This window comes from Balaenoptera borealis (assembly GCF_965194805.1).
Source record: "Balaenoptera borealis genome assembly, contig: HAP1_SCAFFOLD_1020, whole genome shotgun sequence".
Classification (NCBI taxonomy): Eukaryota; Metazoa; Chordata; class Mammalia; order Artiodactyla; family Balaenopteridae; genus Balaenoptera; species Balaenoptera borealis.
The window spans coordinates 31,673-149,899 of NW_028123191.1; the positions used below are offsets into that span (position 1 = coordinate 31,673).

At 58.6% G+C, this 118,227-nt stretch overlaps 15 protein-coding genes across 15 annotated transcripts; all 15 read right to left on the bottom strand.

Annotated features, from left to right (window-relative positions):
• Positions 1 to 14,098: 14,098 nt before the first annotated feature.
• Positions 14,099 to 15,588, bottom strand: LOC309621821 (metallothionein-1E; the record flags this gene model as incomplete). Its single annotated transcript, XM_082409149.1, has 3 exons — positions 14,099 to 14,190; positions 14,920 to 14,985; positions 15,561 to 15,588. The coding sequence occupies 3 exons, from the start codon at positions 15,586 to 15,588 to the stop codon at positions 14,099 to 14,101; spliced, it is 186 nt and encodes a 61-aa protein (XP_082265275.1).
• Positions 15,589 to 19,466: 3,878 nt separating this feature from the next.
• LOC309621823 (metallothionein-1E) lies at positions 19,467 to 20,950 on the bottom strand (the record flags this gene model as incomplete). Its single annotated transcript, XM_082409151.1, has 3 exons — positions 19,467 to 19,558; positions 20,282 to 20,347; positions 20,923 to 20,950. The coding sequence occupies 3 exons, from the start codon at positions 20,948 to 20,950 to the stop codon at positions 19,467 to 19,469; spliced, it is 186 nt and encodes a 61-aa protein (XP_082265277.1).
• A 3,877-nt stretch (positions 20,951 to 24,827) lies between these two features.
• Positions 24,828 to 26,311, bottom strand: LOC309621817 (metallothionein-1E; the record flags this gene model as incomplete). Its single annotated transcript, XM_082409145.1, has 3 exons — positions 24,828 to 24,919; positions 25,643 to 25,708; positions 26,284 to 26,311. 3 exons carry the CDS (start codon positions 26,309 to 26,311, stop codon positions 24,828 to 24,830), a joined length of 186 nt encoding a protein of 61 aa, XP_082265271.1.
• Positions 26,312 to 30,188: 3,877 nt separating this feature from the next.
• On the bottom strand, positions 30,189 to 31,672 carry LOC309621828 (metallothionein-1E; the record flags this gene model as incomplete). Its single annotated transcript, XM_082409156.1, has 3 exons — positions 30,189 to 30,280; positions 31,004 to 31,069; positions 31,645 to 31,672. 3 exons carry the CDS (start codon positions 31,670 to 31,672, stop codon positions 30,189 to 30,191), a joined length of 186 nt encoding a protein of 61 aa, XP_082265282.1.
• A 3,877-nt stretch (positions 31,673 to 35,549) lies between these two features.
• On the bottom strand, positions 35,550 to 37,039 carry LOC309621831 (metallothionein-1E; the record flags this gene model as incomplete). Its single annotated transcript, XM_082409159.1, has 3 exons — positions 35,550 to 35,641; positions 36,371 to 36,436; positions 37,012 to 37,039. The coding sequence occupies 3 exons, from the start codon at positions 37,037 to 37,039 to the stop codon at positions 35,550 to 35,552; spliced, it is 186 nt and encodes a 61-aa protein (XP_082265285.1).
• A 3,879-nt stretch (positions 37,040 to 40,918) lies between these two features.
• Positions 40,919 to 42,408, bottom strand: LOC309621832 (metallothionein-1E; the record flags this gene model as incomplete). The annotated part of the gene is made up of 3 exons (XM_082409160.1): positions 40,919 to 41,010; positions 41,740 to 41,805; positions 42,381 to 42,408. 3 exons carry the CDS (start codon positions 42,406 to 42,408, stop codon positions 40,919 to 40,921), a joined length of 186 nt encoding a protein of 61 aa, XP_082265286.1.
• Positions 42,409 to 46,287: 3,879 nt separating this feature from the next.
• On the bottom strand, positions 46,288 to 47,776 carry LOC309621802 (metallothionein-1E; the record flags this gene model as incomplete). Its single annotated transcript, XM_082409132.1, has 3 exons — positions 46,288 to 46,379; positions 47,108 to 47,173; positions 47,749 to 47,776. 3 exons carry the CDS (start codon positions 47,774 to 47,776, stop codon positions 46,288 to 46,290), a joined length of 186 nt encoding a protein of 61 aa, XP_082265258.1.
• Positions 47,777 to 51,655: 3,879 nt separating this feature from the next.
• LOC309621806 (metallothionein-1E) lies at positions 51,656 to 53,139 on the bottom strand (the record flags this gene model as incomplete). The annotated part of the gene is made up of 3 exons (XM_082409135.1): positions 51,656 to 51,747; positions 52,471 to 52,536; positions 53,112 to 53,139. 3 exons carry the CDS (start codon positions 53,137 to 53,139, stop codon positions 51,656 to 51,658), a joined length of 186 nt encoding a protein of 61 aa, XP_082265261.1.
• A 3,881-nt stretch (positions 53,140 to 57,020) lies between these two features.
• On the bottom strand, positions 57,021 to 58,504 carry LOC309621808 (metallothionein-1E; the record flags this gene model as incomplete). Its single annotated transcript, XM_082409136.1, has 3 exons — positions 57,021 to 57,112; positions 57,836 to 57,901; positions 58,477 to 58,504. The coding sequence occupies 3 exons, from the start codon at positions 58,502 to 58,504 to the stop codon at positions 57,021 to 57,023; spliced, it is 186 nt and encodes a 61-aa protein (XP_082265262.1).
• A 3,821-nt stretch (positions 58,505 to 62,325) lies between these two features.
• Positions 62,326 to 63,869, bottom strand: LOC309621811 (metallothionein-1E; the record flags this gene model as incomplete). The annotated part of the gene is made up of 3 exons (XM_082409139.1): positions 62,326 to 62,477; positions 63,201 to 63,266; positions 63,842 to 63,869. The coding sequence occupies 3 exons, from the start codon at positions 63,867 to 63,869 to the stop codon at positions 62,386 to 62,388; spliced, it is 186 nt and encodes a 61-aa protein (XP_082265265.1). The 3' UTR covers positions 62,326 to 62,385.
• Positions 63,870 to 67,746: 3,877 nt separating this feature from the next.
• LOC309621815 (metallothionein-1E) lies at positions 67,747 to 69,230 on the bottom strand (the record flags this gene model as incomplete). The annotated part of the gene is made up of 3 exons (XM_082409143.1): positions 67,747 to 67,838; positions 68,562 to 68,627; positions 69,203 to 69,230. The coding sequence occupies 3 exons, from the start codon at positions 69,228 to 69,230 to the stop codon at positions 67,747 to 67,749; spliced, it is 186 nt and encodes a 61-aa protein (XP_082265269.1).
• Positions 69,231 to 73,108: 3,878 nt separating this feature from the next.
• LOC309621819 (metallothionein-1E) lies at positions 73,109 to 74,598 on the bottom strand (the record flags this gene model as incomplete). The annotated part of the gene is made up of 3 exons (XM_082409147.1): positions 73,109 to 73,200; positions 73,930 to 73,995; positions 74,571 to 74,598. 3 exons carry the CDS (start codon positions 74,596 to 74,598, stop codon positions 73,109 to 73,111), a joined length of 186 nt encoding a protein of 61 aa, XP_082265273.1.
• A 9,241-nt stretch (positions 74,599 to 83,839) lies between these two features.
• On the bottom strand, positions 83,840 to 85,323 carry LOC309621826 (metallothionein-1E; the record flags this gene model as incomplete). The annotated part of the gene is made up of 3 exons (XM_082409154.1): positions 83,840 to 83,931; positions 84,655 to 84,720; positions 85,296 to 85,323. The coding sequence occupies 3 exons, from the start codon at positions 85,321 to 85,323 to the stop codon at positions 83,840 to 83,842; spliced, it is 186 nt and encodes a 61-aa protein (XP_082265280.1).
• Positions 85,324 to 94,561: 9,238 nt separating this feature from the next.
• Positions 94,562 to 96,051, bottom strand: LOC309621829 (metallothionein-1E; the record flags this gene model as incomplete). The annotated part of the gene is made up of 3 exons (XM_082409157.1): positions 94,562 to 94,653; positions 95,383 to 95,448; positions 96,024 to 96,051. The coding sequence occupies 3 exons, from the start codon at positions 96,049 to 96,051 to the stop codon at positions 94,562 to 94,564; spliced, it is 186 nt and encodes a 61-aa protein (XP_082265283.1).
• A 19,915-nt stretch (positions 96,052 to 115,966) lies between these two features.
• On the bottom strand, positions 115,967 to 117,510 carry LOC309621804 (metallothionein-1E; the record flags this gene model as incomplete). The annotated part of the gene is made up of 3 exons (XM_082409133.1): positions 115,967 to 116,118; positions 116,842 to 116,907; positions 117,483 to 117,510. 3 exons carry the CDS (start codon positions 117,508 to 117,510, stop codon positions 116,027 to 116,029), a joined length of 186 nt encoding a protein of 61 aa, XP_082265259.1. The 3' UTR covers positions 115,967 to 116,026.
• Between the last annotated feature and the right edge of the window lie 717 nt (positions 117,511 to 118,227).

Below are 118,227 nucleotides of genomic sequence, written 5' to 3' on the forward strand. Positions count from 1 at the left end.
AGACCGCAGGCGCATGTGACCCTCACCGCCGTTTCGCCCACCCCGTGTGTCCCCAGGCGTTGGCAGCCCCGGTCCCCACCACGGTCCTTTGGAAGCACTTTTCCGGTACCGTCTCCTGTAACCGCCCCGCGATGAACATTGCCTTCGGCCGCTAGTCGTCACTTGTGTTTTCCTTTCCTGGAGGGATCATGGCGCATTTCTCCGGGGGCTCCTTTGCCTAAACTTTGCAGGGGCGCTCCTCACCGTGGCCGGTCCACCCCACGCCAGGGTGGAGGTTCCCTGATCATGGGATGCTCCCCAGGGAAGGCATCACTGTAGGCGATAGGCAGACCTGGCATGAAATAACAAAGCGACACAAGTGGAGAGTTCCCTTTGGGTAGTCCTGACGATTACACACCATGGAGTCCATGCCAAGCCTTGTTAATCACTTTTGCTCTTTGAATTGTCACACCAACCCGGAAGGGAGCTAGTAGTCAGCAGCCCGTTTCCCAAAGGCCAAACTACCTACAGTACGAGGAGGCTACAGTAAAGGCAGGCACACAGTGCTGGGGAGTGGTGCCCTGCTTCTGTGGTCTTGTGGCTTCGCAGCTGAAAGAGAGAGTCAGTGAGAAAGCTCCCCTTTGGCCCAGAGCTGTGTCTTCAGCCCGTCTCTACCGTGTCCAGCTGAATCCTGGGGGGGGACCGAAGTGACAGAATAGGAATGTATTTATGCTTTTGTGGCTTCCTTCTGACTCTCTCCTTCAGCAGTGTTCAAGAGGTTTCTTTTGGTACAACGTATTTCAGAAAACCCCTGAAAAGAAAATGGTAGGGAAATCCTGGTGCAGGTGACAGCAGAGATGGCAGGATCCTTCTGCATCTGTTAGGAGGACACCGACTGTCTTGCTCACGGCTTTCTATCTGTGGTGTCAATGGCTCCTTGCGTGAAGGGAGGATAACCCCCTCCGGGGAAGTGGTCCCATGCTCACAGGGTTGATGAGGACGACCCAGAACACAGAGCTAAACACACCATCCTTGCTTGCGTGTCTGGAAGGAGAACAATGTCTCCTAGGCTAATGATAACAAATAAATAAATAAATAGGTGATATGATCGATTACTCCCTGAGTGCCCAGTATATTCTGACATTCTTTGCACGGATTCAGTTCTTTCATCCCGAGAGCCAGACACTATTTTTTTGCCCTTTAGAGCAGCGGAGACTGAGCCACAGCGAGGTTATGTCCCATGGCTATCTGTGGCACAGATGGGACTGGCCCTCCTGCAGGCTGACTGCAGCCCCCCGCCCAATCGGACAGCATTTCATGCCATGAAAGGTGAGGACACTGAACACCTGGCCCAGAGGCAGCAGTGGGAAAGCACTGAGCAGCTGGCAGTCAGAACCCTCTGCACAGCTCTGTGACCTCTCTGGGCTTCAGCCTCCCACCTCTGCAGCCAGGAGCACAGCTGGACTGTCTCCGAAGACCCTTGCGGCCCTGAAAAAGGAGAGGCCGGATTCAGCCTCCAGTGATGTCATAACCGGCACCATGTGGCCGGGAGGTGAGACAGCTGTAGTGTAGGTTTGGTCCTTTGAGTCTAGGCTGTGTGCCCTTGGGTAAGTTGCTCAACCTCTCTGGAATTGGCACCGTCGCTCCAGACCATGCAGGTTCACTGAGTGTGTCCAAATGCTGTGGCGGTGACTCGTTCCATGGGGCTTGTTGGAGGAGATCCCCACGCCCTCTGGCACTGGGTAAGCAAGGTTCCTATCCATCTCTGCCCTCACCATGAGCTTGCTTGCAAAGCAGGGAGCCTTTCTCCAGGAGCTTGTTGGGAGCTAAAGGATTCTCCGTGCACAGATGTCAGTGTGGAGATAGCGATCAGAAAGGACACCGTTCGGGAAGCCCGAGCTAGGAGCCAGGCCACTGTCTCGCTTATTCCCCCTCTTGGAAATTAATCTTTTCTGTAGAAAGGAGGAAATGACATCTCAGAGAGTATCAGTGACTTGCCAGGTCAGGAAGTGGCACGGTGGCTGTGAACCCGGGTGCCTGACACCAGCACCCACGCACGCAGCACGGGCCGGCTCCCGAAATGCCCTCTTCACACAGGGCACCTGTGGCCGATCTTGGTCCTGACTTCTGAGCCTCTTGTCTCCTCTTTCTCTTGGAGTGCCCATGAAATAGGAATTCCCTCCCCAGACCGCCAGGGGGCCCAGCACCTGAACTATATCACCTGTCCCCTCAGCACACACGTCTTGCTAATAAACACCACCAGGCCCTCCGCACTGCAGCACCACCATCACTCTGCAGCGGAACACGTGAAGTCCTCCTTCTGAAACCAAGTCTCCGGGAAACGGCTGGGAAATGCCCACCAGACAAATCCAAGTCACTTTCGGGGTGTCAGGTAGCCACGGGCTGGATTTTGAGGGAAGGGACGATGTCAGGCTGATCTAGGGAGGCACTGGCGAAGATTCAGGGCCAAGCCCCTGCAGGGAGCCGTCAGGGGTGGCGAGTGTCCTGTCCGTAGCCCTGGGCGAGCCAAGACTGATGTTGCGTGTGGGGAGGCAGGGGGCAGAGCTGCTCCAGGCGTGTGTGGTCCACACAGTGGGGCATGTGTGAAGTGTTCCCGGGACTCAAGCACACACTTCAATGTATGTGCAGCCTATGAGAGCCTCTAATTTTCAGAATTGCTCCTCCACGTGTTAAGGTGATTTTACGTGTTGAAGGGAAAAATGGGTTTCCCATATCGTGTCCTTTTACATTTTTTTCTTAGCGATTCTTTTTACTGACCAGGGTGAAAACTGTGGCAGAAAATACAAATAGGTCTTTCCAGGGTGTGTTAGACGCAAGCCCCGTGTAGAAGTCAAACAAGGGGGGTGTGGGATTCCATCCCCTCTGGGTGCTTTTCCAGGCTCTCATCACCGAGGACTGAGTTTGGCAGGGGCCCCCAGAGAAGGAAAATGAGAAACGGACCACTTGCTCTGCAATCCATACTCCTAAGGGGAATAGAGGGAGTGCGTCCTCTGTGTGTCCGATGCCCTGTGTCTTCTGGGCGAGGCTTTCCTTTGGAGCTGAGAAACTGAAGCTCACATTAACCTAAGCGGCTAAGACGCTCCGTGTGTGTGTGTGTGTTTTGGGGGGTGGGGGAGGGTCCTCTTTGGTCCAGAGCCGAGGTCTCTGCACTTCCAGCCCAGTTCCCCACGCCAGCCCTGATGGGCACGGAGTCTCTTTGTCCAAGGCAGACAAAGGAAGACAGAGCCAGAATGAAGTCAACAACTTTTATTACAGCTCACATATTTCATAGAAAAAGGAATGTAGCGTCAGGTCCGGTTGTATGAAAAACGGTAAAATGCAGGTTCGTCCTGGTTGCTCTGTTGACACCCGGGGCAGGCTCTCCGCGACATCAGGCACAGCAGCTGCACTTGTCCGAGGCCCCTTTGCAGACGCAGCCCTGGGCACACTTGGCGCAGCCCACGGGGCAGCAGGAGCAGCAGCCTGGGGAAGCGAGGGCAGCGTGCGGTCGGACCACGCGTTGTCCGGAGCCACCCTTCCCAGCAGCAGGCCTGGCCCCAGCTGCCCTCAGGCCCAGACCCTGAGTTTAGGATGGTGTCCTCTGTCCTGAGATCATTGCTCTCAGACACTAGGTTCAGGTTGCCTGCCCCATCTGTGCCCAGGACAGGGCACAGAGCCTTGGAGAGACAGTGAGCAGGGCCTCTGGGGACGAGAGAAAGCCAGCGCCCAGCACCGTCAGTGATGTGAGCAAAGTCCTCAGGATCAAAGTGGAGGCAAAGCCCTGACAGAGCAGCTCCCGCTCGGGATAGGGAAGCTCTGGGCTGCTTCGACAGGAAGGGGCTGCCCCAGGTCCGAGAAACCACACACGGTCACTAGTTCATGTCCCTAAAGTGCTTCAGTCCCTGAGAGGATTCAGAAGCGTGACTCAGGAGGCAGGAGGACTAGTTCTACTGACAGGTCTGAGGTTGTTTGTTAATGACCCGTCTGGGCCTCAGTCTCCCTGTTCTCTAGTGCGCGCCTGGGTCTCGGTCATCTGGAAGGGGATTCCAGCTCTGATTGTGAATCCCTTCCTGGTGAGGTGGGGTGGTGGTGGTGGGGGTTACCGGGAAGTTTGGTCACTGTCCTGCTCCTGCCTGCTGAGCTCTGGGCTCCCTGCTCGCACTCAGCCCAGACCCCGCATTCCCAGAGAAGGCCCCGCACACTCACTCTTCTTGCAGGAGGTGCATCTGCAGGCTTTGCAGGTGCAGGAGCCAGCGCAGCTGCAGGAGCCGCCTGCCAGGAAGGGAAAGGCCCGCGGTGAGCAGGGAGAGGGATGCAGGAGCTAGAGCAGACGGTCAGCAATGCCTCCCTGAGCCCTCCTCCTCTGTCAGGACCCAGCCCTGGGAGCTCGTGTCCACTCAGGCGGATAGAGAAGCCCCAGCTCCTCTCTTCTGGTCCAAGGAGAGTAGGTCCCCTCCTGATGGACTCCACAGGGAAGGTCCCAGGCTCCAGACCCAGCCCAGGCTGACTGGGGCTGGGGGCCAGGGCCCATGGCCTGAACCCGAAAGAGGCAATGTCCCCTCCTCCCATCAAGTCCTGGCAGCTCCGAGGCCTCCTCCAAACACTGGGTCCCGGTCTAGCAGTCCCCTGACCAGCTGGGTGACCTCAAGAAGGACAGCCTGGAGCCTCCGTGCCCTCAGTGTTAACGGAGAGGCAAAGGGAGACTGACGTGCTCTCAGGAGCCTGGCAGGCAAGAAAGCCCTGGACCCGTGACAGGAGTCCTCCTGAGCTCCAACTCAAAACCCTCCCTTCTCGTCCTGTGCCTGCGAAGGGGGGCATCCTAAGGCTCAAAGCCAGGATTCCCTTACCAGTGGGGCAGGAGCACTTGGGGTCCATCTGGAGGAGGAGTGAGGCCCGAGGTCCAAAGCAAGGGGCGAAGCAGCTTCACTGGTCCGGTCGGGGGCGTTTGGGAGCCAGGAGCCCGCGGGCTCAGTTATAGGCCGAGGAGGCGGCCCGGGCGCAGAGGCCCCGCCCCCGCCTTGCACCCGCCCCGCGGATCCGCGCCCGCGCCCGCGCCCGCGCTGCCCGCGGCGCCCTGGGCCGGGCTGTGAGCAACACGCGGGGCCGAGCGCGCGATTCCACTTCGGTGCCGGCTGGAGCGGAGGAAGCGGGTGCCGTGCGGTAAGCGGTGTCCCAGCCCCCTGGCCGCCCCTTCGCGATGTGGCCGACGGGAGCAGCCCCCCTGTTGCCGGGTTGTGCAGGAATCCAGCTCCCGCGTCCTCCGGTCTTCCCCGCCCCAGGCCGCGCGCCGCCGGCCTCCGGGTTGCCGTTTCCTGCAGCCTGAGAACAGCCCCCGCCTCCCGCTCGTGTCCCTGGCTTGGCCGGAGCCGGGGAGCGGTGTCAGAGACCGCAGGCGCATGTGACCCTCACCGCCGTTTCGCCCACCCCGTGTGTCCCCAGGCGTTGGCAGCCCCGGTCCCCACCACGGTCCTTTGGAAGCACTTTTCCGGTACCGTCTCCTGTAACCGCCCCGCGATGAACATTGCCTTCGGCCGCTAGTCGTCACTTGTGTTTTCCTTTCCTGGAGGGATCATGGCGCATTTCTCCGGGGGCTCCTTTGCCTAAACTTTGCCGGGGCGCTCCTCACCGTGGCCGGTCCACCCCACGCCAGGGTGGAGGTTCCCTGATCATGGGATGCTCCCCAGGGAAGGCATCACTGTAGGCGATAGGCAGACCTGGCATGAAATAACAAAGCGACACAAGTGGAGAGTTCCCTTTGGGTAGTCCTGACGATTACACACCATGGAGTCCATGCCAAGCCTTGTTAATCACTTTTGCTCTTTGAATTGTCACACCAACCCGGAAGGGAGCTAGTAGTCAGCAGCCCGTTTCCCAAAGGCCAAACTACCTACAGTACGAGGAGGCTACAGTAAAGGCAGGCACACGGTGCTGGGGAGTGGTGCCCTGCTTCTGTGGTCTTGTGGCTTCGCAGCTGAAAGAGAGAGTCAGTGAGAAAGCTCCCCTTTGGCCCAGAGCTGTGTCTTCAGCCCGTCTCTACCGTGTCCAGCTGAATCCTGGGGGGGGACCGAAGTGACAGAATAGGAATGTATTTATGCTTTTGTGGCTTCCTTCTGACTCTCTCCTTCAGCAGTGTTCAAGAGGCTTCTTTTGGTACAACGTATTTCAGAAAATCCCTGAAAAGAAAATGGTAAGGAAATCCTGGTGCAGGTGACAGCAGAGATGGCAGGATCCTTCTGCATCTGTTAGGAGGACACCGACTGTCTTGCTCACGGCTTTCTATCTGTAGTGTCAATGGCTCCTTGCGTGAAGGGAGGATAACCCCCTCCGGGGAAGTGGTCCCATGCTCACAGGGTTGATGAGGACGACCCAGAACACAGAGCTAAACACACCATCCTTGCTTGCGTGTCTGGAAGGAGAACAATGTCTCCTAGGCTAATGATAACAAATAAATAAATAAATAGGTGATATGATCGATTACTCCCTGAGTGCCCAGTATATTCTGACATTCTTTGCACGGATTCAGTTCTTTCATCCCGAGAGCCAGACACTATTTTTTTGCCCTTTAGAGCAGCGGAGACTGAGCCACAGCGAGGTTATGTCCCATGGCTATCTGTGGCACAGATGGGACTGGCCCTCCTGCAGGCTGACTGCAGCCCCCCGCCCAACCGGACAGCATGTCATGCCATGAAAGGTGAGGACACTGAACACCTGGCCCAGAGGCAGCAGTGGGAAAGCACTGAGCAGCTGGCAGTCAGAACCCTCTGCACAGCTCTGTGACCTCTCTGGGCTTCAGCCTCCCACCTCTGCAGCCAGGAGCACAGCTGGACTGTCTCCGAAGACCCTTGTGGCCCTGAAAAAGGAGAGGCCGGATTCAGCCTCCAGTGATGTCATAACCGGCACCATGTGGCCGGGAGGTGAGACAGCTGTAGTGTAGGTTTGGTCCTTTGAGTCTAGGCTGTGTGCCCTTGGGTAAGTTGCTTAACCTCTCTGGAATTGGCACCGTCGCTCCAGACCATGCAGGTTCACTGAGTGTGTCCAAATGCTGTGGCGGTGACTCGTTCCATGGGGCTTGTTGGAGGAGATCCCCACGCCCTCTGGCACTGGATAAGCAAGGTTCCTATCCATCTCTGCCCTCACCATGGGCTTGCTTGCAAAGCAGGGCGCCTTTCTCCAGGAGCTTGTTGGGAGCTAAAGGATTCTCCGTGCACAGATGTCAGTGTGGAGATAGCGATCAGAAAGGACACCGTGTGGGAAGCCCGAGCTAGGAACCAGGCCACTGTCTCGCTTATTCCCCCTCTTGGAAATTAATCTTTTTTATAGAAAGGAGGAAATGACATCTCAGAGAGTATCAGTGACTTGCCAGGTCAGGAAGTGGCACGGTGGCTGTGAACCCGGGTGCCTGACACCAGCACCCACGCACGCAGCACGGGCCGGCTCCCGAAATGCCCTCTTCACACAGGGCACCTGTGGCCGATCTTGGTCCTGACTTCTGAGCCTCTTGTCTCCTCTTTCTCTTGGAGTGCCCATGAAATAGGAATTCCCTCCCCAGACCGCCAGGGGGCCCAGCACCTGAACTATATCACCTGTCCCCTCAGCACACACGTCTTGCTAATAAACACCACCAGGCCCTCCGCACTGCAGCACCACCATCACTCTGCAGCGGAACACGTGAAGTCCTCCTTCTGAAACCAAGTCTCCGGGAAACGGCTGGGAAATGCCCACCAGACAAATCCAAGTCACTTTCGGGGTGTCAGGTAGCCACGGGCTGGATTTTGAGGGAAGGGACGATGTCAGGCTGATCTAGGGAGGCACTGGCGAAGATTCAGGGCCAAGCCCCTGCAGGGAGCCGTCAGGGGTGGCGAGTGTCCTGTCCGTAGCCCTGGGCGAGCCAAGACTGATGTTGCGTGTGGGGAGGCAGGGGGCAGAGCTGCTCCAGGCGTGTGTGGTCCACACAGTGGGGCATGTGTGAAGTGTTCCCGGGACTCAAGCACACACTTCAATGTATGTGCAGCCTATGAGAGCCTCTAATTTTCAGAATTGCTCCTCCACGTGTTAAGGTGATTTTACGTGTTGAAGGGAAAAATGGGTTTCCCATATCGTGTCCTTTTACATTTTTTTCTTAGCGGTTCTTTTTACTGACCAGGGTGAAAACTGTGGCAGAAAATACAAATAGGTCTTTCCAGGGTGTGTTAGACGCAAGCCCCGTGTAGAAGTCAAACAAGGGGGGTGTGGGATTCCATCCCCTCTGGGTGCTTTTCCAGGCTCTCATCACCGAGGACTGAGTTTGGCAGGGGCCCCCAGAGAAGGAAAATGAGAAACGGACCACTTGCTCTGCAATCCATACTCCTAAGGGGAATAGAGGGAGTGCGTCCTCTGTGTGTCCGATGCCCTGTGTCTTCTGGGCGAGGCTTTCCTTTGGAGCTGAGAAACTGAAGCTCACATTAACCTAAGCGGCTAAGACGCTCCGTGTGTGTGTGTGTGTTTTGGGGGGTGGGGGAGGGTCCTCTTTGGTCCAGAGCCGAGGTCTCTGCACTTCCAGCCCAGCTCCCCACGCCAGCCCTGATGGGCACGGAGTCTCTTTGTCCAAGACAGACAAAGGAAGACAGAGCCAGAATGAAGTCAACAACTTTTATTACAGCTCACATATTTCATAGAAAAAGGAATGTAGCGTCAGGTCCGGTTGTATGAAAAACGGTAAAATGCAGGTTCGTCCTGGTTGCTCTGTTGACACCCGGGGCAGGCTCTCCGCGACATCAGGCACAGCAGCTGCACTTGTCCGAGGCCCCTTTGCAGACGCAGCCCTGGGCACACTTGGCGCAGCCCACGGGGCAGCAGGAGCAGCAGCCTGGGGAAGCGAGGGCAGCGTGCGGTCGGACCACGCGTTGTCCGGAGCCACCCTTCCCAGCAGCAGGCCTGGCCCCAGCTGCCCTCAGGCCCAGACCCTGAGTTTAGGATGGTGTCCTCTGCCCTGAGATCATTGCTCTCAGACACTAGGTTCAGGTTGCCTGCCCCATCTGTGCCCAGGACAGGGCACAGAGCCTTGGAGAGACAGTGAGCAGGGCCTCTGGGGACGAGAGAAAGCCAGCGCCCAGCACCGTCAGTGATGTGAGCAAAGTCCTCAGGATCAAAGTGGAGGCAAAGCCCTGACAGAGCAGCTCCCGCTCGGGATAGGGAAGCTCTGGGCTGCTTCGACAGGAAGGGGCTGCCCCAGGTCTGAGAAACCACACACGGTCACTAGTTCATGTCCCTAAAGTGCTTCAGTCCCTGAGAGGATTCAGAAGCGTGACTCAGGAGGCAGGAGGACTAGTTCTACTGACAGGTCTGAGGTTGTTTGTTAATGACCCGTCTGGGCCTCAGTCTCCCTGTTCTCTAGTGCGCACTTGGGTCTCGGTCATCTGGAAGGTGATTCCAGCTCTGATTGTGAATCCCTTCCTGGTGGTGGGGGGGGGGGGGTGGGTGGTGGGGGTTACCGGGAAGTTTGGTCACTGTCCTGCTCCTGCCTGCTGAGCTCTGGGCTCCCTGCTCGCACTCAGCCCAGACCCCGCATTCCCAGAGAAGGCCCCGCACACTCACTCTTCTTGCAGGAGGTGCATCTGCAGGCTTTGCAGGTGCAGGAGCCAGCGCAGCTGCAGGAGCCGCCTGCCAGGAAGGGAAAGGCCCGCGGTGAGCAGGGAGAGGGATGCAGGAGCTAGAGCAGACGGTCAGCAATGCCTCCCTGAGCCCTCCTCCTCTGTCAGGACCCAGCCCTGGGAGCTCGTGTCCACTCAGGCGGATAGAGAAGCCCCAGCTCCTCTCTTCTGGTCCAAGGAGAGTAGGTCCCCTCCTGATGGACTCCACAGGGAAGGTCCCAGGCTCCAGACCCAGCCCAGGCTGACTGGGGCTGGGGGCCAGGGCCCATGGCCTGAACCCGAAAGAGGCAATGTCCCCTCCTCCCATCAAGTCCTGGCAGCTCCGAGGCCTCCTCCAAACACTGGGTCCCGGTCTAGCAGTCCCCTGACCAGCTGGGTGACCTCAAGAAGGACAGCCTGGAGCCTCCGTGCCCTCAGTGTTAACGGAGAGGCAAAGGGAGACTGACGTGCTCTCAGGAGCCTGGCAGGCAAGAAAGCCCTGGACCCGTGACAGGAGTCCTCCTGAGCTCCAACTCAAAACCCTCCCTTCTCGTCCTGTGCCTGCGAAGGGGGGCATCCTAAGGCTCAAAGCCAGGGTTCCCTTACCAGTGGGGCAGGAGCACTTGGGGTCCATCTGGAGGAGGAGTGAGGCCCGAGGTCCAAAGCAAGGGGCGAAGCGGCTTCACTGGTCCGGTCGGGGGCGTGTGGGAGCCAGGAGCCCGTGGGCTCAGTTATAGGCCGAGGAGGCGGCCCGGGCGCAGAGGCCCCGCCCCCGCCTTGCACCCGCCCCGCGGATCCGCGCCCGCGCCCGCGCCCGCGCTGCCCGCGGCGCCCTGGGCCGGGCTGTGAGCAACACGCGGGGCCGAGCGCACGATTCCACTTCGGTGCCGGCTGGAGCGGAGGAAGCGGGTGCCGTGCGGTAAGCGGTGTCCCAGCCCCCGGCCGCCCCTTCGCGATGTGGCCGACGGGAGCAGCCCCCCTGTTGCCGGGTTGTGCAGGAATCCAGCTCCCGCGTCCTCCGGTCTTCCCCGCCCCAGGCCGCGCGCCGCCGGCCTCCGGGTCGCCGTTTCCTGCAGCCTGAGAACAGCCCCCGCCTCCCGCTCGTGTCCCTGGCTTGGCCGGAGCCGGGGAGCGGTGTCAGAGACCGCAGGCGCATGTGACCCTCACCGCCGTTTCGCCCACCCCGTGTGTCCCCAGGCGTTGGCAGCCCCGGTCCCCACCACGGTCCTTTGGAAGCACTTTTCCGGTACCGTCTCCTGTAACCGCCCCGCGATGAACATTGCCTTCGGCCGCTAGTCGTCACTTGTGTTTTCCTTTCCTGGAGGGATCATGGCGCATTTCTCCGGGGGCTCCTTTGCCTAAACTTTGCAGGGGCGCTCCTCACCGTGGCCGGTCCACCCCACGCCAGGGTGGAGGTTCCCTGATCATGGGATGCTCCCCAGGGAAGGCATCACTGTAGGCGATAGGCAGACCTGGCATGAAATAACAAAGCGACACAAGTGGAGAGTTCCCTTTGGGTAGTCCTGACGATTACACACCATGGAGTCCATGCCAAGCCTTGTTAATCACTTTTGCTCTTTGAATTGTCACACCAACCCGGAAGGGAGCTAGTAGTCAGCAGCCCGTTTCCCAAAGGCCAAACTACCTACAGTACGAGGAGGCTACAGTAAAGGCAGGCACACAGTGCTGGGGAGTGGTGCCCTGCTTCTGTGGTCTTGTGGCTTCGCAGCTGAAAGAGAGAGTCAGTGAGAAAGCTCCCCTTTGGCCCAGAGCTGTGTCTTCAGCCCGTCTCTACCGTGTCCAGCTGAATCCTGGGGGGGGACCGAAGTGACAGAATAGGAATGTATTTATGCTTTTGTGGCTTCCTTCTGACTCTCTCCTTCAGCAGTGTTCAAGAGGTTTCTTTTGGTACAACGTATTTCAGAAAACCCCTGAAAAGAAAATGGTAGGGAAATCCTGGTGCAGGTGACAGCAGAGATGGCAGGATCCTTCTGCATCTGTTAGGAGGACACCGACTGTCTTGCTCACGGCTTTCTATCTGTGGTGTCAATGGCTCCTTGCGTGAAGGGAGGATAACCCCCTCCGGGGAAGTGGTCCCATGCTCACAGGGTTGATGAGGACGACCCAGAACACAGAGCTAAACACACCATCCTTGCTTGCGTGTCTGGAAGGAGAACAATGTCTCCTAGGCTAATGATAACAAATAAATAAATAAATAGGTGATATGATCGATTACTCCCTGAGTGCCCAGTATATTCTGACATTCTTTGCACGGATTCAGTTCTTTCATCCCGAGAGCCAGACACTATTTTTTTGCCCTTTAGAGCAGCGGAGACTGAGCCACAGCGAGGTTATGTCCCATGGCTATCTGTGGCACAGATGGGACTGGCCCTCCTGCAGGCTGACTGCAGCCCCCCGCCCAATCGGACAGCATTTCATGCCATGAAAGGTGAGGACACTGAACACCTGGCCCAGAGGCAGCAGTGGGAAAGCACTGAGCAGCTGGCAGTCAGAACCCTCTGCACAGCTCTGTGACCTCTCTGGGCTTCAGCCTCCCACCTCTGCAGCCAGGAGCACAGCTGGACTGTCTCCGAAGACCCTTGCGGCCCTGAAAAAGGAGAGGCCGGATTCAGCCTCCAGTGATGTCATAACCGGCACCATGTGGCCGGGAGGTGAGACAGCTGTAGTGTAGGTTTGGTCCTTTGAGTCTAGGCTGTGTGCCCTTGGGTAAGTTGCTCAACCTCTCTGGAATTGGCACCGTCGCTCCAGACCATGCAGGTTCACTGAGTGTGTCCAAATGCTGTGGCGGTGACTCGTTCCATGGGGCTTGTTGGAGGAGATCCCCACGCCCTCTGGCACTGGGTAAGCAAGGTTCCTATCCATCTCTGCCCTCACCATGAGCTTGCTTGCAAAGCAGGGAGCCTTTCTCCAGGAGCTTGTTGGGAGCTAAAGGATTCTCCGTGCACAGATGTCAGTGTGGAGATAGCGATCAGAAAGGACACCGTTCGGGAAGCCCGAGCTAGGAGCCAGGCCACTGTCTCGCTTATTCCCCCTCTTGGAAATTAATCTTTTCTGTAGAAAGGAGGAAATGACATCTCAGAGAGTATCAGTGACTTGCCAGGTCAGGAAGTGGCACGGTGGCTGTGAACCCGGGTGCCTGACACCAGCACCCACGCACGCAGCACGGGCCGGCTCCCGAAATGCCCTCTTCACACAGGGCACCTGTGGCCGATCTTGGTCCTGACTTCTGAGCCTCTTGTCTCCTCTTTCTCTTGGAGTGCCCATGAAATAGGAATTCCCTCCCCAGACCGCCAGGGGGCCCAGCACCTGAACTATATCACCTGTCCCCTCAGCACACACGTCTTGCTAATAAACACCACCAGGCCCTCCGCACTGCAGCACCACCATCACTCTGCAGCGGAACACGTGAAGTCCTCCTTCTGAAACCAAGTCTCCGGGAAACGGCTGGGAAATGCCCACCAGACAAATCCAAGTCACTTTCGGGGTGTCAGGTAGCCACGGGCTGGATTTTGAGGGAAGGGACGATGTCAGGCTGATCTAGGGAGGCACTGGCGAAGATTCAGGGCCAAGCCCCTGCAGGGAGCCGTCAGGGGTGGCGAGTGTCCTGTCCGTAGCCCTGGGCGAGCCAAGACTGATGTTGCGTGTGGGGAGGCAGGGGGCAGAGCTGCTCCAGGCGTGTGTGGTCCACACAGTGGGGCATGTGTGAAGTGTTCCCGGGACTCAAGCACACACTTCAATGTATGTGCAGCCTATGAGAGCCTCTAATTTTCAGAATTGCTCCTCCACGTGTTAAGGTGATTTTACGTGTTGAAGGGAAAAATGGGTTTCCCATATCGTGTCCTTTTACATTTTTTTCTTAGCGATTCTTTTTACTGACCAGGGTGAAAACTGTGGCAGAAAATACAAATAGGTCTTTCCAGGGTGTGTTAGACGCAAGCCCCGTGTAGAAGTCAAACAAGGGGGGTGTGGGATTCCATCCCCTCTGGGTGCTTTTCCAGGCTCTCATCACCGAGGACTGAGTTTGGCAGGGGCCCCCAGAGAAGGAAAATGAGAAACGGACCACTTGCTCTGCAATCCATACTCCTAAGGGGAATAGAGGGAGTGCGTCCTCTGTGTGTCCGATGCCCTGTGTCTTCTGGGCGAGGCTTTCCTTTGGAGCTGAGAAACTGAAGCTCACATTAACCTAAGCGGCTAAGACGCTCCGTGTGTGTGTGTGTGTTTTGGGGGGTGGGGGAGGGTCCTCTTTGGTCCAGAGCCGAGGTCTCTGCACTTCCAGCCCAGTTCCCCACGCCAGCCCTGATGGGCACGGAGTCTCTTTGTCCAAGACAGACAAAGGAAGACAGAGCCAGAATGAAGTCAACAACTTTTATTACAGCTCACATATTTCATAGAAAAAGGAATGTAGCGTCAGGTCCGGTTGTATGAAAAACGGTAAAATGCAGGTTCGTCCTGGTTGCTCTGTTGACACCCGGGGCAGGCTCTCCGCGACATCAGGCACAGCAGCTGCACTTGTCCGAGGCCCCTTTGCAGACGCAGCCCTGGGCACACTTGGCGCAGCCCACGGGGCAGCAGGAGCAGCAGCCTGGGGAAGCGAGGGCAGCGTGCGGTCGGACCACGCGTTGTCCGGAGCCACCCTTCCCAGCAGCAGGCCTGGCCCCAGCTGCCCTCAGGCCCAGACCCTGAGTTTAGGATGGTGTCCTCTGTCCTGAGATCATTGCTCTCAGACACTAGGTTCAGGTTGCCTGCCCCATCTGTGCCCAGGACAGGGCACAGAGCCTTGGAGAGACAGTGAGCAGGGCCTCTGGGGACGAGAGAAAGCCAGCGCCCAGCACCGTCAGTGATGTGAGCAAAGTCCTCAGGATCAAAGTGGAGGCAAAGCCCTGACAGAGCAGCTCCCGCTCGGGATAGGGAAGCTCTGGGCTGCTTCGACAGGAAGGGGCTGCCCCAGGTCCGAGAAACCACACACGGTCACTAGTTCATGTCCCTAAAGTGCTTCAGTCCCTGAGAGGATTCAGAAGCGTGACTCAGGAGGCAGGAGGACTAGTTCTACTGACAGGTCTGAGGTTGTTTGTTAATGACCCGTCTGGGCCTCAGTCTCCCTGTTCTCTAGTGCGCACTTGGGTCTCGGTCATCTGGAAGGTGATTCCAGCTCTGATTGTGAATCCCTTCCTGGTGGGGGGTGGGGGGTGGGGGGGTGGTGGGGGTTACCGGGAAGTTTGGTCACTGTCCTGCTCCTGCCTGCTGAGCTCTGGGCTCCCTGCTCGCACTCAGCCCAGACCCCGCATTCCCAGAGAAGGCCCCGCACACTCACTCTTCTTGCAGGAGGTGCATCTGCAGGCTTTGCAGGTGCAGGAGCCAGCGCAGCTGCAGGAGCCGCCTGCCAGGAAGGGAAAGGCCCGCGGTGAGCAGGGAGAGGGATGCAGGAGCTAGAGCAGACGGTCAGCAATGCCTCCCTGAGCCCTCCTCCTCTGTCAGGACCCAGCCCTGGGAGCTCGTGTCCACTCAGGCGGATAGAGAAGCCCCAGCTCCTCTCTTCTGGTCCAAGGAGAGTAGGTCCCCTCCTGATGGACTCCACAGGGAAGGTCCCAGGCTCCAGACCCAGCCCAGGCTGACTGGGGCTGGGGGCCAGGGCCCATGGCCTGAACCCGAAAGAGGCAATGTCCCCTCCTCCCATCAAGTCCTGGCAGCTCCGAGGCCTCCTCCAAACACTGGGTCCCGGTCTAGCAGTCCCCTGACCAGCTGGGTGACCTCAAGAAGGACAGCCTGGAGCCTCCGTGCCCTCAGTGTTAACGGAGAGGCAAAGGGAGACTGACGTGCTCTCAGGAGCCTGGCAGGCAAGAAAGCCCTGGACCCGTGACAGGAGTCCTCCTGAGCTCCAACTCAAAACCCTCCCTTCTCGTCCTGTGCCTGCGAAGGGGGGCATCCTAAGGCTCAAAGCCAGGGTTCCCTTACCAGTGGGGCAGGAGCACTTGGGGTCCATCTGGAGGAGGAGTGAGGCCCGAGGTCCAAAGCAAGGGGCGAAGCGGCTTCACTGGTCCGGTCGGGGGCGTGTGGGAGCCAGGAGCCCGTGGGCTCAGTTATAGGCCGAGGAGGCGGCCCGGGCGCAGAGGCCCCGCCCCCGCCTTGCACCCGCCCCGCGGATCCGCGCCCGCGCCCGCGCCCGCGCTGCCCGCGGCGCCCTGGGCCGGGCTGTGAGCAACACGCGGGGCCGAGCGCACGATTCCACTTCGGTGCCGGCTGGAGCGGAGGAAGCGGGTGCCGTGCGGTAAGCGGTGTCCCAGCCCCCTGGCCGCCCCTTCGCGATGTGGCCGACGGGAGCAGCCCCCCTGTTGCCGGGTTGTGCAGGAATCCAGCTCCCGCGTCCTCCGGTCTTCCCCGCCCCAGGCCGCGCGCCGCCGGCCTCCGGGTCGCCGTTTCCTGCAGCCTGAGAACAGCCCCCGCCTCCCGCTCGTGTCCCTGGCTTGGCCGGAGCCGGGGAGCGGTGTCAGAGACCGCAGGCGCATGTGACCCTCACCGCCGTTTCGCCCACCCCGTGTGTCCCCAGGCGTTGGCAGCCCCGGTCCCCACCACGGTCCTTTGGAAGCACTTTTCCGGTACCGTCTCCTGTAACCGCCCCGCGATGAACATTGCCTTCGGCCGCTAGTCGTCACTTGTGTTTTCCTTTCCTGGAGGGATCATGGCGCATTTCTCCGGGGGCTCCTTTGCCTAAACTTTGCAGGGGCGCTCCTCACCGTGGCCGGTCCACCCCACGCCAGGGTGGAGGTTCCCTGATCATGGGATGCTCCCCAGGGAAGGCATCACTGTAGGCGATAGGCAGACCTGGCATGAAATAACAAAGCGACACAAGTGGAGAGTTCCCTTTGGGTAGTCCTGACGATTACACACCATGGAGTCCATGCCAAGCCTTGTTAATCACTTTTGCTCTTTGAATTGTCACACCAACCCGGAAGGGAGCTAGTAGTCAGCAGCCCGTTTCCCAAAGGCCAAACTACCTACAGTACGAGGAGGCTACAGTAAAGGCAGGCACACGGTGCTGGGGAGTGGTGCCCTGCTTCTGTGGTCTTGTGGCTTCGCAGCTGAAGGAGAGAGTCAGTGAGAAAGCTCCCCTTTGGCCCAGAGCTGTGTCTTCAGCCCGTCTCTACCGTGTCCAGCTGAATCCTGGGGGGGGACCGAAGTGACAGAATAGGAATGTATTTATGCTTTTGTGGCTTCCTTCTGACTCTCTCCTTCAGCAGTGTTCAAGAGGTTTCTTTTGGTACAACGTATTTCAGAAAACCCCTGAAAAGAAAATGGTAGGGAAATCCTGGTGCAGGTGACAGCAGAGATGGCAGGATCCTTCTGCATCTGTTAGGAGGACACCGACTGTCTTGCTCATGGCTTTCTATCTGTGGTGTCAATGGCTCCTTGCGTGAAGGGAGGATAACCCCCTCCGGGGAAGTGGTCCCATGCTCACAGGGTTGATGAGGACGACCCAGAACACAGAGCTAAACACACCATCCTTGCTTGCGTGTCTGGAAGGAGAACAATGTCTCCTAGGCTAATGATAACAAATAAATAAATAAATAGGTGATATGATCGATTACTCCCTGAGTGCCCAGTATATTCTGACATTCTTTGCACGGATTCAGTTCTTTCATCCCGAGAGCCAGACACTATTTTTTTGCCCTTTAGAGCAGCGGAGACTGAGCCACAGCGAGGTTATGTCCCATGGCTATCTGTGGCACAGATGGGACTGGCCCTCCTGCAGGCTGACTGCAGCCCCCCGCCCAATCGGACAGCATTTCATGCCATGAAAGGTGAGGACACTGAACACCTGGCCCAGAGGCAGCAGTGGGAAAGCACTGAGCAGCTGGCAGTCAGAACCCTCTGCACAGCTCTGTGACCTCTCTGGGCTTCAGCCTCCCACCTCTGCAGCCAGGAGCACAGCTGGACTGTCTCCGAAGACCCTTGCGGCCCTGAAAAAGGAGAGGCCGGATTCAGCCTCCAGTGATGTCATAACCGGCACCATGTGGCCGGGAGGTGAGACAGCTGTAGTGTAGGTTTGGTCCTTTGAGTCTAGGCTGTGTGCCCTTGGGTAAGTTGCTCAACCTCTCTGGAATTGGCACCGTCGCTCCAGACCATGCAGGTTCACTGAGTGTGTCCAAATGCTGTGGCGGTGACTCGTTCCATGGGGCTTGTTGGAGGAGATCCCCACGCCCTCTGGCACTGGGTAAGCAAGGTTCCTATCCATCTCTGCCCTCACCATGAGCTTGCTTGCAAAGCAGGGAGCCTTTCTCCAGGAGCTTGTTGGGAGCTAAAGGATTCTCCGTGCACAGATGTCAGTGTGGAGATAGCGATCAGAAAGGACACCGTTCGGGAAGCCCGAGCTAGGAGCCAGGCCACTGTCTCGCTTATTCCCCCTCTTGGAAATTAATCTTTTCTGTAGAAAGGAGGAAATGACATCTCAGAGAGTATCAGTGACTTGCCAGGTCAGGAAGTGGCACGGTGGCTGTGAACCCGGGTGCCTGACACCAGCACCCACGCACGCAGCACGGGCCGGCTCCCGAAATGCCCTCTTCACACAGGGCACCTGTGGCCGATCTTGGTCCTGACTTCTGAGCCTCTTGTCTCCTCTTTCTCTTGGAGTGCCCATGAAATAGGAATTCCCTCCCCAGACCGCCAGGGGGCCCAGCACCTGAACTATATCACCTGTCCCCTCAGCACACACGTCTTGCTAATAAACACCACCAGGCCCTCCGCACTGCAGCACCACCATCACTCTGCAGCGGAACACGTGAAGTCCTCCTTCTGAAACCAAGTCTCCGGGAAACGGCTGGGAAATGCCCACCAGACAAATCCAAGTCACTTTCGGGGTGTCAGGTAGCCACGGGCTGGATTTTGAGGGAAGGGACGATGTCAGGCTGATCTAGGGAGGCACTGGCGAAGATTCAGGGCCAAGCCCCTGCAGGGAGCCGTCAGGGGTGGCGAGTGTCCTGTCCGTAGCCCTGGGCGAGCCAAGACTGATGTTGCGTGTGGGGAGGCAGGGGGCAGAGCTGCTCCAGGCGTGTGTGGTCCACACAGTGGGGCATGTGTGAAGTGTTCCCGGGACTCAAGCACACACTTCAATGTATGTGCAGCCTATGAGAGCCTCTAATTTTCAGAATTGCTCCTCCACGTGTTAAGGTGATTTTACGTGTTGAAGGGAAAAATGGGTTTCCCATATCGTGTCCTTTTACATTTTTTTCTTAGCGATTCTTTTTACTGACCAGGGTGAAAACTGTGGCAGAAAATACAAATAGGTCTTTCCAGGGTGTGTTAGACGCAAGCCCCGTGTAGAAGTCAAACAAGGGGGGTGTGGGATTCCATCCCCTCTGGGTGCTTTTCCAGGCTCTCATCACCGAGGACTGAGTTTGGCAGGGGCCCCCAGAGAAGGAAAATGAGAAACGGACCACTTGCTCTGCAATCCATACTCCTAAGGGGAATAGAGGGAGTGCGTCCTCTGTGTGTCCGATGCCCTGTGTCTTCTGGGCGAGGCTTTCCTTTGGAGCTGAGAAACTGAAGCTCACATTAACCTAAGCGGCTAAGACGCTCCGTGTGTGTGTGTGTGTTTTGGGGGGTGGGGGAGGGTCCTCTTTGGTCCAGAGCCGAGGTCTCTGCACTTCCAGCCCAGTTCCCCACGCCAGCCCTGATGGGCACGGAGTCTCTTTGTCCAAGGCAGACAAAGGAAGACAGAGCCAGAATGAAGTCAACAACTTTTATTACAGCTCACATATTTCATAGAAAAAGGAATGTAGCGTCAGGTCCGGTTGTATGAAAAACGGTAAAATGCAGGTTCGTCCTGGTTGCTCTGTTGACACCCGGGGCAGGCTCTCCGCGACATCAGGCACAGCAGCTGCACTTGTCCGAGGCCCCTTTGCAGACGCAGCCCTGGGCACACTTGGCGCAGCCCACGGGGCAGCAGGAGCAGCAGCCTGGGGAAGCGAGGGCAGCGTGCGGTCGGACCACGCGTTGTCCGGAGCCACCCTTCCCAGCAGCAGGCCTGGCCCCAGCTGCCCTCAGGCCCAGACCCTGAGTTTAGGATGGTGTCCTCTGTCCTGAGATCATTGCTCTCAGACACTAGGTTCAGGTTGCCTGCCCCATCTGTGCCCAGGACAGGGCACAGAGCCTTGGAGAGACAGTGAGCAGGGCCTCTGGGGACGAGAGAAAGCCAGCGCCCAGCACCGTCAGTGATGTGAGCAAAGTCCTCAGGATCAAAGTGGAGGCAAAGCCCTGACAGAGCAGCTCCCGCTCGGGATAGGGAAGCTCTGGGCTGCTTCGACAGGAAGGGGCTGCCCCAGGTCCGAGAAACCACACACGGTCACTAGTTCATGTCCCTAAAGTGCTTCAGTCCCTGAGAGGATTCAGAAGCGTGACTCAGGAGGCAGGAGGACTAGTTCTACTGACAGGTCTGAGGTTGTTTGTTAATGACCCGTCTGGGCCTCAGTCTCCCTGTTCTCTAGTGCGCGCCTGGGTCTCGGTCATCTGGAAGGGGATTCCAGCTCTGATTGTGAATCCCTTCCTGGTGAGGTGGGGTGGTGGTGGTGGGGGTTACCGGGAAGTTTGGTCACTGTCCTGCTCCTGCCTGCTGAGCTCTGGGCTCCCTGCTCGCACTCAGCCCAGACCCCGCATTCCCAGAGAAGGCCCCGCACACTCACTCTTCTTGCAGGAGGTGCATCTGCAGGCTTTGCAGGTGCAGGAGCCAGCGCAGCTGCAGGAGCCGCCTGCCAGGAAGGGAAAGGCCCGCGGTGAGCAGGGAGAGGGATGCAGGAGCTAGAGCAGACGGTCAGCAATGCCTCCCTGAGCCCTCCTCCTCTGTCAGGACCCAGCCCTGGGAGCTCGTGTCCACTCAGGCGGATAGAGAAGCCCCAGCTCCTCTCTTCTGGTCCAAGGAGAGTAGGTCCCCTCCTGATGGACTCCACAGGGAAGGTCCCAGGCTCCAGACCCAGCCCAGGCTGACTGGGGCTGGGGGCCAGGGCCCATGGCCTGAACCCGAAAGAGGCAATGTCCCCTCCTCCCATCAAGTCCTGGCAGCTCCGAGGCCTCCTCCAAACACTGGGTCCCGGTCTAGCAGTCCCCTGACCAGCTGGGTGACCTCAAGAAGGACAGCCTGGAGCCTCCGTGCCCTCAGTGTTAACGGAGAGGCAAAGGGAGACTGACGTGCTCTCAGGAGCCTGGCAGGCAAGAAAGCCCTGGACCCGTGACAGGAGTCCTCCTGAGCTCCAACTCAAAACCCTCCCTTCTCGTCCTGTGCCTGCGAAGGGGGGCATCCTAAGGCTCAAAGCCAGGGTTCCCTTACCAGTGGGGCAGGAGCACTTGGGGTCCATCTGGAGGAGGAGTGAGGCCCGAGGTCCAAAGCAAGGGGCGAAGCGGCTTCACTGGTCCGGTCGGGGGCGTGTGGGAGCCAGGAGCCCGTGGGCTCAGTTATAGGCCGAGGAGGCGGCCCGGGCGCAGAGGCCCCGCCCCCGCCTTGCACCCGCCCCGCGGATCCGCGCCCGCGCCCGCGCCCGCGCTGCCCGCGGCGCCCTGGGCCGGGCTGTGAGCAACACGCGGGGCCGAGCGCACGATTCCACTTCGGTGCCGGCTGGAGCGGAGGAAGCGGGTGCCGTGCGGTAAGCGGTGTCCCAGCCCCCGGCCGCCCCTTCGCGATGTGGCCGACGGGAGCAGCCCCCCTGTTGCCGGGTTGTGCAGGAATCCAGCTCCCGCGTCCTCCGGTCTTCCCCGCCCCAGGCCGCGCGCCGCCGGCCTCCGGGTCGCCGTTTCCTGCAGCCTGAGAACAGCCCCCGCCTCCCGCTCGTGTCCCTGGCTTGGCCGGAGCCGGGGAGCGGTGTCAGAGACCGCAGGCGCATGTGACCCTCACCGCCGTTTCGCCCACCCCGTGTGTCCCCAGGCGTTGGCAGCCCCGGTCCCCACCACGGTCCTTTGGAAGCACTTTTCCGGTACCGTCTCCTGTAACCGCCCCGCGATGAACATTGCCTTCGGCCGCTAGTCGTCACTTGTGTTTTCCTTTCCTGGAGGGATCATGGCGCATTTCTCCGGGGGCTCCTTTGCCTAAACTTTGCAGGGGCGCTCCTCACCGTGGCCGGTCCACCCCACGCCAGGGTGGAGGTTCCCTGATCATGGGATGCTCCCCAGGGAAGGCATCACTGTAGGCGATAGGCAGACCTGGCATGAAATAACAAAGCGACACAAGTGGAGAGTTCCCTTTGGGTAGTCCTGACGATTACACACCATGGAGTCCATGCCAAGCCTTGTTAATCACTTTTGCTCTTTGAATTGTCACACCAACCCGGAAGGGAGCTAGTAGTCAGCAGCCCGTTTCCCAAAGGCCAAACTACCTACAGTACGAGGAGGCTACAGTAAAGGCAGGCACACAGTGCTGGGGAGTGGTGCCCTGCTTCTGTGGTCTTGTGGCTTCGCAGCTGAAAGAGAGAGTCAGTGAGAAAGCTCCCCTTTGGCCCAGAGCTGTGTCTTCAGCCCGTCTCTACCGTGTCCAGCTGAATCCTGGGGGGGGACCGAAGTGACAGAATAGGAATGTATTTATGCTTTTGTGGCTTCCTTCTGACTCTCTCCTTCAGCAGTGTTCAAGAGGTTTCTTTTGGTACAACGTATTTCAGAAAACCCCTGAAAAGAAAATGGTAGGGAAATCCTGGTGCAGGTGACAGCAGAGATGGCAGGATCCTTCTGCATCTGTTAGGAGGACACCGACTGTCTTGCTCACGGCTTTCTATCTGTGGTGTCAATGGCTCCTTGCGTGAAGGGAGGATAACCCCCTCCGGGGAAGTGGTCCCATGCTCACAGGGTTGATGAGGACGACCCAGAACACAGAGCTAAACACACCATCCTTGCTTGCGTGTCTGGAAGGAGAACAATGTCTCCTAGGCTAATGATAACAAATAAATAAATAAATAGGTGATATGATCGATTACTCCCTGAGTGCCCAGTATATTCTGACATTCTTTGCACGGATTCAGTTCTTTCATCCCGAGAGCCAGACACTATTTTTTTGCCCTTTAGAGCAGCGGAGACTGAGCCACAGCGAGGTTATGTCCCATGGCTATCTGTGGCACAGATGGGACTGGCCCTCCTGCAGGCTGACTGCAGCCCCCCGCCCAATCGGACAGCATTTCATGCCATGAAAGGTGAGGACACTGAACACCTGGCCCAGAGGCAGCAGTGGGAAAGCACTGAGCAGCTGGCAGTCAGAACCCTCTGCACAGCTCTGTGACCTCTCTGGGCTTCAGCCTCCCACCTCTGCAGCCAGGAGCACAGCTGGACTGTCTCCGAAGACCCTTGCGGCCCTGAAAAAGGAGAGGCCGGATTCAGCCTCCAGTGATGTCATAACCGGCACCATGTGGCCGGGAGGTGAGACAGCTGTAGTGTAGGTTTGGTCCTTTGAGTCTAGGCTGTGTGCCCTTGGGTAAGTTGCTCAACCTCTCTGGAATTGGCACCGTCGCTCCAGACCATGCAGGTTCACTGAGTGTGTCCAAATGCTGTGGCGGTGACTCGTTCCATGGGGCTTGTTGGAGGAGATCCCCACGCCCTCTGGCACTGGGTAAGCAAGGTTCCTATCCATCTCTGCCCTCACCATGAGCTTGCTTGCAAAGCAGGGAGCCTTTCTCCAGGAGCTTGTTGGGAGCTAAAGGATTCTCCGTGCACAGATGTCAGTGTGGAGATAGCGATCAGAAAGGACACCGTTCGGGAAGCCCGAGCTAGGAGCCAGGCCACTGTCTCGCTTATTCCCCCTCTTGGAAATTAATCTTTTCTGTAGAAAGGAGGAAATGACATCTCAGAGAGTATCAGTGACTTGCCAGGTCAGGAAGTGGCACGGTGGCTGTGAACCCGGGTGCCTGACACCAGCACCCACGCACGCAGCACGGGCCGGCTCCCGAAATGCCCTCTTCACACAGGGCACCTGTGGCCGATCTTGGTCCTGACTTCTGAGCCTCTTGTCTCCTCTTTCTCTTGGAGTGCCCATGAAATAGGAATTCCCTCCCCAGACCGCCAGGGGGCCCAGCACCTGAACTATATCACCTGTCCCCTCAGCACACACGTCTTGCTAATAAACACCACCAGGCCCTCCGCACTGCAGCACCACCATCACTCTGCAGCGGAACACGTGAAGTCCTCCTTCTGAAACCAAGTCTCCGGGAAACGGCTGGGAAATGCCCACCAGACAAATCCAAGTCACTTTCGGGGTGTCAGGTAGCCACGGGCTGGATTTTGAGGGAAGGGACGATGTCAGGCTGATCTAGGGAGGCACTGGCGAAGATTCAGGGCCAAGCCCCTGCAGGGAGCCGTCAGGGGTGGCGAGTGTCCTGTCCGTAGCCCTGGGCGAGCCAAGACTGATGTTGCGTGTGGGGAGGCAGGGGGCAGAGCTGCTCCAGGCGTGTGTGGTCCACACAGTGGGGCATGTGTGAAGTGTTCCCGGGACTCAAGCACACACTTCAATGTATGTGCAGCCTATGAGAGCCTCTAATTTTCAGAATTGCTCCTCCACGTGTTAAGGTGATTTTACGTGTTGAAGGGAAAAATGGGTTTCCCATATCGTGTCCTTTTACATTTTTTTCTTAGCGATTCTTTTTACTGACCAGGGTGAAAACTGTGGCAGAAAATACAAATAGGTCTTTCCAGGGTGTGTTAGACGCAAGCCCCGTGTAGAAGTCAAACAAGGGGGGTGTGGGATTCCATCCCCTCTGGGTGCTTTTCCAGGCTCTCATCACCGAGGACTGAGTTTGGCAGGGGCCCCCAGAGAAGGAAAATGAGAAACGGACCACTTGCTCTGCAATCCATACTCCTAAGGGGAATAGAGGGAGTGCGTCCTCTGTGTGTCCGATGCCCTGTGTCTTCTGGGCGAGGCTTTCCTTTGGAGCTGAGAAACTGAAGCTCACATTAACCTAAGCGGCTAAGACGCTCCGTGTGTGTGTGTGTGTTTTGGGGGGTGGGGGAGGGTCCTCTTTGGTCCAGAGCCGAGGTCTCTGCACTTCCAGCCCAGTTCCCCACGCCAGCCCTGATGGGCACGGAGTCTCTTTGTCCAAGGCAGACAAAGGAAGACAGAGCCAGAATGAAGTCAACAACTTTTATTACAGCTCACATATTTCATAGAAAAAGGAATGTAGCGTCAGGTCCGGTTGTATGAAAAACGGTAAAATGCAGGTTCGTCCTGGTTGCTCTGTTGACACCCGGGGCAGGCTCTCCGCGACATCAGGCACAGCAGCTGCACTTGTCCGAGGCCCCTTTGCAGACGCAGCCCTGGGCACACTTGGCGCAGCCCACGGGGCAGCAGGAGCAGCAGCCTGGGGAAGCGAGGGCAGCGTGCGGTCGGACCACGCGTTGTCCGGAGCCACCCTTCCCAGCAGCAGGCCTGGCCCCAGCTGCCCTCAGGCCCAGACCCTGAGTTTAGGATGGTGTCCTCTGTCCTGAGATCATTGCTCTCAGACACTAGGTTCAGGTTGCCTGCCCCATCTGTGCCCAGGACAGGGCACAGAGCCTTGGAGAGACAGTGAGCAGGGCCTCTGGGGACGAGAGAAAGCCAGCGCCCAGCACCGTCAGTGATGTGAGCAAAGTCCTCAGGATCAAAGTGGAGGCAAAGCCCTGACAGAGCAGCTCCCGCTCGGGATAGGGAAGCTCTGGGCTGCTTCGACAGGAAGGGGCTGCCCCAGGTCCGAGAAACCACACACGGTCACTAGTTCATGTCCCTAAAGTGCTTCAGTCCCTGAGAGGATTCAGAAGCGTGACTCAGGAGGCAGGAGGACTAGTTCTACTGACAGGTCTGAGGTTGTTTGTTAATGACCCGTCTGGGCCTCAGTCTCCCTGTTCTCTAGTGCGCGCCTGGGTCTCGGTCATCTGGAAGGGGATTCCAGCTCTGATTGTGAATCCCTTCCTGGTGAGGTGGGGTGGTGGTGGTGGGGGTTACCGGGAAGTTTGGTCACTGTCCTGCTCCTGCCTGCTGAGCTCTGGGCTCCCTGCTCGCACTCAGCCCAGACCCCGCATTCCCAGAGAAGGCCCCGCACACTCACTCTTCTTGCAGGAGGTGCATCTGCAGGCTTTGCAGGTGCAGGAGCCAGCGCAGCTGCAGGAGCCGCCTGCCAGGAAGGGAAAGGCCCGCGGTGAGCAGGGAGAGGGATGCAGGAGCTAGAGCAGACGGTCAGCAATGCCTCCCTGAGCCCTCCTCCTCTGTCAGGACCCAGCCCTGGGAGCTCGTGTCCACTCAGGCGGATAGAGAAGCCCCAGCTCCTCTCTTCTGGTCCAAGGAGAGTAGGTCCCCTCCTGATGGACTCCACAGGGAAGGTCCCAGGCTCCAGACCCAGCCCAGGCTGACTGGGGCTGGGGGCCAGGGCCCATGGCCTGAACCCGAAAGAGGCAATGTCCCCTCCTCCCATCAAGTCCTGGCAGCTCCGAGGCCTCCTCCAAACACTGGGTCCCGGTCTAGCAGTCCCCTGACCAGCTGGGTGACCTCAAGAAGGACAGCCTGGAGCCTCCGTGCCCTCAGTGTTAACGGAGAGGCAAAGGGAGACTGACGTGCTCTCAGGAGCCTGGCAGGCAAGAAAGCCCTGGACCCGTGACAGGAGTCCTCCTGAGCTCCAACTCAAAACCCTCCCTTCTCGTCCTGTGCCTGCGAAGGGGGGCATCCTAAGGCTCAAAGCCAGGGTTCCCTTACCAGTGGGGCAGGAGCACTTGGGGTCCATCTGGAGGAGGAGTGAGGCCCGAGGTCCAAAGCAAGGGGCGAAGCGGCTTCACTGGTCCGGTCGGGGGCGTGTGGGAGCCAGGAGCCCGTGGGCTCAGTTATAGGCCGAGGAGGCGGCCCGGGCGCAGAGGCCCCGCCCCCGCCTTGCACCCGCCCCGCGGATCCGCGCCCGCGCCCGCGCCCGCGCTGCCCGCGGCGCCCTGGGCCGGGCTGTGAGCAACACGCGGGGCCGAGCGCACGATTCCACTTCGGTGCCGGCTGGAGCGGAGGAAGCGGGTGCCGTGCGGTAAGCGGTGTCCCAGCCCCCGGCCGCCCCTTCGCGATGTGGCCGACGGGAGCAGCCCCCCTGTTGCCGGGTTGTGCAGGAATCCAGCTCCCGCGTCCTCCGGTCTTCCCCGCCCCAGGCCGCGCGCCGCCGGCCTCCGGGTCGCCGTTTCCTGCAGCCTGAGAACAGCCCCCGCCTCCCGCTCGTGTCCCTGGCTTGGCCGGAGCCGGGGAGCGGTGTCAGAGACCGCAGGCGCATGTGACCCTCACCGCCGTTTCGCCCACCCCGTGTGTCCCCAGGCGTTGGCAGCCCCGGTCCCCACCACGGTCCTTTGGAAGCACTTTTCCGGTACCGTCTCCTGTAACCGCCCCGCGATGAACATTGCCTTCGGCCGCTAGTCGTCACTTGTGTTTTCCTTTCCTGGAGGGATCATGGCGCATTTCTCCGGGGGCTCCTTTGCCTAAACTTTGCAGGGGCGCTCCTCACCGTGGCCGGTCCACCCCACGCCAGGGTGGAGGTTCCCTGATCATGGGATGCTCCCCAGGGAAGGCATCACTGTAGGCGATAGGCAGACCTGGCATGAAATAACAAAGCGACACAAGTGGAGAGTTCCCTTTGGGTAGTCCTGACGATTACACACCATGGAGTCCATGCCAAGCCTTGTTAATCACTTTTGCTCTTTGAATTGTCACACCAACCCGGAAGGGAGCTAGTAGTCAGCAGCCCGTTTCCCAAAGGCCAAACTACCTACAGTACGAGGAGGCTACAGTAAAGGCAGGCACACAGTGCTGGGGAGTGGTGCCCTGCTTCTGTGGTCTTGTGGCTTCGCAGCTGAAAGAGAGAGTCAGTGAGAAAGCTCCCCTTTGGCCCAGAGCTGTGTCTTCAGCCCGTCTCTACCGTGTCCAGCTGAATCCTGGGGGGGGACCGAAGTGACAGAATAGGAATGTATTTATGCTTTTGTGGCTTCCTTCTGACTCTCTCCTTCAGCAGTGTTCAAGAGGTTTCTTTTGGTACAACGTATTTCAGAAAACCCCTGAAAAGAAAATGGTAGGGAAATCCTGGTGCAGGTGACAGCAGAGATGGCAGGATCCTTCTGCATCTGTTAGGAGGACACCGACTGTCTTGCTCACGGCTTTCTATCTGTGGTGTCAATGGCTCCTTGCGTGAAGGGAGGATAACCCCCTCCGGGGAAGTGGTCCCATGCTCACAGGGTTGATGAGGACGACCCAGAACACAGAGCTAAACACACCATCCTTGCTTGCGTGTCTGGAAGGAGAACAATGTCTCCTAGGCTAATGATAACAAATAAATAAATAAATAGGTGATATGATCGATTACTCCCTGAGTGCCCAGTATATTCTGACATTCTTTGCACGGATTCAGTTCTTTCATCCCGAGAGCCAGACACTATTTTTTTGCCCTTTAGAGCAGCGGAGACTGAGCCACAGCGAGGTTATGTCCCATGGCTATCTGTGGCACAGATGGGACTGGCCCTCCTGCAGGCTGACTGCAGCCCCCCGCCCAATCGGACAGCATTTCATGCCATGAAAGGTGAGGACACTGAACACCTGGCCCAGAGGCAGCAGTGGGAAAGCACTGAGCAGCTGGCAGTCAGAACCCTCTGCACAGCTCTGTGACCTCTCTGGGCTTCAGCCTCCCACCTCTGCAGCCAGGAGCACAGCTGGACTGTCTCCGAAGACCCTTGCGGCCCTGAAAAAGGAGAGGCCGGATTCAGCCTCCAGTGATGTCATAACCGGCACCATGTGGCCGGGAGGTGAGACAGCTGTAGTGTAGGTTTGGTCCTTTGAGTCTAGGCTGTGTGCCCTTGGGTAAGTTGCTCAACCTCTCTGGAATTGGCACCGTCGCTCCAGACCATGCAGGTTCACTGAGTGTGTCCAAATGCTGTGGCGGTGACTCGTTCCATGGGGCTTGTTGGAGGAGATCCCCACGCCCTCTGGCACTGGGTAAGCAAGGTTCCTATCCATCTCTGCCCTCACCATGAGCTTGCTTGCAAAGCAGGGAGCCTTTCTCCAGGAGCTTGTTGGGAGCTAAAGGATTCTCCGTGCACAGATGTCAGTGTGGAGATAGCGATCAGAAAGGACACCGTTCGGGAAGCCCGAGCTAGGAGCCAGGCCACTGTCTCGCTTATTCCCCCTCTTGGAAATTAATCTTTTCTGTAGAAAGGAGGAAATGACATCTCAGAGAGTATCAGTGACTTGCCAGGTCAGGAAGTGGCACGGTGGCTGTGAACCCGGGTGCCTGACACCAGCACCCACGCACGCAGCACGGGCCGGCTCCCGAAATGCCCTCTTCACACAGGGCACCTGTGGCCGATCTTGGTCCTGACTTCTGAGCCTCTTGTCTCCTCTTTCTCTTGGAGTGCCCATGAAATAGGAATTCCCTCCCCAGACCGCCAGGGGGCCCAGCACCTGAACTATATCACCTGTCCCCTCAGCACACACGTCTTGCTAATAAACACCACCAGGCCCTCCGCACTGCAGCACCACCATCACTCTGCAGCGGAACACGTGAAGTCCTCCTTCTGAAACCAAGTCTCCGGGAAACGGCTGGGAAATGCCCACCAGACAAATCCAAGTCACTTTCGGGGTGTCAGGTAGCCACGGGCTGGATTTTGAGGGAAGGGACGATGTCAGGCTGATCTAGGGAGGCACTGGCGAAGATTCAGGGCCAAGCCCCTGCAGGGAGCCGTCAGGGGTGGCGAGTGTCCTGTCCGTAGCCCTGGGCGAGCCAAGACTGATGTTGCGTGTGGGGAGGCAGGGGGCAGAGCTGCTCCAGGCGTGTGTGGTCCACACAGTGGGGCATGTGTGAAGTGTTCCCGGGACTCAAGCACACACTTCAATGTATGTGCAGCCTATGAGAGCCTCTAATTTTCAGAATTGCTCCTCCACGTGTTAAGGTGATTTTACGTGTTGAAGGGAAAAATGGGTTTCCCATATCGTGTCCTTTTACATTTTTTTCTTAGCGATTCTTTTTACTGACCAGGGTGAAAACTGTGGCAGAAAATACAAATAGGTCTTTCCAGGGTGTGTTAGACGCAAGCCCCGTGTAGAAGTCAAACAAGGGGGGTGTGGGATTCCATCCCCTCTGGGTGCTTTTCCAGGCTCTCATCACCGAGGACTGAGTTTGGCAGGGGCCCCCAGAGAAGGAAAATGAGAAACGGACCACTTGCTCTGCAATCCATACTCCTAAGGGGAATAGAGGGAGTGCGTCCTCTGTGTGTCCGATGCCCTGTGTCTTCTGGGCGAGGCTTTCCTTTGGAGCTGAGAAACTGAAGCTCACATTAACCTAAGCGGCTAAGACGCTCCGTGTGTGTGTGTGTGTTTTGGGGGGTGGGGGAGGGTCCTCTTTGGTCCAGAGCCGAGGTCTCTGCACTTCCAGCCCAGTTCCCCACGCCAGCCCTGATGGGCACGGAGTCTCTTTGTCCAAGGCAGACAAAGGAAGACAGAGCCAGAATGAAGTCAACAACTTTTATTACAGCTCACATATTTCATAGAAAAAGGAATGTAGCGTCAGGTCCGGTTGTATGAAAAACGGTAAAATGCAGGTTCGTCCTGGTTGCTCTGTTGACACCCGGGGCAGGCTCTCCGCGACATCAGGCACAGCAGCTGCACTTGTCCGAGGCCCCTTTGCAGACGCAGCCCTGGGCACACTTGGCGCAGCCCACGGGGCAGCAGGAGCAGCAGCCTGGGGAAGCGAGGGCAGCGTGCGGTCGGACCACGCGTTGTCCGGAGCCACCCTTCCCAGCAGCAGGCCTGGCCCCAGCTGCCCTCAGGCCCAGACCCTGAGTTTAGGATGGTGTCCTCTGTCCTGAGATCATTGCTCTCAGACACTAGGTTCAGGTTGCCTGCCCCATCTGTGCCCAGGACAGGGCACAGAGCCTTGGAGAGACAGTGAGCAGGGCCTCTGGGGACGAGAGAAAGCCAGCGCCCAGCACCGTCAGTGATGTGAGCAAAGTCCTCAGGATCAAAGTGGAGGCAAAGCCCTGACAGAGCAGCTCCCGCTCGGGATAGGGAAGCTCTGGGCTGCTTCGACAGGAAGGGGCTGCCCCAGGTCCGAGAAACCACACACGGTCACTAGTTCATGTCCCTAAAGTGCTTCAGTCCCTGAGAGGATTCAGAAGCGTGACTCAGGAGGCAGGAGGACTAGTTCTACTGACAGGTCTGAGGTTGTTTGTTAATGACCCGTCTGGGCCTCAGTCTCCCTGTTCTCTAGTGCGCGCCTGGGTCTCGGTCATCTGGAAGGGGATTCCAGCTCTGATTGTGAATCCCTTCCTGGTGAGGTGGGGTGGTGGTGGTGGGGGTTACCGGGAAGTTTGGTCACTGTCCTGCTCCTGCCTGCTGAGCTCTGGGCTCCCTGCTCGCACTCAGCCCAGACCCCGCATTCCCAGAGAAGGCCCCGCACACTCACTCTTCTTGCAGGAGGTGCATCTGCAGGCTTTGCAGGTGCAGGAGCCAGCGCAGCTGCAGGAGCCGCCTGCCAGGAAGGGAAAGGCCCGCGGTGAGCAGGGAGAGGGATGCAGGAGCTAGAGCAGACGGTCAGCAATGCCTCCCTGAGCCCTCCTCCTCTGTCAGGACCCAGCCCTGGGAGCTCGTGTCCACTCAGGCGGATAGAGAAGCCCCAGCTCCTCTCTTCTGGTCCAAGGAGAGTAGGTCCCCTCCTGATGGACTCCACAGGGAAGGTCCCAGGCTCCAGACCCAGCCCAGGCTGACTGGGGCTGGGGGCCAGGGCCCATGGCCTGAACCCGAAAGAGGCAATGTCCCCTCCTCCCATCAAGTCCTGGCAGCTCCGAGGCCTCCTCCAAACACTGGGTCCCGGTCTAGCAGTCCCCTGACCAGCTGGGTGACCTCAAGAAGGACAGCCTGGAGCCTCCGTGCCCTCAGTGTTAACGGAGAGGCAAAGGGAGACTGACGTGCTCTCAGGAGCCTGGCAGGCAAGAAAGCCCTGGACCCGTGACAGGAGTCCTCCTGAGCTCCAACTCAAAACCCTCCCTTCTCGTCCTGTGCCTGCGAAGGGGGGCATCCTAAGGCTCAAAGCCAGGGTTCCCTTACCAGTGGGGCAGGAGCACTTGGGGTCCATCTGGAGGAGGAGTGAGGCCCGAGGTCCAAAGCAAGGGGCGAAGCGGCTTCACTGGTCCGGTCGGGGGCGTGTGGGAGCCAGGAGCCCGTGGGCTCAGTTATAGGCCGAGGAGGCGGCCCGGGCGCAGAGGCCCCGCCCCCGCCTTGCACCCGCCCCGCGGATCCGCGCCCGCGCCCGCGCCCGCGCTGCCCGCGGCGCCCTGGGCCGGGCTGTGAGCAACACGCGGGGCCGAGCGCACGATTCCACTTCGGTGCCGGCTGGAGCGGAGGAAGCGGGTGCCGTGCGGTAAGCGGTGTCCCAGCCCCCGGCCGCCCCTTCGCGATGTGGCCGACGGGAGCAGCCCCCCTGTTGCCGGGTTGTGCAGGAATCCAGCTCCCGCGTCCTCCGGTCTTCCCCGCCCCAGGCCGCGCGCCGCCGGCCTCCGGGTCGCCGTTTCCTGCAGCCTGAGAACAGCCCCCGCCTCCCGCTCGTGTCCCTGGCTTGGCCGGAGCCGGGGAGCGGTGTCAGAGACCGCAGGCGCATGTGACCCTCACCGCCGTTTCGCCCACCCCGTGTGTCCCCAGGCGTTGGCAGCCCCGGTCCCCACCACGGTCCTTTGGAAGCACTTTTCCGGTACCGTCTCCTGTAACCGCCCCGCGATGAACATTGCCTTCGGCCGCTAGTCGTCACTTGTGTTTTCCTTTCCTGGAGGGATCATGGCGCATTTCTCCGGGGGCTCCTTTGCCTAAACTTTGCAGGGGCGCTCCTCACCGTGGCCGGTCCACCCCACGCCAGGGTGGAGGTTCCCTGATCATGGGATGCTCCCCAGGGAAGGCATCACTGTAGGCGATAGGCAGACCTGGCATGAAATAACAAAGCGACACAAGTGGAGAGTTCCCTTTGGGTAGTCCTGACGATTACACACCATGGAGTCCATGCCAAGCCTTGTTAATCACTTTTGCTCTTTGAATTGTCACACCAACCCGGAAGGGAGCTAGTAGTCAGCAGCCCGTTTCCCAAAGGCCAAACTACCTACAGTACGAGGAGGCTACAGTAAAGGCAGGCACACAGTGCTGGGGAGTGGTGCCCTGCTTCTGTGGTCTTGTGGCTTCGCAGCTGAAAGAGAGAGTCAGTGAGAAAGCTCCCCTTTGGCCCAGAGCTGTGTCTTCAGCCCGTCTCTACCGTGTCCAGCTGAATCCTGGGGGGGGACCGAAGTGACAGAATAGGAATGTATTTATGCTTTTGTGGCTTCCTTCTGACTCTCTCCTTCAGCAGTGTTCAAGAGGTTTCTTTTGGTACAACGTATTTCAGAAAACCCCTGAAAAGAAAATGGTAGGGAAATCCTGGTGCAGGTGACAGCAGAGATGGCAGGATCCTTCTGCATCTGTTAGGAGGACACCGACTGTCTTGCTCACGGCTTTCTATCTGTGGTGTCAATGGCTCCTTGCGTGAAGGGAGGATAACCCCCTCCGGGGAAGTGGTCCCATGCTCACAGGGTTGATGAGGACGACCCAGAACACAGAGCTAAACACACCATCCTTGCTTGCGTGTCTGGAAGGAGAACAATGTCTCCTAGGCTAATGATAACAAATAAATAAATAAATAGGTGATATGATCGATTACTCCCTGAGTGCCCAGTATATTCTGACATTCTTTGCACGGATTCAGTTCTTTCATCCCGAGAGCCAGACACTATTTTTTTGCCCTTTAGAGCAGCGGAGACTGAGCCACAGCGAGGTTATGTCCCATGGCTATCTGTGGCACAGATGGGACTGGCCCTCCTGCAGGCTGACTGCAGCCCCCCGCCCAATCGGACAGCATTTCATGCCATGAAAGGTGAGGACACTGAACACCTGGCCCAGAGGCAGCAGTGGGAAAGCACTGAGCAGCTGGCAGTCAGAACCCTCTGCACAGCTCTGTGACCTCTCTGGGCTTCAGCCTCCCACCTCTGCAGCCAGGAGCACAGCTGGACTGTCTCCGAAGACCCTTGCGGCCCTGAAAAAGGAGAGGCCGGATTCAGCCTCCAGTGATGTCATAACCGGCACCATGTGGCCGGGAGGTGAGACAGCTGTAGTGTAGGTTTGGTCCTTTGAGTCTAGGCTGTGTGCCCTTGGGTAAGTTGCTCAACCTCTCTGGAATTGGCACCGTCGCTCCAGACCATGCAGGTTCACTGAGTGTGTCCAAATGCTGTGGCGGTGACTCGTTCCATGGGGCTTGTTGGAGGAGATCCCCACGCCCTCTGGCACTGGGTAAGCAAGGTTCCTATCCATCTCTGCCCTCACCATGAGCTTGCTTGCAAAGCAGGGAGCCTTTCTCCAGGAGCTTGTTGGGAGCTAAAGGATTCTCCGTGCACAGATGTCAGTGTGGAGATAGCGATCAGAAAGGACACCGTTCGGGAAGCCCGAGCTAGGAGCCAGGCCACTGTCTCGCTTATTCCCCCTCTTGGAAATTAATCTTTTCTGTAGAAAGGAGGAAATGACATCTCAGAGAGTATCAGTGACTTGCCAGGTCAGGAAGTGGCACGGTGGCTGTGAACCCGGGTGCCTGACACCAGCACCCACGCACGCAGCACGGGCCGGCTCCCGAAATGCCCTCTTCACACAGGGCACCTGTGGCCGATCTTGGTCCTGACTTCTGAGCCTCTTGTCTCCTCTTTCTCTTGGAGTGCCCATGAAATAGGAATTCCCTCCCCAGACCGCCAGGGGGCCCAGCACCTGAACTATATCACCTGTCCCCTCAGCACACACGTCTTGCTAATAAACACCACCAGGCCCTCCGCACTGCAGCACCACCATCACTCTGCAGCGGAACACGTGAAGTCCTCCTTCTGAAACCAAGTCTCCGGGAAACGGCTGGGAAATGCCCACCAGACAAATCCAAGTCACTTTCGGGGTGTCAGGTAGCCACGGGCTGGATTTTGAGGGAAGGGACGATGTCAGGCTGATCTAGGGAGGCACTGGCGAAGATTCAGGGCCAAGCCCCTGCAGGGAGCCGTCAGGGGTGGCGAGTGTCCTGTCCGTAGCCCTGGGCGAGCCAAGACTGATGTTGCGTGTGGGGAGGCAGGGGGCAGAGCTGCTCCAGGCGTGTGTGGTCCACACAGTGGGGCATGTGTGAAGTGTTCCCGGGACTCAAGCACACACTTCAATGTATGTGCAGCCTATGAGAGCCTCTAATTTTCAGAATTGCTCCTCCACGTGTTAAGGTGATTTTACGTGTTGAAGGGAAAAATGGGTTTCCCATATCGTGTCCTTTTACATTTTTTTCTTAGCGATTCTTTTTACTGACCAGGGTGAAAACTGTGGCAGAAAATACAAATAGGTCTTTCCAGGGTGTGTTAGACGCAAGCCCCGTGTAGAAGTCAAACAAGGGGGGTGTGGGATTCCATCCCCTCTGGGTGCTTTTCCAGGCTCTCATCACCGAGGACTGAGTTTGGCAGGGGCCCCCAGAGAAGGAAAATGAGAAACGGACCACTTGCTCTGCAATCCATACTCCTAAGGGGAATAGAGGGAGTGCGTCCTCTGTGTGTCCGATGCCCTGTGTCTTCTGGGCGAGGCTTTCCTTTGGAGCTGAGAAACTGAAGCTCACATTAACCTAAGCGGCTAAGACGCTCCGTGTGTGTGTGTGTGTTTTGGGGGGTGGGGGAGGGTCCTCTTTGGTCCAGAGCCGAGGTCTCTGCACTTCCAGCCCAGTTCCCCACGCCAGCCCTGATGGGCACGGAGTCTCTTTGTCCAAGACAGACAAAGGAAGACAGAGCCAGAATGAAGTCAACAACTTTTATTACAGCTCACATATTTCATAGAAAAAGGAATGTAGCGTCAGGTCCGGTTGTATGAAAAACGGTAAAATGCAGGTTCGTCCTGGTTGCTCTGTTGACACCCGGGGCAGGCTCTCCGCGACATCAGGCACAGCAGCTGCACTTGTCCGAGGCCCCTTTGCAGACGCAGCCCTGGGCACACTTGGCGCAGCCCACGGGGCAGCAGGAGCAGCAGCCTGGGGAAGCGAGGGCAGCGTGCGGTCGGACCACGCGTTGTCCGGAGCCACCCTTCCCAGCAGCAGGCCTGGCCCCAGCTGCCCTCAGGCCCAGACCCTGAGTTTAGGATGGTGTCCTCTGTCCTGAGATCATTGCTCTCAGACACTAGGTTCAGGTTGCCTGCCCCATCTGTGCCCAGGACAGGGCACAGAGCCTTGGAGAGACAGTGAGCAGGGCCTCTGGGGACGAGAGAAAGCCAGCGCCCAGCACCGTCAGTGATGTGAGCAAAGTCCTCAGGATCAAAGTGGAGGCAAAGCCCTGACAGAGCAGCTCCCGCTCGGGATAGGGAAGCTCTGGGCTGCTTCGACAGGAAGGGGCTGCCCCAGGTCCGAGAAACCACACACGGTCACTAGTTCATGTCCCTAAAGTGCTTCAGTCCCTGAGAGGATTCAGAAGCGTGACTCAGGAGGCAGGAGGACTAGTTCTACTGACAGGTCTGAGGTTGTTTGTTAATGACCCGTCTGGGCCTCAGTCTCCCTGTTCTCTAGTGCGCACTTGGGTCTCGGTCATCTGGAAGGTGATTCCAGCTCTGATTGTGAATCCCTTCCTGGTGGGGGGTGGGGGGTGGGGGGGTGGTGGGGGTTACCGGGAAGTTTGGTCACTGTCCTGCTCCTGCCTGCTGAGCTCTGGGCTCCCTGCTCGCACTCAGCCCAGACCCCGCATTCCCAGAGAAGGCCCCGCACACTCACTCTTCTTGCAGGAGGTGCATCTGCAGGCTTTGCAGGTGCAGGAGCCAGCGCAGCTGCAGGAGCCGCCTGCCAGGAAGGGAAAGGCCCGCGGTGAGCAGGGAGAGGGATGCAGGAGCTAGAGCAGACGGTCAGCAATGCCTCCCTGAGCCCTCCTCCTCTGTCAGGACCCAGCCCTGGGAGCTCGTGTCCACTCAGGCGGATAGAGAAGCCCCAGCTCCTCTCTTCTGGTCCAAGGAGAGTAGGTCCCCTCCTGATGGACTCCACAGGGAAGGTCCCAGGCTCCAGACCCAGCCCAGGCTGACTGGGGCTGGGGGCCAGGGCCCATGGCCTGAACCCGAAAGAGGCAATGTCCCCTCCTCCCATCAAGTCCTGGCAGCTCCGAGGCCTCCTCCAAACACTGGGTCCCGGTCTAGCAGTCCCCTGACCAGCTGGGTGACCTCAAGAAGGACAGCCTGGAGCCTCCGTGCCCTCAGTGTTAACGGAGAGGCAAAGGGAGACTGACGTGCTCTCAGGAGCCTGGCAGGCAAGAAAGCCCTGGACCCGTGACAGGAGTCCTCCTGAGCTCCAACTCAAAACCCTCCCTTCTCGTCCTGTGCCTGCGAAGGGGGGCATCCTAAGGCTCAAAGCCAGGGTTCCCTTACCAGTGGGGCAGGAGCACTTGGGGTCCATCTGGAGGAGGAGTGAGGCCCGAGGTCCAAAGCAAGGGGCGAAGCGGCTTCACTGGTCCGGTCGGGGGCGTGTGGGAGCCAGGAGCCCGTGGGCTCAGTTATAGGCCGAGGAGGCGGCCCGGGCGCAGAGGCCCCGCCCCCGCCTTGCACCCGCCCCGCGGATCCGCGCCCGCGCCCGCGCCCGCGCTGCCCGCTGCGCCCTGGGCCGGGCTGTGAGCAACACGCGGGGCCGAGCGCACGATTCCACTTCGGTGCCGGCTGGAGCGGAGGAAGCGGGTGCCGTGCGGTAAGCGGTGTCCCAGCCCCCTGGCCGCCCCTTCGCGATGTGGCCGACGGGAGCAGCCCCCCTGTTGCCGGGTTGTGCAGGAATCCAGCTCCCGCGTCCTCCGGTCTTCCCCGCCCCAGGCCGCGCGCCGCCGGCCTCCGGGTCGCCGTTTCCTGCAGCCTGAGAACAGCCCCCGCCTCCCGCTCGTGTCCCTGGCTTGGCCGGAGCCGGGGAGCGGTGTCAGAGACCGCAGGCGCATGTGACCCTCACCGCCGTTTCGCCCACCCCGTGTGTCCCCAGGCGTTGGCAGCCCCGGTCTCCACCACGGTCCTTTGGAAGCACTTTTCCGGTACCGTCTCCTGTAACCGCCCCGCGATGAACATTGCCTTCGGCCGCTAGTCGTCACTTGTGTTTTCCTTTCCTGGAGGGATCATGGCGCATTTCTCCGGGGGCTCCTTTGCCTAAACTTTGCAGGGGCGCTCCTCACCGTGGCCGGTCCACCCCACGCCAGGGTGGAGGTTCCCTGATCATGGGATGCTCCCCAGGGAAGGCATCACTGTAGGCGATAGGCAGACCTGGCATGAAATAACAAAGCGACACAAGTGGAGAGTTCCCTTTGGGTAGTCCTGACGATTACACACCATGGAGTCCATGCCAAGCCTTGTTAATCACTTTTGCTCTTTGAATTGTCACACCAACCCGGAAGGGAGCTAGTAGTCAGCAGCCCGTTTCCCAAAGGCCAAACTACCTACAGTACGAGGAGGCTACAGTAAAGGCAGGCACACAGTGCTGGGGAGTGGTGCCCTGCTTCTGTGGTCTTGTGGCTTCGCAGCTGAAAGAGAGAGTCAGTGAGAAAGCTCCCCTTTGGCCCAGAGCTGTGTCTTCAGCCCGTCTCTACCGTGTCCAGCTGAATCCTGGGGGGGGGACCGAAGTGACAGAATAGGAATGTATTTATGCTTTTGTGGCTTCCTTCTGACTCTCTCCTTCAGCAGTGTTCAAGAGGTTTCTTTTGGTACAACGTATTTCAGAAAACCCCTGAAAAGAAAATGGTAGGGAAATCCTGGTGCAGGTGACAGCAGAGATGGCAGGATCCTTCTGCATCTGTTAGGAGGACACCGACTGTCTTGCTCACGGCTTTCTATCTGTAGTGTCAATGGCTCCTTGCGTGAAGGGAGGATAACCCCCTCCGGGGAAGTGGTCCCATGCTCACAGGGTTGATGAGGACGACCCAGAACACAGAGCTAAACACACCATCCTTGCTTGCGTGTCTGGAAGGAGAACAATGTCTCCTAGGCTAATGATAACAAATAAATAAATAAATAGGTGATATGATCGATTACTCCCTGAGTGCCCAGTATATTCTGACATTCTTTGCACGGATTCAGTTCTTTCATCCCGAGAGCCAGACACTATTTTTTTGCCCTTTAGAGCAGCGGAGACTGAGCCACAGCGAGGTTATGTCCCATGGCTATCTGTGGCACAGATGGGACTGGCCCTCCTGCAGGCTGACTGCAGCCCCCCGCCCAATCGGACAGCATGTCATGCCATGAAAGGTGAGGACACTGAACACCTGGCCCAGAGGCAGCAGTGGGAAAGCACTGAGCAGCTGGCAGTCAGAACCCTCTGCACAGCTCTGTGACCTCTCTGGGCTTCAGCCTCCCACCTCTGCAGCCAGGAGCACAGCTGGACTGTCTCCGAAGACCCTTGCGGCCCTGAAAAAGGAGAGGCCGGATTCAGCCTCCAGTGATGTCATAACCGGCACCATGTGGCCGGGAGGTGAGACAGCTGTAGTGTAGGTTTGGTCCTTTGAGTCTAGGCTGTGTGCCCTTGGGTAAGTTGCTCAACCTCTCTGGAATTGGCACCGTCGCTCCAGACCATGCAGGTTCACTGAGTGTGTCCAAATGCTGTGGCGGTGACTCGTTCCATGGGGCTTGTTGGAGGAGATCCCCACGCCCTCTGGCACTGGGTAAGCAAGGTTCCTATCCATCTCTGCCCTCACCATGAGCTTGCTTGCAAAGCAGGGAGCCTTTCTCCAGGAGCTTGTTGGGAGCTAAAGGATTCTCCGTGCACAGATGTCAGTGTGGAGATAGCGATCAGAAAGGACACCGTTCGGGAAGCCCGAGCTAGGAGCCAGGCCACTGTCTCGCTTATTCCCCCTCTTGGAAATTAATCTTTTCTGTAGAAAGGAGGAAATGACATCTCAGAGAGTATCAGTGACTTGCCAGGTCAGGAAGTGGCACGGTGGCTGTGAACCCGGGTGCCTGACACCAGCACCCACGCACGCAGCACGGGCCGGCTCCCGAAATGCCCTCTTCACACAGGGCACCTGTGGCCGATCTTGGTCCTGACTTCTGAGCCTCTTGTCTCCTCTTTCTCTTGGAGTGCCCATGAAATAGGAATTCCCTCCCCAGACCGCCAGGGGGCCCAGCACCTGAACTATATCACCTGTCCCCTCAGCACACACGTCTTGCTAATAAACACCACCAGGCCCTCCGCACTGCAGCACCACCATCACTCTGCAGCGGAACACGTGAAGTCCTCCTTCTGAAACCAAGTCTCCGGGAAACGGCTGGGAAATGCCCACCAGACAAATCCAAGTCACTTTCGGGGTGTCAGGTAGCCACGGGCTGGATTTTGAGGGAAGGGACGATGTCAGGCTGATCTAGGGAGGCACTGGCGAAGATTCAGGGCCAAGCCCCTGCAGGGAGCCGTCAGGGGTGGCGAGTGTCCTGTCCGTAGCCCTGGGCGAGCCAAGACTGATGTTGCGTGTGGGGAGGCAGGGGGCAGAGCTGCTCCAGGCGTGTGTGGTCCACACAGTGGGGCATGTGTGAAGTGTTCCCGGGACTCAAGCACACACTTCAATGTATGTGCAGCCTATGAGAGCCTCTAATTTTCAGAATTGCTCCTCCACGTGTTAAGGTGATTTTACGTGTTGAAGGGAAAAATGGGTTTCCCATATCGTGTCCTTTTACATTTTTTTCTTAGCGATTCTTTTTACTGACCAGGGTGAAAACTGTGGCAGAAAATACAAATAGGTCTTTCCAGGGTGTGTTAGACGCAAGCCCCGTGTAGAAGTCAAACAAGGGGGGTGTGGGATTCCATCCCCTCTGGGTGCTTTTCCAGGCTCTCATCACCGAGGACTGAGTTTGGCAGGGGCCCCCAGAGAAGGAAAATGAGAAACGGACCACTTGCTCTGCAATCCATACTCCTAAGGGGAATAGAGGGAGTGCGTCCTCTGTGTGTCCGATGCCCTGTGTCTTCTGGGCGAGGCTTTCCTTTGGAGCTGAGAAACTGAAGCTCACATTAACCTAAGCGGCTAAGACGCTCCGTGTGTGTGTGTGTGTTTTGGGGGGTGGGGGAGGGTCCTCTTTGGTCCAGAGCCGAGGTCTCTGCACTTCCAGCCCAGTTCCCCACGCCAGCCCTGATGGGCACGGAGTCTCTTTGTCCAAGACAGACAAAGGAAGACAGAGCCAGAATGAAGTCAACAACTTTTATTACAGCTCACATATTTCATAGAAAAAGGAATGTAGCGTCAGGTCCGGTTGTATGAAAAACGGTAAAATGCAGGTTCGTCCTGGTTGCTCTGTTGACACCCGGGGCAGGCTCTCCGCGACATCAGGCACAGCAGCTGCACTTGTCCGAGGCCCCTTTGCAGACGCAGCCCTGGGCACACTTGGCGCAGCCCACGGGGCAGCAGGAGCAGCAGCCTGGGGAAGCGAGGGCAGCGTGCGGTCGGACCACGCGTTGTCCGGAGCCACCCTTCCCAGCAGCAGGCCTGGCCCCAGCTGCCCTCAGGCCCAGACCCTGAGTTTAGGATGGTGTCCTCTGTCCTGAGATCATTGCTCTCAGACACTAGGTTCAGGTTGCCTGCCCCATCTGTGCCCAGGACAGGGCACAGAGCCTTGGAGAGACAGTGAGCAGGGCCTCTGGGGACGAGAGAAAGCCAGCGCCCAGCACCGTCAGTGATGTGAGCAAAGTCCTCAGGATCAAAGTGGAGGCAAAGCCCTGACAGAGCAGCTCCCGCTCGGGATAGGGAAGCTCTGGGCTGCTTCGACAGGAAGGGGCTGCCCCAGGTCCGAGAAACCACACACGGTCACTAGTTCATGTCCCTAAAGTGCTTCAGTCCCTGAGAGGATTCAGAAGCGTGACTCAGGAGGCAGGAGGACTAGTTCTACTGACAGGTCTGAGGTTGTTTGTTAATGACCCGTCTGGGCCTCAGTCTCCCTGTTCTCTAGTGCGCACTTGGGTCTCGGTCATCTGGAAGGTGATTCCAGCTCTGATTGTGAATCCCTTCCTGGTGGGGGGGGGGGGGTGGGGGGGTGGTGGGGGTTACCGGGAAGTTTGGTCACTGTCCTGCTCCTGCCTGCTGAGCTCTGGGCTCCCTGCTCGCACTCAGCCCAGACCCCGCATTCCCAGAGAAGGCCCCGCACACTCACTCTTCTTGCAGGAGGTGCATCTGCAGGCTTTGCAGGTGCAGGAGCCAGCGCAGCTGCAGGAGCCGCCTGCCAGGAAGGGAAAGGCCCGCGGTGAGCAGGGAGAGGGATGCAGGAGCTAGAGCAGACGGTCAGCAATGCCTCCCTGAGCCCTCCTCCTCTGTCAGGACCCAGCCCTGGGAGCTCGTGTCCACTCAGGCGGATAGAGAAGCCCCAGCTCCTCTCTTCTGGTCCAAGGAGAGTAGGTCCCCTCCTGATGGACTCCACAGGGAAGGTCCCAGGCTCCAGACCCAGCCCAGGCTGACTGGGGCTGGGGGCCAGGGCCCATGGCCTGAACCCGAAAGAGGCAATGTCCCCTCCTCCCATCAAGTCCTGGCAGCTCCGAGGCCTCCTCCAAACACTGGGTCCCGGTCTAGCAGTCCCCTGACCAGCTGGGTGACCTCAAGAAGGACAGCCTGGAGCCTCCGTGCCCTCAGTGTTAACGGAGAGGCAAAGGGAGACTGACGTGCTCTCAGGAGCCTGGCAGGCAAGAAAGCCCTGGACCCGTGACAGGAGTCCTCCTGAGCTCCAACTCAAAACCCTCCCTTCTCGTCCTGTGCCTGCGAAGGGGGGCATCCTAAGGCTCAAAGCCAGGGTTCCCTTACCAGTGGGGCAGGAGCACTTGGGGTCCATCTGGAGGAGGAGTGAGGCCCGAGGTCCAAAGCAAGGGGCGAAGCGGCTTCACTGGTCCGGTCGGGGGCGTGTGGGAGCCAGGAGCCCGTGGGCTCAGTTATAGGCCGAGGAGGCGGCCCGGGCGCAGAGGCCCCGCCCCCGCCTTGCACCCGCCCCGCGGATCCGCGCCCGCGCCCGCGCCCGCGCTGCCCGCGGCGCCCTGGGCCGGGCTGTGAGCAACACGCGGGGCCGAGCGCACGATTCCACTTCGGTGCCGGCTGGAGCGGAGGAAGCGGGTGCCGTGCGGTAAGCGGTGTCCCAGCCCCCTGGCCGCCCCTTCGCGATGTGGCCGACGGGAGCAGCCCCCCTGTTGCCGGGTTGTGCAGGAATCCAGCTCCCGCGTCCTCCGGTCTTCCCCGCCCCAGGCCGCGCGCCGCCGGCCTCCGGGTCGCCGTTTCCTGCAGCCTGAGAACAGCCCCCGCCTCCCGCTCGTGTCCCTGGCTTGGCCGGAGCCGGGGAGCGGTGTCAGAGACCGCAGGCGCATGTGACCCTCACCGCCGTTTCGCCCACCCCGTGTGTCCCCAGGCGTTGGCAGCCCCGGTCTCCACCACGGTCCTTTGGAAGCACTTTTCCGGTACCGTCTCCTGTAACCGCCCCGCGATGAACATTGCCTTCGGCCGCTAGTCGTCACTTGTGTTTTCCTTTCCTGGAGGGATCATGGCGCATTTCTCCGGGGGCTCCTTTGCCTAAACTTTGCAGGGGCGCTCCTCACCGTGGCCGGTCCACCCCACGCCAGGGTGGAGGTTCCCTGATCATGGGATGCTCCCCAGGGAAGGCATCACTGTAGGCGATAGGCAGACCTGGCATGAAATAACAAAGCGACACAAGTGGAGAGTTCCCTTTGGGTAGTCCTGACGATTACACACCATGGAGTCCATGCCAAGCCTTGTTAATCACTTTTGCTCTTTGAATTGTCACACCAACCCGGAAGGGAGCTAGTAGTCAGCAGCCCGTTTCCCAAAGGCCAAACTACCTACAGTACGAGGAGGCTACAGTAAAGGCAGGCACACAGTGCTGGGGAGTGGTGCCCTGCTTCTGTGGTCTTGTGGCTTCGCAGCTGAAAGAGAGAGTCAGTGAGAAAGCTCCCCTTTGGCCCAGAGCTGTGTCTTCAGCCCGTCTCTACCGTGTCCAGCTGAATCCTGGGGGGGGGACCGAAGTGACAGAATAGGAATGTATTTATGCTTTTGTGGCTTCCTTCTGACTCTCTCCTTCAGCAGTGTTCAAGAGGTTTCTTTTGGTACAACGTATTTCAGAAAACCCCTGAAAAGAAAATGGTAGGGAAATCCTGGTGCAGGTGACAGCAGAGATGGCAGGATCCTTCTGCATCTGTTAGGAGGACACCGACTGTCTTGCTCACGGCTTTCTATCTGTAGTGTCAATGGCTCCTTGCGTGAAGGGAGGATAACCCCCTCCGGGGAAGTGGTCCCATGCTCACAGGGTTGATGAGGACGACCCAGAACACAGAGCTAAACACACCATCCTTGCTTGCGTGTCTGGAAGGAGAACAATGTCTCCTAGGCTAATGATAACAAATAAATAAATAAATAGGTGATATGATCGATTACTCCCTGAGTGCCCAGTATATTCTGACATTCTTTGCACGGATTCAGTTCTTTCATCCCGAGAGCCAGACACTATTTTTTTGCCCTTTAGAGCAGCGGAGACTGAGCCACAGCGAGGTTATGTCCCATGGCTATCTGTGGCACAGATGGGACTGGCCCTCCTGCAGGCTGACTGCAGCCCCCCGCCCAATCGGACAGCATGTCATGCCATGAAAGGTGAGGACACTGAACACCTGGCCCAGAGGCAGCAGTGGGAAAGCACTGAGCAGCTGGCAGTCAGAACCCTCTGCACAGCTCTGTGACCTCTCTGGGCTTCAGCCTCCCACCTCTGCAGCCAGGAGCACAGCTGGACTGTCTCCGAAGACCCTTGCGGCCCTGAAAAAGGAGAGGCCGGATTCAGCCTCCAGTGATGTCATAACCGGCACCATGTGGCCGGGAGGTGAGACAGCTGTAGTGTAGGTTTGGTCCTTTGAGTCTAGGCTGTGTGCCCTTGGGTAAGTTGCTCAACCTGTCTGGAATTGGCACCGTCGCTCCAGACCATGCAGGTTCACTGAGTGTGTCCAAATGCTGTGGCGGTGACTCGTTCCATGGGGCTTGTTGGAGGAGATCCCCACGCCCTCTGGCACTGGGTAAGCAAGGTTCCTATCCATCTCTGCCCTCACCATGAGCTTGCTTGCAAAGCAGGGAGCCTTTCTCCAGGAGCTTGTTGGGAGCTAAAGGATTCTCCGTGCACAGATGTCAGTGTGGAGATAGCGATCAGAAAGGACACCGTTCGGGAAGCCCGAGCTAGGAGCCAGGCCACTGTCTCGCTTATTCCCCCTCTTGGAAATTAATCTTTTCTGTAGAAAGGAGGAAATGACATCTCAGAGAGTATCAGTGACTTGCCAGGTCAGGAAGTGGCACGGTGGCTGTGAACCCGGGTGCCTGACACCAGCACCCACGCACGCAGCACGGGCCGGCTCCCGAAATGCCCTCTTCACACAGGGCACCTGTGGCCGATCTTGGTCCTGACTTCTGAGCCTCTTGTCTCCTCTTTCTCTTGGAGTGCCCATGAAATAGGAATTCCCTCCCCAGACCGCCAGGGGGCCCAGCACCTGAACTATATCACCTGTCCCCTCAGCACACACGTCTTGCTAATAAACACCACCAGGCCCTCCGCACTGCAGCACCACCATCACTCTGCAGCGGAACACGTGAAGTCCTCCTTCTGAAACCAAGTCTCTGGGAAACGGCTGGGAAATGCCCACCAGACAAATCCAAGTCACTTTCGGGGTGTCAGGTAGCCACGGGCTGGATTTTGAGGGAAGGGAAGATGTCAGGCTGATCTAGGGAGGCACTGGCGAAGATTCAGGGCCAAGCCCCTGCAGGGAGCCGTCAGGGGTGGCGAGTGTCCTGTCCGTAGCCCTGGGCGAGCCAAGACTGATGTTGCGTGTGGGGAGGCAGGGGGCAGAGCTGCTCCAGGCGTGTGTGGTCCACACAGTGGGGCATGTGTGAAGTGTTCCCGGGACTCAAGCACACACTTCAATGTATGTGCAGCCTATGAGAGCCTCTAATTTTCAGAATTGCTCCTCCACGTGTTAAGGTGATTTTACGTGTTGAAGGGAAAAATGGGTTTCCCATATCGTGTCCTTTTACATTTTTTTCTTAGCGATTCTTTTTACTGACCAGGGTGAAAACTGTGGCAGAAAATACAAATAGGTCTTTCCAGGGTGTGTTAGACGCAAGCCCCGTGTAGAAGTCAAACAAGGGGGGTGTGGGATTCCATCCCCTCTGGGTGCTTTTCCAGGCTCTCATCACCGAGGACTGAGTTTGGCAGGGGCCCCCAGAGAAGGAAAATGAGAAACGGACCACTTGCTCTGCAATCCATACTCCTAAGGGGAATAGAGGGAGTGCGTCCTCTGTGTGTCCGATGCCCTGTGTCTTCTGGGCGAGGCTTTCCTTTGGAGCTGAGAAACTGAAGCTCACATTAACCTAAGCGGCTAAGACGCTCCGTGTGTGTGTGTGTGTTTTGGGGGGTGGGGGAGGGTCCTCTTTGGTCCAGAGCCGAGGTCTCTGCACTTCCAGCCCAGTTCCCCACGCCAGCCCTGATGGGCACGGAGTCTCTTTGTCCAAGACAGACAAAGGAAGACAGAGCCAGAATGAAGTCAACAACTTTTATTACAGCTCACATATTTCATAGAAAAAGGAATGTAGCGTCAGGTCCGGTTGTATGAAAAACGGTAAAATGCAGGTTCGTCCTGGTTGCTCTGTTGACACCCGGGGCAGGCTCTCCGCGACATCAGGCACAGCAGCTGCACTTGTCCGAGGCCCCTTTGCAGACGCAGCCCTGGGCACACTTGGCGCAGCCCACGGGGCAGCAGGAGCAGCAGCCTGGGGAAGCGAGGGCAGCGTGCGGTCGGACCACGCGTTGTCCGGAGCCACCCTTCCCAGCAGCAGGCCTGGCCCCAGCTGCCCTCAGGCCCAGACCCTGAGTTTAGGATGGTGTCCTCTGTCCTGAGATCATTGCTCTCAGACACTAGGTTCAGGTTGCCTGCCCCATCTGTGCCCAGGACAGGGCACAGAGCCTTGGAGAGACAGTGAGCAGGGCCTCTGGGGACGAGAGAAAGCCAGCGCCCAGCACCGTCAGTGATGTGAGCAAAGTCCTCAGGATCAAAGTGGAGGCAAAGCCCTGACAGAGCAGCTCCCGCTCGGGATAGGGAAGCTCTGGGCTGCTTCGACAGGAAGGGGCTGCCCCAGGTCCGAGAAACCACACACGGTCACTAGTTCATGTCCCTAAAGTGCTTCAGTCCCTGAGAGGATTCAGAAGCGTGACTCAGGAGGCAGGAGGACTAGTTCTACTGACAGGTCTGAGGTTGTTTGTTAATGACCCGTCTGGGCCTCAGTCTCCCTGTTCTCTAGTGCGCACTTGGGTCTCGGTCATCTGGAAGGTGATTCCAGCTCTGATTGTGAATCCCTTCCTGGTGGGGGGGGGGGGTGGGGGGGTGGTGGGGGTTACCGGGAAGTTTGGTCACTGTCCTGCTCCTGCCTGCTGAGCTCTGGGCTCCCTGCTCGCACTCAGCCCAGACCCCGCATTCCCAGAGAAGGCCCCGCACACTCACTCTTCTTGCAGGAGGTGCATCTGCAGGCTTTGCAGGTGCAGGAGCCAGCGCAGCTGCAGGAGCCGCCTGCCAGGAAGGGAAAGGCCCGCGGTGAGCAGGGAGAGGGATGCAGGAGCTAGAGCAGACGGTCAGCAATGCCTCCCTGAGCCCTCCTCCTCTGTCAGGACCCAGCCCTGGGAGCTCGTGTCCACTCAGGCGGATAGAGAAGCCCCAGCTCCTCTCTTCTGGTCCAAGGAGAGTAGGTCCCCTCCTGATGGACTCCACAGGGAAGGTCCCAGGCTCCAGACCCAGCCCAGGCTGACTGGGGCTGGGGGCCAGGGCCCATGGCCTGAACCCGAAAGAGGCAATGTCCCCTCCTCCCATCAAGTCCTGGCAGCTCCGAGGCCTCCTCCAAACACTGGGTCCCGGTCTAGCAGTCCCCTGACCAGCTGGGTGACCTCAAGAAGGACAGCCTGGAGCCTCCGTGCCCTCAGTGTTAACGGAGAGGCAAAGGGAGACTGACGTGCTCTCAGGAGCCTGGCAGGCAAGAAAGCCCTGGACCCGTGACAGGAGTCCTCCTGAGCTCCAACTCAAAACCCTCCCTTCTCGTCCTGTGCCTGCGAAGGGGGGCATCCTAAGGCTCAAAGCCAGGGTTCCCTTACCAGTGGGGCAGGAGCACTTGGGGTCCATCTGGAGGAGGAGTGAGGCCCGAGGTCCAAAGCAAGGGGCGAAGCGGCTTCACTGGTCCGGTCGGGGGCGTGTGGGAGCCAGGAGCCCGTGGGCTCAGTTATAGGCCGAGGAGGCGGCCCGGGCGCAGAGGCCCCGCCCCCGCCTTGCACCCGCCCCGCGGATCCGCGCCCGCGCCCGCGCCCGCGCTGCCCGCGGCGCCCTGGGCCGGGCTGTGAGCAACACGCGGGGCCGAGCGCACGATTCCACTTCGGTGCCGGCTGGAGCGGAGGAAGCGGGTGCCGTGCGGTAAGCGGTGTCCCAGCCCCCTGGCCGCCCCTTCGCGATGTGGCCGACGGGAGCAGCCCCCCTGTTGCCGGGTTGTGCAGGAATCCAGCTCCCGCGTCCTCCGGTCTTCCCCGCCCCAGGCCGCGCGCCGCCGGCCTCCGGGTCGCCGTTTCCTGCAGCCTGAGAACAGCCCCCGCCTCCCGCTCGTGTCCCTGGCTTGGCCGGAGCCGGGGAGCGGTGTCAGAGACCGCAGGCGCATGTGACCCTCACCGCCGTTTCGCCCACCCCGTGTGTCCCCAGGCGTTGGCAGCCCCGGTCTCCACCACGGTCCTTTGGAAGCACTTTTCCGGTACCGTCTCCTGTAACCGCCCCGCGATGAACATTGCCTTCGGCCGCTAGTCGTCACTTGTGTTTTCCTTTCCTGGAGGGATCATGGCGCATTTCTCCGGGGGCTCCTTTGCCTAAACTTTGCAGGGGCGCTCCTCACCGTGGCCGGTCCACCCCACGCCAGGGTGGAGGTTCCCTGATCATGGGATGCTCCCCAGGGAAGGCATCACTGTAGGCGATAGGCAGACCTGGCATGAAATAACAAAGCGACACAAGTGGAGAGTTCCCTTTGGGTAGTCCTGACGATTACACACCATGGAGTCCATGCCAAGCCTTGTTAATCACTTTTGCTCTTTGAATTGTCACACCAACCCGGAAGGGAGCTAGTAGTCAGCAGCCCGTTTCCCAAAGGCCAAACTACCTACAGTACGAGGAGGCTACAGTAAAGGCAGGCACACAGTGCTGGGGAGTGGTGCCCTGCTTCTGTGGTCTTGTGGCTTCGCAGCTGAAAGAGAGAGTCAGTGAGAAAGCTCCCCTTTGGCCCAGAGCTGTGTCTTCAGCCCGTCTCTACCGTGTCCAGCTGAATCCTGGGGGGGGGACCGAAGTGACAGAATAGGAATGTATTTATGCTTTTGTGGCTTCCTTCTGACTCTCTCCTTCAGCAGTGTTCAAGAGGTTTCTTTTGGTACAACGTATTTCAGAAAACCCCTGAAAAGAAAATGGTAGGGAAATCCTGGTGCAGGTGACAGCAGAGATGGCAGGATCCTTCTGCATCTGTTAGGAGGACACCGACTGTCTTGCTCACGGCTTTCTATCTGTAGTGTCAATGGCTCCTTGCGTGAAGGGAGGATAACCCCCTCCGGGGAAGTGGTCCCATGCTCACAGGGTTGATGAGGACGACCCAGAACACAGAGCTAAACACACCATCCTTGCTTGCGTGTCTGGAAGGAGAACAATGTCTCCTAGGCTAATGATAACAAATAAATAAATAAATAGGTGATATGATCGATTACTCCCTGAGTGCCCAGTATATTCTGACATTCTTTGCACGGATTCAGTTCTTTCATCCCGAGAGCCAGACACTATTTTTTTGCCCTTTAGAGCAGCGGAGACTGAGCCACAGCGAGGTTATGTCCCATGGCTATCTGTGGCACAGATGGGACTGGCCCTCCTGCAGGCTGACTGCAGCCCCCCGCCCAATCGGACAGCATGTCATGCCATGAAAGGTGAGGACACTGAACACCTGGCCCAGAGGCAGCAGTGGGAAAGCACTGAGCAGCTGGCAGTCAGAACCCTCTGCACAGCTCTGTGACCTCTCTGGGCTTCAGCCTCCCACCTCTGCAGCCAGGAGCACAGCTGGACTGTCTCCGAAGACCCTTGCGGCCCTGAAAAAGGAGAGGCCGGATTCAGCCTCCAGTGATGTCATAACCGGCACCATGTGGCCGGGAGGTGAGACAGCTGTAGTGTAGGTTTGGTCCTTTGAGTCTAGGCTGTGTGCCCTTGGGTAAGTTGCTCAACCTCTCTGGAATTGGCACCGTCGCTCCAGACCATGCAGGTTCACTGAGTGTGTCCAAATGCTGTGGCGGTGACTCGTTCCATGGGGCTTGTTGGAGGAGATCCCCACGCCCTCTGGCACTGGGTAAGCAAGGTTCCTATCCATCTCTGCCCTCACCATGAGCTTGCTTGCAAAGCAGGGAGCCTTTCTCCAGGAGCTTGTTGGGAGCTAAAGGATTCTCCGTGCACAGATGTCAGTGTGGAGATAGCGATCAGAAAGGACACCGTTCGGGAAGCCCGAGCTAGGAGCCAGGCCACTGTCTCGCTTATTCCCCCTCTTGGAAATTAATCTTTTCTGTAGAAAGGAGGAAATGACATCTCAGAGAGTATCAGTGACTTGCCAGGTCAGGAAGTGGCACGGTGGCTGTGAACCCGGGTGCCTGACACCAGCACCCACGCACGCAGCACGGGCCGGCTCCCGAAATGCCCTCTTCACACAGGGCACCTGTGGCCGATCTTGGTCCTGACTTCTGAGCCTCTTGTCTCCTCTTTCTCTTGGAGTGCCCATGAAATAGGAATTCCCTCCCCAGACCGCCAGGGGGCCCAGCACCTGAACTATATCACCTGTCCCCTCAGCACACACGTCTTGCTAATAAACACCACCAGGCCCTCCGCACTGCAGCACCACCATCACTCTGCAGCGGAACACGTGAAGTCCTCCTTCTGAAACCAAGTCTCTGGGAAACGGCTGGGAAATGCCCACCAGACAAATCCAAGTCACTTTCGGGGTGTCAGGTAGCCACGGGCTGGATTTTGAGGGAAGGGAAGATGTCAGGCTGATCTAGGGAGGCACTGGCGAAGATTCAGGGCCAAGCCCCTGCAGGGAGCCGTCAGGGGTGGCGAGTGTCCTGTCCGTAGCCCTGGGCGAGCCAAGACTGATGTTGCGTGTGGGGAGGCAGGGGGCAGAGCTGCTCCAGGCGTGTGTGGTCCACACAGTGGGGCATGTGTGAAGTGTTCCCGGGACTCAAGCACACACTTCAATGTATGTGCAGCCTATGAGAGCCTCTAATTTTCAGAATTGCTCCTCCACGTGTTAAGGTGATTTTACGTGTTGAAGGGAAAAATGGGTTTCCCATATCGTGTCCTTTTACATTTTTTTCTTAGCGATTCTTTTTACTGACCAGGGTGAAAACTGTGGCAGAAAATACAAATAGGTCTTTCCAGGGTGTGTTAGACGCAAGCCCCGTGTAGAAGTCAAACAAGGGGGGTGTGGGATTCCATCCCCTCTGGGTGCTTTTCCAGGCTCTCATCACCGAGGACTGAGTTTGGCAGGGGCCCCCAGAGAAGGAAAATGAGAAACGGACCACTTGCTCTGCAATCCATACTCCTAAGGGGAATAGAGGGAGTGCGTCCTCTGTGTGTCCGATGCCCTGTGTCTTCTGGGCGAGGCTTTCCTTTGGAGCTGAGAAACTGAAGCTCACATTAACCTAAGCGGCTAAGACGCTCCGTGTGTGTGTGTGTGTTTTGGGGGGTGGGGGAGGGTCCTCTTTGGTCCAGAGCCGAGGTCTCTGCACTTCCAGCCCAGTTCCCCACGCCAGCCCTGATGGGCACGGAGTCTCTTTGTCCAAGACAGACAAAGGAAGACAGAGCCAGAATGAAGTCAACAACTTTTATTACAGCTCACATATTTCATAGAAAAAGGAATGTAGCGTCAGGTCCGGTTGTATGAAAAACGGTAAAATGCAGGTTCGTCCTGGTTGCTCTGTTGACACCCGGGGCAGGCTCTCCGCGACATCAGGCACAGCAGCTGCACTTGTCCGAGGCCCCTTTGCAGACGCAGCCCTGGGCACACTTGGCGCAGCCCACGGGGCAGCAGGAGCAGCAGCCTGGGGAAGCGAGGGCAGCGTGCGGTCGGACCACGCGTTGTCCGGAGCCACCCTTCCCAGCAGCAGGCCTGGCCCCAGCTGCCCTCAGGCCCAGACCCTGAGTTTAGGATGGTGTCCTCTGTCCTGAGATCATTGCTCTCAGACACTAGGTTCAGGTTGCCTGCCCCATCTGTGCCCAGGACAGGGCACAGAGCCTTGGAGAGACAGTGAGCAGGGCCTCTGGGGACGAGAGAAAGCCAGCGCCCAGCACCGTCAGTGATGTGAGCAAAGTCCTCAGGATCAAAGTGGAGGCAAAGCCCTGACAGAGCAGCTCCCGCTCGGGATAGGGAAGCTCTGGGCTGCTTCGACAGGAAGGGGCTGCCCCAGGTCCGAGAAACCACACACGGTCACTAGTTCATGTCCCTAAAGTGCTTCAGTCCCTGAGAGGATTCAGAAGCGTGACTCAGGAGGCAGGAGGACTAGTTCTACTGACAGGTCTGAGGTTGTTTGTTAATGACCCGTCTGGGCCTCAGTCTCCCTGTTCTCTAGTGCGCGCCTGGGTCTCGGTCATCTGGAAGGGGATTCCAGCTCTGATTGTGAATCCCTTCCTGGTGAGGTGGGGTGGTGGTGGTGGGGGTTACCGGGAAGTTTGGTCACTGTCCTGCTCCTGCCTGCTGAGCTCTGGGCTCCCTGCTCGCACTCAGCCCAGACCCCGCATTCCCAGAGAAGGCCCCGCACACTCACTCTTCTTGCAGGAGGTGCATCTGCAGGCTTTGCAGGTGCAGGAGCCAGCGCAGCTGCAGGAGCCGCCTGCCAGGAAGGGAAAGGCCCGCGGTGAGCAGGGAGAGGGATGCAGGAGCTAGAGCAGACGGTCAGCAATGCCTCCCTGAGCCCTCCTCCTCTGTCAGGACCCAGCCCTGGGAGCTCGTGTCCACTCAGGCGGATAGAGAAGCCCCAGCTCCTCTCTTCTGGTCCAAGGAGAGTAGGTCCCCTCCTGATGGACTCCACAGGGAAGGTCCCAGGCTCCAGACCCAGCCCAGGCTGACTGGGGCTGGGGGCCAGGGCCCATGGCCTGAACCCGAAAGAGGCAATGTCCCCTCCTCCCATCAAGTCCTGGCAGCTCCGAGGCCTCCTCCAAACACTGGGTCCCGGTCTAGCAGTCCCCTGACCAGCTGGGTGACCTCAAGAAGGACAGCCTGGAGCCTCCGTGCCCTCAGTGTTAACGGAGAGGCAAAGGGAGACTGACGTGCTCTCAGGAGCCTGGCAGGCAAGAAAGCCCTGGACCCGTGACAGGAGTCCTCCTGAGCTCCAACTCAAAACCCTCCCTTCTCGTCCTGTGCCTGCGAAGGGGGGCATCCTAAGGCTCAAAGCCAGGGTTCCCTTACCAGTGGGGCAGGAGCACTTGGGGTCCATCTGGAGGAGGAGTGAGGCCCGAGGTCCAAAGCAAGGGGCGAAGCGGCTTCACTGGTCCGGTCGGGGGCGTGTGGGAGCCAGGAGCCCGTGGGCTCAGTTATAGGCCGAGGAGGCGGCCCGGGCGCAGAGGCCCCGCCCCCGCCTTGCACCCGCCCCGCGGATCCGCGCCCGCGCCCGCGCCCGCGCTGCCCGCGGCGCCCTGGGCCGGGCTGTGAGCAACACGCGGGGCCGAGCGCACGATTCCACTTCGGTGCCGGCTGGAGCGGAGGAAGCGGGTGCCGTGCGGTAAGCGGTGTCCCAGCCCCCTGGCCGCCCCTTCGCGATGTGGCCGACGGGAGCAGCCCCCCTGTTGCCGGGTTGTGCAGGAATCCAGCTCCCGCGTCCTCCGGTCTTCCCCGCCCCAGGCCGCGCGCCGCCGGCCTCCGGGTCGCCGTTTCCTGCAGCCTGAGAACAGCCCCCGCCTCCCGCTCGTGTCCCTGGCTTGGCCGGAGCCGGGGAGCGGTGTCAGAGACCGCAGGCGCATGTGACCCTCACCGCCGTTTCGCCCACCCCGTGTGTCCCCAGGCGTTGGCAGCCCCGGTCTCCACCACGGTCCTTTGGAAGCACTTTTCCGGTACCGTCTCCTGTAACCGCCCCGCGATGAACATTGCCTTCGGCCGCTAGTCGTCACTTGTGTTTTCCTTTCCTGGAGGGATCATGGCGCATTTCTCCGGGGGCTCCTTTGCCTAAACTTTGCAGGGGCGCTCCTCACCGTGGCCGGTCCACCCCACGCCAGGGTGGAGGTTCCCTGATCATGGGATGCTCCCCAGGGAAGGCATCACTGTAGGCGATAGGCAGACCTGGCATGAAATAACAAAGCGACACAAGTGGAGAGTTCCCTTTGGGTAGTCCTGACGATTACACACCATGGAGTCCATGCCAAGCCTTGTTAATCACTTTTGCTCTTTGAATTGTCACACCAACCCGGAAGGGAGCTAGTAGTCAGCAGCCCGTTTCCCAAAGGCCAAACTACCTACAGTACGAGGAGGCTACAGTAAAGGCAGGCACACAGTGCTGGGGAGTGGTGCCCTGCTTCTGTGGTCTTGTGGCTTCGCAGCTGAAAGAGAGAGTCAGTGAGAAAGCTCCCCTTTGGCCCAGAGCTGTGTCTTCAGCCCGTCTCTACCGTGTCCAGCTGAATCCTGGGGGGGGGACCGAAGTGACAGAATAGGAATGTATTTATGCTTTTGTGGCTTCCTTCTGACTCTCTCCTTCAGCAGTGTTCAAGAGGTTTCTTTTGGTACAACGTATTTCAGAAAACCCCTGAAAAGAAAATGGTAGGGAAATCCTGGTGCAGGTGACAGCAGAGATGGCAGGATCCTTCTGCATCTGTTAGGAGGACACCGACTGTCTTGCTCACGGCTTTCTATCTGTAGTGTCAATGGCTCCTTGCGTGAAGGGAGGATAACCCCCTCCGGGGAAGTGGTCCCATGCTCACAGGGTTGATGAGGACGACCCAGAACACAGAGCTAAACACACCATCCTTGCTTGCGTGTCTGGAAGGAGAACAATGTCTCCTAGGCTAATGATAACAAATAAATAAATAAATAGGTGATATGATCGATTACTCCCTGAGTGCCCAGTATATTCTGACATTCTTTGCACGGATTCAGTTCTTTCATCCCGAGAGCCAGACACTATTTTTTTGCCCTTTAGAGCAGCGGAGACTGAGCCACAGCGAGGTTATGTCCCATGGCTATCTGTGGCACAGATGGGACTGGCCCTCCTGCAGGCTGACTGCAGCCCCCCGCCCAACCGGACAGCATGTCATGCCATGAAAGGTGAGGACACTGAACACCTGGCCCAGAGGCAGCAGTGGGAAAGCACTGAGCAGCTGGCAGTCAGAACCCTCTGCACAGCTCTGTGACCTCTCTGGGCTTCAGCCTCCCACCTCTGCAGCCAGGAGCACAGCTGGACTGTCTCCGAAGACCCTTGCGGCCCTGAAAAAGGAGAGGCCGGATTCAGCCTCCAGTGATGTCATAACCGGCACCATGTGGCCGGGAGGTGAGACAGCTGTAGTGTAGGTTTGGTCCTTTGAGTCTAGGCTGTGTGCCCTTGGGTAAGTTGCTCAACCTCTCTGGAATTGGCACCGTCGCTCCAGACCATGCAGGTTCACTGAGTGTGTCCAAATGCTGTGGCGGTGACTCGTTCCATGGGGCTTGTTGGAGGAGATCCCCACGCCCTCTGGCACTGGGTAAGCAAGGTTCCTATCCATCTCTGCCCTCACCATGAGCTTGCTTGCAAAGCAGGGAGCCTTTCTCCAGGAGCTTGTTGGGAGCTAAAGGATTCTCCGTGCACAGATGTCAGTGTGGAGATAGCGATCAGAAAGGACACCGTTCGGGAAGCCCGAGCTAGGAGCCAGGCCACTGTCTCGCTTATTCCCCCTCTTGGAAATTAATCTTTTCTGTAGAAAGGAGGAAATGACATCTCAGAGAGTATCAGTGACTTGCCAGGTCAGGAAGTGGCACGGTGGCTGTGAACCCGGGTGCCTGACACCAGCACCCACGCACGCAGCACGGGCCGGCTCCCGAAATGCCCTCTTCACACAGGGCACCTGTGGCCGATCTTGGTCCTGACTTCTGAGCCTCTTGTCTCCTCTTTCTCTTGGAGTGCCCATGAAATAGGAATTCCCTCCCCAGACCGCCAGGGGGCCCAGCACCTGAACTATATCACCTGTCCCCTCAGCACACACGTCTTGCTAATAAACACCACCAGGCCCTCCGCACTGCAGCACCACCATCACTCTGCAGCGGAACACGTGAAGTCCTCCTTCTGAAACCAAGTCTCTGGGAAACGGCTGGGAAATGCCCACCAGACAAATCCAAGTCACTTTCGGGGTGTCAGGTAGCCACGGGCTGGATTTTGAGGGAAGGGAAGATGTCAGGCTGATCTAGGGAGGCACTGGCGAAGATTCAGGGCCAAGCCCCTGCAGGGAGCCGTCAGGGGTGGCGAGTGTCCTGTCCGTAGCCCTGGGCGAGCCAAGACTGATGTTGCGTGTGGGGAGGCAGGGGGCAGAGCTGCTCCAGGCGTGTGTGGTCCACACAGTGGGGCATGTGTGAAGTGTTCCCGGGACTCAAGCACACACTTCAATGTATGTGCAGCCTATGAGAGCCTCTAATTTTCAGAATTGCTCCTCCACGTGTTAAGGTGATTTTACGTGTTGAAGGGAAAAATGGGTTTCCCATATCGTGTCCTTTTACATTTTTTTCTTAGCGATTCTTTTTACTGACCAGGGTGAAAACTGTGGCAGAAAATACAAATAGGTCTTTCCAGGGTGTGTTAGACGCAAGCCCCGTGTAGAAGTCAAACAAGGGGGGTGTGGGATTCCATCCCCTCTGGGTGCTTTTCCAGGCTCTCATCACCGAGGACTGAGTTTGGCAGGGGCCCCCAGAGAAGGAAAATGAGAAACGGACCACTTGCTCTGCAATCCATACTCCTAAGGGGAATAGAGGGAGTGCGTCCTCTGTGTGTCCGATGCCCTGTGTCTTCTGGGCGAGGCTTTCCTTTGGAGCTGAGAAACTGAAGCTCACATTAACCTAAGCGGCTAAGACGCTCCGTGTGTGTGTGTGTGTGTTTTGGGGGGTGGGGGAGGGTCCTCTTTGGTCCAGAGCCGAGGTCTCTGCACTTCCAGCCCAGTTCCCCACGCCAGCCCTGATGGGCACGGAGTCTCTTTGTCCAAGACAGACAAAGGAAGACAGAGCCAGAATGAAGTCAACAACTTTTATTACAGCTCACATATTTCATAGAAAAAGGAATGTAGCGTCAGGTCCGGTTGTATGAAAAACGGTAAAATGCAGGTTCGTCCTGGTTGCTCTGTTGACACCCGGGGCAGGCTCTCCGCGACATCAGGCACAGCAGCTGCACTTGTCCGAGGCCCCTTTGCAGACGCAGCCCTGGGCACACTTGGCGCAGCCCACGGGGCAGCAGGAGCAGCAGCCTGGGGAAGCGAGGGCAGCGTGCGGTCGGACCACGCGTTGTCCGGAGCCACCCTTCCCAGCAGCAGGCCTGGCCCCAGCTGCCCTCAGGCCCAGACCCTGAGTTTAGGATGGTGTCCTCTGTCCTGAGATCATTGCTCTCAGACACTAGGTTCAGGTTGCCTGCCCCATCTGTGCCCAGGACAGGGCACAGAGCCTTGGAGAGACAGTGAGCAGGGCCTCTGGGGACGAGAGAAAGCCAGCGCCCAGCACCGTCAGTGATGTGAGCAAAGTCCTCAGGATCAAAGTGGAGGCAAAGCCCTGACAGAGCAGCTCCCGCTCGGGATAGGGAAGCTCTGGGCTGCTTCGACAGGAAGGGGCTGCCCCAGGTCCGAGAAACCACACACGGTCACTAGTTCATGTCCCTAAAGTGCTTCAGTCCCTGAGAGGATTCAGAAGCGTGACTCAGGAGGCAGGAGGACTAGTTCTACTGACAGGTCTGAGGTTGTTTGTTAATGACCCGTCTGGGCCTCAGTCTCCCTGTTCTCTAGTGCGCGCCTGGGTCTCGGTCATCTGGAAGGGGATTCCAGCTCTGATTGTGAATCCCTTCCTGGTGAGGTGGGGTGGTGGTGGTGGGGGTTACCGGGAAGTTTGGTCACTGTCCTGCTCCTGCCTGCTGAGCTCTGGGCTCCCTGCTCGCACTCAGCCCAGACCCCGCATTCCCAGAGAAGGCCCCGCACACTCACTCTTCTTGCAGGAGGTGCATCTGCAGGCTTTGCAGGTGCAGGAGCCAGCGCAGCTGCAGGAGCCGCCTGCCAGGAAGGGAAAGGCCCGCGGTGAGCAGGGAGAGGGATGCAGGAGCTAGAGCAGACGGTCAGCAATGCCTCCCTGAGCCCTCCTCCTCTGTCAGGACCCAGCCCTGGGAGCTCGTGTCCACTCAGGCGGATAGAGAAGCCCCAGCTCCTCTCTTCTGGTCCAAGGAGAGTAGGTCCCCTCCTGATGGACTCCACAGGGAAGGTCCCAGGCTCCAGACCCAGCCCAGGCTGACTGGGGCTGGGGGCCAGGGCCCATGGCCTGAACCCGAAAGAGGCAATGTCCCCTCCTCCCATCAAGTCCTGGCAGCTCCGAGGCCTCCTCCAAACACTGGGTCCCGGTCTAGCAGTCCCCTGACCAGCTGGGTGACCTCAAGAAGGACAGCCTGGAGCCTCCGTGCCCTCAGTGTTAACGGAGAGGCAAAGGGAGACTGACGTGCTCTCAGGAGCCTGGCAGGCAAGAAAGCCCTGGACCCGTGACAGGAGTCCTCCTGAGCTCCAACTCAAAACCCTCCCTTCTCGTCCTGTGCCTGCGAAGGGGGGCATCCTAAGGCTCAAAGCCAGGGTTCCCTTACCAGTGGGGCAGGAGCACTTGGGGTCCATCTGGAGGAGGAGTGAGGCCCGAGGTCCAAAGCAAGGGGCGAAGCGGCTTCACTGGTCCGGTCGGGGGCGTGTGGGAGCCAGGAGCCCGTGGGCTCAGTTATAGGCCGAGGAGGCGGCCCGGGCGCAGAGGCCCCGCCCCCGCCTTGCACCCGCCCCGCGGATCCGCGCCCGCGCCCGCGCCCGCGCTGCCCGCGGCGCCCTGGGCCGGGCTGTGAGCAACACGCGGGGCCGAGCGCACGATTCCACTTCGGTGCCGGCTGGAGCGGAGGAAGCGGGTGCCGTGCGGTAAGCGGTGTCCCAGCCCCCTGGCCGCCCCTTCGCGATGTGGCCGACGGGAGCAGCCCCCCTGTTGCCGGGTTGTGCAGGAATCCAGCTCCCGCGTCCTCCGGTCTTCCCCGCCCCAGGCCGCGCGCCGCCGGCCTCCGGGTCGCCGTTTCCTGCAGCCTGAGAACAGCCCCCGCCTCCCGCTCGTGTCCCTGGCTTGGCCGGAGCCGGGGAGCGGTGTCAGAGACCGCAGGCGCATGTGACCCTCACCGCCGTTTCGCCCACCCCGTGTGTCCCCAGGCGTTGGCAGCCCCGGTCTCCACCACGGTCCTTTGGAAGCACTTTTCCGGTACCGTCTCCTGTAACCGCCCCGCGATGAACATTGCCTTCGGCCGCTAGTCGTCACTTGTGTTTTCCTTTCCTGGAGGGATCATGGCGCATTTCTCCGGGGGCTCCTTTGCCTAAACTTTGCAGGGGCGCTCCTCACCGTGGCCGGTCCACCCCACGCCAGGGTGGAGGTTCCCTGATCATGGGATGCTCCCCAGGGAAGGCATCACTGTAGGCGATAGGCAGACCTGGCATGAAATAACAAAGCGACACAAGTGGAGAGTTCCCTTTGGGTAGTCCTGACGATTACACACCATGGAGTCCATGCCAAGCCTTGTTAATCACTTTTGCTCTTTGAATTGTCACACCAACCCGGAAGGGAGCTAGTAGTCAGCAGCCCGTTTCCCAAAGGCCAAACTACCTACAGTACAAGGAGGCTACAGTAAAGGCAGGCACACAGTGCTGGGGAGTGGTGCCCTGCTTCTGTGGTCTTGTGGCTTCGCAGCTGAAAGAGAGAGTCAGTGAGAAAGCTCCCCTTTGGCCCAGAGCTGTGTCTTCAGCCCGTCTCTACCGTGTCCAGCTGAATCCTGGGGGGGGGACCGAAGTGACAGAATAGGAATGTATTTATGCTTTTGTGGCTTCCTTCTGACTCTCTCCTTCAGCAGTGTTCAAGAGGTTTCTTTTGGTACAACGTATTTCAGAAAACCCCTGAAAAGAAAATGGTAGGGAAATCCTGGTGCAGGTGACAGCAGAGATGGCAGGATCCTTCTGCATCTGTTAGGAGGACACCGACTGTCTTGCTCACGGCTTTCTATCTGTAGTGTCAATGGCTCCTTGCGTGAAGGGAGGATAACCCCCTCCGGGGAAGTGGTCCCATGCTCACAGGGTTGATGAGGACGACCCAGAACACAGAGCTAAACACACCATCCTTGCTTGCGTGTCTGGAAGGAGAACAATGTCTCCTAGGCTAATGATAACAAATAAATAAATAAATAGGTGATATGATCGATTACTCCCTGAGTGCCCAGTATATTCTGACATTCTTTGCACGGATTCAGTTCTTTCATCCCGAGAGCCAGACACTATTTTTTTGCCCTTTAGAGCAGCGGAGACTGAGCCACAGCGAGGTTATGTCCCATGGCTATCTGTGGCACAGATGGGACTGGCCCTCCTGCAGGCTGACTGCAGCCCCCCGCCCAACCGGACAGCATGTCATGCCATGAAAGGTGAGGACACTGAACACCTGGCCCAGAGGCAGCAGTGGGAAAGCACTGAGCAGCTGGCAGTCAGAACCCTCTGCACAGCTCTGTGACCTCTCTGGGCTTCAGCCTCCCACCTCTGCAGCCAGGAGCACAGCTGGACTGTCTCCGAAGACCCTTGCGGCCCTGAAAAAGGAGAGGCCGGATTCAGCCTCCAGTGATGTCATAACCGGCACCATGTGGCCGGGAGGTGAGACAGCTGTAGTGTAGGTTTGGTCCTTTGAGTCTAGGCTGTGTGCCCTTGGGTAAGTTGCTCAACCTCTCTGGAATTGGCACCGTCGCTCCAGACCATGCAGGTTCACTGAGTGTGTCCAAATGCTGTGGCGGTGACTCGTTCCATGGGGCTTGTTGGAGGAGATCCCCACGCCCTCTGGCACTGGGTAAGCAAGGTTCCTATCCATCTCTGCCCTCACCATGAGCTTGCTTGCAAAGCAGGGAGCCTTTCTCCAGGAGCTTGTTGGGAGCTAAAGGATTCTCCGTGCACAGATGTCAGTGTGGAGATAGCGATCAGAAAGGACACCGTTCGGGAAGCCCGAGCTAGGAGCCAGGCCACTGTCTCGCTTATTCCCCCTCTTGGAAATTAATCTTTTCTGTAGAAAGGAGGAAATGACATCTCAGAGAGTATCAGTGACTTGCCAGGTCAGGAAGTGGCACGGTGGCTGTGAACCCGGGTGCCTGACACCAGCACCCACGCACGCAGCACGGGCCGGCTCCCGAAATGCCCTCTTCACACAGGGCACCTGTGGCCGATCTTGGTCCTGACTTCTGAGCCTCTTGTCTCCTCTTTCTCTTGGAGTGCCCATGAAATAGGAATTCCCTCCCCAGACCGCCAGGGGGCCCAGCACCTGAACTATATCACCTGTCCCCTCAGCACACACGTCTTGCTAATAAACACCACCAGGCCCTCCGCACTGCAGCACCACCATCACTCTGCAGCGGAACACGTGAAGTCCTCCTTCTGAAACCAAGTCTCCGGGAAACGGCTGGGAAATGCCCACCAGACAAATCCAAGTCACTTTCGGGGTGTCAGGTAGCCACGGGCTGGATTTTGAGGGAAGGGAAGATGTCAGGCTGATCTAGGGAGGCACTGGCGAAGATTCAGGGCCAAGCCCCTGCAGGGAGCCGTCAGGGGTGGCGAGTGTCCTGTCCGTAGCCCTGGGCGAGCCAAGACTGATGTTGCGTGTGGGGAGGCAGGGGGCAGAGCTGCTCCAGGCGTGTGTGGTCCACACAGTGGGGCATGTGTGAAGTGTTCCCGGGACTCAAGCACACACTTCAATGTATGTGCAGCCTATGAGAGCCTCTAATTTTCAGAATTGCTCCTCCACGTGTTAAGGTGATTTTACGTGTTGAAGGGAAAAATGGGTTTCCCATATCGTGTCCTTTTACATTTTTTTCTTAGCGATTCTTTTTACTGACCAGGGTGAAAACTGTGGCAGAAAATACAAATAGGTCTTTCCAGGGTGTGTTAGACGCAAGCCCCGTGTAGAAGTCAAACAAGGGGGGTGTGGGATTCCATCCCCTCTGGGTGCTTTTCCAGGCTCTCATCACCGAGGACTGAGTTTGGCAGGGGCCCCCAGAGAAGGAAAATGAGAAACGGACCACTTGCTCTGCAATCCATACTCCTAAGGGGAATAGAGGGAGTGCGTCCTCTGTGTGTCCGATGCCCTGTGTCTTCTGGGCGAGGCTTTCCTTTGGAGCTGAGAAACTGAAGCTCACATTAACCTAAGCGGCTAAGACGCTCCGTGTGTGTGTGTGTGTGTTTTGGGGGGTGGGGGAGGGTCCTCTTTGGTCCAGAGCCGAGGTCTCTGCACTTCCAGCCCAGTTCCCCACGCCAGCCCTGATGGGCACGGAGTCTCTTTGTCCAAGACAGACAAAGGAAGACAGAGCCAGAATGAAGTCAACAACTTTTATTACAGCTCACATATTTCATAGAAAAAGGAATGTAGCGTCAGGTCCGGTTGTATGAAAAACGGTAAAATGCAGGTTCGTCCTGGTTGCTCTGTTGACACCCGGGGCAGGCTCTCCGCGACATCAGGCACAGCAGCTGCACTTGTCCGAGGCCCCTTTGCAGACGCAGCCCTGGGCACACTTGGCGCAGCCCACGGGGCAGCAGGAGCAGCAGCCTGGGGAAGCGAGGGCAGCGTGCGGTCGGACCACGCGTTGTCCGGAGCCACCCTTCCCAGCAGCAGGCCTGGCCCCAGCTGCCCTCAGGCCCAGACCCTGAGTTTAGGATGGTGTCCTCTGTCCTGAGATCATTGCTCTCAGACACTAGGTTCAGGTTGCCTGCCCCATCTGTGCCCAGGACAGGGCACAGAGCCTTGGAGAGACAGTGAGCAGGGCCTCTGGGGACAAGAGAAAGCCAGCGCCCAGCACCGTCAGTGATGTGAGCAAAGTCCTCAGGATCAAAGTGGAGGCAAAGCCCTGACAGAGCAGCTCCCGCTCGGGATAGGGAAGCTCTGGGCTGCTTCGACAGGAAGGGGCTGCCCCAGGTCCGAGAAACCACACACGGTCACTAGTTCATGTCCCTAAAGTGCTTCAGTCCCTGAGAGGATTCAGAAGCGTGACTCAGGAGGCAGGAGGACTAGTTCTACTGACAGGTCTGAGGTTGTTTGTTAATGACCCGTCTGGGCCTCAGTCTCCCTGTTCTCTAGTGCGCACTTGGGTCTCGGTCATCTGGAAGGTGATTCCAGCTCTGATTGTGAATCCCTTCCTGGTGAGGTGGGGTGGTGGTGGTGGGGGTTACCGGGAAGTTTGGTCACTGTCCTGCTCCTGCCTGCTGAGCTCTGGGCTCCCTGCTCGCACTCAGCCCAGACCCCGCATTCCCAGAGAAGGCCCCGCACACTCACTCTTCTTGCAGGAGGTGCATCTGCAGGCTTTGCAGGTGCAGGAGCCAGCGCAGCTGCAGGAGCCGCCTGCCAGGAAGGGAAAGGCCCGCGGTGAGCAGGGAGAGGGATGCAGGAGCTAGAGCAGACGGTCAGCAATGCCTCCCTGAGCCCTCCTCCTCTGTCAGGACCCAGCCCTGGGAGCTCGTGTCCACTCAGGCGGATAGAGAAGCCCCAGCTCCTCTCTTCTGGTCCAAGGAGAGTAGGTCCCCTCCTGATGGACTCCACAGGGAAGGTCCCAGGCTCCAGACCCAGCCCAGGCTGACTGGGGCTGGGGGCCAGGGCCCATGGCCTGAACCCGAAAGAGGCAATGTCCCCTCCTCCCATCAAGTCCTGGCAGCTCCGAGGCCTCCTCCAAACACTGGGTCCCGGTCTAGCAGTCCCCTGACCAGCTGGGTGACCTCAAGAAGGACAGCCTGGAGCCTCCGTGCCCTCAGTGTTAACGGAGAGGCAAAGGGAGACTGACGTGCTCTCAAGAGCCTGGCAGGCAAGAAAGCCCTGGACCCGTGACAGGAGTCCTCCTGAGCTCCAACTCAAAACCCTCCCTTCTCGTCCTGTGCCTGCGAAGGGGGGCATCCTAAGGCTCAAAGCCAGGGTTCCCTTACCAGTGGGGCAGGAGCACTTGGGGTCCATCTGGAGGAGGAGTGAGGCCCGAGGTCCAAAGCAAGGGGCGAAGCGGCTTCACTGGTCCGGTCGGGGGCGTGTGGGAGCCAGGAGCCCGTGGGCTCAGTTATAGGCCGAGGAGGCGGCCCGGGCGCAGAGGCCCCGCCCCCGCCTTGCACCCGCCCCGCGGATCCGCGCCCGCGCCCGCGCCCGCGCTGCCCGCGGCGCCCTGGGCCGGGCTGTGAGCAACACGCGGGGCCGAGCGCACGATTCCACTTCGGTGCCGGCTGGAGCGGAGGAAGCGGGTGCCGTGCGGTAAGCGGTGTCCCAGCCCCCGGCCGCCCCTTCGCGATGTGGCCGACGGGAGCAGCCCCCCTGTTGCCGGGTTGTGCAGGAATCCAGCTCCCGCGTCCTCCGGTCTTCCCCGCCCCAGGCCGCGCGCCGCCGGCCTCCGGGTCGCCGTTTCCTGCAGCCTGAGAACAGCCCCCGCCTCCCGCTCGTGTCCCTGGCTTGGCCGGAGCCGGGGAGCGGTGTCAGAGACCGCAGGCGCATGTGACCCTCACCGCCGTTTCGCCCACCCCGTGTGTCCCCAGGCGTTGGCAGCCCCGGTCCCCACCACGGTCCTTTGGAAGCACTTTTCCGGTACCGTCTCCTGTAACCGCCCCGCGATGAACATTGCCTTCGGCCGCTAGTCGTCACTTGTGTTTTCCTTTCCTGGAGGGATCATGGCGCATTTCTCCGGGGGCTCCTTTGCCTAAACTTTGCAGGGGCGCTCCTCACCGTGGCCGGTCCACCCCACGCCAGGGTGGAGGTTCCCTGATCATGGGATGCTCCCCAGGGAAGGCATCACTGTAGGCGATAGGCAGACCTGGCATGAAATAACAAAGCGACACAAGTGGAGAGTTCCCTTTGGGTAGTCCTGACGATTACACACCATGGAGTCCATGCCAAGCCTTGTTAATCACTTTTGCTCTTTGAATTGTCACACCAACCCGGAAGGGAGCTAGTAGTCAGCAGCCCGTTTCCCAAAGGCCAAACTACCTACAGTACGAGGAGGCTACAGTAAAGGCAGGCACACAGTGCTGGGGAGTGGTGCCCTGCTTCTGTGGTCTTGTGGCTTCGCAGCTGAAAGAGAGAGTCAGTGAGAAAGCTCCCCTTTGGCCCAGAGCTGTGTCTTCAGCCCGTCTCTACCGTGTCCAGCTGAATCCTGGGGGGGGACCGAAGTGACAGAATAGGAATGTATTTATGCTTTTGTGGCTTCCTTCTGACTCTCTCCTTCAGCAGTGTTCAAGAGGTTTCTTTTGGTACAACGTATTTCAGAAAACCCCTGAAAAGAAAATGGTAGGGAAATCCTGGTGCAGGTGACAGCAGAGATGGCAGGATCCTTCTGCATCTGTTAGGAGGACACCGACTGTCTTGCTCACGGCTTTCTATCTGTGGTGTCAATGGCTCCTTGCGTGAAGGGAGGATAACCCCCTCCGGGGAAGTGGTCCCATGCTCACAGGGTTGATGAGGACGACCCAGAACACAGAGCTAAACACACCATCCTTGCTTGCGTGTCTGGAAGGAGAACAATGTCTCCTAGGCTAATGATAACAAATAAATAAATAAATAGGTGATATGATCGATTACTCCCTGAGTGCCCAGTATATTCTGACATTCTTTGCACGGATTCAGTTCTTTCATCCCGAGAGCCAGACACTATTTTTTTGCCCTTTAGAGCAGCGGAGACTGAGCCACAGCGAGGTTATGTCCCATGGCTATCTGTGGCACAGATGGGACTGGCCCTCCTGCAGGCTGACTGCAGCCCCCCGCCCAATCGGACAGCATTTCATGCCATGAAAGGTGAGGACACTGAACACCTGGCCCAGAGGCAGCAGTGGGAAAGCACTGAGCAGCTGGCAGTCAGAACCCTCTGCACAGCTCTGTGACCTCTCTGGGCTTCAGCCTCCCACCTCTGCAGCCAGGAGCACAGCTGGACTGTCTCCGAAGACCCTTGCGGCCCTGAAAAAGGAGAGGCCGGATTCAGCCTCCAGTGATGTCATAACCGGCACCATGTGGCCGGGAGGTGAGACAGCTGTAGTGTAGGTTTGGTCCTTTGAGTCTAGGCTGTGTGCCCTTGGGTAAGTTGCTCAACCTCTCTGGAATTGGCACCGTCGCTCCAGACCATGCAGGTTCACTGAGTGTGTCCAAATGCTGTGGCGGTGACTCGTTCCATGGGGCTTGTTGGAGGAGATCCCCACGCCCTCTGGCACTGGGTAAGCAAGGTTCCTATCCATCTCTGCCCTCACCATGAGCTTGCTTGCAAAGCAGGGAGCCTTTCTCCAGGAGCTTGTTGGGAGCTAAAGGATTCTCCGTGCACAGATGTCAGTGTGGAGATAGCGATCAGAAAGGACACCGTTCGGGAAGCCCGAGCTAGGAGCCAGGCCACTGTCTCGCTTATTCCCCCTCTTGGAAATTAATCTTTTCTGTAGAAAGGAGGAAATGACATCTCAGAGAGTATCAGTGACTTGCCAGGTCAGGAAGTGGCACGGTGGCTGTGAACCCGGGTGCCTGACACCAGCACCCACGCACGCAGCACGGGCCGGCTCCCGAAATGCCCTCTTCACACAGGGCACCTGTGGCCGATCTTGGTCCTGACTTCTGAGCCTCTTGTCTCCTCTTTCTCTTGGAGTGCCCATGAAATAGGAATTCCCTCCCCAGACCGCCAGGGGGCCCAGCACCTGAACTATATCACCTGTCCCCTCAGCACACACGTCTTGCTAATAAACACCACCAGGCCCTCCGCACTGCAGCACCACCATCACTCTGCAGCGGAACACGTGAAGTCCTCCTTCTGAAACCAAGTCTCCGGGAAACGGCTGGGAAATGCCCACCAGACAAATCCAAGTCACTTTCGGGGTGTCAGGTAGCCACGGGCTGGATTTTGAGGGAAGGGAAGATGTCAGGCTGATCTAGGGAGGCACTGGCGAAGATTCAGGGCCAAGCCCCTGCAGGGAGCCGTCAGGGGTGGCGAGTGTCCTGTCCGTAGCCCTGGGCGAGCCAAGACTGATGTTGCGTGTGGGGAGGCAGGGGGCAGAGCTGCTCCAGGCGTGTGTGGTCCACACAGTGGGGCATGTGTGAAGTGTTCCCGGGACTCAAGCACACACTTCAATGTATGTGCAGCCTATGAGAGCCTCTAATTTTCAGAATTGCTCCTCCACGTGTTAAGGTGATTTTACGTGTTGAAGGGAAAAATGGGTTTCCCATATCGTGTCCTTTTACATTTTTTTCTTAGCGATTCTTTTTACTGACCAGGGTGAAAACTGTGGCAGAAAATACAAATAGGTCTTTCCAGGGTGTGTTAGACGCAAGCCCCGTGTAGAAGTCAAACAAGGGGGGTGTGGGATTCCATCCCCTCTGGGTGCTTTTCCAGGCTCTCATCACCGAGGACTGAGTTTGGCAGGGGCCCCCAGAGAAGGAAAATGAGAAACGGACCACTTGCTCTGCAATCCATACTCCTAAGGGGAATAGAGGGAGTGCGTCCTCTGTGTGTCCGATGCCCTGTGTCTTCTGGGCGAGGCTTTCCTTTGGAGCTGAGAAACTGAAGCTCACATTAACCTAAGCGGCTAAGACGCTCCGTGTGTGTGTGTGTGTTTTGGGGGGTGGGGGAGGGTCCTCTTTGGTCCAGAGCCGAGGTCTCTGCACTTCCAGCCCAGTTCCCCACGCCAGCCCTGATGGGCACGGAGTCTCTTTGTCCAAGACAGACAAAGGAAGACAGAGCCAGAATGAAGTCAACAACTTTTATTACAGCTCACATATTTCATAGAAAAAGGAATGTAGCGTCAGGTCCGGTTGTATGAAAAACGGTAAAATGCAGGTTCGTCCTGGTTGCTCTGTTGACACCCGGGGCAGGCTCTCCGCGACATCAGGCACAGCAGCTGCACTTGTCCGAGGCCCCTTTGCAGACGCAGCCCTGGGCACACTTGGCGCAGCCCACGGGGCAGCAGGAGCAGCAGCCTGGGGAAGCGAGGGCAGCGTGCGGTCGGACCACGCGTTGTCCGGAGCCACCCTTCCCAGCAGCAGGCCTGGCCCCAGCTGCCCTCAGGCCCAGACCCTGAGTTTAGGATGGTGTCCTCTGTCCTGAGATCATTGCTCTCAGACACTAGGTTCAGGTTGCCTGCCCCATCTGTGCCCAGGACAGGGCACAGAGCCTTGGAGAGACAGTGAGCAGGGCCTCTGGGGACGAGAGAAAGCCAGCGCCCAGCACCGTCAGTGATGTGAGCAAAGTCCTCAGGATCAAAGTGGAGGCAAAGCCCTGACAGAGCAGCTCCCGCTCGGGATAGGGAAGCTCTGGGCTGCTTCGACAGGAAGGGGCTGCCCCAGGTCCGAGAAACCACACACGGTCACTAGTTCATGTCCCTAAAGTGCTTCAGTCCCTGAGAGGATTCAGAAGCGTGACTCAGGAGGCAGGAGGACTAGTTCTACTGACAGGTCTGAGGTTGTTTGTTAATGACCCGTCTGGGCCTCAGTCTCCCTGTTCTCTAGTGCGCGCCTGGGTCTCGGTCATCTGGAAGGGGATTCCAGCTCTGATTGTGAATCCCTTCCTGGTGAGGTGGGGTGGTGGTGGTGGGGGTTACCGGGAAGTTTGGTCACTGTCCTGCTCCTGCCTGCTGAGCTCTGGGCTCCCTGCTCGCACTCAGCCCAGACCCCGCATTCCCAGAGAAGGCCCCGCACACTCACTCTTCTTGCAGGAGGTGCATCTGCAGGCTTTGCAGGTGCAGGAGCCAGCGCAGCTGCAGGAGCCGCCTGCCAGGAAGGGAAAGGCCCGCGGTGAGCAGGGAGAGGGATGCAGGAGCTAGAGCAGACGGTCAGCAATGCCTCCCTGAGCCCTCCTCCTCTGTCAGGACCCAGCCCTGGGAGCTCGTGTCCACTCAGGCGGATAGAGAAGCCCCAGCTCCTCTCTTCTGGTCCAAGGAGAGTAGGTCCCCTCCTGATGGACTCCACAGGGAAGGTCCCAGGCTCCAGACCCAGCCCAGGCTGACTGGGGCTGGGGGCCAGGGCCCATGGCCTGAACCCGAAAGAGGCAATGTCCCCTCCTCCCATCAAGTCCTGGCAGCTCCGAGGCCTCCTCCAAACACTGGGTCCCGGTCTAGCAGTCCCCTGACCAGCTGGGTGACCTCAAGAAGGACAGCCTGGAGCCTCCGTGCCCTCAGTGTTAACGGAGAGGCAAAGGGAGACTGACGTGCTCTCAGGAGCCTGGCAGGCAAGAAAGCCCTGGACCCGTGACAGGAGTCCTCCTGAGCTCCAACTCAAAACCCTCCCTTCTCGTCCTGTGCCTGCGAAGGGGGGCATCCTAAGGCTCAAAGCCAGGATTCCCTTACCAGTGGGGCAGGAGCACTTGGGGTCCATCTGGAGGAGGAGTGAGGCCCGAGGTCCAAAGCAAGGGGCGAAGCAGCTTCACTGGTCCGGTCGGGGGCGTTTGGGAGCCAGGAGCCCGCGGGCTCAGTTATAGGCCGAGGAGGCGGCCCGGGCGCAGAGGCCCCGCCCCCGCCTTGCACCCGCCCCGCGGATCCGCGCCCGCGCCCGCGCCCGCGCTGCCCGCGGCGCCCTGGGCCGGGCTGTGAGCAACACGCGGGGCCGAGCGCGCGATTCCACTTCGGTGCCGGCTGGAGCGGAGGAAGCGGGTGCCGTGCGGTAAGCGGTGTCCCAGCCCCCTGGCCGCCCCTTCGCGATGTGGCCGACGGGAGCAGCCCCCCTGTTGCCGCGTTGTGCAGGAATCCAGCTCCCGCGTCCTCCGGTCTTCCCCGCCCCAGGCCGCGCGCCGCCGGCCTCCGGGTTGCCGTTTCCTGCAGCCTGAGAACAGCCCCCGCCTCCCGCTCGTGTCCCTGGCTTGGCCGGAGCCGGGGAGCGGTGTCAGAGACCGCAGGCGCATGTGACCCTCACCGCCGTTTCGCCCACCCCGTGTGTCCCCAGGCGTTGGCAGCCCCGGTCCCCACCACGGTCCTTTGGAAGCACTTTTCCGGTACCGTCTCCTGTAACCGCCCCGCGATGAACATTGCCTTCGGCCGCTAGTCGTCACTTGTGTTTTCCTTTCCTGGAGGGATCATGGCGCATTTCTCCGGGGGCTCCTTTGCCTAAACTTTGCCGGGGCGCTCCTCACCGTGGCCGGTCCACCCCACGCCAGGGTGGAGGTTCCCTGATCATGGGATGCTCCCCAGGGAAGGCATCACTGTAGGCGATAGGCAGACCTGGCATGAAATAACAAAGCGACACAAGTGGAGAGTTCCCTTTGGGTAGTCCTGACGATTACACACCATGGAGTCCATGCCAAGCCTTGTTAATCACTTTTGCTCTTTGAATTGTCACACCAACCCGGAAGGGAGCTAGTAGTCAGCAGCCCGTTTCCCAAAGGCCAAACTACCTACAGTACGAGGAGGCTACAGTAAAGGCAGGCACACGGTGCTGGGGAGTGGTGCCCTGCTTCTGTGGTCTTGTGGCTTCGCAGCTGAAAGAGAGAGTCAGTGAGAAAGCTCCCCTTTGGCCCAGAGCTGTGTCTTCAGCCCGTCTCTACCGTGTCCAGCTGAATCCTGGGGGGGGACCGAAGTGACAGAATAGGAATGTATTTATGCTTTTGTGGCTTCCTTCTGACTCTCTCCTTCAGCAGTGTTCAAGAGGCTTCTTTTGGTACAACGTATTTCAGAAAATCCCTGAAAAGAAAATGGTAAGGAAATCCTGGTGCAGGTGACAGCAGAGATGGCAGGATCCTTCTGCATCTGTTAGGAGGACACCGACTGTCTTGCTCACGGCTTTCTATCTGTAGTGTCAATGGCTCCTTGCGTGAAGGGAGGATAACCCCCTCCGGGGAAGTGGTCCCATGCTCACAGGGTTGATGAGGACGACCCAGAACACAGAGCTAAACACACCATCCTTGCTTGCGTGTCTGGAAGGAGAACAATGTCTCCTAGGCTAATGATAACAAATAAATAAATAAATAGGTGATATGATCGATTACTCCCTGAGTGCCCAGTATATTCTGACATTCTTTGCACGGATTCAGTTCTTTCATCCCGAGAGCCAGACACTATTTTTTTGCCCTTTAGAGCAGCGGAGACTGAGCCACAGCGAGGTTATGTCCCATGGCTATCTGTGGCACAGATGGGACTGGCCCTCCTGCAGGCTGACTGCAGCCCCCCGCCCAACCGGACAGCATGTCATGCCATGAAAGGTGAGGACACTGAACACCTGGCCCAGAGGCAGCAGTGGGAAAGCACTGAGCAGCTGGCAGTCAGAACCCTCTGCACAGCTCTGTGACCTCTCTGGGCTTCAGCCTCCCACCTCTGCAGCCAGGAGCACAGCTGGACTGTCTCCGAAGACCCTTGTGGCCCTGAAAAAGGAGAGGCCGGATTCAGCCTCCAGTGATGTCATAACCGGCACCATGTGGCCGGGAGGTGAGACAGCTGTAGTGTAGGTTTGGTCCTTTGAGTCTAGGCTGTGTGCCCTTGGGTAAGTTGCTTAACCTCTCTGGAATTGGCACCGTCGCTCCAGACCATGCAGGTTCACTGAGTGTGTCCAAATGCTGTGGCGGTGACTCGTTCCATGGGGCTTGTTGGAGGAGATCCCCACGCCCTCTGGCACTGGATAAGCAAGGTTCCTATCCATCTCTGCCCTCACCATGGGCTTGCTTGCAAAGCAGGGCGCCTTTCTCCAGGAGCTTGTTGGGAGCTAAAGGATTCTCCGTGCACAGATGTCAGTGTGGAGATAGCGATCAGAAAGGACACCGTGTGGGAAGCCCGAGCTAGGAACCAGGCCACTGTCTCGCTTATTCCCCCTCTTGGAAATTAATCTTTTCTATAGAAAGGAGGAAATGACATCTCAGAGAGTATCAGTGACTTGCCAGGTCAGGAAGTGGCACGGTGGCTGTGAACCCGGGTGCCTGACACCAGCACCCACGCACGCAGCACGGGCCGGCTCCCGAAATGCCCTCTTCACACAGGGCACCTGTGGCCGATCTTGGTCCTGACTTCTGAGCCTCTTGTCTCCTCTTTCTCTTGGAGTGCCCATGAAATAGGAATTCCCTCCCCAGACCGCCAGGGGGCCCAGCACCTGAACTATATCACCTGTCCCCTCAGCACACACGTCTTGCTAATAAACACCACCAGGCCCTCCGCACTGCAGCACCACCATCACTCTGCAGCGGAACACGTGAAGTCCTCCTTCTGAAACCAAGTCTCCGGGAAACGGCTGGGAAATGCCCACCAGACAAATCCAAGTCACTTTCGGGGTGTCAGGTAGCCACGGGCTGGATTTTGAGGGAAGGGACGATGTCAGGCTGATCTAGGGAGGCACTGGCGAAGATTCAGGGCCAAGCCCCTGCAGGGAGCCGTCAGGGGTGGCGAGTGTCCTGTCCGTAGCCCTGGGCGAGCCAAGACTGATGTTGCGTGTGGGGAGGCAGGGGGCAGAGCTGCTCCAGGCGTGTGTGGTCCACACAGTGGGGCATGTGTGAAGTGTTCCCGGGACTCAAGCACACACTTCAATGTATGTGCAGCCTATGAGAGCCTCTAATTTTCAGAATTGCTCCTCCACGTGTTAAGGTGATTTTACGTGTTGAAGGGAAAAATGGGTTTCCCATATCGTGTCCTTTTACATTTTTTTCTTAGCGGTTCTTTTTACTGACCAGGGTGAAAACTGTGGCAGAAAATACAAATAGGTCTTTCCAGGGTGTGTTAGACGCAAGCCCCGTGTAGAAGTCAAACAAGGGGGGTGTGGGATTCCATCCCCTCTGGGTGCTTTTCCAGGCTCTCATCACCGAGGACTGAGTTTGGCAGGGGCCCCCAGAGAAGGAAAATGAGAAACGGACCACTTGCTCTGCAATCCATACTCCTAAGGGGAATAGAGGGAGTGCGTCCTCTGTGTGTCCGATGCCCTGTGTCTTCTGGGCGAGGCTTTCCTTTGGAGCTGAGAAACTGAAGCTCACATTAACCTAAGCGGCTAAGACGCTCCGTGTGTGTGTGTGTGTTTTGGGGGGTGGGGGAGGGTCCTCTTTGGTCCAGAGCCGAGGTCTCTGCACTTCCAGCCCAGCTCCCCACGCCAGCCCTGATGGGCACGGAGTCTCTTTGTCCAAGACAGACAAAGGAAGACAGAGCCAGAATGAAGTCAACAACTTTTATTACAGCTCACATATTTCATAGAAAAAGGAATGTAGCGTCAGGTCCGGTTGTATGAAAAACGGTAAAATGCAGGTTCGTCCTGGTTGCTCTGTTGACACCCGGGGCAGGCTCTCCGCGACATCAGGCACAGCAGCTGCACTTGTCCGAGGCCCCTTTGCAGACGCAGCCCTGGGCACACTTGGCGCAGCCCACGGGGCAGCAGGAGCAGCAGCCTGGGGAAGCGAGGGCAGCGTGCGGTCGGACCACGCGTTGTCCGGAGCCACCCTTCCCAGCAGCAGGCCTGGCCCCAGCTGCCCTCAGGCCCAGACCCTGAGTTTAGGATGGTGTCCTCTGCCCTGAGATCATTGCTCTCAGACACTAGGTTCAGGTTGCCTGCCCCATCTGTGCCCAGGACAGGGCACAGAGCCTTGGAGAGACAGTGAGCAGGGCCTCTGGGGACGAGAGAAAGCCAGCGCCCAGCACCGTCAGTGATGTGAGCAAAGTCCTCAGGATCAAAGTGGAGGCAAAGCCCTGACAGAGCAGCTCCCGCTCGGGATAGGGAAGCTCTGGGCTGCTTCGACAGGAAGGGGCTGCCCCAGGTCTGAGAAACCACACACGGTCACTAGTTCATGTCCCTAAAGTGCTTCAGTCCCTGAGAGGATTCAGAAGCGTGACTCAGGAGGCAGGAGGACTAGTTCTACTGACAGGTCTGAGGTTGTTTGTTAATGACCCGTCTGGGCCTCAGTCTCCCTGTTCTCTAGTGCGCACTTGGGTCTCGGTCATCTGGAAGGTGATTCCAGCTCTGATTGTGAATCCCTTCCTGGTGGTGGGGGGGGGGGGGGTGGGTGGTGGGGGTTACCGGGAAGTTTGGTCACTGTCCTGCTCCTGCCTGCTGAGCTCTGGGCTCCCTGCTCGCACTCAGCCCAGACCCCGCATTCCCAGAGAAGGCCCCGCACACTCACTCTTCTTGCAGGAGGTGCATCTGCAGGCTTTGCAGGTGCAGGAGCCAGCGCAGCTGCAGGAGCCGCCTGCCAGGAAGGGAAAGGCCCGCGGTGAGCAGGGAGAGGGATGCAGGAGCTAGAGCAGACGGTCAGCAATGCCTCCCTGAGCCCTCCTCCTCTGTCAGGACCCAGCCCTGGGAGCTCGTGTCCACTCAGGCGGATAGAGAAGCCCCAGCTCCTCTCTTCTGGTCCAAGGAGAGTAGGTCCCCTCCTGATGGACTCCACAGGGAAGGTCCCAGGCTCCAGACCCAGCCCAGGCTGACTGGGGCTGGGGGCCAGGGCCCATGGCCTGAACCCGAAAGAGGCAATGTCCCCTCCTCCCATCAAGTCCTGGCAGCTCCGAGGCCTCCTCCAAACACTGGGTCCCGGTCTAGCAGTCCCCTGACCAGCTGGGTGACCTCAAGAAGGACAGCCTGGAGCCTCCGTGCCCTCAGTGTTAACGGAGAGGCAAAGGGAGACTGACGTGCTCTCAGGAGCCTGGCAGGCAAGAAAGCCCTGGACCCGTGACAGGAGTCCTCCTGAGCTCCAACTCAAAACCCTCCCTTCTCGTCCTGTGCCTGCGAAGGGGGGCATCCTAAGGCTCAAAGCCAGGGTTCCCTTACCAGTGGGGCAGGAGCACTTGGGGTCCATCTGGAGGAGGAGTGAGGCCCGAGGTCCAAAGCAAGGGGCGAAGCGGCTTCACTGGTCCGGTCAGGGGCGTGTGGGAGCCAGGAGCCCGTGGGCTCAGTTATAGGCCGAGGAGGCGGCCCGGGCGCAGAGGCCCCGCCCCCGCCTTGCACCCGCCCCGCGGATCCGCGCCCGCGCCCGCGCCCGCGCTGCCCGCGGCGCCCTGGGCCGGGCTGTGAGCAACACGCGGGGCCGAGCGCACGATTCCACTTCGGTGCCGGCTGGAGCGGAGGAAGCGGGTGCCGTGCGGTAAGCGGTGTCCCAGCCCCCTGGCCGCCCCTTTGCGATGTGGCCGACGGGAGCAGCCCCCCTGTTGCCGGGTTGTGCAGGAATCCAGCTCCCGCGTCCTCCGGTCTTCCCCGCCCCAGGCCGCGCGCCGCCGGCCTCCGGGTCGCCGTTTCCTGCAGCCTGAGAACAGCCCCCGCCTCCCGCTCGTGTCCCTGGCTTGGCCGGAGCCGGGGAGCGGTGTCAGAGACCGCAGGCGCATGTGACCCTCACCGCCGTTTCGCCCACCCCGTGTGTCCCCAGGCGTTGGCAGCCCCGGTCCCCACCACGGTCCTTTGGAAGCACTTTTCCGGTACCGTCTCCTGTAACCGCCCCGCGATGAACATTGCCTTCGGCCGCTAGTCGTCACTTGTGTTTTCCTTTCCTGGAGGGATCATGGCGCATTTCTCCGGGGGCTCCTTTGCCTAAACTTTGCAGGGGCGCTCCTCACCGTGGCCGGTCCACCCCACGCCAGGGTGGAGGTTCCCTGATCATGGGATGCTCCCCAGGGAAGGCATCACTGTAGGCGATAGGCAGACCTGGCATGAAATAACAAAGCGACACAAGTGGAGAGTTCCCTTTGGGTAGTCCTGACGATTACACACCATGGAGTCCATGCCAAGCCTTGTTAATCACTTTTGCTCTTTGAATTGTCACACCAACCCGGAAGGGAGCTAGTAGTCAGCAGCCCGTTTCCCAAAGGCCAAACTACCTACAGTACGAGGAGGCTACAGTAAAGGCAGGCACACAGTGCTGGGGAGTGGTGCCCTGCTTCTGTGGTCTTGTGGCTTCGCAGCTGAAGGAGAGAGTCAGTGAGAAAGCTCCCCTTTGGCCCAGAGCTGTGTCTTCAGCCCGTCTCTACCGTGTCCAGCTGAATCCTGGGGGGGGACCGAAGTGACAGAATAGGAATGTATTTATGCTTTTGTGGCTTCCTTCTGACTCTCTCCTTCAGCAGTGTTCAAGAGGTTTCTTTTGGTACAACGTATTTCAGAAAACCCCTGAAAAGAAAATGGTAGGGAAATCCTGGTGCAGGTGACAGCAGAGATGGCAGGATCCTTCTGCATCTGTTAGGAGGACACCGACTGTCTTGCTCACGGCTTTCTATCTGTGGTGTCAATGGCTCCTTGCGTGAAGGGAGGATAACCCCCTCCGGGGAAGTGGTCCCATGCTCACAGGGTTGATGAGGACGACCCAGAACACAGAGCTAAACACACCATCCTTGCTTGCGTGTCTGGAAGGAGAACAATGTCTCCTAGGCTAATGATAACAAATAAATAAATAAATAGGTGATATGATCGATTACTCCCTGAGTGCCCAGTATATTCTGACATTCTTTGCACGGATTCAGTTCTTTCATCCCGAGAGCCAGACACTATTTTTTTGCCCTTTAGAGCAGCGGAGACTGAGCCACAGCGAGGTTATGTCCCATGGCTATCTGTGGCACAGATGGGACTGGCCCTCCTGCAGGCTGACTGCAGCCCCCCGCCCAATCGGACAGCATTTCATGCCATGAAAGGTGAGGACACTGAACACCTGGCCCAGAGGCAGCAGTGGGAAAGCACTGAGCAGCTGGCAGTCAGAACCCTCTGCACAGCTCTGTGACCTCTCTGGGCTTCAGCCTCCCACCTCTGCAGCCAGGAGCACAGCTGGACTGTCTCCGAAGACCCTTGCGGCCCTGAAAAAGGAGAGGCCGGATTCAGCCTCCAGTGATGTCATAACCGGCACCATGTGGCCGGGAGGTGAGACAGCTGTAGTGTAGGTTTGGTCCTTTGAGTCTAGGCTGTGTGCCCTTGGGTAAGTTGCTCAACCTCTCTGGAATTGGCACCGTCGCTCCAGACCATGCAGGTTCACTGAGTGTGTCCAAATGCTGTGGCGGTGACTCGTTCCATGGGGCTTGTTGGAGGAGATCCCCACGCCCTCTGGCACTGGGTAAGCAAGGTTCCTATCCATCTCTGCCCTCACCATGAGCTTGCTTGCAAAGCAGGGAGCCTTTCTCCAGGAGCTTGTTGGGAGCTAAAGGATTCTCCGTGCACAGATGTCAGTGTGGAGATAGCGATCAGAAAGGACACCGTTCGGGAAGCCCGAGCTAGGAGCCAGGCCACTGTCTCGCTTATTCCCCCTCTTGGAAATTAATCTTTTCTGTAGAAAGGAGGAAATGACATCTCAGAGAGTATCAGTGACTTGCCAGGTCAGGAAGTGGCACGGTGGCTGTGAACCCGGGTGCCTGACACCAGCACCCACGCACGCAGCACGGGCCGGCTCCCGAAATGCCCTCTTCACACAGGGCACCTGTGGCCGATCTTGGTCCTGACTTCTGAGCCTCTTGTCTCCTCTTTCTCTTGGAGTGCCCATGAAATAGGAATTCCCTCCCCAGACCGCCAGGGGGCCCAGCACCTGAACTATATCACCTGTCCCCTCAGCACACACGTCTTGCTAATAAACACCACCAGGCCCTCCGCACTGCAGCACCACCATCACTCTGCAGCGGAACACGTGAAGTCCTCCTTCTGAAACCAAGTCTCCGGGAAACGGCTGGGAAATGCCCACCAGACAAATCCAAGTCACTTTCGGGGTGTCAGGTAGCCACGGGCTGGATTTTGAGGGAAGGGACGATGTCAGGCTGATCTAGGGAGGCACTGGCGAAGATTCAGGGCCAAGCCCCTGCAGGGAGCCGTCAGGGGTGGCGAGTGTCCTGTCCGTAGCCCTGGGCGAGCCAAGACTGATGTTGCGTGTGGGGAGGCAGGGGGCAGAGCTGCTCCAGGCGTGTGTGGTCCACACAGTGGGGCATGTGTGAAGTGTTCCCGGGACTCAAGCACACACTTCAATGTATGTGCAGCCTATGAGAGCCTCTAATTTTCAGAATTGCTCCTCCACGTGTTAAGGTGATTTTACGTGTTGAAGGGAAAAATGGGTTTCCCATATCGTGTCCTTTTACATTTTTTTCTTAGCGATTCTTTTTACTGACCAGGGTGAAAACTGTGGCAGAAAATACAAATAGGTCTTTCCAGGGTGTGTTAGACGCAAGCCCCGTGTAGAAGTCAAACAAGGGGGGTGTGGGATTCCATCCCCTCTGGGTGCTTTTCCAGGCTCTCATCACCGAGGACTGAGTTTGGCAGGGGCCCCCAGAGAAGGAAAATGAGAAACGGACCACTTGCTCTGCAATCCATACTCCTAAGGGGAATAGAGGGAGTGCGTCCTCTGTGTGTCCGATGCCCTGTGTCTTCTGGGCGAGGCTTTCCTTTGGAGCTGAGAAACTGAAGCTCACATTAACCTAAGCGGCTAAGACGCTCCGTGTGTGTGTGTGTGTTTTGGGGGGTGGGGGAGGGTCCTCTTTGGTCCAGAGCCGAGGTCTCTGCACTTCCAGCCCAGTTCCCCACGCCAGCCCTGATGGGCACGGAGTCTCTTTGTCCAAGGCAGACAAAGGAAGACAGAGCCAGAATGAAGTCAACAACTTTTATTACAGCTCACATATTTCATAGAAAAAGGAATGTAGCGTCAGGTCCGGTTGTATGAAAAACGGTAAAATGCAGGTTCGTCCTGGTTGCTCTGTTGACACCCGGGGCAGGCTCTCCGCGACATCAGGCACAGCAGCTGCACTTGTCCGAGGCCCCTTTGCAGACGCAGCCCTGGGCACACTTGGCGCAGCCCACGGGGCAGCAGGAGCAGCAGCCTGGGGAAGCGAGGGCAGCGTGCGGTCGGACCACGCGTTGTCCGGAGCCACCCTTCCCAGCAGCAGGCCTGGCCCCAGCTGCCCTCAGGCCCAGACCCTGAGTTTAGGATGGTGTCCTCTGTCCTGAGATCATTGCTCTCAGACACTAGGTTCAGGTTGCCTGCCCCATCTGTGCCCAGGACAGGGCACAGAGCCTTGGAGAGACAGTGAGCAGGGCCTCTGGGGACGAGAGAAAGCCAGCGCCCAGCACCGTCAGTGATGTGAGCAAAGTCCTCAGGATCAAAGTGGAGGCAAAGCCCTGACAGAGCAGCTCCCGCTCGGGATAGGGAAGCTCTGGGCTGCTTCGACAGGAAGGGGCTGCCCCAGGTCCGAGAAACCACACACGGTCACTAGTTCATGTCCCTAAAGTGCTTCAGTCCCTGAGAGGATTCAGAAGCGTGACTCAGGAGGCAGGAGGACTAGTTCTACTGACAGGTCTGAGGTTGTTTGTTAATGACCCGTCTGGGCCTCAGTCTCCCTGTTCTCTAGTGCGCGCCTGGGTCTCGGTCATCTGGAAGGGGATTCCAGCTCTGATTGTGAATCCCTTCCTGGTGAGGTGGGGTGGTGGTGGTGGGGGTTACCGGGAAGTTTGGTCACTGTCCTGCTCCTGCCTGCTGAGCTCTGGGCTCCCTGCTCGCACTCAGCCCAGACCCCGCATTCCCAGAGAAGGCCCCGCACACTCACTCTTCTTGCAGGAGGTGCATCTGCAGGCTTTGCAGGTGCAGGAGCCAGCGCAGCTGCAGGAGCCGCCTGCCAGGAAGGGAAAGGCCCGCGGTGAGCAGGGAGAGGGATGCAGGAGCTAGAGCAGACGGTCAGCAATGCCTCCCTGAGCCCTCCTCCTCTGTCAGGACCCAGCCCTGGGAGCTCGTGTCCACTCAGGCGGATAGAGAAGCCCCAGCTCCTCTCTTCTGGTCCAAGGAGAGTAGGTCCCCTCCTGATGGACTCCACAGGGAAGGTCCCAGGCTCCAGACCCAGCCCAGGCTGACTGGGGCTGGGGGCCAGGGCCCATGGCCTGAACCCGAAAGAGGCAATGTCCCCTCCTCCCATCAAGTCCTGGCAGCTCCGAGGCCTCCTCCAAACACTGGGTCCCGGTCTAGCAGTCCCCTGACCAGCTGGGTGACCTCAAGAAGGACAGCCTGGAGCCTCCGTGCCCTCAGTGTTAACGGAGAGGCAAAGGGAGACTGACGTGCTCTCAGGAGCCTGGCAGGCAAGAAAGCCCTGGACCCGTGACAGGAGTCCTCCTGAGCTCCAACTCAAAACCCTCCCTTCTCGTCCTGTGCCTGCGAAGGGGGGCATCCTAAGGCTCAAAGCCAGGGTTCCCTTACCAGTGGGGCAGGAGCACTTGGGGTCCATCTGGAGGAGGAGTGAGGCCCGAGGTCCAAAGCAAGGGGCGAAGCGGCTTCACTGGTCCGGTCGGGGGCGTGTGGGAGCCAGGAGCCCGTGGGCTCAGTTATAGGCCGAGGAGGCGGCCCGGGCGCAGAGGCCCCGCCCCCGCCTTGCACCCGCCCCGCGGATCCGCGCCCGCGCCCGCGCCCGCGCTGCCCGCGGCGCCCTGGGCCGGGCTGTGAGCAACACGCGGGGCCGAGCGCACGATTCCACTTCGGTGCCGGCTGGAGCGGAGGAAGCGGGTGCCGTGCGGTAAGCGGTGTCCCAGCCCCCTGGCCGCCCCTTCGCGATGTGGCCGACGGGAGCAGCCCCCCTGTTGCCGGGTTGTGCAGGAATCCAGCTCCCGCGTCCTCCGGTCTTCCCCGCCCCAGGCCGCGCGCCGCCGGCCTCCGGGTCGCCGTTTCCTGCAGCCTGAGAACAGCCCCCGCCTCCCGCTCGTGTCCCTGGCTTGGCCGGAGCCGGGGAGCGGTGTCAGAGACCGCAGGCGCATGTGACCCTCACCGCCGTTTCGCCCACCCCGTGTGTCCCCAGGCGTTGGCAGCCCCGGTCTCCACCACGGTCCTTTGGAAGCACTTTTCCGGTACCGTCTCCTGTAACCGCCCCGCGATGAACATTGCCTTCGGCCGCTAGTCGTCACTTGTGTTTTCCTTTCCTGGAGGGATCATGGCGCATTTCTCCGGGGGCTCCTTTGCCTAAACTTTGCAGGGGCGCTCCTCACCGTGGCCGGTCCACCCCACGCCAGGGTGGAGGTTCCCTGATCATGGGATGCTCCCCAGGGAAGGCATCACTGTAGGCGATAGGCAGACCTGGCATGAAATAACAAAGCGACACAAGTGGAGAGTTCCCTTTGGGTAGTCCTGACGATTACACACCATGGAGTCCATGCCAAGCCTTGTTAATCACTTTTGCTCTTTGAATTGTCACACCAACCCGGAAGGGAGCTAGTAGTCAGCAGCCCGTTTCCCAAAGGCCAAACTACCTACAGTACGAGGAGGCTACAGTAAAGGCAGGCACACAGTGCTGGGGAGTGGTGCCCTGCTTCTGTGGTCTTGTGGCTTCGCAGCTGAAAGAGAGAGTCAGTGAGAAAGCTCCCCTTTGGCCCAGAGCTGTGTCTTCAGCCCGTCTCTACCGTGTCCAGCTGAATCCTGGGGGGGGGACCGAAGTGACAGAATAGGAATGTATTTATGCTTTTGTGGCTTCCTTCTGACTCTCTCCTTCAGCAGTGTTCAAGAGGTTTCTTTTGGTACAACGTATTTCAGAAAACCCCTGAAAAGAAAATGGTAGGGAAATCCTGGTGCAGGTGACAGCAGAGATGGCAGGATCCTTCTGCATCTGTTAGGAGGACACCGACTGTCTTGCTCACGGCTTTCTATCTGTAGTGTCAATGGCTCCTTGCGTGAAGGGAGGATAACCCCCTCCGGGGAAGTGGTCCCATGCTCACAGGGTTGATGAGGACGACCCAGAACACAGAGCTAAACACACCATCCTTGCTTGCGTGTCTGGAAGGAGAACAATGTCTCCTAGGCTAATGATAACAAATAAATAAATAAATAGGTGATATGATCGATTACTCCCTGAGTGCCCAGTATATTCTGACATTCTTTGCACGGATTCAGTTCTTTCATCCCGAGAGCCAGACACTATTTTTTTGCCCTTTAGAGCAGCGGAGACTGAGCCACAGCGAGGTTATGTCCCATGGCTATCTGTGGCACAGATGGGACTGGCCCTCCTGCAGGCTGACTGCAGCCCCCCGCCCAATCGGACAGCATGTCATGCCATGAAAGGTGAGGACACTGAACACCTGGCCCAGAGGCAGCAGTGGGAAAGCACTGAGCAGCTGGCAGTCAGAACCCTCTGCACAGCTCTGTGACCTCTCTGGGCTTCAGCCTCCCACCTCTGCAGCCAGGAGCACAGCTGGACTGTCTCCGAAGACCCTTGCGGCCCTGAAAAAGGAGAGGCCGGATTCAGCCTCCAGTGATGTCATAACCGGCACCATGTGGCCGGGAGGTGAGACAGCTGTAGTGTAGGTTTGGTCCTTTGAGTCTAGGCTGTGTGCCCTTGGGTAAGTTGCTCAACCTCTCTGGAATTGGCACCGTCGCTCCAGACCATGCAGGTTCACTGAGTGTGTCCAAATGCTGTGGCGGTGACTCGTTCCATGGGGCTTGTTGGAGGAGATCCCCACGCCCTCTGGCACTGGGTAAGCAAGGTTTCTATCCATCTCTGCCCTCACCATGAGCTTGCTTGCAAAGCAGGGAGCCTTTCTCCAGGAGCTTGTTGGGAGCTAAAGGATTCTCCGTGCACAGATGTCAGTGTGGAGATAGCGATCAGAAAGGACACCGTTCGGGAAGCCCGAGCTAGGAGCCAGGCCACTGTCTCGCTTATTCCCCCTCTTGGAAATTAATCTTTTCTGTAGAAAGGAGGAAATGACATCTCAGAGAGTATCAGTGACTTGCCAGGTCAGGAAGTGGCACGGTGGCTGTGAACCCGGGTGCCTGACACCAGCACCCACGCACGCAGCACGGGCCGGCTCCCGAAATGCCCTCTTCACACAGGGCACCTGTGGCCGATCTTGGTCCTGACTTCTGAGCCTCTTGTCTCCTCTTTCTCTTGGAGTGCCCATGAAATAGGAATTCCCTCCCCAGACCGCCAGGGGGCCCAGCACCTGAACTATATCACCTGTCCCCTCAGCACACACGTCTTGCTAATAAACACCACCAGGCCCTCCGCACTGCAGCACCACCATCACTCTGCAGCGGAACACGTGAAGTCCTCCTTCTGAAACCAAGTCTCTGGGAAACGGCTGGGAAATGCCCACCAGACAAATCCAAGTCACTTTCGGGGTGTCAGGTAGCCACGGGCTGGATTTTGAGGGAAGGGAAGATGTCAGGCTGATCTAGGGAGGCACTGGCGAAGATTCAGGGCCAAGCCCCTGCAGGGAGCCGTCAGGGGTGGCGAGTGTCCTGTCCGTAGCCCTGGGCGAGCCAAGACTGATGTTGCGTGTGGGGAGGCAGGGGGCAGAGCTGCTCCAGGCGTGTGTGGTCCACACAGTGGGGCATGTGTGAAGTGTTCCCGGGACTCAAGCACACACTTCAATGTATGTGCAGCCTATGAGAGCCTCTAATTTTCAGAATTGCTCCTCCACGTGTTAAGGTGATTTTACGTGTTGAAGGGAAAAATGGGTTTCCCATATCGTGTCCTTTTACATTTTTTTCTTAGCGATTCTTTTTACTGACCAGGGTGAAAACTGTGGCAGAAAATACAAATAGGTCTTTCCAGGGTGTGTTAGACGCAAGCCCCGTGTAGAAGTCAAACAAGGGGGGTGTGGGATTCCATCCCCTCTGGGTGCTTTTCCAGGCTCTCATCACCGAGGACTGAGTTTGGCAGGGGCCCCCAGAGAAGGAAAATGAGAAACGGACCACTTGCTCTGCAATCCATACTCCTAAGGGGAATAGAGGGAGTGCGTCCTCTGTGTGTCCGATGCCCTGTGTCTTCTGGGCGAGGCTTTCCTTTGGAGCTGAGAAACTGAAGCTCACATTAACCTAAGCGGCTAAGACGCTCCGTGTGTGTGTGTGTGTTTTGGGGGGTGGGGGAGGGTCCTCTTTGGTCCAGAGCCGAGGTCTCTGCACTTCCAGCCCAGTTCCCCACGCCAGCCCTGATGGGCACGGAGTCTCTTTGTCCAAGACAGACAAAGGAAGACAGAGCCAGAATGAAGTCAACAACTTTTATTACAGCTCACATATTTCATAGAAAAAGGAATGTAGCGTCAGGTCCGGTTGTATGAAAAACGGTAAAATGCAGGTTCGTCCTGGTTGCTCTGTTGACACCCGGGGCAGGCTCTCCGCGACATCAGGCACAGCAGCTGCACTTGTCCGAGGCCCCTTTGCAGACGCAGCCCTGGGCACACTTGGCGCAGCCCACGGGGCAGCAGGAGCAGCAGCCTGGGGAAGCGAGGGCAGCGTGCGGTCGGACCACGCGTTGTCCGGAGCCACCCTTCCCAGCAGCAGGCCTGGCCCCAGCTGCCCTCAGGCCCAGACCCTGAGTTTAGGATGGTGTCCTCTGTCCTGAGATCATTGCTCTCAGACACTAGGTTCAGGTTGCCTGCCCCATCTGTGCCCAGGACAGGGCACAGAGCCTTGGAGAGACAGTGAGCAGGGCCTCTGGGGACGAGAGAAAGCCAGCGCCCAGCACCGTCAGTGATGTGAGCAAAGTCCTCAGGATCAAAGTGGAGGCAAAGCCCTGACAGAGCAGCTCCCGCTCGGGATAGGGAAGCTCTGGGCTGCTTCGACAGGAAGGGGCTGCCCCAGGTCCGAGAAACCACACACGGTCACTAGTTCATGTCCCTAAAGTGCTTCAGTCCCTGAGAGGATTCAGAAGCGTGACTCAGGAGGCAGGAGGACTAGTTCTACTGACAGGTCTGAGGTTGTTTGTTAATGACCCGTCTGGGCCTCAGTCTCCCTGTTCTCTAGTGCGCGCCTGGGTCTCGGTCATCTGGAAGGGGATTCCAGCTCTGATTGTGAATCCCTTCCTGGTGAGGTGGGGTGGTGGTGGTGGGGGTTACCGGGAAGTTTGGTCACTGTCCTGCTCCTGCCTGCTGAGCTCTGGGCTCCCTGCTCGCACTCAGCCCAGACCCCGCATTCCCAGAGAAGGCCCCGCACACTCACTCTTCTTGCAGGAGGTGCATCTGCAGGCTTTGCAGGTGCAGGAGCCAGCGCAGCTGCAGGAGCCGCCTGCCAGGAAGGGAAAGGCCCGCGGTGAGCAGGGAGAGGGATGCAGGAGCTAGAGCAGACGGTCAGCAATGCCTCCCTGAGCCCTCCTCCTCTGTCAGGACCCAGCCCTGGGAGCTCGTGTCCACTCAGGCGGATAGAGAAGCCCCAGCTCCTCTCTTCTGGTCCAAGGAGAGTAGGTCCCCTCCTGATGGACTCCACAGGGAAGGTCCCAGGCTCCAGACCCAGCCCAGGCTGACTGGGGCTGGGGGCCAGGGCCCATGGCCTGAACCCGAAAGAGGCAATGTCCCCTCCTCCCATCAAGTCCTGGCAGCTCCGAGGCCTCCTCCAAACACTGGGTCCCGGTCTAGCAGTCCCCTGACCAGCTGGGTGACCTCAAGAAGGACAGCCTGGAGCCTCCGTGCCCTCAGTGTTAACGGAGAGGCAAAGGGAGACTGACGTGCTCTCAGGAGCCTGGCAGGCAAGAAAGCCCTGGACCCGTGACAGGAGTCCTCCTGAGCTCCAACTCAAAACCCTCCCTTCTCGTCCTGTGCCTGCGAAGGGGGGCATCCTAAGGCTCAAAGCCAGGGTTCCCTTACCAGTGGGGCAGGAGCACTTGGGGTCCATCTGGAGGAGGAGTGAGGCCCGAGGTCCAAAGCAAGGGGCGAAGCGGCTTCACTGGTCCGGTCGGGGGCGTGTGGGAGCCAGGAGCCCGTGGGCTCAGTTATAGGCCGAGGAGGCGGCCCGGGCGCAGAGGCCCCGCCCCCGCCTTGCACCCGCCCCGCGGATCCGCGCCCGCGCCCGCGCCCGCGCTGCCCGCGGCGCCCTGGGCCGGGCTGTGAGCAACACGCGGGGCCGAGCGCACGATTCCACTTCGGTGCCGGCTGGAGCGGAGGAAGCGGGTGCCGTGCGGTAAGCGGTGTCCCAGCCCCCGGCCGCCCCTTCGCGATGTGGCCGACGGGAGCAGCCCCCCTGTTGCCGGGTTGTGCAGGAATCCAGCTCCCGCGTCCTCCGGTCTTCCCCGCCCCAGGCCGCGCGCCGCCGGCCTCCGGGTCGCCGTTTCCTGCAGCCTGAGAACAGCCCCCGCCTCCCGCTCGTGTCCCTGGCTTGGCCGGAGCCGGGGAGCGGTGTCAGAGACCGCAGGCGCATGTGACCCTCACCGCCGTTTCGCCCACCCCGTGTGTCCCCAGGCGTTGGCAGCCCCGGTCCCCACCACGGTCCTTTGGAAGCACTTTTCCGGTACCGTCTCCTGTAACCGCCCCGCGATGAACATTGCCTTCGGCCGCTAGTCGTCACTTGTGTTTTCCTTTCCTGGAGGGATCATGGCGCATTTCTCCGGGGGCTCCTTTGCCTAAACTTTGCAGGGGCGCTCCTCACCGTGGCCGGTCCACCCCACGCCAGGGTGGAGGTTCCCTGATCATGGGATGCTCCCCAGGGAAGGCATCACTGTAGGCGATAGGCAGACCTGGCATGAAATAACAAAGCGACACAAGTGGAGAGTTCCCTTTGGGTAGTCCTGACGATTACACACCATGGAGTCCATGCCAAGCCTTGTTAATCACTTTTGCTCTTTGAATTGTCACACCAACCCGGAAGGGAGCTAGTAGTCAGCAGCCCGTTTCCCAAAGGCCAAACTACCTACAGTACGAGGAGGCTACAGTAAAGGCAGGCACACAGTGCTGGGGAGTGGTGCCCTGCTTCTGTGGTCTTGTGGCTTCGCAGCTGAAAGAGAGAGTCAGTGAGAAAGCTCCCCTTTGGCCCAGAGCTGTGTCTTCAGCCCGTCTCTACCGTGTCCAGCTGAATCCTGGGGGGGGACCGAAGTGACAGAATAGGAATGTATTTATGCTTTTGTGGCTTCCTTCTGACTCTCTCCTTCAGCAGTGTTCAAGAGGTTTCTTTTGGTACAACGTATTTCAGAAAACCCCTGAAAAGAAAATGGTAGGGAAATCCTGGTGCAGGTGACAGCAGAGATGGCAGGATCCTTCTGCATCTGTTAGGAGGACACCGACTGTCTTGCTCACGGCTTTCTATCTGTGGTGTCAATGGCTCCTTGCGTGAAGGGAGGATAACCCCCTCCGGGGAAGTGGTCCCATGCTCACAGGGTTGATGAGGACGACCCAGAACACAGAGCTAAACACACCATCCTTGCTTGCGTGTCTGGAAGGAGAACAATGTCTCCTAGGCTAATGATAACAAATAAATAAATAAATAGGTGATATGATCGATTACTCCCTGAGTGCCCAGTATATTCTGACATTCTTTGCACGGATTCAGTTCTTTCATCCCGAGAGCCAGACACTATTTTTTTGCCCTTTAGAGCAGCGGAGACTGAGCCACAGCGAGGTTATGTCCCATGGCTATCTGTGGCACAGATGGGACTGGCCCTCCTGCAGGCTGACTGCAGCCCCCCGCCCAATCGGACAGCATTTCATGCCATGAAAGGTGAGGACACTGAACACCTGGCCCAGAGGCAGCAGTGGGAAAGCACTGAGCAGCTGGCAGTCAGAACCCTCTGCACAGCTCTGTGACCTCTCTGGGCTTCAGCCTCCCACCTCTGCAGCCAGGAGCACAGCTGGACTGTCTCCGAAGACCCTTGCGGCCCTGAAAAAGGAGAGGCCGGATTCAGCCTCCAGTGATGTCATAACCGGCACCATGTGGCCGGGAGGTGAGACAGCTGTAGTGTAGGTTTGGTCCTTTGAGTCTAGGCTGTGTGCCCTTGGGTAAGTTGCTCAACCTCTCTGGAATTGGCACCGTCGCTCCAGACCATGCAGGTTCACTGAGTGTGTCCAAATGCTGTGGCGGTGACTCGTTCCATGGGGCTTGTTGGAGGAGATCCCCACGCCCTCTGGCACTGGGTAAGCAAGGTTCCTATCCATCTCTGCCCTCACCATGAGCTTGCTTGCAAAGCAGGGAGCCTTTCTCCAGGAGCTTGTTGGGAGCTAAAGGATTCTCCGTGCACAGATGTCAGTGTGGAGATAGCGATCAGAAAGGACACCGTTCGGGAAGCCCGAGCTAGGAGCCAGGCCACTGTCTCGCTTATTCCCCCTCTTGGAAATTAATCTTTTCTGTAGAAAGGAGGAAATGACATCTCAGAGAGTATCAGTGACTTGCCAGGTCAGGAAGTGGCACGGTGGCTGTGAACCCGGGTGCCTGACACCAGCACCCACGCACGCAGCACGGGCCGGCTCCCGAAATGCCCTCTTCACACAGGGCACCTGTGGCCGATCTTGGTCCTGACTTCTGAGCCTCTTGTCTCCTCTTTCTCTTGGAGTGCCCATGAAATAGGAATTCCCTCCCCAGACCGCCAGGGGGCCCAGCACCTGAACTATATCACCTGTCCCCTCAGCACACACGTCTTGCTAATAAACACCACCAGGCCCTCCGCACTGCAGCACCACCATCACTCTGCAGCGGAACACGTGAAGTCCTCCTTCTGAAACCAAGTCTCCGGGAAACGGCTGGGAAATGCCCACCAGACAAATCCAAGTCACTTTCGGGGTGTCAGGTAGCCACGGGCTGGATTTTGAGGGAAGGGACGATGTCAGGCTGATCTAGGGAGGCACTGGCGAAGATTCAGGGCCAAGCCCCTGCAGGGAGCCGTCAGGGGTGGCGAGTGTCCTGTCCGTAGCCCTGGGCGAGCCAAGACTGATGTTGCGTGTGGGGAGGCAGGGGGCAGAGCTGCTCCAGGCGTGTGTGGTCCACACAGTGGGGCATGTGTGAAGTGTTCCCGGGACTCAAGCACACACTTCAATGTATGTGCAGCCTATGAGAGCCTCTAATTTTCAGAATTGCTCCTCCACGTGTTAAGGTGATTTTACGTGTTGAAGGGAAAAATGGGTTTCCCATATCGTGTCCTTTTACATTTTTTTCTTAGCGATTCTTTTTACTGACCAGGGTGAAAACTGTGGCAGAAAATACAAATAGGTCTTTCCAGGGTGTGTTAGACGCAAGCCCCGTGTAGAAGTCAAACAAGGGGGGTGTGGGATTCCATCCCCTCTGGGTGCTTTTCCAGGCTCTCATCACCGAGGACTGAGTTTGGCAGGGGCCCCCAGAGAAGGAAAATGAGAAACGGACCACTTGCTCTGCAATCCATACTCCTAAGGGGAATAGAGGGAGTGCGTCCTCTGTGTGTCCGATGCCCTGTGTCTTCTGGGCGAGGCTTTCCTTTGGAGCTGAGAAACTGAAGCTCACATTAACCTAAGCGGCTAAGACGCTCCGTGTGTGTGTGTGTGTTTTGGGGGGTGGGGGAGGGTCCTCTTTGGTCCAGAGCCGAGGTCTCTGCACTTCCAGCCCAGTTCCCCACGCCAGCCCTGATGGGCACGGAGTCTCTTTGTCCAAGACAGACAAAGGAAGACAGAGCCAGAATGAAGTCAACAACTTTTATTACAGCTCACATATTTCATAGAAAAAGGAATGTAGCGTCAGGTCCGGTTGTATGAAAAACGGTAAAATGCAGGTTCGTCCTGGTTGCTCTGTTGACACCCGGGGCAGGCTCTCCGCGACATCAGGCACAGCAGCTGCACTTGTCCGAGGCCCCTTTGCAGACGCAGCCCTGGGCACACTTGGCGCAGCCCACGGGGCAGCAGGAGCAGCAGCCTGGGGAAGCGAGGGCAGCGTGCGGTCGGACCACGCGTTGTCCGGAGCCACCCTTCCCAGCAGCAGGCCTGGCCCCAGCTGCCCTCAGGCCCAGACCCTGAGTTTAGGATGGTGTCCTCTGTCCTGAGATCATTGCTCTCAGACACTAGGTTCAGGTTGCCTGCCCCATCTGTGCCCAGGACAGGGCACAGAGCCTTGGAGAGACAGTGAGCAGGGCCTCTGGGGACGAGAGAAAGCCAGCGCCCAGCACCGTCAGTGATGTGAGCAAAGTCCTCAGGATCAAAGTGGAGGCAAAGCCCTGACAGAGCAGCTCCCGCTCGGGATAGGGAAGCTCTGGGCTGCTTCGACAGGAAGGGGCTGCCCCAGGTCCGAGAAACCACACACGGTCACTAGTTCATGTCCCTAAAGTGCTTCAGTCCCTGAGAGGATTCAGAAGCGTGACTCAGGAGGCAGGAGGACTAGTTCTACTGACAGGTCTGAGGTTGTTTGTTAATGACCCGTCTGGGCCTCAGTCTCCCTGTTCTCTAGTGCGCGCCTGGGTCTCGGTCATCTGGAAGGGGATTCCAGCTCTGATTGTGAATCCCTTCCTGGTGAGGTGGGGTGGTGGTGGTGGGGGTTACCGGGAAGTTTGGTCACTGTCCTGCTCCTGCCTGCTGAGCTCTGGGCTCCCTGCTCGCACTCAGCCCAGACCCCGCATTCCCAGAGAAGGCCCCGCACACTCACTCTTCTTGCAGGAGGTGCATCTGCAGGCTTTGCAGGTGCAGGAGCCAGCGCAGCTGCAGGAGCCGCCTGCCAGGAAGGGAAAGGCCCGCGGTGAGCAGGGAGAGGGATGCAGGAGCTAGAGCAGACGGTCAGCAATGCCTCCCTGAGCCCTCCTCCTCTGTCAGGACCCAGCCCTGGGAGCTCGTGTCCACTCAGGCGGATAGAGAAGCCCCAGCTCCTCTCTTCTGGTCCAAGGAGAGTAGGTCCCCTCCTGATGGACTCCACAGGGAAGGTCCCAGGCTCCAGACCCAGCCCAGGCTGACTGGGGCTGGGGGCCAGGGCCCATGGCCTGAACCCGAAAGAGGCAATGTCCCCTCCTCCCATCAAGTCCTGGCAGCTCCGAGGCCTCCTCCAAACACTGGGTCCCGGTCTAGCAGTCCCCTGACCAGCTGGGTGACCTCAAGAAGGACAGCCTGGAGCCTCCGTGCCCTCAGTGTTAACGGAGAGGCAAAGGGAGACTGACGTGCTCTCAGGAGCCTGGCAGGCAAGAAAGCCCTGGACCCGTGACAGGAGTCCTCCTGAGCTCCAACTCAAAACCCTCCCTTCTCGTCCTGTGCCTGCGAAGGGGGGCATCCTAAGGCTCAAAGCCAGGGTTCCCTTACCAGTGGGGCAGGAGCACTTGGGGTCCATCTGGAGGAGGAGTGAGGCCCGAGGTCCAAAGCAAGGGGCGAAGCGGCTTCACTGGTCCGGTCGGGGGCGTGTGGGAGCCAGGAGCCCGTGGGCTCAGTTATAGGCCGAGGAGGCGGCCCGGGCGCAGAGGCCCCGCCCCCGCCTTGCACCCGCCCCGCGGATCCGCGCCCGCGCCCGCGCCCGCGCTGCCCGCGGCGCCCTGGGCCGGGCTGTGAGCAACACGCGGGGCCGAGCGCACGATTCCACTTCGGTGCCGGCTGGAGCGGAGGAAGCGGGTGCCGTGCGGTAAGCGGTGTCCCAGCCCCCGGCCGCCCCTTCGCGATGTGGCCGACGGGAGCAGCCCCCCTGTTGCCGGGTTGTGCAGGAATCCAGCTCCCGCGTCCTCCGGTCTTCCCCGCCCCAGGCCGCGCGCCGCCGGCCTCCGGGTCGCCGTTTCCTGCAGCCTGAGAACAGCCCCCGCCTCCCGCTCGTGTCCCTGGCTTGGCCGGAGCCGGGGAGCGGTGTCAGAGACCGCAGGCGCATGTGACCCTCACCGCCGTTTCGCCCACCCCGTGTGTCCCCAGGCGTTGGCAGCCCCGGTCCCCACCACGGTCCTTTGGAAGCACTTTTCCGGTACCGTCTCCTGTAACCGCCCCGCGATGAACATTGCCTTCGGCCGCTAGTCGTCACTTGTGTTTTCCTTTCCTGGAGGGATCATGGCGCATTTCTCCGGGGGCTCCTTTGCCTAAACTTTGCAGGGGCGCTCCTCACCGTGGCCGGTCCACCCCACGCCAGGGTGGAGGTTCCCTGATCATGGGATGCTCCCCAGGGAAGGCATCACTGTAGGCGATAGGCAGACCTGGCATGAAATAACAAAGCGACACAAGTGGAGAGTTCCCTTTGGGTAGTCCTGACGATTACACACCATGGAGTCCATGCCAAGCCTTGTTAATCACTTTTGCTCTTTGAATTGTCACACCAACCCGGAAGGGAGCTAGTAGTCAGCAGCCCGTTTCCCAAAGGCCAAACTACCTACAGTACGAGGAGGCTACAGTAAAGGCAGGCACACAGTGCTGGGGAGTGGTGCCCTGCTTCTGTGGTCTTGTGGCTTCGCAGCTGAAAGAGAGAGTCAGTGAGAAAGCTCCCCTTTGGCCCAGAGCTGTGTCTTCAGCCCGTCTCTACCGTGTCCAGCTGAATCCTGGGGGGGGACCGAAGTGACAGAATAGGAATGTATTTATGCTTTTGTGGCTTCCTTCTGACTCTCTCCTTCAGCAGTGTTCAAGAGGTTTCTTTTGGTACAACGTATTTCAGAAAACCCCTGAAAAGAAAATGGTAGGGAAATCCTGGTGCAGGTGACAGCAGAGATGGCAGGATCCTTCTGCATCTGTTAGGAGGACACCGACTGTCTTGCTCACGGCTTTCTATCTGTGGTGTCAATGGCTCCTTGCGTGAAGGGAGGATAACCCCCTCCGGGGAAGTGGTCCCATGCTCACAGGGTTGATGAGGACGACCCAGAACACAGAGCTAAACACACCATCCTTGCTTGCGTGTCTGGAAGGAGAACAATGTCTCCTAGGCTAATGATAACAAATAAATAAATAAATAGGTGATATGATCGATTACTCCCTGAGTGCCCAGTATATTCTGACATTCTTTGCACGGATTCAGTTCTTTCATCCCGAGAGCCAGACACTATTTTTTTGCCCTTTAGAGCAGCGGAGACTGAGCCACAGCGAGGTTATGTCCCATGGCTATCTGTGGCACAGATGGGACTGGCCCTCCTGCAGGCTGACTGCAGCCCCCCGCCCAATCGGACAGCATTTCATGCCATGAAAGGTGAGGACACTGAACACCTGGCCCAGAGGCAGCAGTGGGAAAGCACTGAGCAGCTGGCAGTCAGAACCCTCTGCACAGCTCTGTGACCTCTCTGGGCTTCAGCCTCCCACCTCTGCAGCCAGGAGCACAGCTGGACTGTCTCCGAAGACCCTTGCGGCCCTGAAAAAGGAGAGGCCGGATTCAGCCTCCAGTGATGTCATAACCGGCACCATGTGGCCGGGAGGTGAGACAGCTGTAGTGTAGGTTTGGTCCTTTGAGTCTAGGCTGTGTGCCCTTGGGTAAGTTGCTCAACCTCTCTGGAATTGGCACCGTCGCTCCAGACCATGCAGGTTCACTGAGTGTGTCCAAATGCTGTGGCGGTGACTCGTTCCATGGGGCTTGTTGGAGGAGATCCCCACGCCCTCTGGCACTGGGTAAGCAAGGTTCCTATCCATCTCTGCCCTCACCATGAGCTTGCTTGCAAAGCAGGGAGCCTTTCTCCAGGAGCTTGTTGGGAGCTAAAGGATTCTCCGTGCACAGATGTCAGTGTGGAGATAGCGATCAGAAAGGACACCGTTCGGGAAGCCCGAGCTAGGAGCCAGGCCACTGTCTCGCTTATTCCCCCTCTTGGAAATTAATCTTTTCTGTAGAAAGGAGGAAATGACATCTCAGAGAGTATCAGTGACTTGCCAGGTCAGGAAGTGGCACGGTGGCTGTGAACCCGGGTGCCTGACACCAGCACCCACGCACGCAGCACGGGCCGGCTCCCGAAATGCCCTCTTCACACAGGGCACCTGTGGCCGATCTTGGTCCTGACTTCTGAGCCTCTTGTCTCCTCTTTCTCTTGGAGTGCCCATGAAATAGGAATTCCCTCCCCAGACCGCCAGGGGGCCCAGCACCTGAACTATATCACCTGTCCCCTCAGCACACACGTCTTGCTAATAAACACCACCAGGCCCTCCGCACTGCAGCACCACCATCACTCTGCAGCGGAACACGTGAAGTCCTCCTTCTGAAACCAAGTCTCCGGGAAACGGCTGGGAAATGCCCACCAGACAAATCCAAGTCACTTTCGGGGTGTCAGGTAGCCACGGGCTGGATTTTGAGGGAAGGGACGATGTCAGGCTGATCTAGGGAGGCACTGGCGAAGATTCAGGGCCAAGCCCCTGCAGGGAGCCGTCAGGGGTGGCGAGTGTCCTGTCCGTAGCCCTGGGCGAGCCAAGACTGATGTTGCGTGTGGGGAGGCAGGGGGCAGAGCTGCTCCAGGCGTGTGTGGTCCACACAGTGGGGCATGTGTGAAGTGTTCCCGGGACTCAAGCACACACTTCAATGTATGTGCAGCCTATGAGAGCCTCTAATTTTCAGAATTGCTCCTCCACGTGTTAAGGTGATTTTACGTGTTGAAGGGAAAAATGGGTTTCCCATATCGTGTCCTTTTACATTTTTTTCTTAGCGATTCTTTTTACTGACCAGGGTGAAAACTGTGGCAGAAAATACAAATAGGTCTTTCCAGGGTGTGTTAGACGCAAGCCCCGTGTAGAAGTCAAACAAGGGGGGTGTGGGATTCCATCCCCTCTGGGTGCTTTTCCAGGCTCTCATCACCGAGGACTGAGTTTGGCAGGGGCCCCCAGAGAAGGAAAATGAGAAACGGACCACTTGCTCTGCAATCCATACTCCTAAGGGGAATAGAGGGAGTGCGTCCTCTGTGTGTCCGATGCCCTGTGTCTTCTGGGCGAGGCTTTCCTTTGGAGCTGAGAAACTGAAGCTCACATTAACCTAAGCGGCTAAGACGCTCCGTGTGTGTGTGTGTGTTTTGGGGGGTGGGGGAGGGTCCTCTTTGGTCCAGAGCCGAGGTCTCTGCACTTCCAGCCCAGTTCCCCACGCCAGCCCTGATGGGCACGGAGTCTCTTTGTCCAAGACAGACAAAGGAAGACAGAGCCAGAATGAAGTCAACAACTTTTATTACAGCTCACATATTTCATAGAAAAAGGAATGTAGCGTCAGGTCCGGTTGTATGAAAAACGGTAAAATGCAGGTTCGTCCTGGTTGCTCTGTTGACACCCGGGGCAGGCTCTCCGCGACATCAGGCACAGCAGCTGCACTTGTCCGAGGCCCCTTTGCAGACGCAGCCCTGGGCACACTTGGCGCAGCCCACGGGGCAGCAGGAGCAGCAGCCTGGGGAAGCGAGGGCAGCGTGCGGTCGGACCACGCGTTGTCCGGAGCCACCCTTCCCAGCAGCAGGCCTGGCCCCAGCTGCCCTCAGGCCCAGACCCTGAGTTTAGGATGGTGTCCTCTGTCCTGAGATCATTGCTCTCAGACACTAGGTTCAGGTTGCCTGCCCCATCTGTGCCCAGGACAGGGCACAGAGCCTTGGAGAGACAGTGAGCAGGGCCTCTGGGGACGAGAGAAAGCCAGCGCCCAGCACCGTCAGTGATGTGAGCAAAGTCCTCAGGATCAAAGTGGAGGCAAAGCCCTGACAGAGCAGCTCCCGCTCGGGATAGGGAAGCTCTGGGCTGCTTCGACAGGAAGGGGCTGCCCCAGGTCCGAGAAACCACACACGGTCACTAGTTCATGTCCCTAAAGTGCTTCAGTCCCTGAGAGGATTCAGAAGCGTGACTCAGGAGGCAGGAGGACTAGTTCTACTGACAGGTCTGAGGTTGTTTGTTAATGACCCGTCTGGGCCTCAGTCTCCCTGTTCTCTAGTGCGCACTTGGGTCTCGGTCATCTGGAAGGTGATTCCAGCTCTGATTGTGAATCCCTTCCTGGTGGGGGGGGGGGGGTGGGGGGGTGGTGGGGGTTACCGGGAAGTTTGGTCACTGTCCTGCTCCTGCCTGCTGAGCTCTGGGCTCCCTGCTCGCACTCAGCCCAGACCCCGCATTCCCAGAGAAGGCCCCGCACACTCACTCTTCTTGCAGGAGGTGCATCTGCAGGCTTTGCAGGTGCAGGAGCCAGCGCAGCTGCAGGAGCCGCCTGCCAGGAAGGGAAAGGCCCGCGGTGAGCAGGGAGAGGGATGCAGGAGCTAGAGCAGACGGTCAGCAATGCCTCCCTGAGCCCTCCTCCTCTGTCAGGACCCAGCCCTGGGAGCTCGTGTCCACTCAGGCGGATAGAGAAGCCCCAGCTCCTCTCTTCTGGTCCAAGGAGAGTAGGTCCCCTCCTGATGGACTCCACAGGGAAGGTCCCAGGCTCCAGACCCAGCCCAGGCTGACTGGGGCTGGGGGCCAGGGCCCATGGCCTGAACCCGAAAGAGGCAATGTCCCCTCCTCCCATCAAGTCCTGGCAGCTCCGAGGCCTCCTCCAAACACTGGGTCCCGGTCTAGCAGTCCCCTGACCAGCTGGGTGACCTCAAGAAGGACAGCCTGGAGCCTCCGTGCCCTCAGTGTTAACGGAGAGGCAAAGGGAGACTGACGTGCTCTCAGGAGCCTGGCAGGCAAGAAAGCCCTGGACCCGTGACAGGAGTCCTCCTGAGCTCCAACTCAAAACCCTCCCTTCTCGTCCTGTGCCTGCGAAGGGGGGCATCCTAAGGCTCAAAGCCAGGGTTCCCTTACCAGTGGGGCAGGAGCACTTGGGGTCCATCTGGAGGAGGAGTGAGGCCCGAGGTCCAAAGCAAGGGGCGAAGCGGCTTCACTGGTCCGGTCGGGGGCGTGTGGGAGCCAGGAGCCCGTGGGCTCAGTTATAGGCCGAGGAGGCGGCCCGGGCGCAGAGGCCCCGCCCCCGCCTTGCACCCGCCCCGCGGATCCGCGCCCGCGCCCGCGCCCGCGCTGCCCGCGGCGCCCTGGGCCGGGCTGTGAGCAACACGCGGGGCCGAGCGCACGATTCCACTTCGGTGCCGGCTGGAGCGGAGGAAGCGGGTGCCGTGCGGTAAGCGGTGTCCCAGCCCCCTGGCCGCCCCTTCGCGATGTGGCCGACGGGAGCAGCCCCCCTGTTGCCGGGTTGTGCAGGAATCCAGCTCCCGCGTCCTCCGGTCTTCCCCGCCCCAGGCCGCGCGCCGCCGGCCTCCGGGTCGCCGTTTCCTGCAGCCTGAGAACAGCCCCCGCCTCCCGCTCGTGTCCCTGGCTTGGCCGGAGCCGGGGAGCGGTGTCAGAGACCGCAGGCGCATGTGACCCTCACCGCCGTTTCGCCCACCCCGTGTGTCCCCAGGCGTTGGCAGCCCCGGTCTCCACCACGGTCCTTTGGAAGCACTTTTCCGGTACCGTCTCCTGTAACCGCCCCGCGATGAACATTGCCTTCGGCCGCTAGTCGTCACTTGTGTTTTCCTTTCCTGGAGGGATCATGGCGCATTTCTCCGGGGGCTCCTTTGCCTAAACTTTGCAGGGGCGCTCCTCACCGTGGCCGGTCCACCCCACGCCAGGGTGGAGGTTCCCTGATCATGGGATGCTCCCCAGGGAAGGCATCACTGTAGGCGATAGGCAGACCTGGCATGAAATAACAAAGCGACACAAGTGGAGAGTTCCCTTTGGGTAGTCCTGACGATTACACACCATGGAGTCCATGCCAAGCCTTGTTAATCACTTTTGCTCTTTGAATTGTCACACCAACCCGGAAGGGAGCTAGTAGTCAGCAGCCCGTTTCCCAAAGGCCAAACTACCTACAGTACGAGGAGGCTACAGTAAAGGCAGGCACACAGTGCTGGGGAGTGGTGCCCTGCTTCTGTGGTCTTGTGGCTTCGCAGCTGAAAGAGAGAGTCAGTGAGAAAGCTCCCCTTTGGCCCAGAGCTGTGTCTTCAGCCCGTCTCTACCGTGTCCAGCTGAATCCTGGGGGGGGGACCGAAGTGACAGAATAGGAATGTATTTATGCTTTTGTGGCTTCCTTCTGACTCTCTCCTTCAGCAGTGTTCAAGAGGTTTCTTTTGGTACAACGTATTTCAGAAAACCCCTGAAAAGAAAATGGTAGGGAAATCCTGGTGCAGGTGACAGCAGAGATGGCAGGATCCTTCTGCATCTGTTAGGAGGACACCGACTGTCTTGCTCACGGCTTTCTATCTGTAGTGTCAATGGCTCCTTGCGTGAAGGGAGGATAACCCCCTCCGGGGAAGTGGTCCCATGCTCACAGGGTTGATGAGGACGACCCAGAACACAGAGCTAAACACACCATCCTTGCTTGCGTGTCTGGAAGGAGAACAATGTCTCCTAGGCTAATGATAACAAATAAATAAATAAATAGGTGATATGATCGATTACTCCCTGAGTGCCCAGTATATTCTGACATTCTTTGCACGGATTCAGTTCTTTCATCCCGAGAGCCAGACACTATTTTTTTGCCCTTTAGAGCAGCGGAGACTGAGCCACAGCGAGGTTATGTCCCATGGCTATCTGTGGCACAGATGGGACTGGCCCTCCTGCAGGCTGACTGCAGCCCCCCGCCCAATCGGACAGCATGTCATGCCATGAAAGGTGAGGACACTGAACACCTGGCCCAGAGGCAGCAGTGGGAAAGCACTGAGCAGCTGGCAGTCAGAACCCTCTGCACAGCTCTGTGACCTCTCTGGGCTTCAGCCTCCCACCTCTGCAGCCAGGAGCACAGCTGGACTGTCTCCGAAGACCCTTGCGGCCCTGAAAAAGGAGAGGCCGGATTCAGCCTCCAGTGATGTCATAACCGGCACCATGTGGCCGGGAGGTGAGACAGCTGTAGTGTAGGTTTGGTCCTTTGAGTCTAGGCTGTGTGCCCTTGGGTAAGTTGCTCAACCTGTCTGGAATTGGCACCGTCGCTCCAGACCATGCAGGTTCACTGAGTGTGTCCAAATGCTGTGGCGGTGACTCGTTCCATGGGGCTTGTTGGAGGAGATCCCCACGCCCTCTGGCACTGGGTAAGCAAGGTTCCTATCCATCTCTGCCCTCACCATGAGCTTGCTTGCAAAGCAGGGAGCCTTTCTCCAGGAGCTTGTTGGGAGCTAAAGGATTCTCCGTGCACAGATGTCAGTGTGGAGATAGCGATCAGAAAGGACACCGTTCGGGAAGCCCGAGCTAGGAGCCAGGCCACTGTCTCGCTTATTCCCCCTCTTGGAAATTAATCTTTTCTGTAGAAAGGAGGAAATGACATCTCAGAGAGTATCAGTGACTTGCCAGGTCAGGAAGTGGCACGGTGGCTGTGAACCCGGGTGCCTGACACCAGCACCCACGCACGCAGCACGGGCCGGCTCCCGAAATGCCCTCTTCACACAGGGCACCTGTGGCCGATCTTGGTCCTGACTTCTGAGCCTCTTGTCTCCTCTTTCTCTTGGAGTGCCCATGAAATAGGAATTCCCTCCCCAGACCGCCAGGGGGCCCAGCACCTGAACTATATCACCTGTCCCCTCAGCACACACGTCTTGCTAATAAACACCACCAGGCCCTCCGCACTGCAGCACCACCATCACTCTGCAGCGGAACACGTGAAGTCCTCCTTCTGAAACCAAGTCTCTGGGAAACGGCTGGGAAATGCCCACCAGACAAATCCAAGTCACTTTCGGGGTGTCAGGTAGCCACGGGCTGGATTTTGAGGGAAGGGAAGATGTCAGGCTGATCTAGGGAGGCACTGGCGAAGATTCAGGGCCAAGCCCCTGCAGGGAGCCGTCAGGGGTGGCGAGTGTCCTGTCCGTAGCCCTGGGCGAGCCAAGACTGATGTTGCGTGTGGGGAGGCAGGGGGCAGAGCTGCTCCAGGCGTGTGTGGTCCACACAGTGGGGCATGTGTGAAGTGTTCCCGGGACTCAAGCACACACTTCAATGTATGTGCAGCCTATGAGAGCCTCTAATTTTCAGAATTGCTCCTCCACGTGTTAAGGTGATTTTACGTGTTGAAGGGAAAAATGGGTTTCCCATATCGTGTCCTTTTACATTTTTTTCTTAGCGATTCTTTTTACTGACCAGGGTGAAAACTGTGGCAGAAAATACAAATAGGTCTTTCCAGGGTGTGTTAGACGCAAGCCCCGTGTAGAAGTCAAACAAGGGGGGTGTGGGATTCCATCCCCTCTGGGTGCTTTTCCAGGCTCTCATCACCGAGGACTGAGTTTGGCAGGGGCCCCCAGAGAAGGAAAATGAGAAACGGACCACTTGCTCTGCAATCCATACTCCTAAGGGGAATAGAGGGAGTGCGTCCTCTGTGTGTCCGATGCCCTGTGTCTTCTGGGCGAGGCTTTCCTTTGGAGCTGAGAAACTGAAGCTCACATTAACCTAAGCGGCTAAGACGCTCCGTGTGTGTGTGTGTTTTGGGGGGTGGGGGAGGGTCCTCTTTGGTCCAGAGCCGAGGTCTCTGCACTTCCAGCCCAGTTCCCCACGCCAGCCCTGATGGGCACGGAGTCTCTTTGTCCAAGACAGACAAAGGAAGACAGAGCCAGAATGAAGTCAACAACTTTTATTACAGCTCACATATTTCATAGAAAAAGGAATGTAGCGTCAGGTCCGGTTGTATGAAAAACGGTAAAATGCAGGTTCGTCCTGGTTGCTCTGTTGACACCCGGGGCAGGCTCTCCGCGACATCAGGCACAGCAGCTGCACTTGTCCGAGGCCCCTTTGCAGACGCAGCCCTGGGCACACTTGGCGCAGCCCACGGGGCAGCAGGAGCAGCAGCCTGGGGAAGCGAGGGCAGCGTGCGGTCGGACCACGCGTTGTCCGGAGCCACCCTTCCCAGCAGCAGGCCTGGCCCCAGCTGCCCTCAGGCCCAGACCCTGAGTTTAGGATGGTGTCCTCTGTCCTGAGATCATTGCTCTCAGACACTAGGTTCAGGTTGCCTGCCCCATCTGTGCCCAGGACAGGGCACAGAGCCTTGGAGAGACAGTGAGCAGGGCCTCTGGGGACGAGAGAAAGCCAGCGCCCAGCACCGTCAGTGATGTGAGCAAAGTCCTCAGGATCAAAGTGGAGGCAAAGCCCTGACAGAGCAGCTCCCGCTCGGGATAGGGAAGCTCTGGGCTGCTTCGACAGGAAGGGGCTGCCCCAGGTCCGAGAAACCACACACGGTCACTAGTTCATGTCCCTAAAGTGCTTCAGTCCCTGAGAGGATTCAGAAGCGTGACTCAGGAGGCAGGAGGACTAGTTCTACTGACAGGTCTGAGGTTGTTTGTTAATGACCCGTCTGGGCCTCAGTCTCCCTGTTCTCTAGTGCGCACTTGGGTCTCGGTCATCTGGAAGGTGATTCCAGCTCTGATTGTGAATCCCTTCCCGGTGGGGGGGGGGGGTGGGGGGGTGGTGGGGGTTACCGGGAAGTTTGGTCACTGTCCTGCTCCTGCCTGCTGAGCTCTGGGCTCCCTGCTCGCACTCAGCCCAGACCCCGCATTCCCAGAGAAGGCCCCGCACACTCACTCTTCTTGCAGGAGGTGCATCTGCAGGCTTTGCAGGTGCAGGAGCCAGCGCAGCTGCAGGAGCCGCCTGCCAGGAAGGGAAAGGCCCGCGGTGAGCAGGGAGAGGGATGCAGGAGCTAGAGCAGACGGTCAGCAATGCCTCCCTGAGCCCTCCTCCTCTGTCAGGACCCAGCCCTGGGAGCTCGTGTCCACTCAGGCGGATAGAGAAGCCCCAGCTCCTCTCTTCTGGTCCAAGGAGAGTAGGTCCCCTCCTGATGGACTCCACAGGGAAGGTCCCAGGCTCCAGACCCAGCCCAGGCTGACTGGGGCTGGGGGCCAGGGCCCATGGCCTGAACCCGAAAGAGGCAATGTCCCCTCCTCCCATCAAGTCCTGGCAGCTCCGAGGCCTCCTCCAAACACTGGGTCCCGGTCTAGCAGTCCCCTGACCAGCTGGGTGACCTCAAGAAGGACAGCCTGGAGCCTCCGTGCCCTCAGTGTTAACGGAGAGGCAAAGGGAGACTGACGTGCTCTCAGGAGCCTGGCAGGCAAGAAAGCCCTGGACCCGTGACAGGAGTCCTCCTGAGCTCCAACTCAAAACCCTCCCTTCTCGTCCTGTGCCTGCGAAGGGGGGCATCCTAAGGCTCAAAGCCAGGGTTCCCTTACCAGTGGGGCAGGAGCACTTGGGGTCCATCTGGAGGAGGAGTGAGGCCCGAGGTCCAAAGCAAGGGGCGAAGCGGCTTCACTGGTCCGGTCGGGGGCGTGTGGGAGCCAGGAGCCCGTGGGCTCAGTTATAGGCCGAGGAGGCGGCCCGGGCGCAGAGGCCCCGCCCCCGCCTTGCACCCGCCCCGCGGATCCGCGCCCGCGCCCGCGCCCGCGCTGCCCGCGGCGCCCTGGGCCGGGCTGTGAGCAACACGCGGGGCCGAGCGCACGATTCCACTTCGGTGCCGGCTGGAGCGGAGGAAGCGGGTGCCGTGCGGTAAGCGGTGTCCCAGCCCCCTGGCCGCCCCTTCGCGATGTGGCCGACGGGAGCAGCCCCCCTGTTGCCGGGTTGTGCAGGAATCCAGCTCCCGCGTCCTCCGGTCTTCCCCGCCCCAGGCCGCGCGCCGCCGGCCTCCGGGTCGCCGTTTCCTGCAGCCTGAGAACAGCCCCCGCCTCCCGCTCGTGTCCCTGGCTTGGCCGGAGCCGGGGAGCGGTGTCAGAGACCGCAGGCGCATGTGACCCTCACCGCCGTTTCGCCCACCCCGTGTGTCCCCAGGCGTTGGCAGCCCCGGTCTCCACCACGGTCCTTTGGAAGCACTTTTCCGGTACCGTCTCCTGTAACCGCCCCGCGATGAACATTGCCTTCGGCCGCTAGTCGTCACTTGTGTTTTCCTTTCCTGGAGGGATCATGGCGCATTTCTCCGGGGGCTCCTTTGCCTAAACTTTGCAGGGGCGCTCCTCACCGTGGCCGGTCCACCCCACGCCAGGGTGGAGGTTCCCTGATCATGGGATGCTCCCCAGGGAAGGCATCACTGTAGGCGATAGGCAGACCTGGCATGAAATAACAAAGCGACACAAGTGGAGAGTTCCCTTTGGGTAGTCCTGACGATTACACACCATGGAGTCCATGCCAAGCCTTGTTAATCACTTTTGCTCTTTGAATTGTCACACCAACCCGGAAGGGAGCTAGTAGTCAGCAGCCCGTTTCCCAAAGGCCAAACTACCTACAGTACGAGGAGGCTACAGTAAAGGCAGGCACACAGTGCTGGGGAGTGGTGCCCTGCTTCTGTGGTCTTGTGGCTTCGCAGCTGAAAGAGAGAGTCAGTGAGAAAGCTCCCCTTTGGCCCAGAGCTGTGTCTTCAGCCCGTCTCTACCGTGTCCAGCTGAATCCTGGGGGGGGGACCGAAGTGACAGAATAGGAATGTATTTATGCTTTTGTGGCTTCCTTCTGACTCTCTCCTTCAGCAGTGTTCAAGAGGTTTCTTTTGGTACAACGTATTTCAGAAAACCCCTGAAAAGAAAATGGTAGGGAAATCCTGGTGCAGGTGACAGCAGAGATGGCAGGATCCTTCTGCATCTGTTAGGAGGACACCGACTGTCTTGCTCACGGCTTTCTATCTGTAGTGTCAATGGCTCCTTGCGTGAAGGGAGGATAACCCCCTCCGGGGAAGTGGTCCCATGCTCACAGGGTTGATGAGGACGACCCAGAACACAGAGCTAAACACACCATCCTTGCTTGCGTGTCTGGAAGGAGAACAATGTCTCCTAGGCTAATGATAACAAATAAATAAATAAATAGGTGATATGATCGATTACTCCCTGAGTGCCCAGTATATTCTGACATTCTTTGCACGGATTCAGTTCTTTCATCCCGAGAGCCAGACACTATTTTTTTGCCCTTTAGAGCAGCGGAGACTGAGCCACAGCGAGGTTATGTCCCATGGCTATCTGTGGCACAGATGGGACTGGCCCTCCTGCAGGCTGACTGCAGCCCCCCGCCCAATCGGACAGCATGTCATGCCATGAAAGGTGAGGACACTGAACACCTGGCCCAGAGGCAGCAGTGGGAAAGCACTGAGCAGCTGGCAGTCAGAACCCTCTGCACAGCTCTGTGACCTCTCTGGGCTTCAGCCTCCCACCTCTGCAGCCAGGAGCACAGCTGGACTGTCTCCGAAGACCCTTGCGGCCCTGAAAAAGGAGAGGCCGGATTCAGCCTCCAGTGATGTCATAACCGGCACCATGTGGCCGGGAGGTGAGACAGCTGTAGTGTAGGTTTGGTCCTTTGAGTCTAGGCTGTGTGCCCTTGGGTAAGTTGCTCAACCTCTCTGGAATTGGCACCGTCGCTCCAGACCATGCAGGTTCACTGAGTGTGTCCAAATGCTGTGGCGGTGACTCGTTCCATGGGGCTTGTTGGAGGAGATCCCCACGCCCTCTGGCACTGGGTAAGCAAGGTTCCTATCCATCTCTGCCCTCACCATGAGCTTGCTTGCAAAGCAGGGAGCCTTTCTCCAGGAGCTTGTTGGGAGCTAAAGGATTCTCCGTGCACAGATGTCAGTGTGGAGATAGCGATCAGAAAGGACACCGTTCGGGAAGCCCGAGCTAGGAGCCAGGCCACTGTCTCGCTTATTCCCCCTCTTGGAAATTAATCTTTTCTGTAGAAAGGAGGAAATGACATCTCAGAGAGTATCAGTGACTTGCCAGGTCAGGAAGTGGCACGGTGGCTGTGAACCCGGGTGCCTGACACCAGCACCCACGCACGCAGCACGGGCCGGCTCCCGAAATGCCCTCTTCACACAGGGCACCTGTGGCCGATCTTGGTCCTGACTTCTGAGCCTCTTGTCTCCTCTTTCTCTTGGAGTGCCCATGAAATAGGAATTCCCTCCCCAGACCGCCAGGGGGCCCAGCACCTGAACTATATCACCTGTCCCCTCAGCACACACGTCTTGCTAATAAACACCACCAGGCCCTCCGCACTGCAGCACCACCATCACTCTGCAGCGGAACACGTGAAGTCCTCCTTCTGAAACCAAGTCTCTGGGAAACGGCTGGGAAATGCCCACCAGACAAATCCAAGTCACTTTCGGGGTGTCAGGTAGCCACGGGCTGGATTTTGAGGGAAGGGAAGATGTCAGGCTGATCTAGGGAGGCACTGGCGAAGATTCAGGGCCAAGCCCCTGCAGGGAGCCGTCAGGGGTGGCGAGTGTCCTGTCCGTAGCCCTGGGCGAGCCAAGACTGATGTTGCGTGTGGGGAGGCAGGGGGCAGAGCTGCTCCAGGCGTGTGTGGTCCACACAGTGGGGCATGTGTGAAGTGTTCCCGGGACTCAAGCACACACTTCAATGTATGTGCAGCCTATGAGAGCCTCTAATTTTCAGAATTGCTCCTCCACGTGTTAAGGTGATTTTACGTGTTGAAGGGAAAAATGGGTTTCCCATATCGTGTCCTTTTACATTTTTTTCTTAGCGATTCTTTTTACTGACCAGGGTGAAAACTGTGGCAGAAAATACAAATAGGTCTTTCCAGGGTGTGTTAGACGCAAGCCCCGTGTAGAAGTCAAACAAGGGGGGTGTGGGATTCCATCCCCTCTGGGTGCTTTTCCAGGCTCTCATCACCGAGGACTGAGTTTGGCAGGGGCCCCCAGAGAAGGAAAATGAGAAACGGACCACTTGCTCTGCAATCCATACTCCTAAGGGGAATAGAGGGAGTGCGTCCTCTGTGTGTCCGATGCCCTGTGTCTTCTGGGCGAGGCTTTCCTTTGGAGCTGAGAAACTGAAGCTCACATTAACCTAAGCGGCTAAGACGCTCCGTGTGTGTGTGTGTGTTTTGGGGGGTGGGGGAGGGTCCTCTTTGGTCCAGAGCCGAGGTCTCTGCACTTCCAGCCCAGTTCCCCACGCCAGCCCTGATGGGCACGGAGTCTCTTTGTCCAAGACAGACAAAGGAAGACAGAGCCAGAATGAAGTCAACAACTTTTATTACAGCTCACATATTTCATAGAAAAAGGAATGTAGCGTCAGGTCCGGTTGTATGAAAAACGGTAAAATGCAGGTTCGTCCTGGTTGCTCTGTTGACACCCGGGGCAGGCTCTCCGCGACATCAGGCACAGCAGCTGCACTTGTCCGAGGCCCCTTTGCAGACGCAGCCCTGGGCACACTTGGCGCAGCCCACGGGGCAGCAGGAGCAGCAGCCTGGGGAAGCGAGGGCAGCGTGCGGTCGGACCACGCGTTGTCCGGAGCCACCCTTCCCAGCAGCAGGCCTGGCCCCAGCTGCCCTCAGGCCCAGACCCTGAGTTTAGGATGGTGTCCTCTGTCCTGAGATCATTGCTCTCAGACACTAGGTTCAGGTTGCCTGCCCCATCTGTGCCCAGGACAGGGCACAGAGCCTTGGAGAGACAGTGAGCAGGGCCTCTGGGGACGAGAGAAAGCCAGCGCCCAGCACCGTCAGTGATGTGAGCAAAGTCCTCAGGATCAAAGTGGAGGCAAAGCCCTGACAGAGCAGCTCCCGCTCGGGATAGGGAAGCTCTGGGCTGCTTCGACAGGAAGGGGCTGCCCCAGGTCCGAGAAACCACACACGGTCACTAGTTCATGTCCCTAAAGTGCTTCAGTCCCTGAGAGGATTCAGAAGCGTGACTCAGGAGGCAGGAGGACTAGTTCTACTGACAGGTCTGAGGTTGTTTGTTAATGACCCGTCTGGGCCTCAGTCTCCCTGTTCTCTAGTGCGCGCCTGGGTCTCGGTCATCTGGAAGGGGATTCCAGCTCTGATTGTGAATCCCTTCCTGGTGAGGTGGGGTGGTGGTGGTGGGGGTTACCGGGAAGTTTGGTCACTGTCCTGCTCCTGCCTGCTGAGCTCTGGGCTCCCTGCTCGCACTCAGCCCAGACCCCGCATTCCCAGAGAAGGCCCCGCACACTCACTCTTCTTGCAGGAGGTGCATCTGCAGGCTTTGCAGGTGCAGGAGCCAGCGCAGCTGCAGGAGCCGCCTGCCAGGAAGGGAAAGGCCCGCGGTGAGCAGGGAGAGGGATGCAGGAGCTAGAGCAGACGGTCAGCAATGCCTCCCTGAGCCCTCCTCCTCTGTCAGGACCCAGCCCTGGGAGCTCGTGTCCACTCAGGCGGATAGAGAAGCCCCAGCTCCTCTCTTCTGGTCCAAGGAGAGTAGGTCCCCTCCTGATGGACTCCACAGGGAAGGTCCCAGGCTCCAGACCCAGCCCAGGCTGACTGGGGCTGGGGGCCAGGGCCCATGGCCTGAACCCGAAAGAGGCAATGTCCCCTCCTCCCATCAAGTCCTGGCAGCTCCGAGGCCTCCTCCAAACACTGGGTCCCGGTCTAGCAGTCCCCTGACCAGCTGGGTGACCTCAAGAAGGACAGCCTGGAGCCTCCGTGCCCTCAGTGTTAACGGAGAGGCAAAGGGAGACTGACGTGCTCTCAGGAGCCTGGCAGGCAAGAAAGCCCTGGACCCGTGACAGGAGTCCTCCTGAGCTCCAACTCAAAACCCTCCCTTCTCGTCCTGTGCCTGCGAAGGGGGGCATCCTAAGGCTCAAAGCCAGGGTTCCCTTACCAGTGGGGCAGGAGCACTTGGGGTCCATCTGGAGGAGGAGTGAGGCCCGAGGTCCAAAGCAAGGGGCGAAGCGGCTTCACTGGTCCGGTCGGGGGCGTGTGGGAGCCAGGAGCCCGTGGGCTCAGTTATAGGCCGAGGAGGCGGCCCGGGCGCAGAGGCCCCGCCCCCGCCTTGCACCCGCCCCGCGGATCCGCGCCCGCGCCCGCGCCCGCGCTGCCCGCGGCGCCCTGGGCCGGGCTGTGAGCAACACGCGGGGCCGAGCGCACGATTCCACTTCGGTGCCGGCTGGAGCGGAGGAAGCGGGTGCCGTGCGGTAAGCGGTGTCCCAGCCCCCTGGCCGCCCCTTCGCGATGTGGCCGACGGGAGCAGCCCCCCTGTTGCCGGGTTGTGCAGGAATCCAGCTCCCGCGTCCTCCGGTCTTCCCCGCCCCAGGCCGCGCGCCGCCGGCCTCCGGGTCGCCGTTTCCTGCAGCCTGAGAACAGCCCCCGCCTCCCGCTCGTGTCCCTGGCTTGGCCGGAGCCGGGGAGCGGTGTCAGAGACCGCAGGCGCATGTGACCCTCACCGCCGTTTCGCCCACCCCGTGTGTCCCCAGGCGTTGGCAGCCCCGGTCTCCACCACGGTCCTTTGGAAGCACTTTTCCGGTACCGTCTCCTGTAACCGCCCCGCGATGAACATTGCCTTCGGCCGCTAGTCGTCACTTGTGTTTTCCTTTCCTGGAGGGATCATGGCGCATTTCTCCGGGGGCTCCTTTGCCTAAACTTTGCAGGGGCGCTCCTCACCGTGGCCGGTCCACCCCACGCCAGGGTGGAGGTTCCCTGATCATGGGATGCTCCCCAGGGAAGGCATCACTGTAGGCGATAGGCAGACCTGGCATGAAATAACAAAGCGACACAAGTGGAGAGTTCCCTTTGGGTAGTCCTGACGATTACACACCATGGAGTCCATGCCAAGCCTTGTTAATCACTTTTGCTCTTTGAATTGTCACACCAACCCGGAAGGGAGCTAGTAGTCAGCAGCCCGTTTCCCAAAGGCCAAACTACCTACAGTACGAGGAGGCTACAGTAAAGGCAGGCACACAGTGCTGGGGAGTGGTGCCCTGCTTCTGTGGTCTTGTGGCTTCGCAGCTGAAAGAGAGAGTCAGTGAGAAAGCTCCCCTTTGGCCCAGAGCTGTGTCTTCAGCCCGTCTCTACCGTGTCCAGCTGAATCCTGGGGGGGGGACCGAAGTGACAGAATAGGAATGTATTTATGCTTTTGTGGCTTCCTTCTGACTCTCTCCTTCAGCAGTGTTCAAGAGGTTTCTTTTGGTACAACGTATTTCAGAAAACCCCTGAAAAGAAAATGGTAGGGAAATCCTGGTGCAGGTGACAGCAGAGATGGCAGGATCCTTCTGCATCTGTTAGGAGGACACCGACTGTCTTGCTCACGGCTTTCTATCTGTAGTGTCAATGGCTCCTTGCGTGAAGGGAGGATAACCCCCTCCGGGGAAGTGGTCCCATGCTCACAGGGTTGATGAGGACGACCCAGAACACAGAGCTAAACACACCATCCTTGCTTGCGTGTCTGGAAGGAGAACAATGTCTCCTAGGCTAATGATAACAAATAAATAAATAAATAGGTGATATGATCGATTACTCCCTGAGTGCCCAGTATATTCTGACATTCTTTGCACGGATTCAGTTCTTTCATCCCGAGAGCCAGACACTATTTTTTTGCCCTTTAGAGCAGCGGAGACTGAGCCACAGCGAGGTTATGTCCCATGGCTATCTGTGGCACAGATGGGACTGGCCCTCCTGCAGGCTGACTGCAGCCCCCCGCCCAACCGGACAGCATGTCATGCCATGAAAGGTGAGGACACTGAACACCTGGCCCAGAGGCAGCAGTGGGAAAGCACTGAGCAGCTGGCAGTCAGAACCCTCTGCACAGCTCTGTGACCTCTCTGGGCTTCAGCCTCCCACCTCTGCAGCCAGGAGCACAGCTGGACTGTCTCCGAAGACCCTTGCGGCCCTGAAAAAGGAGAGGCCGGATTCAGCCTCCAGTGATGTCATAACCGGCACCATGTGGCCGGGAGGTGAGACAGCTGTAGTGTAGGTTTGGTCCTTTGAGTCTAGGCTGTGTGCCCTTGGGTAAGTTGCTCAACCTCTCTGGAATTGGCACCGTCGCTCCAGACCATGCAGGTTCACTGAGTGTGTCCAAATGCTGTGGCGGTGACTCGTTCCATGGGGCTTGTTGGAGGAGATCCCCACGCCCTCTGGCACTGGGTAAGCAAGGTTCCTATCCATCTCTGCCCTCACCATGAGCTTGCTTGCAAAGCAGGGAGCCTTTCTCCAGGAGCTTGTTGGGAGCTAAAGGATTCTCCGTGCACAGATGTCAGTGTGGAGATAGCGATCAGAAAGGACACCGTTCGGGAAGCCCGAGCTAGGAGCCAGGCCACTGTCTCGCTTATTCCCCCTCTTGGAAATTAATCTTTTCTGTAGAAAGGAGGAAATGACATCTCAGAGAGTATCAGTGACTTGCCAGGTCAGGAAGTGGCACGGTGGCTGTGAACCCGGGTGCCTGACACCAGCACCCACGCACGCAGCACGGGCCGGCTCCCGAAATGCCCTCTTCACACAGGGCACCTGTGGCCGATCTTGGTCCTGACTTCTGAGCCTCTTGTCTCCTCTTTCTCTTGGAGTGCCCATGAAATAGGAATTCCCTCCCCAGACCGCCAGGGGGCCCAGCACCTGAACTATATCACCTGTCCCCTCAGCACACACGTCTTGCTAATAAACACCACCAGGCCCTCCGCACTGCAGCACCACCATCACTCTGCAGCGGAACACGTGAAGTCCTCCTTCTGAAACCAAGTCTCTGGGAAACGGCTGGGAAATGCCCACCAGACAAATCCAAGTCACTTTCGGGGTGTCAGGTAGCCACGGGCTGGATTTTGAGGGAAGGGAAGATGTCAGGCTGATCTAGGGAGGCACTGGCGAAGATTCAGGGCCAAGCCCCTGCAGGGAGCCGTCAGGGGTGGCGAGTGTCCTGTCCGTAGCCCTGGGCGAGCCAAGACTGATGTTGCGTGTGGGGAGGCAGGGGGCAGAGCTGCTCCAGGCGTGTGTGGTCCACACAGTGGGGCATGTGTGAAGTGTTCCCGGGACTCAAGCACACACTTCAATGTATGTGCAGCCTATGAGAGCCTCTAATTTTCAGAATTGCTCCTCCACGTGTTAAGGTGATTTTACGTGTTGAAGGGAAAAATGGGTTTCCCATATCGTGTCCTTTTACATTTTTTTCTTAGCGATTCTTTTTACTGACCAGGGTGAAAACTGTGGCAGAAAATACAAATAGGTCTTTCCAGGGTGTGTTAGACGCAAGCCCCGTGTAGAAGTCAAACAAGGGGGGTGTGGGATTCCATCCCCTCTGGGTGCTTTTCCAGGCTCTCATCACCGAGGACTGAGTTTGGCAGGGGCCCCCAGAGAAGGAAAATGAGAAACGGACCACTTGCTCTGCAATCCATACTCCTAAGGGGAATAGAGGGAGTGCGTCCTCTGTGTGTCCGATGCCCTGTGTCTTCTGGGCGAGGCTTTCCTTTGGAGCTGAGAAACTGAAGCTCACATTAACCTAAGCGGCTAAGACGCTCCGTGTGTGTGTGTGTGTGTTTTGGGGGGTGGGGGAGGGTCCTCTTTGGTCCAGAGCCGAGGTCTCTGCACTTCCAGCCCAGTTCCCCACGCCAGCCCTGATGGGCACGGAGTCTCTTTGTCCAAGACAGACAAAGGAAGACAGAGCCAGAATGAAGTCAACAACTTTTATTACAGCTCACATATTTCATAGAAAAAGGAATGTAGCGTCAGGTCCGGTTGTATGAAAAACGGTAAAATGCAGGTTCGTCCTGGTTGCTCTGTTGACACCCGGGGCAGGCTCTCCGCGACATCAGGCACAGCAGCTGCACTTGTCCGAGGCCCCTTTGCAGACGCAGCCCTGGGCACACTTGGCGCAGCCCACGGGGCAGCAGGAGCAGCAGCCTGGGGAAGCGAGGGCAGCGTGCGGTCGGACCACGCGTTGTCCGGAGCCACCCTTCCCAGCAGCAGGCCTGGCCCCAGCTGCCCTCAGGCCCAGACCCTGAGTTTAGGATGGTGTCCTCTGTCCTGAGATCATTGCTCTCAGACACTAGGTTCAGGTTGCCTGCCCCATCTGTGCCCAGGACAGGGCACAGAGCCTTGGAGAGACAGTGAGCAGGGCCTCTGGGGACGAGAGAAAGCCAGCGCCCAGCACCGTCAGTGATGTGAGCAAAGTCCTCAGGATCAAAGTGGAGGCAAAGCCCTGACAGAGCAGCTCCCGCTCGGGATAGGGAAGCTCTGGGCTGCTTCGACAGGAAGGGGCTGCCCCAGGTCCGAGAAACCACACACGGTCACTAGTTCATGTCCCTAAAGTGCTTCAGTCCCTGAGAGGATTCAGAAGCGTGACTCAGGAGGCAGGAGGACTAGTTCTACTGACAGGTCTGAGGTTGTTTGTTAATGACCCGTCTGGGCCTCAGTCTCCCTGTTCTCTAGTGCGCGCCTGGGTCTCGGTCATCTGGAAGGGGATTCCAGCTCTGATTGTGAATCCCTTCCTGGTGAGGTGGGGTGGTGGTGGTGGGGGTTACCGGGAAGTTTGGTCACTGTCCTGCTCCTGCCTGCTGAGCTCTGGGCTCCCTGCTCGCACTCAGCCCAGACCCCGCATTCCCAGAGAAGGCCCCGCACACTCACTCTTCTTGCAGGAGGTGCATCTGCAGGCTTTGCAGGTGCAGGAGCCAGCGCAGCTGCAGGAGCCGCCTGCCAGGAAGGGAAAGGCCCGCGGTGAGCAGGGAGAGGGATGCAGGAGCTAGAGCAGACGGTCAGCAATGCCTCCCTGAGCCCTCCTCCTCTGTCAGGACCCAGCCCTGGGAGCTCGTGTCCACTCAGGCGGATAGAGAAGCCCCAGCTCCTCTCTTCTGGTCCAAGGAGAGTAGGTCCCCTCCTGATGGACTCCACAGGGAAGGTCCCAGGCTCCAGACCCAGCCCAGGCTGACTGGGGCTGGGGGCCAGGGCCCATGGCCTGAACCCGAAAGAGGCAATGTCCCCTCCTCCCATCAAGTCCTGGCAGCTCCGAGGCCTCCTCCAAACACTGGGTCCCGGTCTAGCAGTCCCCTGACCAGCTGGGTGACCTCAAGAAGGACAGCCTGGAGCCTCCGTGCCCTCAGTGTTAACGGAGAGGCAAAGGGAGACTGACGTGCTCTCAGGAGCCTGGCAGGCAAGAAAGCCCTGGACCCGTGACAGGAGTCCTCCTGAGCTCCAACTCAAAACCCTCCCTTCTCGTCCTGTGCCTGCGAAGGGGGGCATCCTAAGGCTCAAAGCCAGGGTTCCCTTACCAGTGGGGCAGGAGCACTTGGGGTCCATCTGGAGGAGGAGTGAGGCCCGAGGTCCAAAGCAAGGGGCGAAGCGGCTTCACTGGTCCGGTCGGGGGCGTGTGGGAGCCAGGAGCCCGTGGGCTCAGTTATAGGCCGAGGAGGCGGCCCGGGCGCAGAGGCCCCGCCCCCGCCTTGCACCCGCCCCGCGGATCCGCGCCCGCGCCCGCGCCCGCGCTGCCCGCGGCGCCCTGGGCCGGGCTGTGAGCAACACGCGGGGCCGAGCGCACGATTCCACTTCGGTGCCGGCTGGAGCGGAGGAAGCGGGTGCCGTGCGGTAAGCGGTGTCCCAGCCCCCTGGCCGCCCCTTCGCGATGTGGCCGACGGGAGCAGCCCCCCTGTTGCCGGGTTGTGCAGGAATCCAGCTCCCGCGTCCTCCGGTCTTCCCCGCCCCAGGCCGCGCGCCGCCGGCCTCCGGGTCGCCGTTTCCTGCAGCCTGAGAACAGCCCCCGCCTCCCGCTCGTGTCCCTGGCTTGGCCGGAGCCGGGGAGCGGTGTCAGAGACCGCAGGCGCATGTGACCCTCACCGCCGTTTCGCCCACCCCGTGTGTCCCCAGGCGTTGGCAGCCCCGGTCTCCACCACGGTCCTTTGGAAGCACTTTTCCGGTACCGTCTCCTGTAACCGCCCCGCGATGAACATTGCCTTCGGCCGCTAGTCGTCACTTGTGTTTTCCTTTCCTGGAGGGATCATGGCGCATTTCTCCGGGGGCTCCTTTGCCTAAACTTTGCAGGGGCGCTCCTCACCGTGGCCGGTCCACCCCACGCCAGGGTGGAGGTTCCCTGATCATGGGATGCTCCCCAGGGAAGGCATCACTGTAGGCGATAGGCAGACCTGGCATGAAATAACAAAGCGACACAAGTGGAGAGTTCCCTTTGGGTAGTCCTGACGATTACACACCATGGAGTCCATGCCAAGCCTTGTTAATCACTTTTGCTCTTTGAATTGTCACACCAACCCGGAAGGGAGCTAGTAGTCAGCAGCCCGTTTCCCAAAGGCCAAACTACCTACAGTACAAGGAGGCTACAGTAAAGGCAGGCACACAGTGCTGGGGAGTGGTGCCCTGCTTCTGTGGTCTTGTGGCTTCGCAGCTGAAAGAGAGAGTCAGTGAGAAAGCTCCCCTTTGGCCCAGAGCTGTGTCTTCAGCCCGTCTCTACCGTGTCCAGCTGAATCCTGGGGGGGGGACCGAAGTGACAGAATAGGAATGTATTTATGCTTTTGTGGCTTCCTTCTGACTCTCTCCTTCAGCAGTGTTCAAGAGGTTTCTTTTGGTACAACGTATTTCAGAAAACCCCTGAAAAGAAAATGGTAGGGAAATCCTGGTGCAGGTGACAGCAGAGATGGCAGGATCCTTCTGCATCTGTTAGGAGGACACCGACTGTCTTGCTCACGGCTTTCTATCTGTAGTGTCAATGGCTCCTTGCGTGAAGGGAGGATAACCCCCTCCGGGGAAGTGGTCCCATGCTCACAGGGTTGATGAGGACGACCCAGAACACAGAGCTAAACACACCATCCTTGCTTGCGTGTCTGGAAGGAGAACAATGTCTCCTAGGCTAATGATAACAAATAAATAAATAAATAGGTGATATGATCGATTACTCCCTGAGTGCCCAGTATATTCTGACATTCTTTGCACGGATTCAGTTCTTTCATCCCGAGAGCCAGACACTATTTTTTTGCCCTTTAGAGCAGCGGAGACTGAGCCACAGCGAGGTTATGTCCCATGGCTATCTGTGGCACAGATGGGACTGGCCCTCCTGCAGGCTGACTGCAGCCCCCCGCCCAACCGGACAGCATGTCATGCCATGAAAGGTGAGGACACTGAACACCTGGCCCAGAGGCAGCAGTGGGAAAGCACTGAGCAGCTGGCAGTCAGAACCCTCTGCACAGCTCTGTGACCTCTCTGGGCTTCAGCCTCCCACCTCTGCAGCCAGGAGCACAGCTGGACTGTCTCCGAAGACCCTTGCGGCCCTGAAAAAGGAGAGGCCGGATTCAGCCTCCAGTGATGTCATAACCGGCACCATGTGGCCGGGAGGTGAGACAGCTGTAGTGTAGGTTTGGTCCTTTGAGTCTAGGCTGTGTGCCCTTGGGTAAGTTGCTCAACCTCTCTGGAATTGGCACCGTCGCTCCAGACCATGCAGGTTCACTGAGTGTGTCCAAATGCTGTGGCGGTGACTCGTTCCATGGGGCTTGTTGGAGGAGATCCCCACGCCCTCTGGCACTGGGTAAGCAAGGTTCCTATCCATCTCTGCCCTCACCATGAGCTTGCTTGCAAAGCAGGGAGCCTTTCTCCAGGAGCTTGTTGGGAGCTAAAGGATTCTCCGTGCACAGATGTCAGTGTGGAGATAGCGATCAGAAAGGACACCGTTCGGGAAGCCCGAGCTAGGAGCCAGGCCACTGTCTCGCTTATTCCCCCTCTTGGAAATTAATCTTTTCTGTAGAAAGGAGGAAATGACATCTCAGAGAGTATCAGTGACTTGCCAGGTCAGGAAGTGGCACGGTGGCTGTGAACCCGGGTGCCTGACACCAGCACCCACGCACGCAGCACGGGCCGGCTCCCGAAATGCCCTCTTCACACAGGGCACCTGTGGCCGATCTTGGTCCTGACTTCTGAGCCTCTTGTCTCCTCTTTCTCTTGGAGTGCCCATGAAATAGGAATTCCCTCCCCAGACCGCCAGGGGGCCCAGCACCTGAACTATATCACCTGTCCCCTCAGCACACACGTCTTGCTAATAAACACCACCAGGCCCTCCGCACTGCAGCACCACCATCACTCTGCAGCGGAACACGTGAAGTCCTCCTTCTGAAACCAAGTCTCCGGGAAACGGCTGGGAAATGCCCACCAGACAAATCCAAGTCACTTTCGGGGTGTCAGGTAGCCACGGGCTGGATTTTGAGGGAAGGGAAGATGTCAGGCTGATCTAGGGAGGCACTGGCGAAGATTCAGGGCCAAGCCCCTGCAGGGAGCCGTCAGGGGTGGCGAGTGTCCTGTCCGTAGCCCTGGGCGAGCCAAGACTGATGTTGCGTGTGGGGAGGCAGGGGGCAGAGCTGCTCCAGGCGTGTGTGGTCCACACAGTGGGGCATGTGTGAAGTGTTCCCGGGACTCAAGCACACACTTCAATGTATGTGCAGCCTATGAGAGCCTCTAATTTTCAGAATTGCTCCTCCACGTGTTAAGGTGATTTTACGTGTTGAAGGGAAAAATGGGTTTCCCATATCGTGTCCTTTTACATTTTTTTCTTAGCGATTCTTTTTACTGACCAGGGTGAAAACTGTGGCAGAAAATACAAATAGGTCTTTCCAGGGTGTGTTAGACGCAAGCCCCGTGTAGAAGTCAAACAAGGGGGGTGTGGGATTCCATCCCCTCTGGGTGCTTTTCCAGGCTCTCATCACCGAGGACTGAGTTTGGCAGGGGCCCCCAGAGAAGGAAAATGAGAAACGGACCACTTGCTCTGCAATCCATACTCCTAAGGGGAATAGAGGGAGTGCGTCCTCTGTGTGTCCGATGCCCTGTGTCTTCTGGGCGAGGCTTTCCTTTGGAGCTGAGAAACTGAAGCTCACATTAACCTAAGCGGCTAAGACGCTCCGTGTGTGTGTGTGTGTGTTTTGGGGGGTGGGGGAGGGTCCTCTTTGGTCCAGAGCCGAGGTCTCTGCACTTCCAGCCCAGTTCCCCACGCCAGCCCTGATGGGCACGGAGTCTCTTTGTCCAAGACAGACAAAGGAAGACAGAGCCAGAATGAAGTCAACAACTTTTATTACAGCTCACATATTTCATAGAAAAAGGAATGTAGCGTCAGGTCCGGTTGTATGAAAAACGGTAAAATGCAGGTTCGTCCTGGTTGCTCTGTTGACACCCGGGGCAGGCTCTCCGCGACATCAGGCACAGCAGCTGCACTTGTCCGAGGCCCCTTTGCAGACGCAGCCCTGGGCACACTTGGCGCAGCCCACGGGGCAGCAGGAGCAGCAGCCTGGGGAAGCGAGGGCAGCGTGCGGTCGGACCACGCGTTGTCCGGAGCCACCCTTCCCAGCAGCAGGCCTGGCCCCAGCTGCCCTCAGGCCCAGACCCTGAGTTTAGGATGGTGTCCTCTGTCCTGAGATCATTGCTCTCAGACACTAGGTTCAGGTTGCCTGCCCCATCTGTGCCCAGGACAGGGCACAGAGCCTTGGAGAGACAGTGAGCAGGGCCTCTGGGGACAAGAGAAAGCCAGCGCCCAGCACCGTCAGTGATGTGAGCAAAGTCCTCAGGATCAAAGTGGAGGCAAAGCCCTGACAGAGCAGCTCCCGCTCGGGATAGGGAAGCTCTGGGCTGCTTCGACAGGAAGGGGCTGCCCCAGGTCCGAGAAACCACACACGGTCACTAGTTCATGTCCCTAAAGTGCTTCAGTCCCTGAGAGGATTCAGAAGCGTGACTCAGGAGGCAGGAGGACTAGTTCTACTGACAGGTCTGAGGTTGTTTGTTAATGACCCGTCTGGGCCTCAGTCTCCCTGTTCTCTAGTGCGCACTTGGGTCTCGGTCATCTGGAAGGTGATTCCAGCTCTGATTGTGAATCCCTTCCTGGTGAGGTGGGGTGGTGGTGGTGGGGGTTACCGGGAAGTTTGGTCACTGTCCTGCTCCTGCCTGCTGAGCTCTGGGCTCCCTGCTCGCACTCAGCCCAGACCCCGCATTCCCAGAGAAGGCCCCGCACACTCACTCTTCTTGCAGGAGGTGCATCTGCAGGCTTTGCAGGTGCAGGAGCCAGCGCAGCTGCAGGAGCCGCCTGCCAGGAAGGGAAAGGCCCGCGGTGAGCAGGGAGAGGGATGCAGGAGCTAGAGCAGACGGTCAGCAATGCCTCCCTGAGCCCTCCTCCTCTGTCAGGACCCAGCCCTGGGAGCTCGTGTCCACTCAGGCGGATAGAGAAGCCCCAGCTCCTCTCTTCTGGTCCAAGGAGAGTAGGTCCCCTCCTGATGGACTCCACAGGGAAGGTCCCAGGCTCCAGACCCAGCCCAGGCTGACTGGGGCTGGGGGCCAGGGCCCATGGCCTGAACCCGAAAGAGGCAATGTCCCCTCCTCCCATCAAGTCCTGGCAGCTCCGAGGCCTCCTCCAAACACTGGGTCCCGGTCTAGCAGTCCCCTGACCAGCTGGGTGACCTCAAGAAGGACAGCCTGGAGCCTCCGTGCCCTCAGTGTTAACGGAGAGGCAAAGGGAGACTGACGTGCTCTCAAGAGCCTGGCAGGCAAGAAAGCCCTGGACCCGTGACAGGAGTCCTCCTGAGCTCCAACTCAAAACCCTCCCTTCTCGTCCTGTGCCTGCGAAGGGGGGCATCCTAAGGCTCAAAGCCAGGGTTCCCTTACCAGTGGGGCAGGAGCACTTGGGGTCCATCTGGAGGAGGAGTGAGGCCCGAGGTCCAAAGCAAGGGGCGAAGCGGCTTCACTGGTCCGGTCGGGGGCGTGTGGGAGCCAGGAGCCCGTGGGCTCAGTTATAGGCCGAGGAGGCGGCCCGGGCGCAGAGGCCCCGCCCCCGCCTTGCACCCGCCCCGCGGATCCGCGCCCGCGCCCGCGCCCGCGCTGCCCGCGGCGCCCTGGGCCGGGCTGTGAGCAACACGCGGGGCCGAGCGCACGATTCCACTTCGGTGCCGGCTGGAGCGGAGGAAGCGGGTGCCGTGCGGTAAGCGGTGTCCCAGCCCCCGGCCGCCCCTTCGCGATGTGGCCGACGGGAGCAGCCCCCCTGTTGCCGGGTTGTGCAGGAATCCAGCTCCCGCGTCCTCCGGTCTTCCCCGCCCCAGGCCGCGCGCCGCCGGCCTCCGGGTCGCCGTTTCCTGCAGCCTGAGAACAGCCCCCGCCTCCCGCTCGTGTCCCTGGCTTGGCCGGAGCCGGGGAGCGGTGTCAGAGACCGCAGGCGCATGTGACCCTCACCGCCGTTTCGCCCACCCCGTGTGTCCCCAGGCGTTGGCAGCCCCGGTCCCCACCACGGTCCTTTGGAAGCACTTTTCCGGTACCGTCTCCTGTAACCGCCCCGCGATGAACATTGCCTTCGGCCGCTAGTCGTCACTTGTGTTTTCCTTTCCTGGAGGGATCATGGCGCATTTCTCCGGGGGCT